Source organism: Perissodus microlepis, chromosome 6, assembly GCF_051167445.1.
Source record: "Perissodus microlepis isolate ML-2025 ecotype Zambia chromosome 6, ASM5116744v1, whole genome shotgun sequence".
NCBI classification, from domain to species: Eukaryota; Metazoa; Chordata; class Actinopteri; order Cichliformes; family Cichlidae; genus Perissodus; species Perissodus microlepis.
Genome location: NC_140466.1, coordinates 20,280,596 through 20,405,788, shown reverse-complemented (window position 1 = coordinate 20,405,788; position 125,193 = coordinate 20,280,596). Strand labels below are relative to the sequence as shown.

At 40.1% G+C, this 125,193-nt stretch overlaps 3 protein-coding genes across 6 annotated transcripts; 1 reads left to right on the top strand and 2 right to left on the bottom strand.

The window, feature by feature from the left end:
* Positions 1-11,545: 11,545 nt before the first annotated feature.
* mettl14 (methyltransferase 14, N6-adenosine-methyltransferase non-catalytic subunit) lies at positions 11,546-25,122 on the bottom strand. The gene is made up of 11 exons (XM_084931402.1): positions 24,761-25,122; positions 24,255-24,343; positions 23,831-23,918; positions 22,477-22,554; positions 17,062-17,149; positions 16,896-16,986; positions 15,731-15,872; positions 15,174-15,266; positions 12,581-12,697; positions 12,222-12,432; positions 11,546-12,066 (listed from the first exon to the last, which is right to left on the bottom strand). Exons 1-11 carry the CDS (start codon positions 24,824-24,826, stop codon positions 11,759-11,761), a joined length of 1,371 nt encoding a protein of 456 aa, XP_084787528.1. The 5' UTR covers positions 24,827-25,122; the 3' UTR covers positions 11,546-11,758.
* An 819-nt stretch (positions 25,123-25,941) lies between these two features.
* On the top strand, positions 25,942-46,107 carry prss12 (serine protease 12). 2 transcript variants are annotated; one of them, XM_084931401.1, is made up of 13 exons: positions 25,942-26,600; positions 27,732-27,870; positions 28,968-29,140; positions 29,295-29,442; positions 30,028-30,206; positions 30,693-30,834; positions 30,948-31,165; positions 35,063-35,204; positions 38,043-38,248; positions 38,839-38,917; positions 39,487-39,609; positions 42,590-42,885; positions 45,382-46,107. In XM_084931401.1, exons 1-13 carry the CDS (start codon positions 26,267-26,269, stop codon positions 45,702-45,704), a joined length of 2,502 nt encoding a protein of 833 aa, XP_084787527.1. In that variant the 5' UTR covers positions 25,942-26,266; the 3' UTR covers positions 45,705-46,107. The 2 variants fall into 2 exon arrangements, with proteins under 2 accessions (XP_084787527.1, XP_084787526.1); XM_084931400.1 differs by having other exon boundaries at positions 25,944-26,600; positions 29,292-29,442.
* A 2,857-nt stretch (positions 46,108-48,964) lies between these two features.
* ndst3 (N-deacetylase/N-sulfotransferase (heparan glucosaminyl) 3) lies at positions 48,965-101,709 on the bottom strand. 3 transcript variants are annotated; one of them, XM_084931398.1, is made up of 16 exons: positions 101,283-101,709; positions 99,664-99,755; positions 98,255-99,556; positions 89,474-89,561; positions 86,973-87,127; positions 85,478-85,663; positions 78,990-79,118; positions 61,574-61,756; positions 60,929-61,025; positions 59,963-60,086; positions 59,244-59,418; positions 58,662-58,832; positions 58,024-58,133; positions 53,197-53,299; positions 52,008-52,118; positions 48,965-50,100 (listed from the first exon to the last, which is right to left on the bottom strand). In XM_084931398.1, exons 3-16 carry the CDS (start codon positions 99,251-99,253, stop codon positions 50,071-50,073), a joined length of 2,661 nt encoding a protein of 886 aa, XP_084787524.1. In that variant the 5' UTR covers positions 99,254-99,556; positions 99,664-99,755; positions 101,283-101,709; the 3' UTR covers positions 48,965-50,070. The 3 variants fall into 3 exon arrangements, with proteins under 3 accessions (XP_084787524.1, XP_084787525.1, XP_084787523.1); XM_084931399.1 differs by lacking the exon at positions 99,664-99,755 and having other exon boundaries at positions 48,965-50,105; XM_084931397.1 differs by lacking the exon at positions 99,664-99,755.
* Positions 101,710-125,193: the final 23,484 nt, after the last annotated feature.

The window sequence follows — 125,193 nt, the reverse complement described above, 5'->3', positions numbered from 1 at the left end:
TTGATTCTTTCCCTGAATTCATTCTCTTTACTGTTAAACCACCTACTACCACCTAAGAGGCAAGTGGAGAAGGTGAAAAACAGACATGAGGGCAGAGAAGACAAGGCAACGCGTGTTACCTTCAGTGTTGCCAGTCTAAAGTGACGTCAATTAAATATGGGATGCTTTTCATCTGTTTATTGTTTTTGTTACAGCTTAGGAATAATGCACTGTCGTTGTGTTTTTGTGGTGTCTGAATTCAGAGATGTGTAACAGTGAACATTTTAAGTCTATATTTTGATTACATTTACAATGAAGCTTAACACACACTTGGACCTTGTTTTATCAGTCATACACAAAAAGTTGAAATGCAGAAAGTGTGATCACACGGATTCATCTGAAATCTTAAAACTAAATAACTTATGAATCCATCATAAGCCTCGCACCTAGGTCTGTGTATTTCAGGTGTGTGAAATAAATTAAAATAAAAGTGTAAAGCCTCCATATGTAAACATTTGGATCTTGTCTACCATTCTGCCCTCTGCCCTTTATTACTGGCCATTATTTTAGTACTCATCACTGCCTTTTATTTGAGTAAGTCTCTCATAAGGTTCTCATTTGGAACCTTCCTATTTGCATACATTTTATGCTGGTCTGGTGCGGAGTCATATCAGTTGTTCTGGCTTTCACTGCACATTTGTACTTAGCTGGCTGAACTGCTTTTAGTTATCTATACACTAACAATTAATTATCTGGTAACTTTTGTCTGTATCTTAGTGTTTGTCTCTTTCATGTGTATTATGTATACTCAGTTAAGCTTTTTTTGTATTCTTTAGTTAATTGAGTGTCTTTCCTTGAGATGTACAATATGTGGTTTTTAAAGGAATAAGAACTGCTGGATAAGATTTTTACTGCAGTCCTAGTTTTGATTGCCAAGTTTACACCTTAGAAGCAGGATGTTGACAGTATTTCTACTGGAATATTTAGTCTTGGTATTTTTCTAGAATGTGTTGTCGGTACGTTGGGTGTGTGTGTTAATACTAAGAGCAAGTTTGACTGCATTACACTGTAATCCCAGTTACTGGCAAAGGCAAAAAGAAAAACAAAAGAACATTTCTAACTGTTTCGGCAGAGTAATTATAAAAACTGCGCAGACTAGGCAGAGAAAACAAAATGCAATGCAGAAAAGGATTATAACTAGGGCGACCAACCGTCTTCTTTTCCCCGGACATGTCCTCTTTTCACGTTCTGTCTGGGGCGTCTGGGGGGATTTTTGAGATTGATAAAAATGTCTGGGTTTTCCTATAGGGCTTTGGAGTTGACGTCACACCGCAATGTGTTGTGGGAGCGCGGCGCCATTTTCCGGGTCCACAAATCAAAACAAACACACTGTGTTGGAACGACGACAACAAGAAACATGCTTAAAAGCAGCTGAAAAGAAAACGGATGGTATAGAGACTGATTGCGTTCAGAGGCGAAGCGGCATACTTGCAGAAAATTGCGTGCATTGGAAATGTGGACCTGTATGAAATACGGCCGTGGAGTAGAAACCCTGAAGACCAACCGCTATTGACGTAGCCTGATATACAGGGTGGGCCATTTATATGGATACACCGTAAGAATAAAGTTATGTTGAAACCAAGCACACCATTTTTTTTTTCTTGTGACATTACCAATAAGTTTGATGTGTCACATGGCCCTCTTCCTATTGAAAAAACAAAAGTTGTATCCAAGATGGCCGACTTCTAAATGGCCACCATGGTCACCACCCATCTTGAGGAGTTTGCCCCCTCACATATACTAATGTGCCACAAACAGGACTTTAATATCACCAACCATTCCCATGTTATTACAGTGTATCCATATAAACGGCCCGCCCTGTATTTTCGTACCTTGTCTGTGGAGTCAGCGCGTACAAGTTGTCAATCAAACAAAGGTAAGTCAGCTCGAGTACTGCGAGTAAAATGTGTTTGATTTCCCTCCGAACATTCAAATTAGTGCATCATAAATTCATTCATGAGGGGGAAATTACAGTGAGAACATGTGGAGGCTCTGTAAGAGGGATAACATAGTGAGTTCAGTGCATTGATGTGACATTGTCCTGAAGGATTTAGTCATTCTCTATGGTTAAAGAAATTTATTCATATTTATTATAAATAATTCTAATTATACATCTTGCTTCCATGTTTGTATCCTGTGTCACTAAAAATACATTTTATTTTAATTTTATACATTGCAGAATCTCCTTATCATATTAAGTGATTCATAATTGTCCCTTTATGCTTGTCTGTGTGTGTTTCAGGTACTGCACTCTCAAAGACTGAATGAACCAGCCCAGCATTGCAGCCATGGGTCACTGTGAGCATCACAGGAAAGGTTGAAGCCGCCCACTGCACCTGTAAGGCCGGAGTCGCAGAGACCTGCAGCCATGTCACTGCTCTTCTGTTTAATGTAGAAGCAACAGTGTTGATCGTGGCGCAAGGACTGTTACAGATGAACCTGCATACTGGGTTTTGCCTGGTAATATGACCAAGATACAGCCAGAGGTTGGCCATAAGATAGACTTCTCCTCTTCAGCTGCCCCCCAAAAAAGGCTCTTGATCAAAACATAAACAGACCATCCGTATTGAAAGGTAAAAGGAGCCGTCCTCAAAAAAGAAAAATCCCACCTGCTACTGTGGAGGAGTTGTCACCACTATTGGATACTTTGCTGGAACACAGTAAAGCTGTGGGTTGTGGGAATGACCCATAATGTTTTATCTAGATTTATGCCTGAAGTGCACTGCCATGTAAATGATTTGCATTTACTGTACTAAAAATGTCTGGAGCACACCAAAAGATATTTGGAGATGGAAGAGAACTGGATATCAGCTCGTCTCACAGCTGCTATCCAGGCTAGACGCCTTCGTTTGGTAACATCCGATATATGAGCTCCCTCATGTTGCTTCCAGGTGGGGAAAGAATGAAAAGACAAACCCTTTTTAAGCTTATTCTCTTGCCGGTCGTGCGATCGAACATTGCAGCGGACCGCACAGCAAGAACGAGCCATGGCTGTTGTGTGTGCCTTCGCTCCTTTTTCGCTTGCACTTTGGTTGGACCCAGAAAATGGCGCATCAGGCCAAAATCCTTTCCACGCCCACCCCTGTGACATCACGCTCCAAAGACCTATATTCTGACAGAGGACCCACGTGTGTGACGTCATCCCCAAACTGCTGCTTTGTGAGCGCTTGTTCTGCACTCACAGACAGGACAGGCAGCGCGCAGCAACGCGCCTAATGATGTTTAAAAGATCCCAAAGCGCAAGTCCATCTTTCAGACGAACTGCAAAAGAAATTTACCTCGTACCGACCGTATATGGGCTGATGGTGATTTTTCGTTTTTATGGGCCGATGTTTTTGTTTTTTGTTTTTTTTTGGTAACGGTATAAACAATGAAAGGTGGTGGATTGGCCAGCATCTCGCCAATGTGTAAAAATAACTCAGTTGTTTGGTGGTGGTTGTGGCGGAGCTTCCACAGAGGCCAGCAAATGGATGAGAGAAAGGGGAGGCAGGAGGAGGAGAGACCCGAGGCGGCCACCTGTCCGAGTGTCAGGTGAACTGAACTTCAGGTAAGAAGTTATGACCTGCAGTCTATCTGGGTCAGATATAAACCAAGTTTAGGTGTAGTTTATTTTCGTTATGCTGACTTTTTACAGTCAGTTACAATAACTCGTACTGCGTACTAGGTAGCATGATGGAGTTTCTACAGCTGGGTGGGTGCTATGATGTTACTGATGTTGAACTTTATTCATAAAGTTAGTTAGTAGAGTTGCCAACCGTCCGTAAAAAACAGAATCATCCCGTATTCAGAGAAAATATTACGCATTTCGTATTGAGGTGAAAAGGAACACAGTTTGTCCCGTACTTCAGCTAGAATGGAAAAAGACACAAAGCTGGAGTTATTCTGTGTCTTTACGCTGCACAGCTGCCTCTTCTTCTCTCATTCTCTCCCCCTCCCTCTTCTGTTGCTACTTCAATCATGAAACTGATCAATGATCAGCTGATCGGCTTTTCTGTCGCAAGTCCTGTCTCTCTTGTTTTGTTTATCTCCCACTTTGCGCAAGAAACAGGAAACCAGCGGATGCCTTGCTAAACAACAGCAGCACGTTTAAGCTTGGTCAGCTGTTGTTAGAACTTATTTAATATTAATTTCTAGTATCAGTTGATGTTTTCTGGAGCCACAGCTGTAAAAGCTGCTGGTCATGATATTGGTTTGGATATGTGGTGAGAGGGAAACATGAAGATGAAACCAGGAGATGTCCTTACTGAATGATCAGAGCTGAACAAGTGATGGAAAAACAGGTTTACCTTTGAGGTTACATGAATGAGTTGAAGGGAAGTTATGAACGGTTTCTGAGAGACAAATAACACCAGGATCCTTTTCTACATAGCTGAAAGCTGGTAACTATGCAGGGGCGGCTCTAGCAAAGCTTTGCCAGGGGACCAGGTAGGGCATTAACAGGGAAAGGGGGGCACAAAGAAATACTTTTCTTTCTTATTCTCATTTAAAAAGTCTCCACGTATGGTCAATAGACAGTAAAGCTATTGTTTTGAATGACATTACTTTTCATAATATTGACCTTTTATGATTGAGTCTTTGCTTTCTCCTGCAAAAGAGTGAAGACGAAGGGGTAACAAGACATCAGATGTTGTGCAGAGGAATGTCCTTTTTGAAAGTGAGATAGATCAAGCAAGAAAATGTTTGGGAGATTTAGGGAGGAGTTAATGTTAAGTAAATATTAAACTCATTCAAATAAAGACTAAACAAGGATTTTTGTAACATTTCTGTCTGCATCATTTCAGGGAAACAACACAGCTAACGATTGATTACATCTTAAATGCAATATAGACTTCCTGTTTCTATGCATACAATATTATACTGTATACTACGACTTTGGGTAATCCCACTAAATCAGGTTTTCCAACATTCTAGCAAGACAAGTTTAAATCCTCAGGGGCTTTCCAACATTATACCTGCAGGTTTCGATGTTTGTTAACTGCTGAAAACTGTAAAAAATTATACACACAAAATGTAAAACTTCCGAACACCTGGGAAGCAGACAGATGTGTGTATAGATCACCCTTATTGAACTTATGCATAAGCTTCCTTATAAATTGTTTTTTTTAAGTTTCTATATATTAGGGAGTTATTTTCACATGAAAGCTAATGTTCTGCATTTATATTGTTTACATCAGCAAAACTCATTAGATGCCCATTAGACAACTTTTGCAGGGTTTATCATAACCTCTGGCCAAATGGCCTTGGGCAAGTTAAAAATACTAGCAAGACAACAGGACAACAGCTATGTTTCCATCAAATACACTCATCAAGTTCATCTGTGACTTGGCTGAAGCAAAACTTGTTTCCTGAAAATGTGTTTGTTTTCCTTTTCATTAATCTATTTGTAGCTTCAGCATTCCACATAAAATGAAATGTAGCAGGCCCCAAATATTAAGATAGTGGTATTGAAAACAAAACAGCAAGGTGGCAGTGCTGGTATTAGGGCCAAATAGTGCACTTGCATTTGCAAATAAAAACAGAAAGAGTCAACATGCTAAAAATGATCTTCACTATGAGTCTCTGACAATTTGCTTAAACAAAACACTTTGTTGACAATAACAGTATTAAATATCCTCACCCACATTGTTACCCAGTTTATGAATTTGACTACCATATAACTCAGTTATAACCACTATTGATACAAGATGATTGCTTGGCTATTACTTTGGTAATTGGTAATAAATTGCTATTACCATTTAAGAAGACACTTGCCTGTCAGGATATAATAAAACTTATTGGGATGGCAATTCCCTTTTCCAGCAGGAATTAGAACTAGCCCAACACACCGACATTAATACCAAATAGTTTGTTGTCTATGATGTTTATGAGCTTGATTGACCAACCAACCAGTCCTTGGCTGAGCCCCACAGGAAATCTTTGAGCTGCTGTCAAGAGGAAGAGGAGAAACGTCGGACCCAACAATACAGGTAAATTCAAGGCTGCTATAAAAGCAACCAAGGCTTTGGTAACATCTCAGCAGTGCCACAAGCTGATCACATCCATGCTACTTTCTACTGATGCAGTAAATTGTGACAACCAATCACTGAGAGTATAACTGACCACACCTTCATAATTATTTCTATATAGTAAACCTTTTTTTGATTGATTTAAAGATATACTCTGAAAAACTAGATTTCTGGTTTTCATCAGTTATACGCCATAACCATCAAAATAATAATTTCAAAAAGAGCCTTAGCATGTTTAATTTTATAGATAATGAATTTAAAATAAAAAAAAAGGCTATGAAAAGCAATAATTAGACTCTGACACAAAGGACAAGATCATGACTCAGTTCTACTGGCAAGCTCAAGTGAAGGTCACAACACACACCCAATAGATAACCATTTAGGAAAGAATATAACACACTTGCTTGTCTGATAAGAAAAAAGTCTGTCTCTGGTGAGTGGTTTAACCCTTACGTAGTCTGCATGTGAACACAAAAACAAAAAAACACTGGTGACCGCCACTGCATTCCCTCAGCCTCCTAGTAATTTGAAAATCCTCGATGACTTCCTTCTTGAGTTATCACATTCACAAGATTTCCAGAAAACATGACATCTGACCTTGAGGTTTTCAAAAGTATTTCAAATTATTCATAAATCTTTATTTGCTTTTCCAGTTGCACAAAGTAACTTAAGCATTTCACATTGGTGTGTCAGGCTATTGCTAATGTCTCTGTTTGCAAGAAGGAAGCAAAACTGGTAAAGACCAAGATCGGTGGCTAAAATAATTCAATTCAATTCAATTCAATTCAATTTTATTTATATAGCGCCAAATCACAACAAAAGTTGCCTCAAGGCACTTCATAGATACAGAGAAAAACCCAACAATCATATGACCCCCTATGAGCAAGCACTTTGGCGACAGTGGGAAGGAAAAACTCCCTTTTAACAGGAAGAAACCTCCGGCAGAACCAGGCTCAGGGAGGGGCGGCCATCTGCTGCGACCGGTTGGGGTGAGAAATAAACTGCAGAGTTTGGTAGATCACTCTCATAATGTGATTCATTCTTAACAACTTGGAACACAATACTTCTTACAGGAAAATATAATGAAAACACAAGAAATCTTGCCCCTCTCACAGCCATAAAGATTGGACACTTCAGCAGCTGGCTCTGTCTGATTACCCAATCACAGTCATGCTTGAAAGTTGATGTTAAATAAATCCTGCTAACGTGCACACAAACAGACCAGTGTTTGGCTCATGGCAACTCCAGGCCTTGAGGGCCGGTGTCCTGCAGGTTTTAGATGTGTCCTTAATCCAACAAAGCTGATTCAAATTGCTAAATTACCTCCTCAACATGTCTTGTAGTTCTCCAGAGGTCTGGTAATGAACTAGTCATTTGATTCAGGCGTGTTGACCCAGGGTGACATCTAAAAACTGCAGGACACCGGACCTCGAGGCCTGGAGTTGCCCACCCCTGGTTTAGCAGATACTCTGTGATGGTTTTTGTTTTGTTTTCCGTCTTACTTTAGCTTTATGTGCGTACATTAGCTAATTAATTCATTCTGAAAAGGATTTGAATGTAACATAATTTATTGTCATTTCACAAATGGTGGATTGAGCTACAACAACTTTATGGCTTGGGGCAAGGGGACACCTGTCTGATGTGGTCATTAGTAAAGTATTACATCACTTTAAACTTTATTTGTTGATCAACTCCAGAGTAAAGTTGCTAAAGTTAAGTAAAGAAAAACTGGAAACAAAAATGCAAAAAAATAAGTCTGTAATTTTAGTCTTTGTCAGTTTGGTTACATTTGTGAACACAGCCTGCTTGGTGAGTTGTCTACATGACTGTGAGTACGCCGCCTAAATACAGTGTTGTGATTGTTCTGTAATGCAGCGGTCCCCAACCTTTTTTGCGCCACGGACCGGTTTATGCCCGACAATATTTTCACGGACCGGCCTTTAAGGTGTCGCGGATAAATACAACAAAATAAAACTAGTACCGGTACCGAAAAAAGAAGATTTATTCATAACACACGTGAAAAGACCCAGGAAAACCGAGTTAACGATAAAAACGATAACAAAATAACGCCGAAAACCGATAAAAACCCTGAAAACCATACATTTCACGCCTGAGCCTCAACTCTCGCGGCCCGGTACCAAACGACTCACGGACTGGTACCGGTCCGAGGCCCGGGGGTTGGGGACCGCTGCTGTAATGCACTCTTAGCTTCATAAATCTTGACCCTGGTAAATAACCCACATATAATAACAATTAAAAAGACTGTAACTGACACTGAAACTAATGAAAACTAAACTGAAATGGACAAACTCATGGTTGAAACTAGCTGTAGTTAAAGTGCACTAAAATATCTCAGATTAAAAACTGATTACAAAACACATTTACCCTATAACGGTGCTCACAAACCGGATTGGTCAACTGAGTGTGAACTTTCACAATGTGTATTATGTTCCTTATGTTGCAACAAATTCCTTAGAACTCCTTTGCTGACATTCTTTCCACATACTCGACAGCATGCAGTAGAAGTGTGAACGCAACAGATAAGCAAATCAGTTAAAGTGCTCAGGACATGCATGCTGTGCTAAACCAAAAATAAAGTACTTGTGAAGCCTGATAGAGACACGGATCTAATTTTCACTGTATGAAAGAGCCGTTTGCAGCAGCCATTATTTAAAATTAGCATACAAAATGTATACTGTAGTGCTGCAGTGAGGCAGCAGCTTTTTTTTTTAGTATACTGCTGAAAGAATTGAGGGAAAACTCGACCGTCTCAATATAACAGGGTCATTACAGTTTTTCTCAAATGCTAAAACACATGTCACAAACGTTACCACCAGGTCCCCCAATGTCCAAACACAACACCCTTCTCTAAAGCTACATAAACACAACCACACCTTCCCACTGCAAAACTCAAACTCCCACACCAAGAGAGCAGCTCGAAGCTGTCAAAACTGTAAACACTATACACAGCATTACACACTACAGCAAAACAATTGAAAACACAATGCTCAATTTGTGAGAAGGTTCTTTGGTTCATAACTGCCAATGCATATTTTTATAAACTGTACAGTAACAGATCGTCATAGAACCCTGCAGAGGATTAGGCATTTAGATTTGTGAGTTTCACATGAAGACTATAAATCGATAAAAACATCCTGCATGTACGTACACTACTGTAACACAACTCAATGCAAAAACAGAATCTATCGCACACAACAGTACTCTCAGAAACATGATCAGGGTGTGAAGTCTTTTTTATTGTCTAACCGGTCTTTTTACAGTATTACACACAGTCACTGTGCGGCATCATGTCGCCGAGCTGCATTGGGCCACATCACCTCATCCACATCACAGGCTATATTGTCCCTTGCTAGGCACCGCGGGAAAAACGCCCTGGAATGGCGAATCCATCCCTGGAAGGCCTCCACTGGGATGTCAGCACAGGCCAGCTCCATTGCCCGTACGAGGTTCTCTCTTGTGTATGGCTGTCTGTCATACACCTTCCATCTCCATGATGAGAAGAACTCCTCTATAGGGTTCAGGAAAGGGGAGTAGGGTGGCAGACAGACGTTTAAAAAGTGGTCACTGTTGGTGGTGAACCACTCTCTGATTTGGTGTGTTTTGTGGAAGCGGACGTTGTCCCAAATGATCACATACATGTGATGTGCTAGCCTAGGATGGTGTTGTTGACGGTCCAGGAGGATGTCTTTTAGCTCCTCTAGGAAGGTGAGGAGACGTTGGGTGTTGTAAGACCCAAGGACAGCATGCCGGTGGACAAGCCCCTCCGTACCCATAGCTGCACAAAGAGTAATATTACCCCCCCGTTGGCCAGGAACCTCAGTGATGGCTCTTTGGCCAATGATGTTACGGCCTCTTCGCCTTCGTTTCTGGAGGTTGAAGCCAGCCTCATCCAGGAAGAGGTACTCATGGGGTTTGGCCATCGCGTCCAACTGCATTATCCTCTGAACATGGAAAAGCGTACAGGTGTTCAGAACGGTCAATCAGGTAGCACAGTATTGTCCAGAAGTAATGTAGGCCACTAAGCAACACAGTATGTCCACTAACTGTACTGTGGACATGGATGTATACGTACTCGCACAGACTCGTAACGTTGTTCTATGTGTCGCGCAGAGTTGCGCTCAAAGGGAACCCTGTAGACCTGTTTCATCCTCATCTGTTGGCGCCGGAGAACTCGGTCTATTGTGGACACGCTGACAGCATCAATGTTCTCAAAGTTTACATTATCTGCAATGAGGGTTTCTTGTGCCGCTGTGAATATGGCAACCCTCCCACCTCTATGTGGCATCCTTTCAGCTCTAAAGAAAGAAACATGTGTTGTCAATTGACTGATTTATATGTAAAACTACATGTAAAGTAACAGACCACTTTCACAGGCCTGTAAAACTGTAGTGTGACAAAGAAAGCAATAGCGTACTATACCTGTTGTGTTGTCTAAATGCCTTGATAATGGTGGCCACGGTGAACCTACTCAGGTTTGGATGTACTCTTCGTCCCGCTTCAGCCATTGTCATGCCATGGCCAATGACATGATCAATTACTGTTGCTCGCATATCATCTGTTATGATGGTGCGAGGTTGTCTTCTTCTCCCACCTGGACCTTCTCCTCTCTCTTGTTGGCCTCCTTCTCTTCCTCCTCTACTCCGAACTCCTCTTCTTCTTAGGCCTTCACCTCTTTGGCCTGCAGCTCTTCTCCTTCCGCACGCTCGAATGCCTTCATCCATTGTGATTGTTTGGCATCTTCACCAAACTATGCTTTTATAGGTGGGGTCACATCATTAGCAACAGGTGTCTTCAATTTTGAGTCGTTGTGTGTAGTGACTGACGCCAGGTGTGTTCCCTGTGTTCAAAGATTGGTGACTGTGGCAAGCATTTTGTATCACATGGGCTTTCATTTGAGAATATGAGCAGAGTTGTTTTGCAACATGTGTTTTAGCAAGGAAAAATGTGTTTAGATTTATGAGTACAGAGGGTTGTGTTTTGTGAATTGTGTCTTCATGTGACATGTGTTTATGGTACTGGAATATGGTGGCTACATTTAGTAAATGTGTTTAGACTACTGGTCATTTGGGTTACAGGATTGGCTTTTGTGTTTTAACATTTGAGAAAAACTGTAAAACTGATATCAACTGAATCAATCCAGTTACAAAGCATAAGCTGCTGTTATTCACTCTCACCTGCTTTGATGAAAATGGAAGTGACAGATAGGTATCTGTGAAGTTTGACATTGAAGTTCATATACTGTGACCGAGTCTTACATTTTTTTGAGAAGTGTACAATTGGATTATCGTGGCCCACATAATGATAATGATAATGATAATAATAAGGAAGTTTACTGTTATCCTATCTTTCATCAACAATAACTACTGTTTGGTTTACTTTCCACTTAATTTCAATAACCTGTCTAAATATGAAACCCTGATCATCTGTATGAGTACATAAACATTCATCTCCAAATACAAAAATCAATATGCAAACAGAAGTGGTGAAAATCTATTTTATTCAGGAAACTCCTATTCAACGTATATCCATGAAAAATATAAAGAAATCAAAATGATTAAAAAAGTAACCACACCGGCAAACTTCTCAACTTTTTCCATCTAAATCATTTACATACAAAAATGAGTTACGGATAAATCTTCAGACAAAACAAATGGAAGTTCCCACTATAGTGTGGATGGCATTAGTTCTTTACTCTACCGAGGTGGAAAGCCTCTATGTGGCCCTCCCCTACCCCTGAACCCTCCCCTGTCTCCACGGAAATTTGGTCGGTTTCTTTCTCGACCTCTGTCTCCCCCTCTTCCAGCATTTGGCCCACCACGCCCCCCTCTGGGTGCTCCGCCACCACGATCCGACTTAAGTTTAACAGGGGGAGACTTGGGCCGGAGCCTCTCTATTTCTTCAGTGCAGCCAGACAGATGGCAGTTAGGTAAACCAAAATGTGCAGCGTAGGTTTCTGGGTTAAAGTTGGTGTTTGTCAAAGTAGGACCCACTGTCAGCCAGCCTAGAATGAGAGAGTGGAAAAAAAGAAACAATATGTGTAATGACAAACAAGAACAGAAGACAGAGAAATTGAATTGAAAATAAGTAAATAAAATGTTGTTGTCAACTAATTTTAAGTCAACATATTTTCCAAAGAAAAGCACATATCCATCGTACCTGGTCTGATGGTAGAGTCTCTTCCAAACAGGTGCAACCTCCTGCGGCCCAAACAGAAGTGCTCAATGATGTGGAAGATCTCCACAGGCTTCTCTACATTTCCCATCTCAGGCTCTTCAGTGATGATCAAGTCAATGTCTACATTGGCATGGATGAAGTCTCCATCAGTACTCCTACGCACTGTTCCTTTGATTCCCATTAGGCAGTGTTCCTGGAAGGATCGTGTTGTTTGTCATCATGCATCATACTATACAATTAATCCCACAATTTACATCAATAATATACCAAGTGTGTGTGTGTGTGTGTGTGTGTGTGTGTGTGTGTGTGTGTGTGTGTGTGTGTGTGTGTGTGTAAAATACCTTGGTCCTTTGGAATACTGCTTTTGGATCCAGTGCTTTGGTCTTTCCTGGGTTATTCTTGTTGGTCTTAATCCAGCAGATATCCTCACACCTCCTAAAGCCCCACTTCCTCAAACACTGAAAAAGAAGAAATAAACGGTAGGTATTATGACATCCCAATGTATTGTAAGACTGAACAAGCATTGCATTTAAAGCTGTTTAACTGAAAATAAATAAATAACCTTTACTGTAGGCTAGGTCAATGGGTAACTCGTATATAATGTAAATTCAACTGCAAATCGTTATCTTTAAAAGAAAGCATATTTCTGAACTTCCTCAGTTAATAATAATAATGGATTGCATTTATATAGCGCTTTTCGAGACCCTCAAAGCACTTTACAATTCCACTATTCATTCACACACTGGTGGAGGCAAGGTACAGTTGTAGCCACAGCTGCCCTGTGGCAGACTGACAGAAGCGAGTGTCCTGCCATATCGCGCCATCGGCCCCTCTGGCCAACACCAGTAGGCGGTAGGTGAAGTGTCTTGCTCAAGGACACAACGACCAGGACTGTCCGAGCTGGGGCTCGAACCGCCAACCTTGCGATTGCAAAGCGAACTGCCAACTCTTGAGCCACGATCGCCCCTACCACAGTTACCACAAACTAGCAGTCACATGAAAAAGACAAAAAAAGGAAACTGAAAGAAAAGAGAGCATGTGATCACTATTTAACCAGTGAGGATGAAACTTCAGCTACGTTCACACTGCAGGCCTTAATGCTCAATTCCGATTTTTTGATCAAATCCGATTTTTTTGACTGCTTGTTCACACTACAAATAAAATGTGACAGCAAATGCGCTCTAGTGTGAACGCTCAAAGCGTCCCGCATGCACAAAAGAAGACGTCACACACAACGCGCTTTGTTTAGACCCAGACCAAACAGTATTGTTTGACTGATGGCCCTTAATATGAAGACTTGTTTCGGACTTTACGTTTCTCAATTTTGCTTTAAGTTATAAAGTTATTTTGTTATTTACATATGGCCTAATAATTGTCCTTATTGCTGTTTTAGAGAGGAGCGGTGCTTCAAAGGATAGTTGCAGATTTCTGTCAGAATCTGCAGATTATACAGTACAAATAAAATGTTCATGTTTCTCCAATGTTGTCTTCCAAACAGTTTCACTGGATGGCCAGCAAGCGTTCGCGATGTATTCTTGGGCGCTGATAATTGGCGTCTGTCTTGTGTCAGTGACATAGAAGATGGATTTAATGCGACATGACCGTTCAAACAGCAGTCGCTTTCTAAAACATCAGATATGTATCGGATTCAGTACCACATATGAAAGTGACCCTGATCGGATTTGAAAATATCGGATTTGTGCCGTTCACACTGTCATACCATGATCGGATATGGGTTGCATAGGGTCAAAAAAGTCGGATTTGATGCGCTTTCGCCTGCAGTGTGAACGTAGCCTAAGAGGAATTTCCTCTTAACTTTGATACTATTCTGTGGCAATTTTATTTTTTAGAAAGTGCAAATGTTGAGGTTCAAACATTCATTCCAAATCATTTTATGCTTATGTCAACGTGTGAACATATTTTTCTAAGGTCAGGACAGATCAGACTGTAAGTAATCTGTATTTAAAAACTGTAAAGCACATTTATGTCACAAGATTTATGTTGGTATGTGTTATATAATTTATTCTGAGTTTATTGGCAATCTGCGATGTCCAGCGATAACTTTCTCGGTCTTTACACTGATGACAGGGAACTGTTCCTTAGATAGAGAACAGCTGGATTACAATTTAAGTGTTCCCAAGTTGGACATTTCTACAGATTAAAGAATTCTAGGAAGTGTTCTGTTATCAACTCAATGAATGAGACAGATTATTAAAACTGGGCAGGACCACAGGATAAGCTTGTTTTCTTTTTTCCAAAGACAACATACCATTATAAAGCACTTTGAGGCAACTGTTGTTATGATTTGGTGCTGTACATATACAATTGAATTGAATTGAATTAAATTGAATTCCTTCTCTCTTTCTTCCTGTACCTATCCTTCTAGATGGGAAAACCCACAGACCTCCCCTCATCTCTTGATTAACTCAGATTTTCCCTAAACCTGCTTTCTAGAACAGGGTCCTGATATCAATAAATTTTCATTTCTCCAATTGTCAAAGAAAAATAACATTGACATAAACATTTTTAAGTTCAAAGCAAAAGTAGATATATTCTTCCCCTAAAACTCATAAGTCAGACTTAGATTAATGTATCTCTATAAAATTATTACATAACCTAATTAATTAAAATTCACTTTCCTGATGTCTAACTCGGGGATAAGAAGCATGCTGAATTAGGTTCTGAGCAACTGAAAATATGTCAATCCTTAATATGGCGAACCAGGAACCAGTAAATCAAATTATTATCTACTAAATTCAGGACAATTGTGGATTTTTCTGGTGGTAGGGTTTGTATTTTTTTTTTCGTTGTTTAGCCACAACATTAAAACCACTAACAGGTAAAGTGTCTAAAATTGATCAACCTGTTACAATGAGAAATTTTGGCTCACTCCAGGACTGAATGCTTTTTTTAATGAATAAAAAATTGCGTTACCATCCTGCCCAGGTCCAGTCCTTCACCAGAGCCACACCAGAGAAAGACAAAGGAACGTAGAGCAGATATCTCTTCTATCTCCAGTCTCATGAGCTATAATAGGAGAGTGAAGGGAATGGAAAGAGGAATAAGCGTAAATGAGAAGAACACTCCATGCTGAGTAAGTAACTACTACTTACTTAACTCTTCTTTTCTAGCTCATAGACTACCTTTGTATTAAAAAAAAAAACCCTGCAGGAGATAAAGCCATTCCTTTTTTTCAGTCCTGTCTGGCAGCTTTTGCAATCAGAATTATGACACATTTTAACAGACTTTCACATCAGCAGATAAACAGTGCCATTTGGGATGCTGGCTGTTTTACAGGTCCAAACTGTTTGCTGTCCTTTGAGTCATGTTTCAAACCAACCCCTACCTCACCTTCACACATAAGATAATAACTTCTGCAGCTTATTTATTTTAGTTTTGTAGTGTTTTTTAAAAAAGTAAAAGTTTTCAGTATTTAATTACATGCTAGTCCAAACCAGTAAATGCAAACCAGTCAGAAATAGTACACATACATCATCCCAGGTCCAGAAGCGTTCAGTGTGGCTTATGCCTGATTCTCTGTAGTATTCCTCTAGAGGAGGTTCAAGCAAAATCACATCGAATTTGCACTTCAAATCCTTCAGGTCAAAGTGCTCTGGGTCTGCCTGGAGGTACCTAAACACACAGACAAACGTACCGAACTTGAAATGGTCAGTGACTACTTTACAGTGCATCTGGAACGTATTCACGGTGCTTCGCTTGTTCCATATCTTGTTATACACTTTTTACAGCTTTTTCCAAAATTGATTAAATTCATTTTTACCTCAAATTCAACAAACAATAAACCAGTGTCAAAGTAAAGAAAAAAAAGTTTATTTGAAATTCTTGCAAAGTTAATAAAAATCTAAAACAAACAAACAAACAAAAATATAACATGCATATATACAGCCTTCACTTAATACTTTGTTAAAACCCGCTTGGCAGCAATTACAGCCTCCAAGTAGGTTTTATTTTATGTATGAAGCTACAAGCTTGGTACATCTATTTTTGGGCAATTTCTCCCATTTGCTTTCGTAGAACTTCTCTCAGGTTGACGTGCGACCAACCTATGAAACGTCCTAGTGGTTCCAAACTTCTTCCATTTGTAAACGATGGAGGCCATTGTGCTCATCGTGATCGTCAACCCTGCAGAAATGTTTATGTACCCTTCACCAGATCCTGTCTCAGATGTCTACAGACAATTTCTTGGACTTCATGGCTTGGTTTGTGCTCTGACATGACCTATCAACTATGGGACCTTATATAAACAGGTGTGCCTTTCCAAAGCATGTTCAATCAACTGAATTTAGAAAAAGTGGACTCCAATCTTGTTGTAGAAACATGTAAGATGATCAGTGGAAAGAAGATGCACCAGAGCTCAAATTTAAATGTGTTAGCAAAGGCTGTAAATACTTCTGTAGATGTTATATTTTTGTTGTATTTTATTTTAATATATACATAAGAAAAACTTTTAAAAAATCAAATCAAATTAAGGGATTTTGGGGTGAAAAATTAATTTTATCCCTTTTAAAATAAGGCTGTAACATGACAAAAGGCGGAATAAGTAAAGTGCTGTGAACACATTCCAGATGGACTGTAATTCAAGCATAAATTAATTGCACTCATAATCAGATAAACATTAGTATTCATTTAGCATACATGGGAGGGGTGTTGGTAGTGGCGATGAGTTCGTCCTTCAGTCTGATCAACTCTCGAAGTTTAGGGTATTCTTCAAATCGGTCGGCCAAGCCTTTACAACAGGCGACACAGAGGTCAGACTCACATACATGAATATAAAACAATCAAATAGCAAGCACACACTTACCAACATCTCTGATGAAGTTCTGTGGCCTATGCCCAGTGTCCACAAAATGCTGGCAGTAGTCATTGTGAGGATTCAATGACTGGGTACCCTGAGAATGAAAGAAAATTGCCATATAAAGACAAACAACATGTGAACCTGTGTTTTATCATACCTTTAATATGTGCCATTTTAAAATATTTAATATTTTTTTATAGCACATATTTTTCATCATCCTGATTGGATGTAGATCATTGACAATCTTGTGTGTTTTGCACTGTCAAAGGCCCCTGAGGTAGCACCCAAAAGGCAGAGGATGATGCTAACCATTGCACAAAAAGTTGGACTTCTGGACATGCTGAAGGAAGGCAGAAATTACCGTATTTTTCTGACTATAAGGCACACCGGATTATAAGATACATTAAGCAAAACAAAACAGTCAGATAAGTCAAACTTTACTCAACTCATTCTTCTTGCTTCCTCTACTTCCGTACCATTGATTCATTAATGTTGACTTCTCTCGCAGCTGCTCTATTCCCATGTTCTGGACCCTGAACATGAACCCCTGAAAACAGGGTTTGATCTTTGGTTTCATTCTATAATACTGGACTTATTTTTCTATGAAGGTTTGAACTTTGAGAGTGTTTAAACAAGAGAGAAAAGTGTGAAAAGTTCACGCCTATCTGAGAAAAGTGTATAAAGTGTGTAGTTAGGGGTTTTACAGCCTTAAAACATCTATAATAATTGTAAATAATAAAGCTGACTACTTTGCGGATTTCACTTATCGTGGGTTATTTTTAGAACGTAACTCCCGTGATAAACGAGGGACCACTGTATTACAAAAATATAAAATTTATGGAACGTGAAAAAATGTGGAATCATATGTAAATATCAACACTTCACCGAGTTCTTTTGATTCCTCAGAGGCATCCAATGGAAGACAAAACACTGCTCAGTAGACCATTTAACACTTTATTACTTCTAGAAGGGAGATGCGTCCTGCATGACACGCTGCCGCGGATCTCAAAATGGCGGTGTGCCCCTAACAGTTTTATTACAGAAGCTCTCTCATTCTAGTCTAAACAACAGTGTCTCAGTAACTTTCCACTAGAGATGGTGCTCTCTTATCTGCATTTTCCCAGGCAAGCATGAGCGGGAGTCTGCAGCTTTCCACTCCCTAAGGACACATGGTCTAATGCCTTTATTTTTCAGGGCTGTGTCCACTTAATACTACACTATATAACTTTATAACACTTATTATTAATAAAAAAGCATAGCATTATTGAGGCACTGCAAATTATTTAATTCCAACACATATTAGGAACAAACTGTGAAAACATGAATAATCCTGTTCATATATCCCTTGCTTGCCAGAGCTGATTTTTGTTTGTAACAGTGAGACTACTCACTGATTTTATTACACTCTTAAATTCTACTACTTATTCCTGCGTCTTTTGTGATCTTACAAAGCTTCAAACGACGCGTCGACTATTAAATCAGTCGTCGACGATTTTGATAGTCGATGTAATCATGACTAGTCGACTAATTGTGGCAGCCCTAATTTAAATATAAGAATACTTAAACAGCATAAATGTTTACAGTGCAAGTAGTATAGTGTTACAATAGAAACTGGCACTGAATGAATAATTTAATTAGTTAGGAAACATTCCACAGACTATCCTCAGTCCAAGTCAAATGCTCATGCTGGCAAACAAAACTGACACTTCTGGTTTGGCAACACCTGCCAGAATAAAACTTGTTTATCTTACATATGCTTGGCTGCTGATTACTTAAGAAGCAACTAAAAATGATAGTTAATATCATATAATATAATATAATTCTTCCTTCACTACTTATTTTTTTCCCTTCTCTTTCAAGTTAACCCGTTGTCACATTGGTTGCACTAAATCTTCTGGGTAAAATCTAGGTTAGCATCACCAAAGCAATTTGAAAGGAAAAAAAAATCAGTGCCTTTAAATTTAAAAATCGTTTACATATCATGTTACACAGAATCGCTAGTCCGACGTCCCGGGGCTAGCGATTTTTCCAGTCGGTCTACCAAAATCTATCTCTGCCCTGCCCGTCGGGCTATCGTAGGAAGGAAAAATATATGTCAATGCTTTTGCATTCTTTCGGAAATGTAGCTGGGTAATTATGTCATTGGCATCGGTGAGCCACTGTCAATATGTGACATATTGAAATCGCGTTTGAATTTGCGCTTGTTTTTTGCTTTCACTTTGCAATCGCGCGAACTGTGTATAGAGAGCGACAGCACTGATTGGTGAGTGATGATAATTTGCGCACCAATTCCTCTGACATCGTCTTATCAATCGTTAGCTTACTATGCAAACATGACAAGTGAAATCTCCCGCAGCAAGCTTAAACACGTGAGAGGTTGATCGCGCAGAGAATCGCTGAGCGTTATGTGAGTGCGTGTGTAAAAGCAGCAGGATATATATTTTAGTTCTGCTGAGCCAAATAAGACAGGTCAGCGTGAAGAAGTGACAGCCAAAGAAAAGCTTACCACAAAACGGAAAAGTTATGACAAATCAATCTATAAGGCAAAAAGAAAGTGCAGCTTTATGGTTTCATGGACAAAAGAATTTCTGTGGCTGCAATATGACAAGCTAAATAACCAGGGGTGTACATAAGTGGTCCGCAGGTGCGCATTCGCTGTCAAAATAAAAAACGCGCACAAGATAAGAAGTTGCAACGCGTGTTTGCGTACATAAGATTTTCAGGAGGAGGACAGACATTTGTTTAGAACTCTTAAAGATGTCGAAGAAGCAAAATCCTTTAAGCAATTACTTTGGTTTTCCTCCACCTCCAAACAAATGTCAGAAGGAGTCCGAACCACAAAAGAAGCACGTATTCTCGGAAAAGTGGTTGCAGGAGGTGAGCTGGCTTCAAACAAATGATGAACGCACAGAGATGTGGTGCAGAATGTGCCGTGAAAATCCCACTCTAGCAGACAAAAATAGTGCCTTTTATATGGACGCAAACACGCGTTGCAACTTCTTATCTGGTGCGCGTCTTTTATTTTGACAGCGAATGCGCACATGCGGACCACTTATGTGCACCCCTGTAAATAACATAATGTTGTTGTGTGTTGTTGGTTTTCCCTCGATTTCTGAGTCGACAAGCGCCTTTGTTACTGGGACCAGTCATTTTAAGAAAGGCCCCCATTAGAACCCATGAGATATGCAAGAAATGCATTATTGCTCAGTCTGCAATATCTTTCCCGGAACAAACACCAATTGCAAATAACATACTAAAGATAAACCTGAAAAAATCTGAAAAGTCTTTGCAAACTTCAAAAAGCAAATGGCCTAGATCTTGGTTCCACTTGCCTCTTACCCGTGACTTCAGTGGAAATTTCAAATTCAGGATCTGACACAGACTGATTCATGTCCTACACAGTTCTTACACGTTCATAGAAATTTCTGTTCAATTAGAACCAAATATTTGAGTTGATGATTGTAATTTTTATACAATGTTGTAATTTGTGTTTCAACAACTTTTTGATTAATGTTTTGTTTCCGTTACAATATTATACTTTAATGTATAATATTGTAAAGGAAACAAAACAGGAAACAAAACATCAATCAAAAAAATGCTCTCTTTTTTATTCGGACTACTTAAATTTATTTTGGGCTACCAAAAACTGAAGAGTCCCTGCCCGAAGGGCTACCAGGGATTTTGAAATTTTGCGAGCCCTGTTACAGCACAGTGAAGTTTCCTGTTAGAAGCATGGCAGTGGCAGCTTGACAGTCATTTCAATTAGTTTTCTAGATTATTACATTTATTGTTTTTATGTTCAGTCTCAACTGTTACGAAGATGATGTGCAGTTAATAAGTGCAATAAATATTTATATTGGAAAAGAAAATCGTGGGAGAATCGTGATCTCAATTCTAAGCAAAAAAAATTGTGATTCTCATTTTATACAAAATCATGCAGACCTAGTAAAAACTATAACTTTAATCTCAGCTAAACCGATTTACTCAGGAATAAATAAAACACTGAAAAAAAATAACAATAAAAATTTTAAGCTATCTAAGTGACTTATATATCATGTTTAACCCGAGTAGCAAAAGACAGCGGGGGGGTTGAAAACGATTTGCCGGGAGTTTGCTGTTCTCGCAGGCTCTAGTGAGCCTTGAACCCCAGCTAGCTATCGAGCTGGTGGATAACAGACGTCTCCAAAAACGTCAGAGTGCTTTTGAAAATATGTGATGTCTTGATAAACCAAGCAGATATTTGAAGTTTGCACAGCTACATTCTCGCCTGAAAATAAGTTAAAAGTTTATTTTGTGACCCAGAAAGAGTAATAATAGTAATATTAAAACTAATTAGCTGCTGCCATTGATGGAAATGGCTGGGCTGCGCTATGAATCCTGGGATAGGTTGGGCCACGAAGGATACACCCAACCCATCCTTCAAATCTGGGGAAATGAAGGACACATTTATCGGCCGCAGTTGCAGAAGTCGTCGAATTTGGACAGCCTTCGTCGCATTGCTGTAATGTAACTGGCCTACAAATGGGGCCTCCGAAGGATGCGGCCTCTGAATTTGGACACAGCTAAGATACCAGACACTGCTTCTTCTTCTTCGGGGTTCAACGGCAGCTGGCATCCTTGTACATGCAGTGCTGCCATCTTCTGTTTCAGTCCGTTATTACACTCTTAAATCCTATTACTTATTCCTGCGTCTTTTGGGATCTTACAAAGCTTCAAATGACGTGTCAACTATTAAATTAGTCGTCGACGATTTTATTAGCCGTCGTAATCGTGACTTGTTGACTAATCGTGGCAGCCCTATTGTGCAATAAGGTCAGATGCACTCCCTGGAAAAAGGTACACCTTTTTTTCTTGTGAAAATGCGACAAAATGTCATTGCTTGGAAGGAAGAAAAAAAAAAAAACAGACATACGGGCAAGTTTGCCATTTGATGTCAAGGAAAATAATACACTTTGTAAACCATGTGGAACAACTCTCACTGGTAAAAACACAACAAACGTTAACACTTTATATTTTAGTCAACTGAATCAACTTTCAATTCAGTCTACTAGAATTTTGTGATATTTGGTCAACTACAACTAGACCAAAACCAAATCAAAATTTGCTGTCAAAATTAATAAGATGCCACACTGATACATTTAATCACCTCTGTGATGGCTCTGCTCAGGATATGTGTGAGTGTGTGTGTGTGTGTGTGTGTGTGTAAAATGCCCCAAAACAGACAAATGTAGACAGAGAGCAGTGACTGAGACATCCTGCTGCGTTTTCACATCTGCTGAGTAATCTGTATCTCTAGGAAAGTCAAATTATAGTCCATTCAAAAATTTTCTTTTTCTTAAAGTTGCTGGATACTTTGTGTGGAAACAGGTTTTGCAAGTCCATATAAAAGTGACTGTGAATGCGAAGAAAGAATTTCCCAACCTTAAGAAAAGTACTTGAGTCCTTGTACACCTCTTCATATGGGTTGGTTTCATCTGGTTGCTGCACTTCCAGCTCATCCTAAAACACAAACAGGCCCACATATGCATGTGTGTACAAATGACCAATCAGGTTTACAATTATGACTATGACTAAGACTAAGACATAGACTATGACTATGGTCAGCAGACGAATGCAGCTAAATGTAATTACAAAATAAAGCAAGAGAACGGTTAACTATATCGTCAACTATAACAAATACCACCACTGTTTAATATGAAGAAAAAGACTAAGACACAAATGTACGAAAAACATTAAATCAGTTAGATGTTAATCAAAGAGTGAGATGGGACATTGTCAGCCTGCTCAATCTGTCCACACTTTCATATATTTGTTCTAATACATCTGAATCGATGCATTTCGCACTATATTAAAATACAACTCTTACTTTGGGAAATGTAAATAAAAGCAGAATGCAATGATTTGCAAATCTTATAACCCATGTTTTATTTACTGCAGAAACTGAGAAAATGTACCATTTTAAGAAAAAAATTGCTCATTATGAATTTGATGGCAATAACACTTCCCAAAACCGCTGGAACAAGGCCATGTTTACAGACTTTGGGGCTGGAGCCTATCCCAGCTATCATATTTCGACCACTCATTGCTGGGCTGACCATTTTGTTTAAATAAAATAGCAAAATGTCTCAATTTAAATATTTTACATGTTTTCTGTATTCTATTTGGTTCTATTGATTTGATTTATTAACACGCACAGCATGCAAACTTCTCTGAAATTGTGATTGTAAATCTATACTTCACCTTACAATTCATTAACTTCAGTTAGAATCTGTTAAAACCTTTAATGGGTTGTAGTTTTAATAATACTTGAAAGTATTAAATGGAAAAATGAACTAATACTTCCACCTTTTTCACAAGTCATTTGTATTTACGTCATTATAGTCACGCAAAAGAGCAAAGTCAAACTCTGGCTCAAAGACAACATTTACCAGACAAGATTTTAGTAGATTAGTTTAGTCCTCCAATCCAGACCTTTACAAGCCTTTGTGTCCAAGTCACGCCACATTTCAAAGCACTCATTTATAGACGCTTGTAGAATAAGAGCCTTTATGTCATCACTAATGATGTCAGTGATAACTTTAACTATATTGTAAGATAAACACTTTTTAACATAACTTTGCTGTAGGCTCCGCCACTTTATCACACATTACTTACTACTGCCTATGGCACAATGTTACAATACTTAACTCCTCCTAACACATTCAGGCTTTTTAATTATGTTTTATTTATATAATGCCAAATCTCATAAACTCAACATTTATGTGGTTACACTCACCTTTTGCTCTTCCACATCCTCCTCTGTGTCCTCTCCTTCAGTCTGTGCTTTCCTTTTAGAAGAAGGGGCTGTGCTGTCATATGAAGCCCTGCAACAACAAATACACCTCAATATTTCAACATTTCCTAAGTCCCAAAGGAAGCGTTTGGTACTGAAAAAAATGACAACACAGAGCGCACAAGATGAAAAAAAAGAGTGTGCATGCAGTAAACCCAAAGAGAAAAATGCTTCTGAGCATTTCTGCAGTTTAGTAAACGGACTGGGACTCGTAATGGTTCAGGGCAACTTGGGGGTTCAGTATGCTGCTTAATGATGCTTCAACATGTGTCGTTGAGGAATGATCCGCCGACCTTCTGATGGGTGGATGCTCCTCTCTACCGCCTGAGCCACAGCCACCATCAACAGTACCAACACTACAGCTTACCTGCATGTTTCTCTAGTCTCCTCGATCTCTTTTAGTTCGTCTTTACTGTGTAGGACTGCTCCGATGCTGTCTGCGCTTTCAGCTCCCAGCTGTGGTAACGACAGAACAAATATAAAGGCCCTCCTGCTTGTGTTGTGTCAACCATACAGTGCCGACTATGAGGAAACATTTGCTTAATAAAACACCCCTTGGTGTTTTGTACTGCTGGTACGTGACTCCATAGCGTTATGGATAATTGTAATGGGTCCTCAATGCGCTCAAATCTTTTATTTAGGAGCAGACTCAATGTACGTGTAGTACACTGAGTCTGCTCCTCTCGAGGGCGACCACTGTGAATGTTTGAAAGGGATAGGCAAGTTATCGGCACCCATGCATCGATGTGTTGGACGGACAACTATATGAAAACCCATTTTGCATATAACACGCTTAGCTCCACGTTATTGATACAAATCCGTTAGGTATGCAGTTAAGTTGAGAGGCAGCTTGGGGGCTCGTTGTGTACTTGCCTGTTGAGCTAACAGCTGCCGCCTAAGTTTTTGTCTCTCGCGTATCTCTTGAAGACGACTGTTCATTGCGTCTCATATACTGTGTTCTGACAAACTATTAAGTCCCCTTGGCCGCTGGTGTAAATAAAATATTTTCATATAACACTTATAGCTATCTGTAACAACAGCTAGCAACCGGCTAATGCAGGTTAACCGCTAAAAAAAAGGAAAAGTCGATAGATGCAATCGATTTCCACACCCGCTCGCTCAGGCTCAATTTATTGCCCTTCCGCCGGTGGAGTTTGTTCAAAATGAGAGTCAAAGGCACATGTGTATTTGAATTTTGTTATAGCTCGTATACAGTTATGCCTAACTGTATTGGTTAAATCATCAAAGTATGAACAATATTTGGGTCTTAAGAATAGAGCGATTTGCCACCTGTCTCGGCGACTGCCGGTGTACGCCGGTATTAACTAAAGAGTGAATGCCTTTGTGATTGAACGGACGCAGCGTGATGATGTCACAATCGCTGACGTCTCGTGAGTCGTCTTCCAATCAGAGACGGTTAGTTCTGCTCGCTCTTCAAGCTGCAGCGTACAGATCCCACGAGTGTTCCCGACTAATAATTTAAACACCAATCACAACAGAGAGCGCTCACGTTACCTCAAGACGTACCAACCACTGACATGTAATGTTTTAGCAATTCCAGCTCACCTCACTGCGATGATTTCGTCGCTGACTTTATTGGTGATAAGTTTTCATCCACTGGTTCACTGATAAGTAATTCTTAGCATTTGTTATATTTCACAATCTTTTAACTCGTGTTTTTAAACTCTTGCAGTCACAAAGGATTCAAGTTGCGATAGACAATGGAGCGTATTCATTTTTAAAGGAGAAGATTGTGCAAAATGATAAAAGCAAGTGCTTCAGATAGCTCAACTGCAAGAACGCACCTCAAATTAAGTCCTTACAAATCGGCTCCAAATGACTGAATATTTATCATTCGAGCAATAAAAATAACAACACCACGGTCTAAATTCCATAAATAAATATTTTTTAAAAAAGTAATTTTAAGTAAAAGCACAAATTTAAATACCATGCATTTTCGTGTTTTATGTTATTGGAGCAAATGCCCTAATGTTTGAGAGCATTTGAATGCTGTGCGTCAGGAGGAGTTGTAGATTGTATTTTATAGAATATTTCTAAACTACTTGGTCGAGTGGGTAATGAGTAGTAAAGGGTACTGAAACATATAACACAATGCCAAAAAAAGATCTAAAAAAACCCCATTCCTATTTGAAAATATAGGTACACTACAGTTGGTCAAATCAGTCATCTGAGGAAAATTACTTCCATCATGTAGCCCATGTTATTGAATTTTCGTTGGAGGACTGCCTTGCCTATGCAAAAAAGAAAAAGGGGTTTCATCGATCCGCAGCGTTCTCACTCTCGTCCCACGGCTGGGCGAGAGGCTGACTGGACGCGTGGAAACCCTTAGCTGATGATAGGATCCGTCATAGCCCTAACATGAATGTGCCATTTTTTGTTTTAAAAGTCGCTCTTTTGGCTGCGATCAGCACTCGCTGTTATGCCAGCAGCGTCCCTTCATTCATCCTGCCGTTCACCGACTGTGCCGGGAGTCGTGGGAAAGACGGCTTCTACCGGGGAGCGATAGACGTCACTGAGTCCGGCACCCGGTGTATGAACTGGACCGAAGTCTCCGGCTTCGACGAACGGTACCCGGGCAAAGGCATAGGCGAGCACAACCACTGTCGCAACCCGGACGGCCGAATCCGACCCTGGTGCTTTTTTAGGAACCACAGAGGCAGAGTAGACTGGGGGTACTGCGACTGTAAACAAGGTAAACACGCAGGCCTAGTAGCAGCAGCTTTATTGTGTTTTATAGGCATTAACAGCCTCGAAATTGTACAACGTGGCTACAAATATTACACCTAGGAGAAGGTGAAATCCCCAGATGAGCAGGATTCAAGACATGCTACAGCAGATAAAAGGCCAATATGAATGGAATGTACATTTTTGTATGGGCTGAGAAGCTGTTGATACATGTGTTTTTACAGTACTGTGCAGCTGAGTCATAGAGCATCCACCCATGGAATCATTAAAGCCTACCATACCTTTGGTTTACCAGGGTGTGAATGTAATTGTTCATATGAAAATATTTGTGTTTTCAGCTCTTCCTTTTTTAAAAATCCATATGCAGCTGTATTACATTACAGTTTTGGTGTCAGTTATTGAACGTTTTAACAATTACATGCCGGTAAGTCAGGTGTTCAGATTCAGTGTGTTTACAATTGCACATGGAAGACAGCCACAGGGTGCTCAGGCACCTATGAATATGTAGGGGCATGAATTTGTGTGAGTGTGCGTTGGCATGGATGTGCACCCAGGCATTCGCTGTAAGCTTCTTACTTTACAATGTAAAGCAATCAGGTTACCCTGATGCATGCTCACACACTGAACGACTATACCTGCAAATAACAAATCTGAAAAACACATTTTGTAATCATCTTATATTTATCTTATTCTTCTTATATCATATTCATCTTATGGGTTATAAATATTTAGATCGTGAATTGCATTGTGGGGCAGCACAGGAAGAACACGTCTCTCCATTTTTGAAGGAAATGGCTGTGCAGATAGATAATATCAAAAGGTGTGACATTTAAAATAAACAATCAGACATATCTTTTGCATTCTTTAATATTTCACTTTTTGACATTACTGTCTTATTTTTTGTGTCTGATGTGGTGAAACACACATGAAAACATCACTGAAGCCATCTGAACAAATGGCTTCAGTGGCTTGCTTCTAAGCCGGTGATCTATGTGTGTTTTAGAGCTCGCATAGTGTCTCTTTTTCTCTCCTGACTTTGTGCCAGTTTTAGCTTTTTTTCAGTGTTCCCCAAAAAGATTCTTTTGCACATTACATACAGTTTTACATCTACTTTTCTCCAACCGTCTTTCCATCTCAGGCTCTGTCCGTCTGCAAGGTGGCCGCTCCAAGCTAGATGGCAGGGTGGAAGTGTACCTTGGGGGAACGTGGGGGTCCATTTGTAGCAACGACTGGGGAGACGAAGATGCTACAGTGGTCTGCAGACAGCTGGGCAAGGGGTGAGAAAGCACAAACGCGTACACATATACTTAAATGTGCGGTATTTATTTTATCCCTCCCTCTCACATACGTCTTTAGACACCGGTGCAGGTTCTGTCACCATCTCCCGTTAAATTCATAACTGCTTACAGAGGTCTAACAGAGCTTCATTCAGGCACGCTCCTCTTTTCTGCTCGACGCTTCTTGTTTGACTCTTACATTCCAGCCCTCTGTTCCCCAGAGGCACTTAAATACCTCGAGTGCCGTGCCGTTTACGTTGTTTCTCGCATACTCGTCCGCTCTCTGTTTCTGTTTCTCACATGTGCCTCTTACTGCGTCTCGTGGACTTGATTATGAGATGTTGTCATGCTTCTCAAGGGAGCCTGCAGTCAGATTGTATATAACAGCACAGTCCATAGTCAGTTGAGAAAGTGTCCTGCTCTCCCTGGAGAACAGAGAAACTCTTTGACTTATTGCACATGCTGTCACTAACACCAGCGCTGGCACACGTTCTGATACGAACACTTGCCTGTGTGTGTTTGTACTCACACAGGAGTCAATGAAAGTCCACAGCAGAAAGGAAGAAGGGCAAATGTCAGGCATATGTCATTTGGAGTGCTTGGTGATGACTTTCACATGCTTAATTATTGAAAGCTGTTGGGTGTAAGGACTACTGACGGCATTGGCCCAGAGCAACAGATTATGCATGTGCAGACAGCTCAAGCTTACTGCTAGCAGGTTAATAAAGCTGCCTGCATGTAATTTGTAACTCTTGTTATTAAATGAGATTTGGATCAGTGTCAGGTGGCATGATGGTGCTGTGTGGAGCTTGCATGTTTTCCCTGTACCTACTTCCAGGTTATCTGGTTTCCTTTAACACTCAAAAGACATGTTAGGTTAATGACGCCTTCTAAATTGGCCATAGAGAGGATGTGAGAGTGTAGTAGCCCTGTTATGGACTGCTTCTGGCCAAGTGTGAGTCGGAATAGTCTCCAGTCAACCCGTGACCATAATTATGAAAACGGATGGAGGGATGGATGGGTCAGTGTCAGCTGGAGTATAAAAAAGCTTTTCAAATTACTATAACTAACATGTTTCCCTTTTGATGTTCTTCCAGATTTTCAGGTCGCGCTCGAGCAGTTCCTCTGTTCCGTCCAGGCACAGCCAAGCTCCACTGGACTGCAGTCCATTGCCAAGGCAAAGAGCCAGACCTGCTCCAGTGTCCCAAGGCTACCTGGAATGGAGAGGAGTGTTCTCTGGTTGCAGCTGTTACCTGCAACCAGCAGCCAGGTAATTATAGATCTGCCATGGGAGGTTTGTGAGAATAAGTTGAAAGAAATCAAATGATCTTACAAACTACAAATTTCAATAAATATATACTTTAAAAATATACAAATAAAAAAGCAGCATACTGTGTGTTTTTTGCTCGCTCACACTTCAGCAGGTGTGTCCCTTCCCATAAGGCTGGTGGGAGGCCGGTCAAAGTCAGAGGGCAGGGTTGAGGTCCTCCATGCCGGGGAGTGGGGTTCCATCTGCGATGACCAATGGGATGACAGTGACGCAGAGGTGGTGTGTCGACAGCTGGGGTTGAGGTTAAGTCGTATTGACACACACACACACACGCACACACAAACACACACAATGATACAAATGTTCATATTCAAATTAGCATAAAGGAAATACACTGCCGGTGTGACAGAAGTGAGAAAAAAATGTGTGGCAGAAAGATACAGAAGGCAGCTGGAGAGGAGTTTGTGTGGGTATCCTGCCGTCTTTCTCTCCCTCTGTCTCCAAAAGTATGACAAGTATTCTTTCTATTCAGACACAGAAAGAGGAGCAAGCAGTAAAGAACATCTGGGGGTCAGACAGTGAATCAGGCTCATTGTTCCTGCTAGAATTCTACCACCAAAGAGATATGCATATTTAGCAGCGCTATACAGGGAGCAAATACATCGCAATGTTTACATTTGCAGGGATGTGCGTGACAAGCAGTTTCCAGATATTAAACATGACATATAATGTGGTCACTCTGTAAATCCTCTAAATTAAAGGAGAAAAGGATACAGTATTGTATGCGCTGCATTTTGTACGTCATGTCCAATGAGCACATGTGTTTTGCATTAGTATTACTAGAGCCCAAATGTCTTAGAATTCTGCAAATTTCCTTTTCTTTGTAGTGGCGTTGCAAGGGCATGGGGCCAGGCACATTTTGGCAAGGGTTCAGGCCGCTTGTGGTTGGACGAGGTGCGTTGCACAGGCAATGAGCTCACTCTGGAGCAATGTCCAAAAAGTGCATGGGGAGAACACAACTGTCTGCACTCTGAAGATGCAGGGGTCTCCTGCAATCCTCTTACAGGTAGGTCACCAAATAATCATTGTTAGGAGCAAAGACATCAAAGTGGGATACACACAGGCATGTTTATATATATAGAAATCAAAGCTTCTCACCTTATACCGGAAACATCAGGAAGTTCCCATATCTAGTCAGTCTTTTGACCTTGAAGGAGTGGTCAAAGGTCAAATGTGACATGATACTTTAAATTCTTACCAATAAATCCTTAGGCTGACCTTTGGTAACTTACATCTTGGTGCATTTGGTTCAGACAGGATTGACCAGAGCTTTTTTGTTCATTACAACATCAGTAATTACACTCTGAATGTTTACAGTGCAGTTAATAGCTGTGCTGTGCTCTGTTATTTCCTGCAAAACTTAAAAAAAAACGCTAAAAGTAAAATATGTGACTTTTGGAAGAAATATAGAAGAAATTTATTCACATTAAAAAGGAGATTTCTCTTTCTCTCGACCCGTTTATCCCCAATCACTCTCTCACTTTCTCTCCAGATGGTACTATTAGGTTGGTTGGGGGTGCCGGCAGCCACGAGGGACGTCTAGAAATCTTCTACCGTGGTCAGTGGGGAACGGTGTGTGACGACGGCTGGGCAAACTCAAACACGCAAGTGGTGTGCCGACAGCTTGGCTACAGGTAATGTGAAGTATTTCCCACCCATTCACACACCCTTGTATTTATTCCAAATCATTGCTCATAAATAACTTAAACATGTTTGTTTGATTGCGGATGTGTGTCTGCATGTACAGGTTGGGAGAGACTCTCTCTCCTGGAGTGCCAGATACTCCAGTTCCACGCTTCGGGGTGGGCTTAGGTCCTATTCTGTTGGATGATGTGAGCTGCACGGGGAAAGAACCTAGTTTATTGCTGTGCAACAGGAGGGAGTGGCTGCACCACGACTGTACACACCAGGAAGATGTTAACATTGCATGCAGCCCTGAGCACAATGGAGAGGGTCTTCCAATCAGTAAGAGAATACATTAAAAGGTTATATATATGGGAGAGATGCATGGTTTCGTATGTGGTTATGTATACCGCAACTTGTATGTGACTATATATATATGGCACAGTTTTTTTGAAGCATAGTGCTAGTTGAAGCTTTAGGCTGGATTATTATAACAACATAGGAAATATATTGGGCGTGCAGGCATGCATAATCTCTAAATCTTTCTGGACAATGTTTTAGGAAAAGAGGTTGTTATGCACACATTTACAGTCATACTGTTTTTTCAGAAATATAATTCAGGGCTCGTAGTTCATCATAAGAAAGAAGTGTATTTTTACATCCCCTTATGATATTTTAATGCTCTCCAGTTTTACTGATTTTAGTCCATATTAAGACTTTCAGTGTTGCTGATCAGTTGATTTTGTTTTTCCCCCTCTCATGTTTGGTTGGTATTGGCCCAGTAGAGATTGCCTCATTGCTTATATGAGATTCCCCAGGAGTCAATCAAACTGTTGTACCTTCCAAGAAATGAATTTAGTTTCCATTCATAAGCAGAATCTCAGAGATCAGTTTTCTTTTTATTACTGCATGCATGAAGGTTAACATTAACATGAAGGTTAACACCGCCTACGCTTACACACCTAAACTGGTCTATGTAACAACAAATAAAGCAGACCATAATATTCAACTCCTATTTGTAGAGATTTGTAAATGGAATTTGGAAACAGCTTTGTCACTCGTGTCTGTCAGGGCTCTGTGTGCGGGCAGGTGGAGATGTGGATCCAAGTGCAGGACTCTGAGACGGAAATATAACTGAAAACCACAGCTTTATTGGTGGCACCAACAAAACAGAAACCATACATGAAAACACTAACTGGAACACACAGGCAGGATCTGAGGGTACGACGCGACACTGGGTTGAGGACAACACAGGGCTAATATACACAGGGTGGTAATCAGGGAATCGGTAACAGGAGGGAGACACAGCTGGGAGAGATCAGGGCTAACGAGACAGGGGGGCTAAGCTGCACACACTAACATAAGACAAAGACTTTCACAATAAAACAAGAAACCACTAAACAAAGATGCAGACACGACACTGAGAGACAGACTAGACACTGAACAGAAACTGCAATACACATGAGAACCCAAAACCTAAGAACTGATCCCTCACCAAGAATAACAGAAACAGATCTATAATGATAATAATAATAATAAACAAAGCACCAGAACATCAGAAAACAATCCATAATGCAAAAATAAACCAAAATATAAGAAACTCAAAATGCTGGGTCAACTCTGACCCTGAACCGTAACAGTGTCTCAGTCAGGTATTCAGACCTATTACAGCTGAAAGATCAACATCAAAGATAACAAATCGGGGCATGCACCACGCATTCAAAATTTCCTTAGACTGTTACACAACAGACTTTGCTTCATTTCAAATACTGAATAGAAGGTCATTGCCAGTTTTCCATTGTTGCTGCTTACACAAAAACAAAGTGCAGAAAACACAGTGCAGAACTCCAGTGCAGTTCCATATTTAGTATAATTCTTTCATTTTACATAAATGTATTTTAAATTGCTGTTACAACAATATTACTTTATATCTGCATGAGATATTCTGCTAGATCCTTTTAGGATTAGTGGGCTAAGCAAATGTAACAAGGGAGACTAATAAATACACAAAATTATTACTCTTAGTAGCAAAAATACAAATTATAAAGGACTCTTGTATCCTGGCTTTCCACTTGTAGGCCAACTTTATAATCAGGGAGAAATGGCTGTTAAATTTGTTGGGTTTAGCCAAATGATTAAAACGTCTTTGTAATTTGCCTTTCCTTTCATAAAAACAGATAATGGAAGGGCAAGCTGATCTGAAATCTGTTCCTGACATGTCTGCCACAACCTGCAGGCAATTAAACCTCATCGTCTGTAGAAAAACAAAGCCAGCCTTTTTCAAGAGACACAGGGAGAGGATGATATAAGCCATGCTAACTCTAGTAAGCACAGCTGTCAGTTGATTTTTCCAGCCTTAATAACTTGGCATCATGGTAAAGTCATCATGATCAAATGACTCCACTACAGACCCTTTACCTATAAGTCCTGATGGTACAATCACATCTGCCAGGCACCAGTGCACTAGTATGGCCAACCTATCGCATAACACAAGATCTATGTCTATAGCTTCCAGACAGCAATAAAGTTCTGCAAGGGTAAGAGATGCTGGAGGGTAAAGTTTCATACATCTCTGTATGGCTCAGATGGCTCAGGTTTCAGATCATTCTGCAAATGTCACATGCACAAGTCTAATAAGTCTAGCCCATGACACAGAAAACACTGTGTTTTTTACATCCTGAGTGAGGACAGGTTTGAAGTTTGTGTAGAGAGAGCGCATACAACATGAAATGGCTGCTTAATTTGGTGGGTTTAGATGGCTTACATTGTTTGGCAATAGCCTCAGGGACGCTCTTACCCCACAAAAATGCAACTCAAGAATTCTGTTATTACTGTGGAGCATTTGTATGCGCGTCTGATTACGTGTTTGTGTTTGAGTGTTTACATGTGTGAGCAAAACCCCACTTCATCCCTCGGCATGCCGAAGACAGATCAGGCTGTGTTGTTTTTGGAAAAGGGAAAAAAGTAACCAGGCAGGCAGGATAAACCAGGCACTCAGCCTTTCACTTTAACTCTCTGTTGTGATAGATCATCACATTAAGGCCGTGTCAGAGCAGTAATGTAGCATGTGTGCATATCTTTACTTTTATTACTCATGCTGAGGGGATATAAATATGGCTCCACATAGTCACATTGAAAAGACCTTCCCTCCTGAACAGAGCTCACTGATGTAAATCATTAAAATCTACACTAAAGCCTTTTATGTTAATGTTGGCACTTGATACAGGTTATGATTAAAACTGGGGTAATCTGAAGAAAATTATATAGGTAATGTTCACTAGTTGATTAAACACAATTCTGTGTGTGTTTGTGTGTGTGTGTTAAGACAGGAAGAACTGTTTGTGTTTCTCAGGATGGACAAACATTTCCTTAATTGCCAACACCAACTAAGATGTAAACATTCCCACAATTAACTCTCCCTCCCCTAGATATCACCCTTCTAAATGTCCTATGTCCCAAAAGCACAGTCATTAAGAAAATGTTGGTATTTCATTTAATGTAATAGAGCCAGAATCATTTTATACTGAGGTTCCCTGCTTAGGAATGTTTAAACTACGAAACACAAAAAAATGATATAGCTGAAATGATCTCTTAAAGAAACAAAGAAGGAAGCAAAGAAAGAAAATTCCATGAGAAAATCTTTCTTCTTTCGATCTAGGTATGTTGATTCAGTGGCAAAACAAAAAAAATCAGATTTAGCTGAAACTTAGAAAGAATGTAAACTGATCCTGAAAATGTCTACAGATGGGAAAGACATTAGTATACACTTAAATGTGTTTGGTGTGAGTGTGTGCGTTTGTGTGTGCATTTTGGGGCATCTGTATGCTCACAACTATTAGATCAATGTAGAGCTTATACTGATTTGATTAACAGTGTGAGTGAACACTTGAAAGAAAGAACGAGAGAAAGTGTGTGCGTGTGAAAAAATGAGATGAGAGCCAATAAAGATAAACAACCTTTCACTGACACACACACACACACACACACACACACACACACACACACACACACAGACTGTGTTTTTGTGCAAGAAAATAGACAGGTGATCCAGCTACTTCATTTGTAGAGGGCATGTACACACATGCTTCTATTCACTAGACAGATCAGGTTTGTTAGAGGAATGTTTGCTTCTTTGAACATTTCAAGACTCTGGGTGTTAGACATCTTCAATCAACTGAGCCAGCATGTGATCTTCATGCACTGTCAGCCTAAACTGTTGTGTGTGTATGTGTTCTTCAGGTGTACCAGTGAGACTAGTAGGAGGAGAGAGCCCTAGGGAAGGGCGTGTCGAGCTCTATCTGTCCGGTCAGTGGGGGACTGTCTGTGATGATGGATGGACTGATCATGATGCTGAGGTGGTCTGCAGGCAGTTGGGATATAGGTATGTAAGTTGGAATTGGCTAATTTCACACACACACAGCATTGATTCACTAGCTCATTATGTCCCAACCAATCCTTTGATTGACAGTATGTCAGAAAATAATAAAACTGGTTAAAAAGAAAAAACTGCAAGCACTTATGGACAGGATCAGCATCACTGAAACAGAGGTACTGTGAAGTGTTTGAGAAAAGCTTAGCTGAAAGTTGTAGAAATGCAACGTGATCTCCTCGTACATTATACTCACTTAAGTGAATCCAGACTGAATCTACTCGGTTTGCAAAATCCATCACCCCATTTCTTCATCTCACAATCCTTACCTGCTTCCACGTTGCCACTTCACTCTTCATCACACGTCTGAAATGCTCAAGTTTATTTACAGTTTTTTTTTTTTTAAAAAAGCTACAGTGGATTATAAATCATAAAAAATGACTGCGTGTCATTATTTATTAATTTTCTTTCTTTGATTGTAGTTGTTAAGATGTTTTGGTATGAGCTTTTCATGGTGACCTTTCTGTTACCTTTACAAAAATAAACATTCGATTTAAAACACAGGCTAATGATGCAAAAGTCACGTTTCAAGTATCGGATATGTTTCCTGGCACTGAACAGCTTTTCATTTTCTTCTGAGACGCCTTTTTGTTTTCAAGAACAATGACAATGAGATGACAAGGGAAAACTTTACTATAACAAACTGTCTTATTTCCTTTCTCATCACTCCTCAGCAAAAGATATTCATGCATTAAGTCACCAAGTTTTCTGTGACACATCTGTTTGCAGATGAAAGCCACATCTGGAATGCATAAATGTTAGAGAGTTAGTGGAAAGAGTGTTAAAGGCATGTAAAGCCATGTTGGAATTATCATTCTGTCTCATACGGGGTGTAGTGAATGGTCTGCAAGGGTTGCAGGTTGCTCTGGTGGTGATAAAAATATACACATATATGTATATGTACACAACTATACAGATTACCCTGCCTCCCACTCTATGGCAGCTGGGATAGGCTCCAAACTCCAACAAACCTGAATTAGATGAGCAGAAAAGATGGATGTATGGATGGTTTTTTCCACAGCTATGTCATGCACAAATGCGGAAGTCTTGTGGCAGAGGCATGGTTCTTGTCAACAACTCTGCTTATCTTTGCAGAGTACTTGCTAACAAAGATTGTCCTAATATCAAGAGCTTCACTTCCAATAATATAAACTGAGAAAAAAAATGTTCTTTAGCTAATGGGTACATTTACAATGGGGCTGAACGCAAGGAATATTAATGGAAGCACATGAAATATGATGCCTGAGAAAACACTTGGCCCTCCTTTCCAACTTGAGTGGTTTATAGCCAAAGCAGCTCTTTTTTTAAACTGTTATGGTACGTGAACTGCGGGTTGCCTCGGAGATACACCAAGCCAGCATGATGTCAGTCTTTAGGCGTTGCTCCAAGCAACTCGGAGGGTCACTTTCTACATACATTGTCTAGGGAGCTATTGAGCACACAGATACAACATTAGATGAGTAAGTAATAGACACAAGGTTCCCAGTGGATAACGAGACCTGTCACCCAACATACTCCAGGGATGCAACATAAGACCTTCTCTTTCTGTTATCTATCAGTCTTAATTAAATTCACAGTTACAGTCTGTACACAGCAAAATCTCCAGTGTTAAATTAACACTAGAGAGTGTCTATATGGGTCCACACCTCTGAGTGTTAAATACAACACTGTTGAGTGTTAAATTAACACTTTTGACAGTGTTATATGTTTAAAAGTAACCTAGTCAGTTTTGAAGATTAACAATGGCTAACACTGAGCAGTGCTGATTTTCTAACACTGGAAAATAACTCAAAATGTTAGAAATATTCCAGTGTTAGAAAATCAGCACTGCTCAGTGTTAGCCATTGTTAATCTTCAAAACTGACTAGGTTACTTTTAAACATATAACACTGTCAAAAGTGTTAATTTAACACTCAACAGTGTTGTATTTAACACTCAAAGGTGTGGACCCATATAGACACTCTCTAGTGTTAATTTAACACTGGAGATTTTGCTGTGTACCTACACAAGTTCATCCTACAGGCCAGTGTGTGTTAGTTCTTTGCTAATTTAAGTCAGGGGTGAGATAATGGTGCAAAGTTTTGCTATCCTTTGTCAACCTGGTTTGCGTCACATTCTGAGAAGGTCAAATGTTAACATCTAAACCAATTTGTTGTCACCGCCTTCACTTACGCACCTAAACAGGTCTATGTAACAACAAATAATGTTCAACTCTTATTTATAGACATTTGTAAATGGAATTTTGAAAAAAGCCTCATCACTCACGTCAGTCAGTTCGTCTGACTTGTTACAGCTGAAAGGTAAACAAAAGACGTCTGATCTGCATGCGCCGCACATTCAAAATTTCCTTAGAATGTTACACAACAGACTTTGCTCCATTTCAAATACCAACAGAAGGTCATTGTCAGAGTTTTCCATTGTTGCTGCTTGTGCAAAAACAAGTGCAGAGCTCCAGTGCAGTTCCATATTTAGTATAATTCTTTTATTTTACATCAATATATTTTAAAATGCTGTGGCCATAATAGAACTTTATATCTGTCAGGTCCACTGATGGTGGGCACTAACTCTTCTTCGGAACTACCATCAGATCTCCCACGTTATCTAAATATTTTTACTAAGACTTACTTTTTTACTTAATTTGTGCCACAGATCTTTTTTTTCCCTCTGATCATAAAGAACATGTGTTTCTCAGAATGTGTTACTTTTTGGACAGTTCTGCCTGTTCTTGTGTTTGTTTTCTATAATTGAGAAAGCGATGTAGTAAAATGCGTATACGTCTGTCCTCTCAAGTGGCGTGGCAAAGGCCCGCGTGATGGCATACTTCGGTGAAGGGACGGGGCCCATCCACGTGGACAATGTGAAGTGCACTGGTGAAGAGCTTTCTTTAGCTGATTGTATCAAAGAGGTTCCAGGAACACAAAACTGCCGCCACAGCGAGGACGCTGGGGTCATATGCGACTACGGAGCTCCGCAGCCCAGCTACAAAGTGGTGAAAGGTCAGTCAGTTAGTCAGGACCTGGTTTTCACTTTATAACTCTGAAAATAAATAGAGCTTCTATTATTCATCTGAAAACTATACTGTGTTTAGCAAACACTTCCAAAATGTTATACACACCAGAAAACTCAAAAGATATAAATGGCTGAAGAAAGGACCAGCGTAAGAGTTTAAGCAGAAAGTGTGGGACTTCGATGACTGTGTGTATCCAGATGGTAAAATGGAGAGTTTTACAGTATTATTGCTTCATCCTGTCAGCGACACGTCAGGGCAGACGCACACAATGCTCTCCATTACCTGCACATGTTCTGATGCTACCATTTCTCACATAACCAGTGCAGGACTGTATTTTGTCTCGTTTTGCATGTAGTTTTGGACATCACATAGACACACAGTGAAGGGAATCACTTTATTTATTTATTAATTGAATTCAGGTTCATATTATAGTAGGAAAAGAAGAATTATGCTTTTGACCAGACTAAACATTTAATAAAACCAACACTGGAGCTGAGATGTATGGTTTAGCAATCATCACCCTCCCACAGGCTCTCAAATATACACAACCACTGGTCCCTCTTTTGTCTCTGTCAGATCCTGTGGACTCAATTTGCGGTCTGCGGCTCATACACACTCGCCAGAGGAGAATCATAGGAGGAGAAAACTCTCTGAGGTAAGTTGGCAGGGAGAGCAGGGATTAATACCAGCATGGAAAAATCCTGTCAGAGATATAGAATAAAGAATAATGGCCACATTTTCAAGCAAACCTTAGATAGAAAACAGCTGATCTGAGGGCTATAGGCAAAGAAAACTGTGTGTGCAGACAAACATCAAGATACATTGTGTGGGGACGCATGTTTTAAAACAAAGCAGGTCCATACACAACACTGTGAAACAGTATTGAGCCACCCCTTATTTCATTTTATTTAACTAAGAAAATGGGAAATCCACCTCTCTTTTTTGGATGTCAGCTGCCTTTTGGTTCTATAATCTATTAAGATGAGCCCACGCTTCATTAATGGTGAACGTCCTGCACTTGTCTAGTATTCTTAATTTGTTTAAGAGCACACACCATGCCAAGATGTGCCACATTTTCAGCCAATAGCTCTTTGTTTTTGTAAAAATACAATTTTACCTTTAAGTTATACAAAGTATGTGTTTATTTGATGTTTTTGTCACGAGCTGCTAGTAAGAAAGTGCCTAAAGATACAATTTAAAATTCTTTGGCTGTTTTCTTTGTAGGGGTGGCTGGCCATGGCAGGCTGCTATCCGTTTGCGAGGATCTCGAGTAGATGGGAGGTTGGTTTGTGGAGCAACTCTCATTGACACCTGTTGGGTCCTCACTTCGGCACACTGCTTCAAAAGGTCAAAAACACACATCCGCTATTACACAAATACACTGACTTTTTTCATATCGCACATATTAGACTTTTGAAGTGTAAATGTGGATTGTGCTTACACATATATTTTGCTAAGTCTTAAAAGTGTTTTGCATAAAGTAGGATATTTGAATTCACCCCAAAGCAGCTCGACAATGTGTGCGCATGCACAAGACTGATGAAGGGCTGAGAACTGAACATTTGAGCATTATTCAGTGCTGGTTTGGCTGTGCTTATGGTGCAGGTGGCAGGAAGAAAGGCAATTGCTTCAACTCAACTTCATCTGGACTAGAGGCCTCCACATGATGCCACAAACCGAACATCTATCACCTAACGCATACAGTAGAGAAGGCAGGGGAAAAACAAATAGTCCACATTAAATGTTTACACAGTACATGTTGGATTGTCAGGCTTTATTTTACTGATAATATATTTTGGTTGTTACTGGGTTTTAGTTCCAGTGGTTTTTGGTGGGAGAACCACAGCCCCGTAAAGACCCCAGAAGGTCCATGACTATAAATCCAAGTGTTTCCACATTTCAGAGAGGAAGAAGTCTTTCACTAAATCTTTCCCAGTGCCGTTTCCTGAGCCATTTCCAGACCACTTTAGCTGTCAGAGGCTGTATATGCAAGAACTCCTCTCCTCTGTGAAAGTGCTACTTTCAGCTACTTCGAAACGATACACAGGAAGTGCTCCAAATTAACTATACTTACTTACAGGAGGTAGATTTAGGTAGTAGTGATTACTTGGTGATTAGTTAATCACCAGGGTAAGATTAAACTGACGACTGTTATACTTGCTCAAAAGCTGCATTGTAAGCCTTGTGGAACCTTCGACAGTTATCCTCAAACATAATGCTTTAATTGTTCTTGCGCTGCAAGAGAACGTTTCTCATAGTTTTCGTGTGGTTTACTGATTCAGACGGCCAGAGCTGCTTAAGAAACAACCTAAAGGAACTCACCTTTTTAACTTGCGAGGTGGGGCTAACATGGAAGACTGATGAATGAGAGCCAAGTTTATCTAATATTAGCATCTCATTATTAGCCTATTCCTTGAACAGTACAGCTTCTTGACGTGTTTTCACTGCAATTTTAAGGCTTATCTGTATTTCATGAAGTCTAAACTGCAGTCACCTGAAGGCACTTTTCATTGTGAAAGTCATCACAGGTGTGAAAGTCTTTTGTGCTGTTTTGTGTTGCGCTCGCTGTTTAACCTTTGCGAGTCTTTGTGCATTTATGGTGTGACCTACAGGCCATAAATGCACATATGGGCACAGAAACCAGAATTCAAAAAAACAGTTCCGCCCTGCAGGTCTCACCGTTGCCACAGCCACCCAGTTCTGCTATTTAGGACTTCAATATTGACAGTCAATCATCTTAATTCCCTGATATCGGTTTTCAATGCCTCAAGCTGTTGGCCTCGGTTATGACAGCTATGAAAAGAAATTTGCTGTATGCGAGCCAGAGAACATAGACCTGTGAAGACTTCCGACTTCACGGTGTCGCCTTTCATCCAGTATACTCCAAAATAGAGCGATACATAAACAAGCACAAAGTTACACACAGCAACAAGCAACATAATACTATGCGGCCCTTTTAGGTCAGAGAAATTAGATGAGCAACTTGGTGTATTCACTTATGTTCGCTCGATTTTGCCTACAAGTACAGATGGCTTAAATATGAAATAAGTGCAGCTGTTCAACCTTAGTAGCATGACCATGTTGTTTGATTCTCTTAGTATGTTTATGAAAAATGGTCTCATCTTATTGCAGCCAACACATAAACCGATTATTTTCTTGTAGCTGTACAGCTGCAGGTGTGCCAACAATAATATTACACACAGATTTTAGCAGCAGCAGCAATATGTGAAAAATCCATCATAATCCGGAGATTTTGCCTTAAGTGCAGGAAGCCTGGTTGCTCGTGCCACTTCATTTACTTTTTTAATGTAAATAGTCAGTGTGAGTTTGTGGATATCAAAGTATTTGTGACTGTGTGCTTGTGAAGATTTACGTAGTCAAAAGACTCGTCAGCAGTGTCTCTGCTCTGCCAGGGACCCGGTAGCATTCCCAGGTCAGGCGATCTTTCCGGAAAGACTGCACCATATGTAACGAGACACGGAGACTTGGCTCCTTCTTTAACTCTTCTTCATTTACCCGTTTCTTTACACTCTGGTGCACCTTTCTATGTCCCTCCCTTTCCATTTCAAAGACACCAGACACCAAAGAATTAAATTGAATGTGTGAAAAACGCTGGTATGTCATGCTATGAGTCAGATAATCACAGCTTTGCACGGATGGAGTGACAGATTTGCTGTCACTCTTGTCTTTAGTCATACTGTTTGTTTAGACCAGGGGTAGGCAACTCCAGGCCTCGAGTGCCGGTGTCCTGCAGGTTTTAGATCGCACCCTGGGTTAACACACCTGAATCAAATGATTAGTTCATTACCAGGCCTCTGGAGAACTTCAAGAAATGCTGTGGAGTCATTTAGCCCTTTAAATCAGCTGTGATGGATCATGGACACATCTAAAACCTCCAGGACACCGGCACTCGAGGCCTGGAGTTGCCTACCCCTGGTTTAGACCTTAGTACCAGCATTTATGAGATAGATAAGATTTTTGCGTGAATATTTTGTGCTGGATTGTTCCTCCCAACATTTAAACATACTTTTCAGATGTTTTGTGAATGTTGCTGAGAGAATAGCATTGTGTATTTGACCTGAAACCTGAAAGTCAGAGCCAGTCACTTTAGAGGATTGTACAGCTTTGTGAGCTTTGTGCATGCATGCATTTTAAGCTCTTTCTACCATAACTCATAAAACTACTGTGTCTATATATAGATATATATAGATGATATATATATATATGTGTGTGTGTAGATAGATAGATAGATAGATAGATAGATAGATAGATATACATATACATGCATAATATGTATGTATACATATATATCTTCAATTCTCTGCAGGTATGGAAACAGCACCAAGCAGTATAAAGTTAGAGTGGGAGATTACCACTCCCTCGTCCCTGAGGAATATGAAGAGGAGTATGGTGTCGATCAAATTGTCCTCCATCCAAGCTACCACACCCATAGCAATGATTACGACCTGGCCCTGGTTCATCTGTCACAGGGGGCAGTGGACAAGATGCCGGGAGAGTGTGTGTCATTCAGCCGTCATGTCCTTCCCGCCTGCCTGCCCATGAGGAAAGAGCGAGTGCTCAAACAAGCCAGCAACTGTCACATTACTGGCTGGGGCGACACAGGTGAGGGTGTGTATGTGTATTTGAGAGTTGAGTGGATAGCCTGGGGTGCATAACCTGAATTCACAAAACATTATGCAACGTTATGCAAAATACCCATTAATCTTCATTCATAACTCTTTAACGCCACAGGGCCACAGTATTGTAGTGATTCCAAGAGGTCAAATGCACTGCAACTTAAAATTACACCAGCAAATACAAAAACGCTGCAACAGCACACAAAACACAACAGAAGTTGAATAAATCACAGTAGTAGAAAAAAAAATCTCTTAAACCACAACAGGGTTTTTCTGGGGAGGCGATATCATGATGGACCAGCTGCGGAAGTGACAAAAAACAAATGATGAGATTTTCAGACCAAATTTGAAACACTCAAAAAAGTGGAGGATTCATCTGCGGGAGATATGAGGGAGGAAAAAGATGGAGGTAATGTGTGTTTTAATCACATGCTTCTTTTCATATTGTAGATATGTGTTTGCTGTTAGCTTGCCACTTTTGGAGCTGGTCCATCACGTCTTATGGTCTTATGTCTTATGTCTTATGGTCGTTTTATGGTTTTGTTATTTATTTCTATATAACACAACAAAAACGAAGCAAATATTTATTCTATTTGCTGGTGTTTTCTTACATTGCAGTGCTTTTCACCTCTCAAGGCCAACATAGATTTCACAAGAATCTCACATTTGCACATTTTCAGTTCCATGTTAATTGTTAACTGAATAGTTTGTCACAATTACCTCTGCTGTCAAAAAACGTATTTAAAAACTAAAAGAGACCTCCAGATGCCCCTCAGTGTTAAAAAAAAAAAAAACCTCAACAGTAAGGCGATAAAGGGAAACAAGTGCACCCAAAGGGTTGTTTCTGTATTCAGTTAAGGGTGATTCTCCAAAGAGCAGAAAAATTCTATTCTCAATTGAATGTGTTTTTAAAGGTCACCTGCAAAGCCAGATGAAGTAAAGACGAGTCCGTCATCAGTGCTGTAAATTGTACTTGTTTGACTTCATTTTCTGTCTCTGTCCATACACCTGACCATATGCGCACATGCACATCTGTTAGTGATCTTTAAATTACACGCTGATGTCATTAATCACAGTGAGTCAAAAGAACACAGGACACGGTCAAGCTAGAACACACACTCCCTAAGATCCGAGCGTGTTTCACACATGGATTCTAAGTAGTGGACTGTACGTGTGATAGAACATTGATGATTGTGGAAAAGAGCGTTTTTATTACCTTATTTAAGTGAGGCAATGCAGGCTATTCAGAGGGTGTGAGGACATGTGTGCTCAGTACAGCTGTTAGTGCCCCTCTGATATCACACACGCAAGCAAATTTTACACGTCTGCCATCCTAAGCTGCCTTGGATAGTTAGCAGTACTATGTGGCATTTAAGAGCATCAGAGAAAGAAACCACTCACAACTCCAGAGCTCTGAGCTGCAGAGCTCGGGGTGGCTGTAGCTCAGGTGGTAGAGCAGGTTCATCGGAGTATGAATGTGTGTGAATGTCAGTTAGAAGGCACCTAGGAAAAATGTGCTTGTGTGAATAGGTGTGAATGGGTGAATGCACAAGTTGTATAAAGCGCTTTGAGTGCTCAGAGGAGTAGAAAAGCGCTATATAAGAACCAGTCCATTAGTTTGGTTGTTTGTCCCAGCAACACAATTGTAGAAATCCACGGGTTGCTGTGGTCGTAGTTCTTTTTGCTTCAATGCAAAAATGGGTTGCTGCTTGTTGTTTGGCCTTTAGGAGGCTATGTATGCTGTAAAAGGTGTAAAAAGGCTGTTTGTTTTTAAAAAGAGACGCAGCGTGGGAACCATGTGGAATGAAGGAAGCCACAAAGCTCGAAACTGACTTGTCTTCAAGTTCCCCTTCATACTGGCCAGTCAAGTTTCAGAAATTTAAACTTGACTGGCAAAAGTGATACTCGTGTGAAACACTGCTTCATAACCACAAGGATTAAAGGCTGTCTGGCACTGTGAGCTAAATGTTTAAAATCAGCATGCTACCATGTGATAATATCACTCAACGGAGTAAACATTTAACAGCTCAACATCATGTTGAGCCATGCAAACTTTATATTTACATTTTGCACTAACCACATGCAGTCATGTGTTCTAGGTCATGTTTTGTATCTAAGTTGAGGGATAAACAGAAATTCTTGATGATGGCACTAAATGAGAATTCACTGTGAATAATCGTCATAAACACATCGTTTTTGTATGTTTGCCTCACTTTCCTTGAAATCCAATCATGATCGCACACACAATCTATCCAAATTTAATCTCACAACCCACACATCATACAGCATGTAGCAGCTGCTGTCAGTCAGAGTTAAATGCTGGATCTGTGTCTGAGAGCCATGAGATGCTGATGTTGCCGAAGATGCAGAAGAAAGTGCAGTTTTTCCTCCTGCTGCCCATTGAAACCTTGTTCTCTTTCTTTGGAGCATAAATTCAGGCGCACCTTTGAAACCTGCTGTTCTCTGCTCTCTCCTTTTCCAGGCCGTTCATACTCCAAGACCTTGCAGCAGGCTCCTCTGTCTCTGTTTCCACGCCGCCATTGCCAGGAGCATTTTCACACAGCCTTCACAAGCCGCATGCTCTGTGCCGGCAGCATCCACTCAGAAAGGCGTGTGGACAGTTGCCGTGGAGACAGTGGAGGTCCATTGGTGTGTGAGCGCCCAGGAGGGGGTTGGGTCGTTTACGGGGTCACATCGTGGGGTCATGCCTGCAGGACACAGCAGTCCCCTGGTGTCTACACCAAAGTCTCCGCATTTAGCTCCTGGATACGCAAAGTAATTGGACGCGATGAAAAAAAGAAGTAATAAACTGAAAACAACGGTCTAAATCAAGAGGATTCATTTTCAGCCAGCTACTTGCATAAAAGGATATTTCAGTTATGAATACTTAATGTCATTCTTAATAATCCTGTGAGGTATATCACAATCTGACCTTTAGTGACATAAAGACAATGTTGGACTTTATTGTATTTTGTTTTTTGTCAAGGGAAATGATTCTTTAGCACTTATTTTACTAATTTAACATTTTTATGAGGTTTTCATTTCAAATGGTATATTCTGTAAGCTAAGCATCTCTTTGTTTATGTAGCATCACATGCAGCCCTTGATTATTGTTTTTTTAAACTGTGTTTTCTGTGCTCGCTTTCGTTATGAAGTTATACCTTGTAACTTATGTCATGAAATATGCTATTAAAACGTTGAAAAGGGACCACTGTGTTAGAACAAGCATACTGTAAATGTGCATGTACTCATGCTGAAACAGTATGTAATAGCACAATATTGCATACTTGCACTATGAAATCCTTTTTGGTACTTAATGCATGACATCTAGTGCTTCTGTGTTAAGTATTTTAGTCATATTGTCAAAGTGAAATATGATTTTTAACCTTATTTAATACTTGTTTGTGTAACGTTTTTGTGTGATTTCAGGTCTTGGTAATTCTCAGGCTTTTGCAATTGCTATCCAGTCAGTATTTGTCCTTGACTTAGCACTATGTGACGTATGCAGAAAAAGGAAGGGGCGTAAGTCTTTCTGATTTAAAGCACAAAGCATTTTTGAAGTGTTGATCTATCACAGTGACTCAAAGGTCTTGGTCAGATAATTGAGGGTTGTCATGCTTCTAACAACAGTGAAAGGAGACAATCTGTTACACTTGAAAAAAAAAAACCACCCACTGCCTCCTTATTGTTAAACGATAAATGACCATGTTTTTTGTCTCAACGTTTCTGGGTAAGCACAAATTTTGATAAAATTTATATTAAAAAAAAATCTGAGTTTGTGTTTTTAATTTAGATGCCAAATATGTGCACAGTGTTCATATTTTATTTTTGAAGTAAAAAACCCCAACGTATTCACTTTTACATTTTATACGACATGTCCTGTCTTTCCACACCTAATAGGTCACAGCTGCTGGAACAACAGAGCTCTTTCAGAGTTTTTTGTTTTTACTGCAAAGTGTCAAAGCAAGCATCCCCTTGTCAGATGATGTGTATGCACACACCCACTGGAAAACAATGCCACTGGTATGTCGCAAAGGGTTTACGGGAACTGCAGCCGGTACTCCTGATTTATGAGAAAAGGCGTCACAGAAGTTGCTGTGAATGCAAAACCAGCATTTCGTATTTCTTTATGTTCTTCAAAATGTATTAAAAGGTTACTTGTGGTTACTCAAGTATCTCATCATACTTTTTCAGCATGAGTAAATGCAACTTTGCTTTCACATGAGACAGTGTACACTATAAAGCTGTAGTGGTGGGGTTTCGGTTTTTGTATCTAATCCTGCTTTCTCATGTATCCAGAAGTATACACCTCCCTCACGAATTAGTATCTCGACAGATTCCTACTTTCAACATACAACAAGAACACTCGTATTTTAAAATAAAAAAAATTTTGGCAAAGTTTTAGCAAATTTTTAAGATCTACAAACAAAGAATACTACACTCCTGTAAGTTCATGCTCACTTCTGTGCCTAAGGCACATTGCAAGAAATGGTAAAATATACTTAATTTATCCCAAATGGTTGGGATTAAACGTTAACATTATTTTAAATTTGCTATCACCTGCTGATCAGCAGGGAAAAAGGTGCAGTTTTCAGAGCTCTAAGTCTGACAGCCCCCTCTTGTGGTCATTATTTGACATTGCAAAGTTATAAAACTAGTCTTGTGTTGAATTCGGAAATGCTTTAATTCTTCATGTCAAGATGCTGAAAAACATTCCTCAGTGTTTTGGTCCATATTGACATGGTCATGCATCACAGAGTTGCTGCAGATTTGTTGGCTGCACATTCATGATAAGTATCTAATGTTCCACCACATCCCAAATGTGACTATCAAGACCATTTGAGTACAGTGAACTCATTGACATGTTCAACAAACCAGTTTAAGATCATCTGAGCTTTGTGGCATTGTTGGTTATCCTGCTGGAAGCAGCCATCAGTAGATGTATGCATTGTGGTCATACCCCCACATCACCAGCCTGCACCACCAATAGAAGGTAGGATGAATTTATACTTTCTTGTCTGCTCCAAATTCTGACCCTAACGTTGAATGATGCAGCAGATACCAAGACTCGTTAGATCCTTTTTCCAATTTTCTGTTATCCAAGTGAACCCATATGAATTGTGCCTTACTTGTAAAAATGTTGTTATTTGAGCTGCTACTCAGTAATGACCTCGAGCATCAACTATTACTTCATATTTTCTGAAATATTCTCTGTAAACCTTAGAAATGTTTACTGGGAAAATCCATGCTAATCAGCAGTTTCTGAAATACTTTGACGAGCCTGATCTGGCACCATCAACCATACTATGTTCAAAGTCACTTAAATCCCCCCTCCCCAATTGCGATGCTTGAGTGAAACTTCAGCAGGTTGTCTTGACTTGTTTCCGTGCAAGGATGCATGCCATATTGCCATGTGATTGGCGGCTCTGATGTTTGTTTAAAGGAGCAGCTGAACAGTGGTCCCTTATACAGTGGATAGTGAGTGTAAACACACACAGACATTGTAAGAATCAAAGGTTTAAACAGCTCTCAAAATGTCATTCAACAACATTTATGGTTTCGTGGCTTGGATGATATGGGCTTGGATGATATTCAAGCCCTAACCCCCCCTTGCTATTTCATTTATATTTATATTCCACCAAGATACTATGTCACAACTAAAAGTCACTGACTCAAAACTTCCTTCCAAGTGGACTAAAGATTAAGGATTCAGGTCTCTCCTTTAATTTTCATTCATCTGTTATAGCCTGTATATGTTGTATATTAATATTTGCAAAAAACAAAATAATAAAATAAAATAAAATCAGTAACATCAAAAGTAAAATATTGATCTCATAACAATAAAAAAATAAAAAGTGTTAGCAAGTATGCAAAGCAGAAAAGTATTGTTGTATTGATTAAATGTTCTCTGATACAATACCAGATGCACTGCATACTTTCATCATGTCATTTTCACTTACCTTAGAAGAGTAGAAACAGCATAGTGTAAGTTCACAAATGTGGTTTCAGGTATGATCCCGCATTTAGGTAATACAATAATATAATACTCGTTAAAAAATATCAGCTGTCAGTCATATCCATTTCTTTAATTTTGGTTTTTGTGTTTGACATTTAGGGATTTTGCATTCAAACTGAAGCTAAAGAACAGAGGCCACTGCTTTTAAAAGGGGGAAGAAAAAGTCAAGTTGAGACTTAACTGAGACACCGACAAAACAAAAACTGCCTGCAGTTAGCATAGCTACTTTAACTGTCATAGCCACTAGGCTGACTTCCACCCACAAACTCGTATCTCCTCAGAGCTGAAATCATCAGCACTCATTCTTTGCTTAATTGACACAATGTTCCCCTGGATGTCTTGTCACAGTAAAATAATGAGCAGGCAATTCTTTTTGCTTCAGTGACTCATGTACAGTCCAAACTTTCCCACTAAAGCCACAAGTGACATCTCTAAGGGTTAACAAAGCTACCAGCTCTACCAAAAACTAGCTGTACTTAAAAAAAGAAAGAAAAATCACAAAAAATGAGAACCTAGCATGGAAAGTAACAGTTTTTCTCTCACCCTGAGTCTATGCATGTGTCCTCCTTGCTTTCTTTCTTTCATTAAAACAGAAAACTTAAAAAAAAAAAAAAAAAAAGGTAAAAAGAGACCTCATAGCATGTGTTTTTGTATTGGAGATACATAGAGCAGAACATAGTGCAAATCATGTCTATGAGAACCACGCACAGCTGACCAGCGCTGTTCTGGCAACATAATTTAAGGTGATAATAAAATAAAAATTATTGATCACTGAATTTACTGCAGGTGTGCACGAGAATTCACCGGAACAGGGTTTGGGCATCAAAGACTTTCCAAATTCTCTTTGTCCCCCACAGTTTGCGTCACTGTTGTCATGTGGTTCTTCCCTTTAGTCCCATTTTCTTCAGAGCTGTCTATTCACCTGACAGATCCATCCACCCACCCATCTACCCATCCATCCAAGAGTTCTGTATCAGCTCACAAAGTTTCTTTGCACTTTCATTACTTCTGGTCCCTTCAGCAGGGTCACAGCTCTTCGGTGAACCAAGGCGCTCCGTCCTCGCTTTCACCTCAGGGTGCACTAAAAGGCCACAGACAGTGCATCTGAAGGTCAGGTGCTCCTGGTTGCTTTCCTGGTCCCTGACCCCAAGACTTTTAACCATGGCTCATGGATGCAAAGGTTATCTAACCTTCAGGAAGCAGCAAAGAGAGAGGGAGGGGATTCAGAGGGAAATGCAGAGACGAGGGAAAGAAATGGGATAAAGTAATTTAATTGCACTTTGTTGATTTATTGAGCTAAATGCTAACCACGTTAATAGAACGGGAGCATGATGTGAATGCTGTCAGTGGACTGGAAAACTTATGTGTCATGTGGCTGGCTGCCTTTGACTCATAAACCGTGATAAAATGCAGCACATTCAAGTGTGCCAAAAAAAGAGAACAACATTTCAGCAGGGCAACGTCACAAACCGTGACACACACTCAGCATTTTTATTGCACTGCATTGTTCATTACCAGTACAAATACTCCGTTACTGCACTTAAGTACAATTTTTTGGTATCTGTATTTAACTTGAGGTTTTTTTGTCAACTTATTCCTTTTTCTCCCTGCATTTTAAACAAATATCTGTACTTTCAACTCATTACTTTTGCTTTAACGCTTTTGGGGGGAGTTATTGTTTTATCACTGCGAGTACTCAAGTACTTTTTTATTTGAGTAAAGAACTTGAATCAGTACTTCAACTTTTAGTAGAGTATTTTTAACAGTAGTATTTATACTTCTACATAAGTACAGAATGTCTGTACTTTTTCCAGCCATCCATGAAAACAGAATTTATTAAATTTAACAGCGGTAGAAGTTAGCAGGAAGTTAGCTCGCTAGTTTTCACCTAAACATGATATATCATGTTCTGACCGAGGGGTTTCTGAAAAAATTAAAACGTACAGCTCTGCTATCACAGAGAACATAAATGAAGACTAAACTGCAGTGACGCTTTGTAGGGTTACTGAAGTTGGGCTAGCTGGTATACAATGATGTACTACATGATCGCTAGTGACATAGCTATGTTAGCATAACATAAAAACAGTGAAGCTGGAGGATGAACGCTAACTTTTTTCCACAAGTTAACGTGAGGGTCCCCGATGGTTAGAGAGTAATGTAATCGCATGGCAGGATGCTGTAAACGGACTAAACTTCTGTCAGCAGAACAACTGAGATAATCAAATCCACAATACGAGGTTAGTCATTAATATACTGCTGCATTGCCTTGGCTGTAGTTACATCGTAAGGTTTTAAAAACTGAGCTTTCAGCACTATCACCTCTAAACATACTTGAAAGCCAGGAGGTAAAACTCATTTTACATGTTGGGGGTAAATTGAAAGAAATGTGTAAAACTGCTCATTGGCAAGACTGCCCTGCAATTATAAACTCAATTACTTTGGTGTTGTATAAATGGTCACGAGGGAAGTTTTTATCAGAAGAAAAGGGTGTAAAACTTTTGATGATACATCTGAAAACTCAAAATTTATGCCCTACTTCACTTTTTTCAAAGCCATCCAGTGACCAGATCGGAGTTTTTGCCTTGCTAATTCTGGCCTCCAGGCCTTATGTTTGCCTAAAAATCCCCTGTTTAAAACTGGGCTAGTGTGGATATTTATATGCAATATTTACATATTATTTTGACTCAGGTTTATACTCAAGTTTTCGTATCATCATTAAGTTGTAAATGATGAGCAGAGGACAAACAAAACTGTGAGTGGCAGACTAAATGTATAACCATGTTATAACAATTTAGTTTTAGTTTGTTTGATTAACCCCAACATTAACAATTCTGCCAACACAGAGTCCAGTGAACCATTGTCTTGAATAGTTTTCTAAACATGGAAGCTCAATAAAGTTAACCCATTTTAGCCTTGGGCATTTTAAGTGTGCAGTGTTTTCAACTGTAAAATTAAAATTAAATCAATAAAAAAACTATAAAACTTGAATTGCTGCTGTATATTTCACTGCTCAGTTTAATACACTATTAATTCGTTCAGACTCTTTAACTAACATATATTGTGTAGTCTGGTGAGATGAGCAATCTGCTGACCTTCTGCAACTCCTCTCTCAGCCAAGAGGGAAGAGGCTGTCCGAGCCGGTGCAGCAGCTTTGACAGCTCCACGTTGTGTTCTCTGTAGTACCTGGAGAGATATGCCCGTGCCTGAAGAGAGTAGCACGATGAGAGACGATGAAAGAATGAAAATAGAGAAGACCAAGAGATGGGGGAGTAAGGGAGACAAAGAGGCAGCAACACAAATAGGAACAGTTGGTCCATCAGGATTCGATACGTTGTAGATTGGAAAGACAACACAGGAAAATAAAGAAATAGGAAGGAAAGCAGAAAAGGTATTGGGTGAAAAGGAGAAAAGAAGCACAAGGGGAGGAAAAGGGGTCGAAAAGGAGGGATATGTAGAGGCATTTTGGGAAGAGACAAACAATAAAAGCGAGACAGGGGGAGAGATATATATATAGAGAGATTAATGATGAGCCACAAACCAAGATCAGTTTATTTCTCCTCTGTAGGACTTTAGGGCCACTAAGTGCCAAGTGGTACCAACAGAGCTAAAAAAATGAAGTTATAAAGGGAAGAAAATTACATGAAGGATGCATGAGATCCATTATTTCTCTCGCCCCCCTGTGTGAATTCCTCATCTCTCTACTTCTCTTGTCTCCCCAGTGCTACCTCCACCTCCTCCCCCCCCATCCCTGCTTTGCCCTCTACCTCCGTCCCCCTGGTGGAAACTCAGAAACAGTTTAATTATAGGCGACAGTGAGGCGCAGCCATTAGCCATGTGTGAGTACATGTGGGAAGACAAATTGCATCTATGTGTTTGTCTTCACGTGAGAGCAAATGTGTGATTCATTGTCTGCAGGTCTGGTCTCCTCTGTGGAATCAGTAGCCAGGACAAAGATTTATGGATTGGATTTTCTCCTTCCACCTTACTCTCCTTCATCCCACTCTCCCTCTCCCTCTCTCACAGAGGTTGTGTCACTATCGAGTCCTCATGATTAGGTTGTAAGTTTCTGGCTAGATCTGATTGGGTGACAGTTTCCATCCAATGCTGAGTCCTGTGGGAAATTTTGCCACAATGATAGAGGGGATTGTGGGCTGTCACTGTCAATCAGTCTGGCAGCTCTTTTTTTCTTTTTTGTACATCTTTTTCAAACATTTCATTCAGGGAGTATGTAAGTACTTTCATGAGCATAATATGTTCTAATTAAAGTAAAAACCATCTTACCTCTGGCTCCATAGGGGGGTACTTCCTTCCTTTGCTTTTCCCCAAACATTTAGTCTTTCCTCCATCAAGGAGCTGGCACCAAAAGCCCTTCTGAGGGTCAAAGCTGTGACAACAGGAAGAAAAAAATTAAATACTTAAAAAAATAAACCTCAGTGCTGCTGTCAAGGCCATCCTATTTAGAAGTGCTCCATTTTTTAGCAGCTATAGCTGCAAAAGAGGACACATCTTATTCGCACAAACTAAGCAGAAAGGTTGCATTCAGCTCCCATATTTTCTGTCATCATCATCTATGTTATGCCCACTCTCTCTTCACCTTTCCTGCTCTCTCGTCGTCTTAACGGAGTCACGCAGTAGGAAGAAGTACAGTTTATTGATTGGTTAATACAGTAATCCTCTTCTGCGGTGGAAAAAGAAATACGGGAATATGCATAGGCTATAGCCTGTTTATTCACTGGAACGGTTTCTGTTTTCTACGTAAAAAAAGAAAACACCCTGGCACATGCAAGTTAGAACCATTAAATGGTATTGTTGTTTAATCCACTTTAACCAATCCATATTTATGGCATTGCATTTAAGATGTCATGCATCTTATATTCAGCAGCAAACAGCTAATACTTGTTCATTGTGACAGAAACAACTGCAAGGACAACTGCAAGACGTTCCTGACTGCCATGAATAAGAGGTAAATGATCAGGCACAGAGTGGCTAATTGCAATCTTGCACTTTGAAAGAGCAGCCATCAGGAAACATGACTTCTGATAGAAGAGGTAGTGTCACAGGTAAATGAATGTGCTGCTTTTGGCCACTTTGTGACCTCAGTATCATTTCTCCACCCTGTGTTACATTTTCCTTGTGAGTTTTGTTGAAATTAGAACACTGAGAAAAAAACAAAAAGAGCATTGCACCCCCTCCCTGTTTTTTAAGACAAGAAGATAGTGGGTGACCTTCACAGCAAAGTGCCTTTGTGAATTACTGTACTCTGCTGGAGGGATTGGACTACTTTTGCAAAACTCATTCCCCAATAGATTTTGATGGTGGTGGTGGAGCGTGCTCTCTGAGGCGTCAGGCAAAGATCTTCAACTGGGTTGACATCATGCCATAACATACGATCCATCAAACCATTCAGGGACCCCTCGTGCTCTGGACAGGAGTATAATCACTATGAAAGAAACCAATTTCCACCAGAATAGGAAAAAAATGACTCATCAAATACACAGAAAAACTTGAATATTGATCTGCAGTGACTCTTTCCTGTAAGGGGCATGTAGATACAAATTATGCTGATAATAGCACAACAACGCCATCAGAACCCTTGACTGTATGGCTCTGATATTTTCCATAGTTTGGCACGTGTCAATATCTGGGCATGTACACCACTGATGGAAACCTATCTCAGAAGTACAGCTATTTCATATCAATCTACCTGATGTCTAATCTTATAGCTCTTCAAATAATAATAAAAACATTAGTAAAACATCCAATTTTGCGAATGTGGCCATTTACCGATAAGGAACTTATATCTTGAGATTCAAATAACATTAAAACCAGCCAATCCAACATGATAACCCCCGCAAAACTGTCCAGCAGAAGATCATGTAACACAATAAAACCCAATGTGTTGTCCTAGCCTCCACAGACCTGCCCCACAATGCACAGGACACATGGGATCAGCTGCCAAAGGATTCCTGTGTCCATAACCTGACCAGTCAGAACTATATTTTTTTAAAACAATACTAGATCGTTTTAGTTTCATGGAAGATTTTTGTCGATTACAGTAGCACAAATAAAGAGATAAAAGAGGTGAAAAGGAGATAAATAAAAAAAAGATGCATATTATTGTCAACTGCTTTTGACAGACGGAGGATCAGGGCTAATGTGGATATGATTGAAAGATGCAAATATTTTCTTTATTTGCATGCATCAGCGGGTATAGAAGTATAAAAAAAAGAGTTAAGTGGTTCTTCTTCAGTTTTCCTCTGACAGGACAGGAGGAAGAAATGAAAGGGGGATTAAATAAATAGGCTCCAGCGTTGAGGATCTGTCAGACTGCTGCCATGTCAAAAGAATGAGAAGGAGAAAAGAAAGATTAGGCTTTTGTGTAAGTCGGTCTTCAGCCAAAACACAACCTCGCAAGCGTACACGCAGCTTCCTTATTATTCTGTCAAAATGCATCTCTTTACAAATTATTTGTATGCATGTGGGTGTGTGATCCAAGACAGATGCACTCTGTCCCAATCTGAGCTACAAATTCTAGATGTCCCTGTCTGTAGACTCGAGGGCTTGCAAGCAGATTGCATTCTGATGAGTGGTGCTTGAGAAATAAACAGTTTAGCGCTCCTCCAAAATGTAAAGGTCAAATGCAACATCTCTAATGGAGAATGAGTTGAAACAGAGCATCCACAGGCGGAAGCTAATTCTCTTAAGTTATGTACATTAAAACTCATTTTTGTTCATTCGCCACATACAGCTAAATTTGAGCTCAAGTGGGCTGGAGCAGTTGTACTACTATATAATAATTTAACAAAAATCAATTATTTAATGAATAATCTATTTTGAAAAACAGGCACTATATGATAGACCGGTGGACTGTCCAGGGTGCACCCTGCCTCTAGCCCTGTGAGAGCTGGGATAGGCCCCAGCCCCTCTGTAATCCTCAACTGGTTAAGTGGAAGAAGCTGTATGGAAGTGTGGATGGATGGATGTTACTGAACAGCCAACATGTCTTGGAAAGTGCCACTCTATTATCATTACGAAGCAACACAACAAGGACCCTCTTTGGCTATGGCAAACCATCTGTAACATCTTTGCCACAATAATAAGTCAGCTCTCACAACTGCTCTCTTGATCATTTCTTAATGTTTTTCTGCACAATCATTCCAGCTGCAACACCCTCCCCCCCAAAAAACAAACAAACAAACAAACAAACAAACAAACAAAAAAAACAGTAAGAAGTCCAAAAGAAATGATGCTTTTTTTCTCTGCAATTTTCACACTTTTAAAAACCATCTAGTGGGCCAGACTGCATCCAGCCGGCCTGTGTTGTTATCCCAGCTCGACAGAGTTCGATTGACATATTCTAGGCAGCTCAACCAACATATTAGATGTACTCGTCTCTGAAAACATTTGATATGCAGTGTATTATATCGATCTGCATGATTAAAAATGAACCTGGTGTCATTTTAGTGATTACACGTGAAAAGAAATTTGAGCACATACGTGGAACATGGTGTCTTTGAGGCTGCAAACAGCATGCATTGGCTACACAATTGAATCCATCTTTCTGACTTGCTTGGTGCACATGCCTTTTTTATCTGCTGTGAAAGACTGCAATGGATGTGTTCATTATTTATCTTGGTAACTGGCACTGTTGTCGTTGCTATTTTAGTTATTTTGGATTGACACCGTGCAGCAGACTTACCCTTTTTTTTATTCAGGCAGCTGAAACACAGAATACTCAAGCAGCAGATACAGTATGTGAGGACAGCTACTGTCCTGTGTTTAAAGAAGGTGGAAGCTTCACCAGCTGAATAGCTTTTACCAAAAATATGCATTAATTATTCCTTTCTTTCTTGCACAAATACATCTAGAAATGTGGTACACAGTGATTATGTAATTCTTACACACTTGTCCAGAAATATACATACACAATACTTTCATGTCTAATGTCTAATTGCATTACTTCCAAAATGCAAGTAATGCAATTAGACATTAATATACCCAATGATGGGGTGTGATATCACTAAGTGTGGCCCAAAGGTAAACATCTAATAGTATTTGCAAATCAGAATATTTCAGACTTCCTCAACAAATTTAAAGCATTAAAATATTTTGTTATTTGTTAATTTGCCATTGCACTAAAAAAGTATTCACCTCTCTCTTATGCACATAAACTTCTTCTATCATTCTACTGCCACTTTACTCTTTAAGGTTTACATTCTCATTTATATCTTGTGTCCATCTACACATATCCTCATACACCAGGGACGTCAAATTCATTTTGTAACGTGAGCCAATGCATCCCACTTTGATCTTATGAGAGCTGAACCAAAGTCCCCTTTCTGTCCATGTAAAGAAATTTAAATATAAAAATATCTCAGTGTAAAAAACCCCACCTCTATTTCTATTCTACACCATAAAGAAATGCTGATGTTGCAAACCAAATACATTTATCAGTTTATCAGCTTGGGGCTAAATTGTATGAACTGTGTTAAAATTACAGAAATGAATTCTTGTAGCTCACTGACTTGATTGTCCTGTAATTATAAAATGGAAAGTTTTTGTTAATTCAGCGAAAATTCAGTTTTTTTTCCTGTGGGTACATTGTAAAAAACTGAAATTTCTATACTAGATAGTGAAAAATATTCATGTTAAGTATCATTTAATTGTTTATCTGTTATTTAATTCTGCTGATATATATGCATAGCCATGGTGAAGGTCTTTATCAACAGGAAAACTCATGAAAATAGTCCAAAATCGATTCCCTGCTTCACATTTTCCAAAACTGTCCAGTGGTCTGGATTGGAGTCTCTCTAATAAGCACACAAACTCCAAGGTTGACCTTTAATAACTCTTAAGCAACAGGCATATGATGTCACTGTTGTGTTTTTTTCAGAGAACGACACCACTTGGTAAGCTGTCCCCACCGTTCACCAGTAGATGTCAGGCTTCACACAAATTTGGAGTAGGGTCTTGTTATGGGTTTAATTTGTTTAATTATTTCCACCTCAGTGCACACTCGGTTACTCCAGCATGCCAGAGATGGAAGACAGTCATGACTGACACTAAGAAAAAAAAGAGAATCAGCGAGATACTGTGGGAGAGACTTACGTAAGGGCCTGGGAGTAGTTGAAATGGGGAGTGACACCAAGGAACTTCTGAACTTCATCCATCACTGCTGCAGGGTCAGTTCTCAGCTGATGGCCATCTATGATCATCAACTACACACAGATGCAATCATGTGCTCAGATCTGAACTCTGACTTTTAACACTTTAAAACTTGAACCATAGAATAGTTGCCACAAAATTCAATTTTTATTTTTTTAATGTTTATTTATTATTTAATTCTGACAAATAAAAAATGATCATATGTTAATTAGCATATATGAATTTTAAATTGCATCATATTCGCTACATCCAGCAGTTTTTTTCTTTCTTTTTTTTTGCAAATGTCTTATGCAATTTATTTAGTTTTTAACTTTTATTTGTTTACTATTCATGCATCAAATATGACACACTAGGCATTTAGGGCTTAAGACCAATTTACTTAAATTTTTTTCATATGCTGAATCAATAATTTCTCATTTTGTCAAGGCAAAATCTAATCACTAAAATGAAGACACGATTACCATTGTTTCAGCCATGTCTTTTTACGACAATCACAATTCACAGAGAGCTGTTAAGAAGCTAATCTCACTTCTTATTTACTTTTTTCAAGTGCATAGCTCTGTGTCTGTGTCTTTGCATACCTGGTTAGCAGGGTAGTACGTGAGCCACCTCTCTAGGTGTGTAGAGTACAGACCAGGGATGAGACAGCGGTTCTGCAGGGAGCGCAGCTCGGCTGGCGCACCCTTTTTCGCACTGATGACATCATAGAAGGTGAAGCGCAGGGCTGTATGGTCCTCGTGAGCCCTCTGATGCTGGAGAAGGATCACAACTACCAAATGAGCTTCACAGAATACTCTGGACGATTAATACGTTCACACATTTTGTGTGAGAGCGTGTTTTCATTGTGGTCAGTGATATAACATTTACGCTGGCACATAGTTGACATTCATATCTCATTAATTAAGCAGGCTTAAGGAAAAGATATCGGGATCTTGTGACATTTCCTGTAATGATATTCATAGATAAATATATAGATAATTAGGCTCATTAACTCTGTGCATGCAAGCGACTCCAAGCCCAGTCTTGGATAAAGAACTCAATTTTAAATCAATACAGAGATGCAGCAGATGAAGCAGGCAACTGTAGCAAGTTTTTTTTTTAAAAATAAGTGAGCAGGCAAAAGCATCTAATGTATTCTGTGTGTGTTTGTGCACAGTACTTACCTGATACCAGCTGTAGGCCCTGTCAGAAGGGTTGATGAGCAGGGTGATGATCTTGGCCTTGGGTAGCAGGGCAGCAGCTCGCCGTGGGGTCTCCTCTGAGGGGAAATAGTTGGCGCTCTTCTCAAATAGGAAGTCTGTGCTAACATTGGAGGGCACGGGGAAAAACTCCATGTACCTGAGGCAGTAGACACAGGGAAAATTAAGTAGTCATATAAACATATGCACACACTCAAGACGTACCCCTCATGCACAAGCATTAATCATCACTGCAAACTCACCCAGCCGCATTTAAGCAGTTTTTTTTTTCAAAGTCACTTCTAAAGTCACAAAGTTACAGCCTTTACAGCTCAGACAATGATCCTGAAATAAACGTGATATATTTTAAACTGTGTTTAATGAAGAATTTTCACAATCAGGTCTTTATGGATGACTTTGGAGAATGCACCAGCTGTGTCTCTGTCAGCTAAGCAACCCATTTATGGGTCAATTTAGGCAGCCATATGTCTGTTGGCTTATGTTTGCAGACTTAAAAAGATCATTTGGAAGACGCTGCTAAACTGCTTAATGGATCACTCGAGTCTGCAAGACATAGGACAATCCATAACAACTTCACAAAAAGGCTTGTAATCTTTCATTTCACCTTAAGCACTGACTAATAAAAGGCAAAGACAACAAACAGAGGTTAGGCTGTGTGTGTGTGTGTTTGTGCTTGTTCTTACCAGTCAATTCCTTTGTGGTAGTTGTTGGTATTGAAGAACTGGACCTCCTCATAAGTCTTTGGACTTGGGAAATTGCTGGAGATGGAGGGATGCATGAGTAGGAAGAGATAAAGTGCTGTCGTTCCTGGAAGAAAGGGCATAATTCATAACTGGCTTGTTAATTCAGCTCAGGAGAGAGTAGTCAGTGTGTGTGTGAGTGTGTGTGTTCATCAGTGTGTGTGAGAGCTGTCATCCACTGATCCATACTGGATGAGTTTTCCCTCCGCAAGATTTATATCTTGCTGAGAACTGATTATGTGTGTGTGTGTGTGTGTGTGTGTGTAGTGATCATAGGCCTTCCCATCAAATGATTTAAAACCATTTGACACCAATCAGCACTGGGGCTCTGGTCGTGCCCTCTGTCTCGCCCTGAGCAGCTCTTTTCACCCAGTCCCCCTCTCATGCACAATCCTGCTACTTTTCCCTCAAGTCTTGTTTCCTGTTTGTTCCAACATCTCTGACTTACCCTCTAACAAAATGAGGATGTAGAGGGCTGTAATTATTGTTGTTTGGTTGCTAATGTTGCTATAATGACCCCCTCCTCCCATTTGGGAGATTATCACCTGGTTAATGAGCAGCTAGAACCTCCTAACCTTTCACACCAAACAGCAGCAATTAGAGGACTTAACTCAGGACTTGTGTAATGTATACACACTACCTTGTTTTTAAGTCTTTGAAGGACCCCCAGTGAAAGAAAAAGGAAAAAAGGGAGAGGTTCTCTATCTGTGCATCTAAAGTAGATCACATGTGGGTGGAAGAAAGGTGGTAAGAGCCTCCTCCTTTGTCTACCTCTGACAGGACCACAAGAGCGAGGGGGGATTAAATGAATAGGCTCTGATGTGGTAGTTCCAGACACCTGGGCACACAGAAGCAGTCTCTTTGTTGCTTGTGCATGTCTGATTGTGGGCTTTTTTTCTGCATCTTTACCTGTTTTCTGTGGTCCTATTACCATGAACTTGGGTAATCTGTCACAGGTTTTTTCTTTAGACCAGATGTCTTTATGTCGCTTGTCATCACACGGGTTCTACATCACAGAAAAAAAGGGATTAGAGGTTAAAGCAATCATGCACATATTATACACAGAAACACAAACATGCCCCTGAAAATCCATACCACAGAGGATTTGCAGCACAAAAAGGAGGAGATAAGCATTTGTTTTTGTTTTATGCATACTGCTCATAAGTCACTACAAATTTGTGTAAGCTTATATACTGTACACTCTCAAACAGTACTATTAAAAGCATCATATTTGAAGAAAAAACCCTATTAGGAATAAACCTTGATATTTGTAATATTTAAACAAAAATCATGATCATACGCAAGCAAAAACAATTACAATCAACCAAAGCAAATACCACCTAAGTAGTGTTTTCTGACCATGACATTACTAATCTAATTTTAGATCATTTGTACATCTGAATATTTCAGGATTTCTTTTTCTTTGTCCTCCAGAATATGTTTTAATCTTAGTAATAAGAACATCTTATTACTCCCAACAGCACCGATAAAACCATACAAATGCAAGCAGCAATACAAGTCCATACCTGTAGGAAAATACCATAGCAAACACACCTGCCAGAGTGGGTTTCTTTGTTCAGGAAAGAGCTGAAAGTACTTGTGTGCAAGCTGGAGCGGCGGGAGGGTGTGAAGCTTCAGGTTCGTCCATGAGCGAAGGAAGGAGGCCAGGTGGACAAATGTGTAGAGCCCCAGTCGATCATTGCCGTAGTTAGATAGGTGGGTCATGAATATACTTATCTGGAAAGGACACAGGCAGAGAAGGTGGTGGTGGAGAGGGAAAGGGATGTAAATAGAGAGTGGGCAATATGTACTTATTATATTTTGTAAAATTGAGATAAAGTCAAAAACCAATTTCCCAAGTTCCCCATGTTTGTTGATGTTGGTACAGTGGAAAGCAAACAGATTATTTCTCAGAGTGCGATGGCTTTAAATTCCCTAACAGAGCAGCTGTCCAGCGAGTATAAATACTTGCTATCACTTTTCAAAGTGACACAGTCACTTTTGTTATGTAAGATTGTACATTAACTTTTAGCACAACGCCGCTTTCAAGTACAAAGAGGCAAACAGATAAAGTGAAACTGATGTATTCACCACTCCTAGATAAAGCTGAGGAGGCAGCACAATGCTCCTCGTAGCCACCGGGTGATCGGAAAGATGCACCTACACATGGGGGATTGTTTCAGATTGTGTTCACGACAGTGAATGTCTGTGAGGAAGAAGGTAAGACTCAGAGGGAGCGAAGGAGCGATAGTGTGCCGGTCCGGGCTATCTGTCCACGGCTCAGTGCTTTTATAGGCTGATCAAAGAGACAAGCTAAGATAGCTGCTACAGACAAATGCACGCGAGTCAGTGTGCACACATAAACTCACACACACATGCTTCTTTTGTGATTGCACAGAGCTTGAGAATGTGTCCGGATGAAACGGTAACATCAGCCATTAAGGTATGAATTATTTGTTGAATGTGAGCTTGTGTGTCAGTATGCATGAATAAATGTGTCTGTGTAGAAGTATGTGTGTGGATGCGTGCGTGCGTGCACACACACACACACACACACACACACACACACACACACACACACACACACACACACACACACACACAGCCGTGTATCTATGATTTCTTTAGACTACATTGATTTCTTGGAGACGAACAATAACTATGATATAACCATAGCTATAAAGTGTTGCCTTAATTAAAACCTCTCTTTACCCCAACCATAACCCGAACCTTACTACAACCTCAAAACAACCTCGCCTTTAAAATACATCACATTACAGAGTTACATTGCATTATCTACTTTCATTCCCTGGGGAGTTACCCGGACTCTACCAGTACCATTTTCCTTGCCTCCCCTTTATGTTAATATTGACCTTATGTTTTTTTTTGTTCCTAAAATGAAAGTAGTTCGTGCACATGCACAAACATACAACAACTCATTCAAGCACAGAGAGTGAATTTCCTGATGACAGAGGAGTTTTGTTGCTCGTCTCTAACGGCGAAGGTTGCTGTAGATACAGAGCGACACAGTGTCGGGGGTTTGATGGATCAGCGTCCGGCTGACCTGGAAAGCTGCTCAGAATACTGATCGCCTCTGAACATTGATGTGAGTGTGTTAGCATGAGAGACACAGTGGAAAGGAGACAAGGGGAACAGATGAATTGTGGGATACTTGTGTGAGAATGCAATGGTATCCACGTCAGACTAATTTTTCTTTTTTTTTTCTTTTTATTTGGTGCACGCGAGTGTCTATGTGTGTATGCCGCCGCAAATGTTTATGCATTTGTGCATTTGTGTATTCCAACGCAATTGAGTGCATCCGCCGGTGTCTTCTTATCTTGTGCTCACTGTAAGCAGCCAGCAGTGCACCACCCAGGCTTGCCTGCTTCATATCAATCTACTTGATGTTAGAGCAACAATGTGGAACCACTGTCAAGGCATCACCGAGCACTCAGCCAGGAACAACAACAGAAAGGCACTCCACTAAAAACTGTTTGCTAGCTCATCCTCTCCAATGAATTGTAATGTGAAGACCTCAAAACCTTTTTCCTTGGAAGATGAACCAAACAAAAAAAAAAAAAAACATAGCTGAAGCACTACTCTTAGAATAGTGTAAAATTAAATCCAACCATGTCTCACTGGAAACAGCCCCACTTGGGATTGAGAATGAATATTGTGGCTCAGTATTTAGGGTGGAGCGTGTGGGTTGCGAATATAAATGAAGAGGATTTGGAGTGTCATAAATTGAGTGCAGGCAAATCCTACCTGTGTAAATAAGAATGATTTCAAAATCTCCTTTTTTGTGTTGTTTTGTGCTTTTTTTTGAAAGCAAGGCAAGATGATCAAAAAGTGATTTATGTTCCTTTCAAACCACTCAATAGCCTATGATGGCTGTAATGGGACAGGCTGTGCTGTATGTGTGTGTGTGTGTGTGTGTGTGTGTGTGTGTGTGTGTGTGTGTGTGTGTGTGTGTGTGTGTTTATGTGGCGTATGTGCAGGTGTATATGCATGAAAGACAAAGAGAGCAAGAGAAAGAATCCCAGTGTTACTGAACATGGAAATTATTCATTATGGAGCTTAAGCACTGGCTGCCAAATTAAACAAAGGGGGAAAGGAAAGATGATTTGTGTTTGTAATTGGAGAGCTGCAGAAAAAGAGAAAAAGTACAGAGAGGGCTAACAAAGGAAGGAGACAGCAGGAGTAACCTTGGCAGGTGAGTCTGAATTAAAAAACAACAAAAAAAAAAGCCACTTGAGAGAATGTTAATCTCCCGACACAGCAAAACCTCCAAACCCTTTCGGTGGAAGGGCTCGCTCTGGCTAAGAATTCAATTACCAGAACCATATAAACCGTTTCTTGTTGAATATTGGATACTTTTCCTGAATACTGGATAGCTTTGAGCCCCATATGTGCGTTTAATAAAGAATACTATCCTAATAATTTAACAGCAGAATTGGGCTTGAATCATACTCGGCGCTAGACTGGAAGAGAAGTATAAAAATGAGGGAAATAAACCCAACTCCTCGGTCTCCCTCTTTTAATCTTTGTCCCCTGTCTTTTTCCCCTCATTCCCCCTGCGTACATTCATTTCCTTCCTCTTCTCTCATCCATTTAATGTCTTCCTCTCACTTTCTCATCTGCCTGAAAAAGTCACTTTTTCATCATCTTTTTTTCCCCTCCTCTCTCCAATCTCATGCTGACCTAGATGATCTGATGAGGCGTGTCAGTCCAACATGGAGTGATGTTCTTCAAACCCCATGCACACATGAACACGCGGGCACAGAAACACTCACGTACAAACATAAATACCATGTCCTAGAAGATTATGGGTCATGTATTTTAGGTTTGTAACATGCGCCAATCTTCTTGAACATTATTGCATTTTGGAAGAAATTACTTGTTTTACTGATCTATCTTTGTATCTACTTTGTATCTCACTATGAGAATATATATATATATATATGTATATATCACATTACAATGTATACATATATATATATACACATATATACATATATATATATATATATATATATATATATATATATATATATATATATATATATATATATATATATATACACACATATAGACAAGACAGTACAATACAATATGTAGACTGTCATGGATTTTGTAAGTGTGTGCAGTATTACAACACTGACCATCCTCATTCATGTGCCGGCTGGTGCGACTGTAAAATGCTTACCTGAGGAGGATATGCACATCGATATTCTGTTATACTCAAAGTGTATAGATGTAATTACAACTATACGATACCATAGTTGTGACTGATACTGACTAGAAGTCACATCTCAGTGAAGTTCAAGGGTAAACTGATACCATACATGTAAGTTTAGCAGGTAATACTATAGATGCACTGATAGAGGGATCAGAGTCAGCTGATATCCAGAGTTCTGAGTTTGTAAGCGTCACAAGCTGGTCCATTTCATGCCTATGCTGTAAGTGCACAATGGCCCAGACAAATAGTTGCGTACATACTCACATAATATGCTAAGCTGTCATTAGAGCAAAAGCTCTGCACTGAGAAAGGAAGACACTAAATTTGCTAAAGTAACTGCGAGGGTACCAACATGAAAACATTTGTATCTACAAACCTAATCAGACATTTAAATCACCCTCACACAGCTGGACATTTAAAAGAAGCTAACGAGTGATAGCTGAAGCTATCCAGAGCTCAGAGCCAGCCACAAGCCAGAAGCCATAGTATGAGCGAAGGATCAAAGCTAAAGGAAATTTATAAGGAGAGAAGAAGAGAAAGGGGCTGATGGCCTGCTATCTGGTGAACTCATAAAAAACTGCTGGGAAATGATGTAAGAACCAGTTATCTGTTATGTGATATAAATCTATTGGTTTGGAAGTGTAAAGATGTCGGGTAAAGGTAAGTGTACAGTACCTCTTTCCAGTTATTTCAGTACAAGACGATCCGATAAGTTATTGTAGTTTGAGGGAAATTGTAAAGTTTAATATTTGATTTTATTATAAAAATAATATTTTGCATTGAATAAAAGTTGTTTTGTTTTGTTAGTTTGTTTGTAAATGCTGTCATGTTATAGTTCTTAGAAGACAATCTGAATTGGCAGGTCATAAAAAACAGAAATCACAATGGCCAGAAAAACTGCAATCGGTGCATCTCGATGACAGAGCTGTGGAAGGATCAGATTTTGATGAGTCACACAATGGAATAATTTAATGTTTTGGGGAGTAAAACTGACACTGGGCTGGCTCAGCCCCATCTTTAAAACCTTTCCCCTTTTGGCTTAATCCCCTCATTAATATGCACACCAGTAAACAAAGTCAGATTTCCAAAACGGATAAGAAAAAACGCAAGGGAGAGACTGTGGGCCCCAAAAGATAGACCCTTCAGGCAAATATGGCTGAAACTGCAGAAAACAGTCATGTGCGTGCTACAGGCCCTTTTCAGGATGTCACCACCATCACTGCCGACAATAGTGGTGGCAGGCAGCACAAAGAGCAGGATGAGGAGAAAGAGAGAGATGAAGGTGACAGAGAAGGAAGTGTAAAACTTTAAGCAAGCTATAATAATGGCTGGCTGCCTGACTAAACAGTATGTCATTCAAGGCCCCTTGATGAGACTGGTGGTGACCACAGCAGCTGAAGTTTAGAAATTCATGCAGAGAAAGCGACACAGAGTCAAATTCTGCAGATTTAACTCTGCCTCGCTTTGTCTAAGTTGCTGGTTTTGTGAAAATTACTTTTTCTGCAGCTCTGAAATGTTGTCTTATTGGAAGAATGTCACTGTTTTGTTCACCGCCATTCCTCAACATTAACGTTAAGCCAGCTGGCAGCATTTCTTGTTTTGTTCATTCATTTATTTGCGTACTGGGCGAGTAGCGTTTGTTTGAGATGTGGAAAAAAATGTGTTTCTGAGCCATCGCTTGTTAGGACGATTATAGAAAATGTACTGAATCGACATCTATGCTTTCTTTCACTTATTAAACAACAATTTCTCTATTCTTTGGAGTATATTGATATATCAAAAAACTACATATACTTTCAACAATAGGATATAATCCCTTATTATTTAAATATCCCTTATTATTTAAATAATAATAATAATTTTCCCTTATTATTTTAAATAATAAGGGATTATGGGTTTGAGTTTACACTTTACTCATGTTAATTTTGTGATCTGTCATGCGTCACATGAATTCTTTGTCTCTCAAACACACTTTCTTAAGGAATTTTTCAAGACGTTCACATTGCACACTCAGTATCATATTCACTAAGTAGGTTTGTCTGGAAAACATCTCTGATCTGATCATGATACCTTAATTAATTATCATAATGTACAATTTTAACAATGTCACTTTTAAAAATGCATTTATCCCATTTCCTCTTTCTTAGCTTTACTTGATTTCATTGTTCAAAGTCAGCACTTAATATAATTTTTGACACCATGGAGGAAAAAAAAAAGACAAAATTAACATCCATGCTTTTAAAAAAAACTAAGATTACACATTTTTTTGTCTGGTGACTTGGATTTTGTTACTGATCAAAGAAAGTTGGTCAACTTGATTGCCACAGGTTTTGCTAGGTTACTGGAAGACTTTTAGGAAGAAAATAAAACTTTTTACACACAAATAATTGTGTTGTCCTGTTAACACTGCACAATTGAGCAGAACTGATAACACTTGCTGCCACTTTAATGTTATCATTTTATTAATAGCCATAGCCGCTAGCCTAATGGTAACTTCAAATTCAGATTGCTAAATGTTAAATGGCTAATGTGTGGGCCGGCCAGGTTAGCATTCATGATCACAGTTCATACTTAAAGGCTGTTGACATGGAAGCTTCATGAATTCTGCACAAAGACAGGAGTGCCTCTTAAAATGTTTCACTGTGTCAACTATCCTGCATAGTACTAACCCCCCCCCCCAACACACACACACACTAAATAAAATTTTGGTATCAAAAGGCAACGTCAGAACACAGCAACGGTGTTCGCAGAGAAAATACAGCAATAAACACATTTGTAAAAGATCAGTGGTCGCTAATTAAAAATGTCACGGTTTTATCTAACAGTTAACTTCATATTAAGTTTAGTAAACAGAAAATAATAAGATCAGTACCTCTTTTGTGAACACACTTTCCAACAGAAGCTTCTCAAACAGCAGAAACTTTCCAGCGTAGAAGTGCCTTGAAAAACTGTGTAAAACTTCACCTAAGTTCTCCATAGGTCTACTGATGATTTATGCAGCCTTGATTGCTTCTGTTTACTCATGCTCTCCCAGACCCACTCCATTATTTTGAATATATATGTGTATATGTGTGTGTGTCTGTGTGTTATTCTCCCCTCAACCATTTCCAAACCAGCACAACCAATCTCTGGTGCTTTTATTCTCCTAAATGTGTAGCTGTAGTAGCCTGTTTCCCATTACAGACCACTTAGTTCCACATACATTCCTCCCTGATTGAACTGTTATTGCTACTAAACAGAAGCCTAAATCCCTACCCCCAGTTCTTCCTCCTTCTTCGCCATCATCCTCTCTCTTCTTATTGCTCTCGCAGTGGCTCTCTCTATTCCCGTCTCACAGGCCATCTCACTGTCTCTGCCTCATCAGTGGATAATTGAAAGCTGAACATCAATAGAGCAAATGATTTCAATTCAATTTATTCTGCCCGCTCGAGTCAACATCTACTGGCCCTGTCCATACTGGCATCTTTCACAGGTTTATTCTCACTTTGTAATTTCTCTCCCTGTTTTGTGTGAGCATGTGTGTGTTTGAGGGGCCTTGATGTGTTGACGAGCTGCCAAAGCCTTCAGTTGCAATCAGCAGGAAAAAGGGAAGGTGGAAAGGAGTGGAAATGAGACAAAAAGGAAAACGAGTGGAAAGATTCACATGTGTGAGCACAGTCAACATGCAAATGTTGAAAATTAGAAAAAGAGAAAAAAAACAAAAAGATAAGATGAAGAGAGAAGGGAGGCCTCGAGACAGCCTGACAGGAGTAGAAGGAAGAAGCATGTGAGGGTGAGAAGTGGGTAAAACAGAGGGCTAGGAGGGAGGGAGATTGTGCTGATATTTGGTGTTTGGCTAATAAGCTTAGTGGCAGAGCTAAGCGCTAAATGTCAGCCCTGATATATGTCTATAGCTCTGCTTATGCCAGCTCGACACACATTTATACAAGAAAGAAAGACACACACACACACGTACTGCAGTAAGATGCCTTGGATGCACAAACATTGCATCGGTGTGTGTTTGTGTGTGTGTGTGTGTGTGTGTGTGAGAGAGAGAGAGAGACCCTATATGTGCATCACTTCCTCCCTGTATGTGTCTGGATTCTCAAGTGACACAAGATGCCGTGACCTGAAAATTAAATCTCAATCTGTCTGCCACCTTCTCACCCAGCTCCCCCTTTTCTCTCTCTCCCATCTTTCTCGACATCTCTCTGGCCATTTATTGGGGAATGAATTGTGGCCTATTGGCTGTTTGCAGAGTCCAATCAATTGCTGAGTGTACTGTTTACTGTATATGAGAGTTGAGCTCAGTAAACGTTAATGCAGACTGGATTGACGCAAAAGTATCCAGACCCTACAAACACACATGCACGCACATGCGTGCTTTTGATTGTTGCCAGGAGTGAACGGCTACAAAAGGTCAGTTAAAGTCACTGCACAGAAAGTGTCAATGTTACCAATGTGCAGATCATCGAACAATAGGAAACCCTCGGGGACTAAAGCAGCAAGCTAGAGAACGCTATTGATTACATGGGCAAAGTGCACACACTAATTACGTTTTTACGTCTGCAAAATGGAAACATAGCAGCGAGAAAGCGAAAATGATTCATCAGTCTGTATGTGTATGGACTGTGTGTGTGCAGATGTATTCATGGCAGATAGCTCCCACTTAGAGCTAAAATTGCTTTTTTTTTCTTGATATAACAAGAGGAGAGTTTCATCTCCCTTTTTAAACTGATTAAGAAAGTGAAAGAGAGGACAAAAGATAGTGGAACTAGAGGGGGGGTTGGGAGGGTGTAATTAGCTTGTGTGTGTGTGTGTGTGTGTTTCTGGCTCTCAATAAGAACTTCAAATTCTTGTATAGATCCTGTGTGCGTGTGTGTGTGTGTGTGTGTGTGTGTGTGTGTGTGTGTGTGTGTGTACAAGAGAGGGACAAAGAGGACAAAGTGTTTTCGGATTATGCTGAGTTCACATTATTTATTTTACTTCAATGTGTCCCTGAATATACTGGTGGTTGGTTTATTTGTGTTATATATTCATTAAGAATTAATGCTACACAATTGTATTAATGTATACTGCTATTAAAGCATGACATTAATACATTTTTAATGAGGATTGTCAGAATTTACATGACAAAAACTTAGGGCCTAAATCTGGAGCATGTCAGTTTGACGACATGCTCGGCCTTACTGCGTCAAACAGCGCTGCACTCCTGTGTTTACTAGGGAATTGTGTAAGTAGTCCAGTATTTTCATAGTAATTTTCTACTCTTAGTGAGCACCCAAAGTGTTTTTTTACTACATTCACAGACATGAAGACTTGAGGAAGCGAACCTCCAATCTTCCAACCCACTCACTCCTGTGCCACAATAATAGAAAGGAGTTGCATGTTGGAGTCGTCAAAATGTTCCATCAAAGTTTGTGGAGGCAATTAAAAAAATATGATTAAATCCGTGATGTTTTTCATTTTCAGGTGGCACTTTCTCAGTAAAGCTACTTTCAGCTGCTCTCTTGTCACAAGGCGTGACCACTGCTGGTAGCGCCACATGGTTTGATTTGGTAGAGGATGCCCATCAGCAAGAAAATCAGGAAGGGATTTGCTCCTCTGGCAAGAATCAAGCCAGCAGCCTTTCACTTGTCAAGCAAATATGTAAACCGTTACACAGCGGAGCAAGGCTGTCATAGCTAACTGAATCAAAACTAAAAACTTACACTAGATGTGAAAAATACTTTTGATCAGCTAAAATAGAAATAGAAATTGGAGAAATTGAAACATTTTTGTGAACTTGTAAAACTATCTAAAATAAAAAAAAAAAGGATCTGTCATTTGTTAAGTATTTGTTAGTTTGGTAAAACTTTATCACAACTTGTCTGATGAGGCTTTGATGGACGAGATTATTGAGACTCGCGATGTCGATGAAGCCTGTGAGTCAACTGCTTTTTAATGTTCTGTTTACATTGAACACAGTCACCCAGCACATGGACTCTTCACCCTCCTGCCCTCTGGGAGGCGCTAAAGGAGCCTCCGGACTAAGACCACCAGGTACCGGAACAGCTTCTTCCCCACAGCTTTTTTTTTTTTAAATGAACTTTATTTAGAACAATAACAATGACAATCTCAAAGAGACAAGCGACATATTAAATCAATCAGAACAGAATCACATCTCCTGTACACCACAATGAAATCGACAATAACTGAAAGTAAACATACATACATACATACACACACATATATATACACATACATATATATGCATATACACATGCATACATACGCATCCATATACACACATCTACATAATAATAATATAAAAAGATGAATAACCAATACAAAAATAAATAACAATAAAAAAAGAATGAAAAACAAGGAACAGAAATAAAGAAGACAAGGGGGATCATAAAATCTCTAAAAGTGAGGTTCCATAAACAAGACACATAACTTAAATAAGGGGCTAAGAAAAATCAAACTCTTCTAAAAATCTATGCAATTTGATTGCTTGGGGCTTATTTATTAGCTTAAGAGATTTACGGAACAGGGAGAGGTCGTTTTTAAGAGCAGGCCATGAAGGGGGGGATTTAGCATATCGGCATTTATGTATGTAATACTTTGTTATAATAATGAGATTGTTAACTAAAAACTCACTATTTTTGTCCTTAAGGATTACTCCAATTTGAATATTTTGAAAAGACCAAAAATCAATATATCCATACTGGGACAATATTAGGACATGGAGAGATTTCCATAAATTCTGGATTGTCACACATCCATAGAACATGTGCTCTGTTGTTTCCGAAGTTGTTTTACAAATATAACAGTTGTCTAACACAAATTTAAATCTGTCTCTCATAAATTCATTGGAGGGGTAAATATTTTTTGTAGTTCTAAAATGGACTTCTTTAAATTTGGGGGGAATTGGAAATGTTAAATATTTGGTTCTGATCAACGAGATCTCAGATTTGTTATAATCTTTAAAGACGAGTGAATGTTTTGTCCTACCTGGATATAAGGTGTTAACCAAATACCTCCTCAAAAATTGATTATTGCATTTTCCATTAACCAAGTCAAGACCATCTAGTTTAACTTTATGTAAATTTGGAGTCTGTATATTTGAAAAATTGTTCTTTATCGTATTTACAAGGACTGTTGGGATATTCTGTGAAACCTTTTTATAGAGCTCGAACGAGCAACTCATGTCATATTTCTCATTAAGCCTGTTTAATTCAAGTATATCTCCATTTTCATCCATTATATGTGTCACAGACCAAATTTGTTTTGTCATCCATTCTTCCACAAACATAGATTTCCCCCGATTCAATATCACCCTATTATTCCACAATGGAACATTGTGGGGACTAAAGTTATGTTTAAACATTAATTTCCAATTTAACAAAACTTGTTGATGAAATTTGGAAAGTTTTATGGGTAGTTTAGAAATTTCAAAATCACATACTAAAAGGAATTGGATCCCCCCAAGAGATGGTATCAAGAACGAGATCTCATTATCATTTTTCAAGAAAGATCGTAGCCAATTAATCTTTAAAATGGCATTCATTATTTCAAAATCGATTGCTTTTAAACCCCCCTCTTCATAATCTTTTATCAAGTCCCTGTTACTAATATAATGATGTTTATTTTTTCATATGAAATTAAAATTCACCTTATTGATATCTTTTATAATTCTTGGTGGGATGGCTAGGGAATAAGCTGGATAGATTAATCTGGACAAAGATTCAACCTTGGTCAACATTATCCTGCCGAACAACGTTAAATCTCTCTGTAGCCAATGGTTTAGAGTTTTTTTGCATTTGTCAATTGTATTCTGAATATTCTTTTCTTCACTATCAGCCATGCATTTAGTTATCCAGATTCCAAGATATTTGATTTCATTTTTGACAGGTATATCATACAAAGAAGAGTGAGAACAATTGTGGATACTCATGAGTTCACATTTGTCCAGGTTCAAGCGTAGCCCAGAAGCATCAGAAAAGATCTTTATTGTATCTAAGGCCAATGGAATTTGTTCTTTATTTTTTAGAAAGATTGTTGTATCATCGGCAAGCTGACTTATTATTAATTTGTGATTATTTATGTCTAATCCTTTGATGTTTGAGTTTATGACAGTAATAGCAAGTGATTCAGTGGCTACAATGAATAAAAGAGGTGAGATGCTGCAGCCCTGCCTGATACCTCTCTCCACCCTGAACCTGGGACATGTGCCTTCTAAAAGAGAAACACAACTATTAATATCAGTATATAACATAGTGATCATATCCAGAAATGCATCACCAAACCCAAAATGTTTAAATGTCTTAATAATAAAAGTGTGTTCAATAGAATCAAATGCTTTATGGAAGTCCAAGAACAACATAAAACCATCATCCTTAATTAGGTAATTGTAATCGATAAGGTCCAAAACCAAGCGGATATTATTTTGGATCAACTGTCCTTTGAGAAATCCTGATTGTGTTGGGCTAATTATTTCAGAAATACCTGTTTTTAGTCTTGTTGCTAAAACTTTTGTAAAAACTTTGTAGTCTGTATTTAAAAGTGTTATAGGTCTTAGATTACTTAGTTTTTTCTTATCTTTCCCCGGTTTTGGAATTAATTTTATAACTCCCTGTTTCATTGTTGTCATAAGCTCCTTTTGATTTATACATTCATTTAACGCACTGAATAATAGTAATTTTAGGTCTTCCCAAAAGTGCTTATAGAAATTAGTTGTTATACCATCTGGTCCCGGTGAGCGATCAGACGCCATGCTCTTAATAGCAAAATCAAATTCTTCTATAGTCAGGTCTTCATCACAAATTTCTCTAAAATTATCATCAATTACTGGAATCCAATTACTGATTTTGTCAAAGAAGGAGGTGACATTTTGTTCTGAGTATGAAGACTTATAAAGGTTACTGTAAAAAGTAAATACTTCATTTGAAATGCGTTTAGGGTCTGTACATTCCTCTCCGTTGATTATTAGGTTACATATTGAGTTATATTCTTGTCTACGTTTTTCTAGATTGCAAAAATAGGCAGTGTTCTTTTCACCCTCTTCTATCCACTTGGCTTTGGATCGCAAATAAGCAGCCTTGGCTCTATGAAGGTACATTTCGTCCAATTTAGATTGTAAATTATTAATTTTTCCTTTTTCTTCCTCAGTCCAATTCAATTTGCCATAAAGATTCATAAGTTCTTTTACTACATTTGATTCCTCTTCTTTTCTTTGTCTGTTTAACTTTTTACCGAATGCAATTGAGGTTTTTCTGATTCTAAATTTAAGATATTCCCATTTGAGTATCGGTGTATTGATGGCTTCATCATTCTGGATATCTAAAATTCTTTTTTTAATAGAATTACAATACTCCTCATTTCTCAGCATCTGACAATTAAATTTCCAATAATCCTTAAATGTGTTGTTTTGGTCTTTGCTTTGTAGTCTCAGAATAATGGCGCAATGGTCACTTAAGGGACTGTTAGAGATGACTGTTTCCTTAACATATTGTAAAATTGAGTTGGATACCAACCAATAATCAATACGTGACCTGCTTTGACCATTAGGTTTGTGCCAGGTGAATTGTTTTACATCTTCGTTTAACACTCTCCATACATCTATTAATTTACTATCATTAGCGAATTTTTCAAATATTGGGTTTTTATGTTCTCTTGAAAATTTTGAAGGCCATCTACCCAACCATTCATCAGGAGTCACATTGAAATCACCTCCAACTACTATATAATCAGTAGGGAATTTGGTATAAAGTTCCTTTATAACTGTAGAAATTTGATGCAGCAGGTTCTTATTCTCTTGATCATTGTTGTATCCATAAACATTAACCAAAATAATCAGAGTATTATCAGTATTTAACACACAGGCAACCCAATGTCCATTTTTGTCTGCCATGTTGCACAAAAAGCTACCAGGACATCTGTTGAAACAAATAGCAACCCCAGCCGACCTGTTTGTACCATGACTAAAAAAAATTTTTTTCTCCCCATTGTTGTGACCAAAATTTCACATCAGATTCCTCAGAATGAGTTTCCTGGAGAAAAAAACTATTTGCCTGTTGCCCCTTGCAGAACAGAAAAACAGCTTTGCGCTTAATTGAGTCTTTAAGTCCCCTTGTGTTAAAGGAAAAAAAAGAAATATTAGTTTTTAATTGGAACACGGAACACATGAACAGCTTTAAAGAGGAAGTTTAGGAGATGGAGTAGGAAAATCTTGAGGTAAAAGTCCCATCATCCGAAATGTTCCACTGTATATTCCTTTCATAGTCAGATGTCAGCCCGTACCTGGAGTCTCTACCCTGATACGTTTGCCTTCTATGAAACCAAAAGGGCCCCTGAAGCCTGCAGCCTTGCCTTCCTTCCGAGCCTGGTCGATTTTTGGCCACAACGCTTGTCTGGATCTCCAGTCCTCTGGGGTCAGGTCTTCAGCAAAGCGGATGCCTTCTTCTTTGCACACGGGAGAAGCCTTTGTTCGCCTCCAGATGTCATCTCTCACGGCACGTCTCACAAACAAAATAATGATTTGTCGATGCTTATTCTCCACCGCTCTTCCCACTCTGTGGACAACATCAACTGCTTCTTCCATCTTCATCTTTAGGTCCGGAGCAATCCTTCCTAGAAGTTCCACCACTTCTTCTCTGATATTTTCATTTGTTTTCTCCTTTTTCCCTTTGATACGAAGACACCATCTTCTTTTGTATCTTTCCTGGCTCAATACACGATCCTTAATATCGTCATTATCTTTTTTGATTGATTCCATCTCTTTTTCCAGGTGTTTTATTTTCTTTTTGCATTCTTGCAGCTCCTCTGAATTAAACTGCACCGATTTAGCGATGGAAGCCAGCATGGCGCTATGTTGTTGAATTTGTTTGCTAACTTCGTCCATGCGGTCATCAACACGTTTTCCAAGACTCTCAATAGCTTTCAGTATAGTGTCAGTGGATGTGTTGGAGTCATTATCATTAGCCGTACCTTTTGCTTTTTTCTCCATATGTGGTTTCTCAGGAGTATTATCAGGGGTTGTTAACAGTCTGTCCCTCTTGTTGCTGCTGGAATTAGCCATTTCCATCGGAGCTGGGTAGTCATGCTCGCTGTTTCTCTGGGTTGTAAAAGGGAGGTTTTTCACTGCCGGAGGTTTTTCACTGCCGGAGGTTTCGTGTTGTTGGTTTTCTTCATGTTCGGGCTGAAACGTCGGCAATATAGCTCAAAGGAGTGGATTTTATAACTTCAAGATTAAAACATCGGGACTTCTCCTTCTTCCCCACAGCTGTCAGACTCCTGAACTCTGCCTCCTGACATCTGACCCACGTTAAACACATGGACTGGACATACATACACCCACAACCACCTACCACAATGGACAACTGTACCCTCATACACACAATAATAACATGGACTGAACCACCACTCTCAACCACTAGCACTTTATATAGCCTCTGTAGAAATTATCCACATATCTCACTTATCTTAACTGCACTACTGTATAATTCTGTATAAATAATCATTCTGTAAAATACGATAATTTTTAATTCTACAACTGTTTATAACTTGCATAGTTCACATTTCTGTATAGCTGTATATCTCATATTTCTGTATAGTTTTTAATATTTATATCCTGTTCATAGCCTGTACATAGCTTGTACTCACTACAGCCTGTACATACTTATAGTTATAGCATATTCATAACATACCTTCATACCGTGTACATTATAACATACCATAATAGACCCATTTCTGTAATATACTCACATATCTATATTATTGCTAATATATATTTGTAATATATCTATATCATGGCTAAAGCACTTCTGGATGGATGCAAACTGCATTTCGTTGCCTTGTACCTGTGACATGTGCAGTGACAATAAAGTTGAATTCTATTCTATTCTATTCTATTGTAATACCTGCACTGATTGTTCTAAATCTTGCCTCTGACATATGCCCTCCATTCAATAATAATTAAAAAGAGTAAAACTAACACTGAAACTAATAAAAACAAGCACCAGGTACTTTCTTGGCATCATCATAGATTCCCAAGCAGTTCAATTTCACAGATATCAGGGAAAAGTCGAATTTATAAGCTGGAGCCAGCCCATATATCACTCAGCTGATGTTGACTTATCACAGACACACTGTTTGCATTATCCAGCATTTACCGCTATCCTTTTCTTTTGACAGAAAGCAATGCAATAAAAGATGCTCGGGCTGATGTCAACACATAGTTTGTCCAGTACAGCAGTCCCAACTCTATAGTCTGCAGTATTTACAGCAGTATGTCCGCACCACGTAGAAGAGTAGCATCACAACTGGGCATGACAGAAACAATAGAGCCAAACTGAGGTGTGGATGCAGGTGAGGAGTGATGTCTTCACAGAACAGAAAAGATTTCTCAGCATCAGACCCAAAAGTCCTGAATCAATTGGGCTCCAATTTAAGCCATGGCATGAATTAGACAGGCTCATACTAAATAGCATGTAATTAACATGACTGATGTGACATGTTCAAAGTGGCCATACTTTTAGAGCCACAGGTGACCCTTTCTGCTGCTACACTTTTCCTGCTAACTCAGTGTATTAATACAATCTGTCTCACTCATCGTAACAATACATAACAAGCAGCGCCCCTAATCACGATGCTGGTTAGACAGAAAAAATTATGCTCCCTCTAGTATTTGTTCCGTGCCAACCACCTAGTTTTGTCTATTATTAGAAAGCTATTGTTGCTGCAAGGGGAAATGTAAAACAATTCATGTTTGCTGGAGACTTACCTGATTCAAAGCAATTATAAAAATTATGTAGAACTCAATACATACTGATTCCTATTAAGTGTCATTTGAGAGCAGAGCAGCAATTATTGCAATGGAAACGTCGTGCATTATTTCCTTTTAAAACACTTCAGACTTTGTGCTTAAAAGAAGAAAACGGGAAGTACTGAGGAAAAACAGAGAAAATGAGACGAAAAGAAGGAAAGAAAAGAAAAGAAAAGAAGAAAGAAAGCCTGAGCAAGAAAAAAGAAAGACAGACGGAGACAAAGCGGTGCAGAGACAGAAAAAAAAGAGGCAGATTGGGTTGTTGTACGGAGCCGCACTTGACTCTCTGATGTTCGGTGAGTTCTGACAGCTCCTCTAGTTCAGCGCTCCCCTACCTGACACTTCAGTAGAGCCTACTGCTGGTCTATGAGCGTCGCTGTGTGCGTCTGTGCACGTGCACGCTCGTGTGGCTTGAGACACAGGCGGAGAGAGAAAGAGATTGTTTGGGGACAATTCCTGTGAATTTCTCTTGTGTGAGTGCGTGCACTCGTGAGGATGTGCACATGGATGAGTATCTTAACTGCCACCAAAACCTAATTTTGTTCCTTAATTCAAAGCAAAATCGAGTTTAGCTGACATACACAGCAGGGGTAAGCGAGAGGGGGAGGATGCGTGCGCGGAGTGTGCGTGCATGCACGCCCGTGTGTGTGTGTGTGAGACAGCAACCCCCCTGTGGTGAGACCTAATTTAAAGTGGGGAGATGAACACAGCTCCACAGTGAGAAGCAGCCCCTGACAGGAACAGAGACAGACAGACACACACAGCAAAAATAAAACAGAATGAACCAGACAGAGAGGAAGCTACCTTTAGAGCGAGAGCAGGAAGCCCTGTTGGTTCTATAAGGTGAAAAAAAAAACCCTAACTAAAGTGCTGTCTTTCCCTCCCTATATCCATTTGCATGAGAAGTTGTGTGTTTGATTGTGGGCGTGTTTTCTCTGACTCACTGGGTTGAGCAGCACGGTGAGAAACAGCTCTCCCCCACGGATGCTTTTGTCCAGTTCTTTTGGTCCTCCGGGGTATTCCTTATAGTAGATGGTGTGAGTAAACAAGCCACACGTTTGGCGAGGCAGCACCTACACACAAAAACACAGACACAGACATATGATATATTTTCATTTTAAATCAAAAGTGCGAATAAATAAGACAAATATCATTATCCAGCACTCATTCATGGCAATAATAATAATAATAATGGCATTGGGACATCTCTAGCCTTGTTAGACTCCTGGGCTGTGACCAAAATTATTCACTCGTTCAGTATTCCCAGCTCCTTTTTCAGTGGTTTTTATGTTGAGAACTGGATGTATGTGTAAGTCAGTTTACTGGTCATTCTGTTAATTATATAACTAACGCTGCACCATGAAAACATGGCACAACAATGCTGGAAGTTTTGGATACCTTTAGTGCAGCATTTAGGCTATATTGATGTTAAAAAAAACTACAAAATGTTGAATTCGCTCTGTCCACTATAATAATGACTAATGGGTGAATTTGGGCTTACAGTTTTCACAGAGCATCAGAAAAAAGTGACAGCAAAATAGTTCTGATTTTTTGTAGAGGCTAATGTAGCCTTGAGCCTCTGGCTTCAAGCACAGATGAGGAGCAAGCTACAGACATCTGGTGACCTGGTTTTCATTTTCAGACTTGTAATCTTCATATGACATCTCTTTAAGCAGTTTATCCAATTTCAAACCGTAAAGCACTTTATATATATATTTTTTTAATATGGTGTGATCTCAATATTCCTGTGATCACACCTTGTTAAAGTGAGGGAATTCCCATTTAAGAGGCATATGAAACCAACGTGATGCAATGATTTGAAATCAAAAAGCTACAACAGCTGGTGAGCTATGTGAGCTTCTTTTTTAAACTACCGATCACTCATCCGTTTCAAATTCAACATACAAACAAACCAGGTACAAAGATGGCATAAAATAACAGCAATGACTCGGATGACAGATGTAAAGATTAAATGATGATAAGATTAAATGTGCAGCTGTGTGTCTGTGTGGCGTTATCCAAACAGAAAATGCAGACATCTGAGCAGGTCATTCTGATGTGTCACACAGCATATGGCATTGTTAACTGCGTACATCTGCAGATGGCTCAAGTCACAGTCTTGCGCAGTTCAACAGACCTTATTCACAACTAGCGCTTTGACTTGGCGTAGGATTAAAAGGAAAGGTGTAATTACTAATGGTTTTATTCAGTTCAGGTGTTCCACTTCCAGGCCCTTTGGTATTGTCCGCGCTGGCTAACTGGAACGTAGTCATGATAGAGCCATTATTATTATTATTATTATTATTATTATTATTATTATTATTAGGTTTTTAGCTCTACCTTTACTTTCCTTGTAATGACAAGTCAACATGCCGACTGTGAAAAAGGTTTATCAGAGCCCAATTAATGGTGTCAAAAGACACACCACCCCCTGCATCAAGTGCGCTTGAGCTGTGTGTCCTAAAGTGCTATCCAGCCGAGATGTCTTCACCAAAGCAACAGAGACCTTGTTTTCATGCAGGTGTGCAGCACAAGGCATTGGTGATTAGTTACATCTTCCTCAGGCACTGTTCAATTTTTTTCACCTCACCTGCACCTGTTTGGTATTTTGGTAACTTGCTGTTTACTGAAGCAGGAGGAGATGATAACAGATTACTTTTAATCCCACCTCAAGCAGGTGCAGTGTGCACCTTTGGCCATAAAAATACATAATAAAAACACCCCACCCCCACACCCTGTGCAAACTGTGTAGCTAGGAACGTAGATACAAAAACTGGTCCAAAACGTCAGAAAACTGAACTCAGTAAAGACTTTTTTTCACCCCCAAAAGAAGTAGTAGAAGTTAGACTGTTCATGCAAACAAACATTATTTCTGTTAATTTAAATGATTTTCCCGCAGAGATATGGAACAATGGGGAAAAATGAGAGGTTGCCAGATCGAGGGTTTTAATGGTTGATAAACTAAATGTCTTTTAATTAGTCCATTAAATGATTAAATGAAGAAAAGAGAAGAGAAGAGAAGACAAGACAAGACAAGACAAGACAAGACAAGACAAGACAAGACAAGACAAGACAAGACAAGACAAGACAAGACAAGACAAGACAAGACTAGACTAGACTAGACAAGACAAGACAAGACAAGAGAAAGGGTCTTTCAAAATAAGTGCATTAACTTCTTGTGAAGCACTTCTCTGTGTGAAATAGAGAGTAAAAGGCTGGAAGCACAGATATTGGTTTATCTATAAAACACTGCAGAGTGAAAAAGAGAAAGAGGGAGAGAGAGAAAGAGAGATGGAACCGGAGAGAGTGAGAGAGAAGGCCACCAGAGCCACAGACACTCAGCACTATTTCACCAAACCAATTATCCACAGAGCTATAGCTCAAACTGATATAGTACATTTTAAAAAGAAATACACACACACACACACAAGTATGCATGTTTGCACAACTGCACGCGCATGCATACACACAAACACGCAGACACACACACGCAGCACAGCCCCATATCTCAGTGTGATTTGTTCTGATACTGTGGGTCCAGTGGGTGGCTCTCAATCTGCTGACAGAGACACACGCGCACGCCAATTTTACAGCCTTAAGACAACTTCCTGTCCTCCTCGGAACAAACAAAGATGGAGCGAGCGGCAGAGGAGAAAGAGATTAATCGACAGAAATTGCGGGAAAAATTGGAAGTGAAAAATGTGAAAGGTAAAGACAACGGGAAGGATGTGAGTGATGTCCCTCATCCAGAATAGCAAGACAATAGGTCGGGAAGCGAGATGAAGCATCAGAATCTTAAAGTTCATCAGCTAATTTATGGTGAGCTCATTCGAAACTTCATTTTTAACTCGCGTGGAGGTGCACATTTATACACACATGAACCACCACACAAGCTGCCTCTCAGAAAAACTGTTCTGCCTCCATGAGCTATGCTCTGATTTTGGGTTTTTTTTCTGGCCTCCCTTTGCTATTTAGTCAGTGTAGCGTGCAATGTCTTGGAGCGAGAGATGGGCCTTTTCAACACACTGGTTACACTTTAAACACGGTTTTTAAATGCAGTTTGATGTCACCACAGTAATGTCGCCTAAGTAGCTGTCGTGTAGCTTTCAGTCACATCACTTGATCTTAATAAAGATCTTGATGAAGCTCATATGACACGGGTGCATGGGTGGCGTGGCAGGGCAGCGGTTTGAGCCCAGGCTGGAGCCTTTCTGTGAGGAGCTTTGATGTTCCTCCAGTACAGTAGGTTACCTCCGGGTACTCCAGCATCCTCCCACACTCCCAAAGACATGCATGTTAGGCAAACTGGCTGATTGGATGGACGTGAGGTATGGCCATGGAAGTGCTTTAAATGCACAGAATAGTCTTCTGTGGATAAAAGACTTGCCTTGAGTGGGGTGTAGGGCTAGAAAAGCGCTATGTAAATGCAAGTACTTTACATTATGAAAAAAGCTTCAGAACAGCTAATAAATTCACCTTGAGGTGAGATTAATTTTTTAAACTGTGTTTTTCCAAAAACCAAAAGCTGGGCAAGTTCATCAAAATGAACATTTTAAGACATCCGATAATACTACTTCCTTTAAACACAGTGTTAATGAGGTTAAATTGAGCTTTTTTTTTAATATATTATACAATTAATGTGCATTGTTTTGAAGGCTTCTATAGGAGTGATTTAGTGGCAGCATGTTTGGGTTACCTCGTAGATCACCGGTGGCAGATTATTCTGATTCACAGACCTGCGGTTTAGTGTAGGATGCCAGAGGCAATGTCACCACATGTTTTTTTTAAATACCATTTCCTCCAACATGTAAATGCAGAGTCTGTACTTAGCAGTGACGGGCGAGTCCATCGGTCCGCGGTCTGATTTTGTGGAAGCAACACGATCAGGAAATTAGTCCCTTCATTTCCTGCCTAAGCTCAGCTGAATATATCTAATTTGCATATGTCCTTGCCCACTGTCAATGTGGATGAATATTTCCAACTGAGAAAACACAAAACAAGTTTGTTTCACTATTCAAAAGTGTGTCATTACAGCCTTCACTTAGGTTTGAAAGACAAAAGGAACAAGTGTTTCAAAGGCAACGCTTGGACAGCGATATCATTCCTGTCAGCTGTAAGCACGGAAATCTCTTTGTTTTGTTTCTGAGCATCTGAAATTGTTTCAGTTTTTCTGTCAGCAGCTTTTCAAGTTCTTCTGACATAAAACACAAACAATTTTATTTGTGGCTTTTCTTCTTTTCCATCTTTCTTTGTGATGTGTCGTATCGTAAAATTGTTTAACAGGTATGTATCCGCTTTTTTCCCCTCATCTTTTGCTTTTCTCTTTATTGAATTCATTGATTCATAAGTTTTCATAAATCCTTACTATTGATCACGCACAATAACTTATTATAGCCTGTCAAAAAGTGAGCGTGCCATTGTAATGAGAGGAAGTAGGATTACGTCGATGTCTTTTATGATGCTGTCATGAGAAAATAAAAGTAGACTTCAGGGACTGATTAGAAAATTGACATAGCTGTCTGTTCAAATTGTTTGTTCGAGACCCTTATATGACAGAACAACACGGACCGGTAATTTTGGTGTCAGATGTGATTGGTTCTTTTGTCAATAGAGGAACTGTTGTGCACACTGACAAAGAGCCTGACTGACAAGTGAATGAAGAAAAGACGGGGAGGCAGGGGGAGGGATGAAGGCAATTTGCTTAGGTGAAATGGGTGACAAAAGTTTTATTCTATTGTCATCTCAAATGGCGACTGATGAATTATTTATTGGAGCATAAAAGTGCTAAAAATGCTCTCATTACCAAACCTTTTTAGTCTGTGGTACATCCTGCACATATAGAAAATAAACCCAAAGAAAAGCCCAGCCCGTCGACTGCACTGGGAAGCCATTAAATATTAAATTAACGTGAAGCTGAGCATGCGGTGAGACAAGGTCAAAGAATTCATATCACATACACCTCTGCGTACACAGAGAGGTTACACACCATGCACAGCATCATTGATTTTTTGTTTAGGGGGCTGCAAGAAACAATCATCACGCAATTTACTATTCAGCAAAGACTTATTTAAACACAGACGGGAGTCATGCGGGTTTTTTCAAAGCAGGATAAAAGAACAGAGCCACAAAGCAAAACATTCAAACAGATTTAAGCTTTTTTTTAGTTCAGCTGCTCCACAAATTTAGAATCCGTTGTTTTAATTCCAGTCAGAGATCTAATATTTCTTTTTTTCTTTTTTTTCATCTGCAGGGAAGGACACTTGTTAATGTGCCTTGAGTGCTAGAGTCAGTCCCACAGAATAACATCTTCAGAGAAGAGTCATCATTTTATCTGGCCAACCTGACTCACCAGCTTTTGTCAGAATATGCTAGAGGTGGGCAGATCAATCCAAATATTGATAGTACCGACACCAATACTGGTACTAGTATTGGATCTATGCTAGCACGATATGATCGATACTTTGTTATAACTCTAACTGAATTGTGTTAAATTAATTACTTTTTGAAAGATGAAAACTATACCTCTAATGTGCTCTATGAAAAATATCTGAACCTTTTTGTGTTGACTGTCACATCTGTTTTATTTATAGCCTATTGCACGAACCAAATTCCTTTAGAGACAGGCACATTTACATTTCAGGTCCCCCAAAAACACAGTTTAAAAAATACACGAAAAACTGAAAGATGTGTTTGATTTGTTTTGTTGTACTTTTGTTGAAATTAAAAATCACAGTAATTTAGTGGTCATTAAAATATGTTCAGAATTTCCAAATTGATGATGATTCATCGCAAAAGTTATGACACACTGATCTCCTCTAGATAACTTGCCTTTATAAGTTAAAAGTATCGTTATTGGCCATCCTGGCCCTATGTTTACTTAGTATCGGATCGATACCAAAATCGGCAGCGTCACACAGCACTAGAAAATGCACATCTATGCATTGTCTGCCAGGCCAAAGTGTTTTATTAAAAACATGTCTGCAAACAGCACCAGCTCTGACTTCTATCAAAGAGGAACCCGCCACAACACAGAGCTGTGCAACAACAAGCTTAATGACTACTACTTCTAGCCTGAGAGAAGATGAAAATAGCAAAAAAAAAAAAAAAAAAAAGAAAGAAACAGCAGGGAAAATACAAAATAATGAAATAATCAGAAATATGTTTTCAGGAAAAAAAACATGTTTTGAAATGAGATATTTGACAGCCTGTTTTTTGGAGCGGGGGGGTGGGGGGGGTGGCATTTAGCTGCACACAAAACGAGGCATGTTCAGCTATAAATATCTAACAGGTAGATGGGAAGAGCATAATTGGTTTTCATGCATTTGCAGCAATATGTCAATTAATCAATGTGTATTTATCCACATGAGCAAGGAGGGATGCATTTGCATGTATGTGCTGAATGTGAAGCTGATCGCCTGCGTCATCTCCTCACCATTATGCTGTTGTGGATGAAGCCCTTACGGTAGCGGGCAGGTTTGAGGTGGGGGTACTCTTCAGTGCTGGTGACCCGAATGTTCCACACACGTTTCCAAGCCTCATACAGCTGCAGGTGGACCGGGTAGACACCAGAGTGGTGAGGGGCCACAGCATAGCCCATATCCACCGGGATGTTGTGGTTCTGGAGAGGGGAGACGTGCAAAGACACGGAAAATGAGGGTTATACACATAAACAAAGAAATAATGGCATGTTCGCAGCTCCCAAACAAAGGACTTTGTAGCACATAAACAGCCTGACCTTGCAGATGAAGCACGTGCCTTGTACCGTGTTTGTTATGATGCTGGCCTTCGGGTTGGAAATTAAAAAAAATATATAGTTTGTATGAGCATGTGTGTGTGTGTGTGTGAGGGTGGATGGTTGCCGGGTGCATCCCGAAGACTGATGGTGTTGTCCTTTGCTCTGACACACACCTACACACACTGTCAAAGCTAAGCATCGGCGGCCAAAGGGGATGAAGGAGTGAAGTGTGCATGTGTGTGTGTGTGTACAGCAGAGGCTAGTGATCAGACTTTATGTTCACGCTCACCTTCAACAGCATGAACCAACCCCTCCTCGTTGTCTCGCGTGTGTGACAACGCATTCCAGCACGGTCATACAAATCATCTTTTGCTCGCTCACACAAACACAAACACATACACACAGGTACTAACAAAGCAGACAAAATAAAGCAGTGCAGAGCAACAAAAAGCACTCAACCTTGAGGGCTTCAGATTAACCAGGAGACATTAAATAGGACTCAGGTGTCTTTTAAAATAAGTGCATCATTCCCAGCAGGGATATTACATTTTATTTGTCTGTCGGAAGCAAAATTGTTCCTTCGCTGCTGCGCCCCAACCAAGTCTCAGTCTGTTAAAACATGCCCATATGCTACTAATTTGTTTAGCAGGAAGTGTAATCTCCCCAAACATTTGTAAATATATCATCAAACATAAAATAGCACAGTTTACATGGCATATGTTATCGTGTTTGATGTCACATCGCAATATGAAAAAGGCACCAAAACCTCCAATACACTTTTTAATGACTCCAATTTATTAAATCCAGACACACCTATATTATTGCATGATTTTAAGCATGAAAACAATTCAAACTGGTGACATGTAATTCCCCGCAAAGTTGGCATAAAAAGGGAAATTATCTATAGGGACCGAAAGTGGCTGTAAAAATGTGTACATGTGCTCTAAAGTTGAGCAATTTATCACGGGATTAATCTTTCGGCACTGACTCGCTTTTGAAGCCAGCCTCATGTGGCCACGCAAGGAACTGCAGTTTTGCAATGGCTTCATTTTCAGCCCCACATGTCAACATAGATGCCCTTGAAAAAAGTGCAGTCTTGGGAAATTCGTATGATCAAGGACCCACAAGACGAAAACCACACTGACAGAGACGGTGAAAGAAATATGTGTGCGTGCTTGCCCATCCATCTCACCAGAGCAAACTCTTTGTTGAGGACCATCTGCTCCAGCAGTGAGGACTCATTGTGGAAGAGGTGAGGCTGCATGTGGCTCCACATGTGGGGGAACCACCAGAACTCATCTACATACTTCAGTAGCAGATCGTCTCCCTCGTCCTCCTCTGCTGTGCCTACGCTCACAAAAACGCACAAACAGAACAGGGCAAAAGGAGAAATAAAGCATTAAGCACCTTACAACAACAGGCAGATTCAGATTACGTCCAAATGACTGCTATCCATAGCTTCCTGCTGGTGCAGGGTTAGATAAGAATCTCTATGCTACCCAATTGTCTTAAGGTTGTGTTGCTAAATATGTTAGTCCGATACCATGGAGATGATGCCATAGCAATGACAGATGCGATGGAGATGTGTTCTAGTCTGCATCAGATTTCTTCTAATTATAATCATGTTCAGCCTCACCTCGATTTTTCTTTTCCAGTGAATCCCACACCTTCATTCTCTTACTGCAGATTTAGACAATTTAAGTAGAAAATCAATAAGCACTGTCCTTGGAGCCAGAAGGCAGCGGAGGATCCAATGCAGTATGTCATAACCTCATAAATGTGTTAAATGTGTTACTGTGCAACTTTAAATCTAAAGCTATTAAATAACATATATTGGTTTTAGTGATGATGTGATAACATATGCACACTATAATTATAATTAGAACCATGTGGGTCACGTTATTCCTGCTAACATGCCTGTAAAAAAAAATAGTCTGTATGTAAAGGATGGATGTAGCTACCCTGTTCTGTTGGTTAGTCCCATCCTAAAACCTGTCACCATCCTGGTGCTTTGCAAACAGGTGTGACCTGTCATACGTGGATCGAACTAAGAAACTGAGGTGCATTCGTCATATGCCAGCTACTTGAAAATTATATGGCAGCTATTCCCAAATGCATATTCTGATTGCTGGTCTCTAACTATGGCCATAATTTCGAAAAATTACAGTTTTTCTAAATCGCTTTGGTGCAACTCTCACACCAGAAACGTCATTCTCACTGTTCTTAACGCAGTTCCCTAATCAGTAACGCATTTCCCCACCGACATTAGGCTTTCTCATTATTTTTATGCACACTGCTGTAATTTTACACGAGCTTCACTGATATTCGTATTTCAACGCTAAAAGTATTTGTTAGTGTGTCGACGCAGTTCTCATTTGAATGCCACAGCTTGTTAAAACCGTGTGTACTTTTGTGTGTCAGTACCCTTCATCTCTCACTTTCCTGAATACTGTCCAGTATTGTATTAGTGTTCTCAATCAAATCACTTCAAACTTATTTCAAATATTTTTGGAAGAGCAAGGCCAGCAACACACTGTCAGTGCTCGCAAAAATAAACACATGTTCTCAATAGTCACAGCTACATGCCATGTCACTGCTAATTAGACACAAGGATATACTATACATATACACCCACTGGTCACTTTATTAGTTACACCTTGCTAGTACTGGGTTGGACCCTCTATTGCCTTAAGAATAGTTTGTGTCATAGATTCAGGAAAGCGCTGGAATTATTCCTCAGAGATTTTTCTTCGTGCTGACACGACAGCAACTGCGTGATGCTGTCAGCTGCTCATTCAAATTTCCCCTTCCACTACATCCCAAAGGTGTTCTGGAGCACTGAGATCCACATTCAGTTGTCTTTCTTCCATATTGTGATGCTCAGTTTGAACTTCAGCAGGCTGTCTTGACCATGTCTACATGGCTAAATGCTTTGAGTTACTGACATATGATTGGTTGATTAGATATTTGCATTAGCGAGTAGTTCAACAGGCGTACCTAATAAAGTGTTTGCTAAATGTAAGTAGTGTGATTTTAGTGGACTACACAGTACTTGGTGGTATGTTCTGAGACTGTTTTCTGTGTTCTGATGCATATAGTTACACATGCATCATTTTGCATTCATTTGAAGTTTCAAATAAATCCTTCACATTTCTTCTTTGTGACTGAACACTTGTTACTCCACATTATGCCTACATTTTTGCAGTATTCTTTATAAAGTCACTAAGGCTTATCATAAAAATACCAAACTATTTGGTCCAAGTCCTAAAATGGTGATGAAAGGGTTTGTATTCATTGGTTCATTGCAGCTGCTAACTGTACCAAAACAGTGTAGTTTATACTTCTCTGCAATAAGTTTCCCTTTCTTAGAGTCACCTTAGTGGAATATTAATTAAACTATAAAGATGTATTTGTGTCATGTTGATTCATGTATGGAAAAACTCCCTTTCAACAGGAGAAAACCTCCAGCGGAAACAGGCTCAGGGTGGGGCGGCCATCTGCCGCGACCGGTTGGGTGGGGAGAGGAATAGTTGGTGTGGAGCACCCACAATTTCATTGTACATGTACAACGACAATAAAGGCTATGCTATTCTATTTTATTTGATTCTCTTAAATATGTACACATCATTTTTTGTATTCATCATATTTAAATTATTTTGCAAAGGTTAGATAGAAAAACATGAGAAAACCCACCTGTGTGGTAGAACTTCCCAGAGAAGCCCAGATTAAAGGTAAAGTTGGAGATCTGAGAACGAAGCTGCTTCTGAGTATCAAGGAGAGCCTGTAAACACAGATAGACAGTCAGACAGACAGATAGACAGATGCAAAATAAAAAACAATATGTTAAGTTTATTTCTCCCCAGCGAGTCTACACATACAAATTGGTTTTAGATCTTGTGTTTCTTTGATGTATATTTAAGTGAGCACTTGTTCCTTCGACAGCTGCCAGGATGGCCGTGTGCTCGCATCAGTACTTAAACTATGGCTGCTCAATGGAAGCAGTCACCAATGTGCTCTTGCACTGTGTCTCATTATTAGAGTCTCCTCTTTTGTTTTCTACATGCACAAGTCTTCCGTTCCCGTACTTAAAGTTTCAGCAATCTCTAGTTTCAGTGCTCGAATCAGGATTTTCCTCACTTATTTAATGACTTCATTAGTTTACTGGCCTTTAAACAAAGACTCTGTAATGAGTGTTAACTAAAGAGAGTCGCACACTCTGCACACACACACACACACACACACCGACAGTAATGCAAGTTAATGAAGGTCAGTGCATTAGTAGCCTCTGGAGGGTGGACTAATACCCCCACCCCACTACACACACACACACACACACACACAGTCTCCTCCCTTCTGATCACTGTTTCCATCCATCCCTAACATTACCAAGTGAAACCCTGAACATCCCTGCTGCCTCTCTCTGTCTCCCTTTCTCCTTCTATTTTTCCATCTTCCCACTTGTGAGAACCTGCAGCTGCCTCTCTGCCCCCCTTCCCCATTTGTCTTCCACCCCTCCCACCCTTCTCTCAAACTCCATCTCTCCCTTGCTTGCTCCGTGAAAATGTCACATTCTCAGGAGACAGGGCTGCTCTAATTTGAAAGGAAGGCTAAAGCACCATGGAGGAAAGAGCGCTCACTCTCCCTCTCTATAGCCCTCTACCCCTGCTCCCTCTCCCGCGCTCTCACACTCTTCTTGCTATCGTTGCACTTCCTCGCCATTTGCGCCTGCAAATTTTTTGTTTATACATAAAACTCTTGTAATTCTCTTTATATCTCAGTCTGCTGGGTCTTTCCGTTGGGCTATAAGCTCCACATCTCCACTACCAATCTTTGTCATGCTGCTTTTAATCGATCCCCAGGAACCCTCCGTGATTTACGAGACCTGAGCACAGCTGAACTGAGAGCAAGGAATTGGTTCCAGGCAGTCTTCCCCACTCCCGCTCTCCGTTTTCCCCTCTCTTATTTCCTCCCGAGTGTGTCTCTCAAACCAACAAATACACAGACACATGCGTGGAGTGTCTTCATTAACTCTAATCTAATGGTGCTGAAGATGGCTGCATGCTGACAGATGTGCACAACTCCCTAATCTGATCCCCTGTCTACTCTGCTATGACATCCTCTATATCTTACGCACACATGCACACATGCGAGCCAACGTGTGGATAGAAAGACTTAAGAATTAAATTAAGTTTGTAGCTGAGTGCTTTGCATGGTAACTCAATCTACACTGCCTGATGCACTTGGTCAAAATGCATTATTAACGCGTGTGTAGATAACTGTGAGACTCGGCGTAGGTGTGTGTCCAAGTGTGTGGTATATTAGTTTGAACGTCTCATTTGTATTCTGTTACCAAACATCCACAGAGGAAACAGAAGAGTCACAAAGAAAATGTTTGCTGCTTTTAGCATGTTTGGCTATGAAAGTCAGTATCATGGCATCTGTTTCATCGTATGGATTTTTGGGACTTTATCCCTCTGCTCTGGAGGCCTGAAGGGGTCATGTCTGGTAAGAGGTAGAGACTGAAGCGTGATGACCCGACTGTCTTCCAGTCCTCGTCTTGTGTTTTACTTCTGTAGAGACCTCAAAGACAGTTTTGTGTGCAGATACTTCAGGATCTTACGGTTTTCTCTTATCTAGAGGGAAGTAAAAAGGAACCTATCTGTGGAAGGATAAACTTTAGAGCTGGATAATCACTAACACCAGTGCTCATCGCTCTTCTCCTTTGCTTTTGAAACCCTTTACATGCAGGTCTTCTGAAAGATTAGACCCGCATAAGGGTAAACCTGTGTCTCACTAAATATTTTCCTCCCATTTCTGACTCGTCGCATACTTTTATTGTGTCGCAGCATAATTGTGAACAGAATGTGTTTTTAAACTCTTTTTTTGATGTTCCATTTTTTGGGGATTCTAATTTGAGTCCTCCTGAAAAGGATTATTCTGACATGAAGCGCTGTGAAAGGGACAATGTGATGTTGACAAATTGTTGCATCAAAGAAGCTGCTATTCAGGAGCCAACTCTCACATTGTAAACATCAGAGAAGCAACTGACAGGGTGATGTTTTTTCTTTTTTTCTTTTCAAAACTCTCGGCAATAACAAAAAAACCTTTACCAGCAACAAATAACTGAGACAAGGTTCTCAACTGTGCGTCAGTTCTCGAGTGGCTTTCCAAATCCATTCAAAAGCTAGATTTTGGTGGGAAATTAATAAAGAAAGCTGAAAAGAAACAAAGAAGACAGAGTGTTTTGTTAATGCCTCGGTGATAGCAAAACAAAACAAAACACAGCAAACACTAATCAAAAAAAACCAAACAAAAAAAAGAACCCAGTGCACTCGGTGAACGATTGCTGTTTACTGCTTTCAAATTAGACCCAGCTTCTCAGAGTTTATGAACCACTAAAGTATGTGCAGGTATGAGCAGGGAGAAGCGTGGATACATGGTGAGCAATAAATAAAATAATAATAATAAAGGGAGTCCACTTCCTTCCTTTAATTCTGCCTCTCAGAGGGACAGAGATGTCTCCTTGTGCTGGTTTTCTTAGCGGAGCTGAAAAAAACAGAGCCCGAGTGTCTGCTGGATCCTGAGAACAGTTTTGAAATTGGCCAAAAGTGATTCTTTCTGGTAGGCAAAGTGAGAGTTGGGAGGCAGGACTATGCAGGGCGCGAGAGATCCTTCCAATCCGAGCGATGAAGGTAAACGCACACACTGGGATTAGCGGTCGAGCAATAGCCCTAATTTCTGTGCCCAATCCCACTGCTTCCTAACACTGCTAGTGTCAGAAGCGATGCCAGTTGTTTCTGTGTATGTGCGAGCGGTAGTGTGCGTCGGCGCGTGTACTTTCATGTGTGTGTGGAGGAAGAGTTGCCAGCTAGATGTTGGAGTTCAAACAGATGGGAGACAGGCATCTGGACAGCTGGCACTCACTGCCTTTCAAAAACCCTTTACAGCAACCACCTCTTCACCATATCCCCATTCTGTCATTCTTGCATTTGCACTGCTTCTTTTTCTCCTATTCCTTTTCCTTTCCACAGCTCTAAGGCTCACTGGGATATCTAAAATAATAAGAGCAATTATAAAATAACTTATTTTAAGTCGAATTTTTTTTAACACACAAGTAAATTCGAAGGCGAGAGAAACAACAAACAAGAGAGGAACACTTATCGAGTTTTAATTCCTCTGCGAAAACGAAGCGGGTCAAAGTTCTTGATTCATCTACATGAGTGCTTTGTGCCTACACTGTATGTGCGTGTAATGTTAACACTAGACCAGCAGATTTAACTGGGTCAGGCATCTCTATTTGATGAGCAGAAAGAAAACCGCACTAGTTAATGCCAGCCTTCCCTTCGCTCACTCTTCCCGTCCCTATTCCACTTCCACGCTCACTTGTCAGATACAAGTCAGTGTAGCCTATTATATTGAAGCATTTTTACTAAATCATCTATTCACTTGCATTTACGTTTCCAAGGTACTTGTGATTGCTTTGGCATCGCCATACTCACGCTAAATTCTACTTGGCAGCCCCTCAAGGCGTTTGAGTTTCAGTGATTGCAGTGACTGCAAAACCTGCCTCATTTTGTGGGAGAAAATAATGGCCCACGGCCACATTCTTAGAGTTTAATTGGAGTAAAACTAGAGCACTGACAACAATTGTTAATTAAACCAAATGAGTTACAAAGATATATATGCATATGTTTTTTTTAATAGGTAAATGCTTTCTTTGCAGTACTCTTTACAACACTGGTGACTGTCTTAAAAAATAATTAAATAAAAACAATTTAATCTTGCAAATTCATTTCCCTAATAGCATATCTGTAAAAGTTCTCTGTAGGGCTGGCTGTGATCATTTCTCTCGCCCTGATCGGGGGGATGAGTGAGAGCAGATGTCAGGATGCATCATGCTGGAAGCATTATCCCGCTCTCCTCTGGCATCCTCTATATAATTTCTTTTTCTTCTTTCCCACCTGCAATGCTGTCATTTACCTAAAGGGTACGTGCTTTAAATGATTGTAGCACAGACAAAAACAAAGAGCTTTGTGTGCCTGTTGTAACAAAAGACCCTAATCAATCCTCTTTCTCAAATTTCCTTGGCTCTGCACTGATTTTTTTGTTGTTGTTTAATCTTTTATCCACTGTTTATGTCTTTTTTAATTCATTAGTTACGTAACAGCATTTGGCAAACTGGCAAACGGATATGGAAAGAGCTTAGTTTGATTAACTTAAGTTGCAAATGTGCATCATACTTAATTGGGTCTAAAGATTAACTAGAAATTGGATTGCACAATAAATTAGAGACAACTAAGCCAAAAACCTTCACTGAAATCTGTATATTGCTCATTTTGTGTAATGCCATTTTTGTTTTCAATTTAAGGTTAAATCAAAGCGATTATAAGGATATTTTAAAATAAAAGACTTTAGCTCAGACATTTATTTCAAACTGGCGCATTGTTTTCGGCCCTGTGTCAGGGAACGCTGCAAAAACCGGGCCTTCTATTCAATCTTACAGACAAAATGGTACTTTACGGTTTATTAGGCCACATGAAAGTGGGAACTATTTGACTCGCTAAATTAAAAAAAAAATCATGAAAATGGCAAAAAAGAATTGCCTGGTTCTGTTTCCGTAAACACAATTGAATCTTATTTACTCAACTATTTGTTTCTTACAAGTGCAAGATGTGGACTGGGGGTACATAAAAAATGGCAAACTGTGGGCAGTTTCTTCAGATATGATGACATTTCTAGCGCTGGACAATTGAATATATACGCATAAGAATATGAGGGGAGAGGTTATACAACACAGAAAAGTTCTGTGTTGGCATGAGGCAACCGTGCAAATCACAACAATCCAAAAAACTCTTTTTCAGATGACTGCATGCAGCCCCGTGTTCTGAAAGAGTGTGCATGTCATGGCTTCTGAATCCACAAGCAAGATGCATGTTTACACTAGTGTTTCTTCTAAACTTGATGATGCTACTACAGAAAACACCTTGGAGAGGAAGAGAACGAGAAGGGAGTCGAGAGAGGATAGAGAGGCTTAGAGAGGAATACAGATAGGCCAGAGATAGTGATCAATGACTCAGGCGAGGAGGAAGGTGTGTGGAGGAGGAGGAGGTGGAAGGGTGGAAAGGTGGAGGTGATAAAGAGAGATCTGAAGATGAGGATCTGACACCTTCCTCAGGACCACTCTGAGGCGGAGGAGAGGAGAAAACCTACAAGAATGAATTAAAAAACACAACCACTGGCACAAGTATCATTGATGGGAGCTTTTGACTGGCATCATTCCTCATTTTGAGAAATGTCATCCGTGGGGTGCCTCCCTGTGAATCATTTTAATAGAGGAAATACAGCTGTGTGTGTAAGTGTGTGTGGAGACAGAAAGGGGGGGGGGGGGGGTGTAGGTATTGTTTGTCACCAGATGAACTCGTGGGGTGAGACTAATGACGAGTGCAGAGAGAAGGAGGGTGGCATTTTAATTGGTCTCTCTCTCTCTGTCTCACTCCAGTCTCCTCTCGGAGAGAACATGAGACTGAATGTTGGCTCTGCAGAGGTAAAAAGGGATTTCGAGCACTGCTCCTGCAAACATCTTGTTCCACTAATTGATCGATAACATTCCGTGTTACATACTTTGCTGCGATGTTGAACATAAGCTGCCTTCAAAGCACCGGGGAGGATTGTATTTGTCCTTCAAAAGTAGTTATTGTGGTGTCTTTCATTTATTTTTTCATATCATATGTCAGATGTCACATGGTTGAATGAAACCATTATGAAATATGAAAAAAAAATGCTTGGACAGACCTTCGAGGCGCTTGATTACGGGAGATAAAAGCGTCCTTTAATATCATCACAGTCATCAGTCGGTCACTTCTGACCCAAATTGAATCAACAACAATTTACATATTTTACTCCATAAAGCTATCTCCATACGACCTTGGCAGACAGCTCGCTTTTGTGATTAAAATGATTTCGCCGAATTCTGCTAGTGTTCATCTTTTTCAGCTGTCACCTTCACACAAAGCCAGATGTATATTACGCACAGGGTCATCTAATATGAGTCATCCCTTTCAACAGCTTTTCAGTGACATCCTGCTCGAAGGGACGGGCTTGTTTTTAAGAGCCCATCTGAAATCTAAGCAACAGCTTTTACTACTCAGTCTCTGCACCGTGACAGACGTAGCAGAAAACAGGGGAAATGAATGGGTGGATCACATCATTATGAATGTTAAAGCCCTAACATCACCTAATATTGCCTCCAAAAAAACGGTTTCAACACATAAGAGCAGGTTTGCCTCTGTCAGTCGGGATTGTTCTGGCTCATTCTGCAGATGCTCAGTCGATTTTTGCTGGCTGGCTCAACACCTTTGTGTTTTTTCTTTTTTGTCATTTTTCAACTGGACCACTTTTTGCAGTGTGCACTTTACCCCCGCTGGGGTAGGCCGCTGCTGCTGAATGTCAACACCCAAGGTTTCCCAGCAAAAACACGGCATTGTGACGACGTGATTAAAGTTATTCGCTTATTTGTCAGTGGTTTTAATGTTGTGGCTGCTGGTGCATGTGGTAAGTTGCCTTACTCATACTGTAATCTGACAACTTCACCCGAGGCTGTCCATCTCTGAGGGGACAGCTGCTACAAGTCATCATATTCCTGCTCCCTTACTTCCTCCCTTCTGATTTCTCATTTGCCTTCAGCATTTTGTTTCTCTGAAAATGCAAAGTTAGCTTCTAGCTCTTCCCTTGGGCGCAGCGCTCTAACTTTCTCTACCTCCCCCCTCCCGCCCTCAAACTATTTTCCTTTTTGATCTTTTCCTTGAGCTTTCCTGTCTGCAATTGCCTGAAGTATAGAGAGACGAGTCGAAATATGGAGGTAATGTGTTTCAAATGGCATCCCTCCCTTTTTTTTTCCTGATCCTATCTCTCTCTATCTATCCATCTCCTCCTCTCCATCGCTTACTCCGTGCGCATCTCCCTGCCCTTCTGTTATGGCACTGGTTCATCCTCATGTATATTTATGCTACAAAGCTGAAGAGTCAGGCAGACTTAAAATGAAAACTCCAACTAGGGAGCATTTGTGTGTTCATTTTGTGAACGCGCATGCGCTCAGCAATGTGTGCGAGAGTGTGCCCGCGTCGCTGCGTGGAGGTACATGTGTGTGACCGTGCGTGAATATGCACTCTTTTATCCTTTTTGGATAGAAGCATCTTTTTTATATTCAAGGGTGGAATTCCTCTCCACTTCGCCACACACTGCATTCCTGCTTTTTCAGCCCTCTCCATTCCTCTCATCTCCGGCCCAAATTTCCGCCACGGACAGGTGCCTCATTTTTTTGTCAGTGCCTGACAGGACAGGTGAAAGTGACATTCTAATCTAAAGCAGTAATTCAGGAAGCAACCAACCACACACACACACATTTCTATATCACGTATATATATCCTGTGACTGCAGGGGGATGAGCAAACTCTTCTCTTCTTAGCTCTTGCACGTAACCACATAACAGCAAAAATCTCACCTTCCTTAGAGTCCTCCCCCGACACGCACACACAAACACCTCCGACAGTCGCACGGACCGACACACTGCTATACATGAAAACCCCCCAAAACACAATTTATTTTGCTTGAACCTCTCAGAGCGAGAATGCACTGGGAGAATGTGACCAATGATTTCAAACAAAATTCCTCCTGCTGGGGAGATTTATCCACCCTCCAGCAAACATGAAATACTTTTTCTCTCATAAATATTACATTCACTCAAGATTTTAAGTCTTTGGAAATATTTTACTTTGCCACGCATACATCACATAGGTTCACGGCTCTTTATCTGCATATATATATATATGTGTGTGTGTGTGCGTGTGTGTATGTGTGTGTTTGTTCATGCAAGCGTGTCTTTTGAAACAATAGCTGTCCTGAGAGGCAGGCTGCATGGCTGACTCTCCTTTAGTTTTCCTAAGAGGAGGAACGTGGGAAATAGGAATAAATGCCATTCATCTTTTGACTGGCTCATTCACTACCTCTCTTTCTCTCTCCCCCTCTCTCTCTTACCCCTCCTGTTTCCCCCTTTCACACCACATCTTTGTTCCTTTAAATGGCCTCTTTTGGCTAAATCTCCATTTGAGAATACCCTCTCGTTGTACCCCAACAAATATGCACTTGATACAACAAACACACAGGGGCCTTACACACATACAAAAGCTCCTCCAAATATCTCCTCAGAGCACTCATGCCTGAGCTAAAAAAAAAAAAATCCTCTAAAATACTCTCCTGGAACAATCTTCTGCTGAGGTGACTTACAGTGCAATCGGAAAAACCTCCTTATCTCCACCGCTGCACTGCCATCAATTACTGTTTTTAGAAGTTGATACCAGAATGAAAAATCTAATCCAACTCAACTGACCCGACATGAATTCATCCTCCTTATCCCTATCTTTCTCTCTCTAATTCACATTATCTCACACACACACGCATGCCCCAGCACCATCATACCTTCACATCCTTGGCATTCATGCGTGTCCCTTCTTTCCCCACAAAAATGTCATCTATATCCACCAGTATGTGCCGGTCCAGACCCAAAGTAAGCTTCCTGTCTGTGAGGTAGGAAATGGCATCCACCAGGATGAGTCTGTGGAGCCAGTAGGCCAGTCCCTGGCCAAAAAGCACTCTCCTCACCCCATCGTATAGTCCCATGTCCTGTACCACTGTGGCCTGGAGGCCTTGACTGAACCCAGGCCCTGAATTATCACCGCTGCCTGCGCCTCCACCCTCCTTAGCCCGTGCGTGCAGCACCGCCAGGTATGTGGAGTGATTAGAGGAGAATGAAGTCCAGTCTTCACCGGGTAAAGGTCCTCGATCTGTCCCGGGTTTGGTAAGGTGGAGAAGAGGTGAACTAGAGACCACACAACAGTCCCAAAGCGCCTGGTTGGTCCTAAGCACCAGCGGTAGTCCTCGCAGTTTAAGAGTAGATGGGGAGTTTTCCGTGGAGCGATAGAAACCGATGATGCCCACTCTATACTCAGTACAGTACTGATGCAACAGCTGTCTGTTCCACGTGTCTGCATTTGCATACTTTAACAGATTCTCATAAATGATGAGGGAAAATCGTCCACGGCCCTTTTCTGTAAGTGGCGGAAGGTCGCCCTTTCCTGAAGCAATCTCCATACGGAACTGGAAATGTGCCGACTCCAGTATAGCTACAATGTCTTGGCCAAGCTGGGAGTACTGGGACTCCACCAGCACCAAAACTACTTGGTCAGTGTAGACATGTGTGTGAGGAGGGTTGGGAGGGTAGGGGTACGGGAGCTGACGATACGGGGACATGGAGAGCGGCTGGGAGCAGGCGGGCTCAGGGGATTGTCCGAGCTGCATGGAAGGGGAGGAGTTCGTAAAGAGAAAATAGGCAGAGAGGAGCAGGGAGACGAGACAGCAGGAGGCCAATAAGAGCAAGAGCCTTCGTAAATGGCGGCGGAATCGGACGGCCACAGTCATTGCAACCTGTTGAGGGGTCGTGCGCAGGAAGAAGTGACGTCTTTTGTAGTTTGTTGAAGTCTAGCGAGCGAGTCCAGGAGACAGAGCGTTTCTGGAAACCCGAGCGATTGACTAGGTGTGAGACAGGAGCAAACCCACAAAGCCACTCAGGTGTGTGTCATGTCACCATGGCAGTCGGATAAGGGAGCTGTGCCGGATGTCAGGGAACAAAGGTCTTGATTGAAGCAAAGTAGTCGAGGTGCTCGACTCCCAGTCCTCGTAGTGGAATCACGTGCGCAGATGGAGGTGGGCGATGATTAATATCTGCAGGGAAAGGGGACAAGGAGAAAAGAAGAAAGAGTGAATTTGCCGGGCAAGGTTGAATAGTATGCATTAGTTCTCTGCGTGCCTGCTTGCGGGTGTGTGTGTACCTTGGTTGTGCCACCCTGGGGAATGTGAGGGCACAGCTGGTAACTACTGTGCTGATTGAAAACAACTCGCATCCTTAGGGCTTAGCCAACCTCTGGCACACACACACACACAAATAACATCACAGTTAAAAAAGCACACAACACAAAAGTCAATCCCCGCGAATAAACAACAGCTGGTTGTGTGTTAATATGGCTGTGCAGGGAGGTGGATATGGGCTCAACTAATCACTCCTATAAAGTTCCACTGAGAATACATCTAATTGCGCCAAACTCTGTGCACCTCTGTCCTATTTCTGAGCCTAATCATCTGAAATACCACAAAATTAGAGTCGGAATCCTTTTGCCAGGAGCACTAATCTGGGGGGAGTCCATGACAGTACAGAGGAAATGAAGAGCGGGAGAAAAGCGTAAGAATAAGAGAGACAGAGAAAAAGAGCAGAGAGGGGGGAAAAAATGCAATGAATTATAGAAAGAGACAAAAAAGACCAGGATTAGCATCTTAATGTATTTGCCGGGAGCCAGGGAGAGAAAAAGATCCCACAGCATCTCTTACTCTTTCTCCCCCCCATCCTCCAATCCAAGTTCTGTCATTTTGCACCCTTCTTCTTCTCTCCTTCTGTCTCTTTGAATATCAATAGTCTTTCCTCATGTTCTCCACCCTTCTGTGTTCCTTGCTTTTAGTGAACATGAGAAACAAGAAGGTTGCAGAGGAAGGGGGCTCTAGATATAACACCAGAAAATGAAACAGGGATGATGTGAAAATGTATTCTTTTTATCTCTACGCCAACATGAAGAAGATAGTTGTATGATTTACTTGAAAAAAATATATGTCATCCTAACTGGGACTTGAATTAGGAGTAGTAGCTCTGATAAATGTGTTCAAAAGTTACACCCGCGTGAAAAATGCGGAGGATACTCTTAGAAACAGAGCGTAAGAGGCGGATAAAGAAGCGCCTATGACTTAGGGACAGGTGAGTTTCTCAACAGCATGGTTGAGCTGATTGAACCTGTTACTGTATGCATGCATGTGCCCCACTGTTGGAACCACAGGAGGGCGCTGGAATTGGATTAACATGGACAGTTGGACGTCTCATGTGGAAGTTTTCGCCCCTTTTTTAATAACTTAAAGCGCTGTTGTCGTTAGTAAGAAAAACAGAATAGGAAACAGCTCTTGCTTTGCACATTTTGTCAATTTTAATATGAAACAAAAAGTTTGTGCAGCTTTGAATTTTTCAAAACTGCAGTTTTTAGCTAAAAAAAAGGAAATTTTGGTGTTTGTCACAAAATAACTGTTGATGGTTTAAAACTGATGATATTTTTATCTGAGACCTTTCTTTAAAATCCGAAAGACAAAAAAGAAGCTTTAGATCAACAGTGTAGTTCTTCTACCTATATTAGGAAGGCTGAAGAGGGTGGGAGAAAAAACACAAATTTAGTCTTGCGTCTGTTGGACCCACGGAGACAACAATACCTCTTAAAAAAAAAAAAAAGGAGCAGGTGGCACGCACCACAGATTCAGGCAGATCGAATGACTCAAACTTAACAGCAGGCAATAAAAGAGTTTTCCAATCCGCTTTCTCACGCTGGACTTTATGTAAATAACCAATTCGCCCACTTACCTTTAACCGACCACGAGGCACCGCCGTGCGGGGAGAGGGGAGCGGTGAGTGTGCGACGCTGCTTCGGATGAGTCCAGAGCTCCGGTGTCGGTGGCGCACCACTCCCGTGTGTTTCGGATGCTGAGGCGTTGTGCCATCTCTCTCTCTCTCCTTCTCTCCCTCTCTCCCCTCCACTAGAGCAGCAGGGGCGGCCAGCCGGAATGATCCGCTCTCCTCCCCTCTTTCATCATTCTTCGCTCTCTCTTACTCTCCCTCCCCCCGCTGTCTCCTCTCTCGGTGCGAGCTATGCTCACTTGTCCCTTTATCTCAGCTTATTAAGGTGGAGATTAGCTGGTAGATATCCGTAGACTCAGGAGGTGCCCGTAAACGACTGGCTGCCGCGCGTAAACGCCGCGGTTTAAGAGCGCCTACACGAGTGGAGGCGAGCTAGGGAGGGAGAGAGAGAGAGAGAGGGAGGTGGGAGATAGAAGAGGAAGGAGGGGTGGGTTGGGGCTCGGTTTGATTGACACAAACAGCCTTTTTCTCGGGCATCAGCGATCACGGACCCGGTAAAAGCTCAACGGCCCTTTAGTTGGTGTTAGTTGGATGAGGGATGTCACACACCGATACGCACCGGTGCAAGTTAATGGCGCGCTTTTACCGACTCTCTCTCGCTCTTATCGGACAAGTTATAGCAAGGATGAAAGAATAAGAAGAAAGGAGTAACGCTTTAGACTGCAGCCAGGTTCGCGTCACAAAGAATATGACCAGTGCCGGGAAATGTCTTATAATCACTATTCAAAGCACCCTGACTCGTGCATATTTGCCCACATGTGATTCAGCCTCAACGTGAATGATTTTGTACATGTCCATCAAACAGTCACAGCTTGTCAACCATGAGGGGTATTGGTGGGGTGGGGAGTGTTCGTGTTTCTTTTTTTCTTTTTTAATCTTTTTTTAAGTTGTTCCCTTTTTACATTCTAGTAGTTCATCAATCTCTTTAACCTAATTGTAGCGACACACTCTAGCTCACACAAGTCTCCATGGAGCTGGTGGGCCCCTCATTCACATCACAATGGAGCTTGTTGTAGTAGTGTGTGTTCGACAGAGAGCATACGGCATAAAGATAATGTATCAGCTTTAGAGAGAGAGGAGAGCCTCACCAGAAACTTTATGCAAAGAACTTTAAGGTGCACATAGCGAGGTGGAAAACACATCCAAACTGTTAACATGTGAGTTCTCACACACTTTGAGAATTTTTTTCCCACTCTTGGGTCATACTCTGAGTCGATAGTTCCACAATTCGTGGCTCCCACTTTAGCCATAATAACTGAGTGGTGATGGTGAGTAACAGAGCCTGAATGAAATAACGCATAACAGCCAAAATATCATGCCCTACAGAATGGAATCCAGAGATAATGAAGGTTTGGATTGGAGTATGATTGTGTTTGTATGTAAATTAGTGTCAGTGGGTGAAGTGTAATTAGAGAGGCTGTTCACCCATTTCCTCCACATTACAAGTGAAGAAGCGGCCCTTGCTATGGTGCTAGTTGGAGACAATAAGCCAGAAATGAAAACCAGACAGCTGTGTGCAGGGTGCAAGCGGGACTGCGTTAACCCTAAAGGTAATTACAGACTTGCCCGTTGCCACAAACCCCAAGAATAATAAGTGCTGAGAATGCTAAGCTCACACATGCGTAACTATACGCTGTCTCCAACTCGCAGCGGAACACAAAAGGATGCAGCCGCTCGCACAAATGCATGTGAGAGCGCACACGCAACAAAGGACTATGTGAAAAGTGTCAGAGCTGCCATGTTCAACTAGCACCCTGACTGTTCAACAGAGGAGAGCATGGAGATAAATGAGAGAGAACAAGAGAGATGGAGAGCGGGAGGCAGAATGCTTGTTGTCTTCATCAGAGGCTTTTGTTAAGTGAGAGATAAGAGAGGAGGAGCGACCGATTCCCCCTCTTTTCTCTCTCCCTGCTGAGAGCTAAATGGTGGCTCTGCGAGTCTCTGGTCCTGTGCGAGGCCCTGAAGAGAGCAAATGGAGCTCAAGTGCAAAAGCAGGAGGGGGACGAGGGGACATTATCACCACGATGCATCACATAGTCGCAAGAGTCGGAGCAGCAGGCATCTACACAGAGCATCGTTCACACTATACAGTCCTAATTAAAAACACAACAAAACACTGGACAGATTGTTGCACCGTCGCACTGAACACACAGTGGAACCTGTGCCCGGGCACTACTAACGATACTCTCTTCTGCTGGCTGTTTCCACAAAGCGCAGGATCTATGGCTCTAAGCAGCAGCTCTCTGAGATGTATCAGCTCTTTGCCTCCCACAGTGTAAACAACAACATGCTCGCTTTGCTAAGGTGTGTTGGCTGCTTGATGCTGGTGCTATTTCAATGATTCCTGCTCTTTCTTTTTCTTTTTCTTTTTCTTTTTCTTCTTTGTGTGTGTGTGTGTGTGTGTGTGTGTGTGTGTGTGTGTGTGTGTGTAAGTGAGTAAGATCAAACTACCTACCCGCTCCTGACCCCTCCCCTTGCCTGGAAATGTTGATAGATAGATGTTCTCTTAAGAGCTTGGAGGCTAAGTGAAAGCTGCCTCCCCCCTTACCCATCATCCCCAAGCACATTAGAGGAAATATCTTTTGGCCAATCAATACAGCACTCGCAGATTGATAAGCCAAAGATACGCGTACACAACAGTAAACAAGCACATGCATGCACACACGCACACGGAGAAAGAAAGATTTTCTTCTCCCATCTTTGGGTCTAGTGTATAGAATAACCAGTCCTGGATCAATCTATCACTGGAAGGCTGCCAGTAGCAGGATTACCATAGCAACATACAGCAGCAACTATAGTCTGTTATGAATAATATCACGTTTTTTTTTCTTTTTAATTTTACAAACACGGATAAATTGCTAATTTTATCCTGCCTCATACCACATATATAACATACTCATATAGCACAACTGTACACGTTCTCTCTCATTACAAGAAAAAGCCAGAGTGAAAGCAGGGCTCAGTGATGCTTTGTAGAGCAATTTACAGAAAAATTATAAATGAAATTAACAGGCCTGAAGCTATGTTATTCAATAAGCCCACAGCTACTGTGTATTCACTGAAGCAGGGGTGTCAAACATAAAGCCTAGGGGTCACAATGAGCCTGGCAAAGGCTCCAGTCCGACCCACTGGATGGCTTTGGAAAATTTGAAGTAGGACATAAATTCTGGACTTTTAACTGTATTTTCATAAATTCTACAGCTTGTCCTACTGATAAAGCCTCCCCCCCACAGCCATTCATTCTACAGTAATGAAGTACTAATTAAATTACTTAAAAGTTTCTATTTTCTTAACTGTCTACTATAGAAATGTCTGTTTTTTTGCAATGTACCCATAGTAAAATAAATAAATAAACAGATATATAAATAAATAAAACTGCATATTTTTGTGAATTAGCAAAAAAAAAAAAAAAAAAAGCTTTAGTATTACAGTAAACAACTTTTTATGTAATTTTACACATGACTTTCTAACAATTTAAGCCCAAAGAGTCAAATTTCTTGCATTACTTCAGTAGCATTTCTTTATTATGCAGAAATCTGAGACGTACTGTTGAAATTGCACTTCTGATTCCTTATATTGAGATATCTCAGGGATTAAATGTGCTGTTGAGCTAATTCACAATGACAGAAATTGGAGTCTCACTGGTCCGGCCCACTTAAGATCAAAGCGGGCTGCATGTGGCCCTCGATGCAAAATTCGTTTGACATCCCAGCACTACAGGGTGCAAAGGTGTAAGACCAAAAATGGCAACAATGAGTTTTGAATGTCAGACACCTGGAAAAATGTTCAAATCCCCGCTGCAGAGAGAGAATTCTAAAAACTCCAGCAAACACATGAGAATTTTACTCCTGACGAATTAAAATTGTAAATCAGAGAATAAACAAGAGGCTTGAATAATTCGGTTACCGACGTGAGTACTGTGCCATCTCCCTCTGCTGCTGTCACTCCTGAGGTGTTTACTTGGTGGAGCAACAGCTTTTCAGGTGAGGTTTAGTAGCATTTAATCTGATTAATGATTAGATAAATTCACAGCTATTTCACAGGTATCTGCGTCAGTGTGACACAGCCAGACAGTTTATGATCAGTGCTTGCTGCCATTGTCTTTGCCTCTAGTCTTAATATGCTCCCCTCACCCCAACCAAAAAAACACCACAAAAAACTTTTTAAAAAAATCAAGAAATAAAAACAGCACCTACACAACATTAGATAAAATGTTACTTGAAGCTAATCCTAGTACTCTGCACACCCAGTAAACCTATATTAAGTGTTGGGTCAGATAGGGAGCTTGTTGTGAAGTAAAGACTTGTGTGTTTCACAGTTATTTATTTATTTTTCCCAAGTACTGAAGTTTGCCAATACAGTTGGAGCAGCAACAGAGAACTGAGAGAGTACCGCATAATACATAATAGAAAGCAAAGGTTAAAATGCAAGAAGTCATCGCAGTAATGGAGACTTGTTTACCTGCCATGCTTCCCGGGATTTCTGTATAATGTGAGGGGGAAAATATGGAGGCTATTAAAGTTCTCAGCTCCAACAAATTTTATACAGCAGAAATGAAGCAAAACAGATAACAGATTTTACATCCAGCTCCTTCTGGGTGTTCTTGGGAATTTTGTGGGGGGGGGGATGGTTTTCTTTTACATTTTTTAAACTCTTACATCAACCATTATAAGACTGTTTTTCTGCTTGTAATCATTTTTATCACTAGGAAGTATTTTACTATAGAGATGCAACCTCGTTAGATTACATTTAGTGGTCAGGTGGAAAAGATCTCCATGTCTCAGCAGTGCAAACAGTGAGCAGGATCGCAGCAGTGTGTTTTGGTAAGACTTTGTTTACTCCGTGTGACTCATTGACAGACAGGATGTGGTTCGCCAATAAGAACACGGGTTTTTTTTTGACAAATTCAGGAACAATATTGCCTCCACGCAAACAGAAACACACATAAATGCGCACACGTACCCACAAGATCATGCTTGACGCCCACACATCTCTGTAAACAACCCAACACTCCCACACTTTTACAAGCCACAAACACTGGCAGGCTTGTTGCTTGTTAGAGTGACGGAGCGCACCTTCATTTCATATCATATCAACACTTCATCTCAGCGCTGATTAGAAGTGATGTTTCTGACAGACAAAAAGCCACCGAGTAGCGGTAAGGCTAGACGTGTGCGCAAGCGTTTAAGAAAAACAAACACCAGTCTGGCGGTGTTGTAGCCGCATATCATGTGGTTGTATGAGAATTTAAACAACAGAAAATTAGGAAGGAGCACAGAGAGATAGAGAAAGTACAGGGGGAGGATGTCAGAAAGCACAACAGCGATCAGATCACACAGTGCTCAAGGGACGGAAGGGTAAAGTGATCCGTCTCTGTCTCTCTGACCTTGTTCACGCTCGCCAAAAACCTGACTTACAACCCCAAACTAAATATGATACCTCCTCCTCTGCTTCCTCCCCCATCTTCCTCTGGTAATAAATCGTGCTGTAATTACCAGACAGGATCAATAACAGTCACATCACTCCTGTCCTCTGCTCGCCTTTCACATCTTCAGCTGACACTAACGTGTTCATCCCTTGCTGTGCACCGCTATGACAGACGAGTTGGCCGCTGTTTTCGTCCGCACACGCATAAACACGCGTGCAAGAACACAGTTTAAAGGCGGCACAGACAGAGGGATGAATCCATGCAGACGTGGACACTCACAGCCACAAGTATGAGCGCTGGACGCCACGGGGGGCAGGCCATAGGTCTCAGTTGCTATTGGAGACGTCTCTTCAGCTGAGCAACCAACAAAGAGTTACCATTCTCTCCCAGAATAGCTCTCTCAGCCCCCTGTCTAATGAAATGAAGGACAAGGATGAGAATCACATGGTCAGTCACGCAATGTGAACTTGCCGAGTTTGTCAGGGAGCGTGAGTGTGTGAGCACGTGCATAGGTGTGGCTTTCATGCATAATCATGCAAGCGTAATGATGTTTAATAGGAAATTAAAAATATCCCGGAGAGCAAGAGCAATTTTCGCACCTCAAAATTGCTGACTTTAATATTCGCTCACGCCCACACTTTTATGTGCACTTTGGGTGTGTGCATGTTTGACGTGTGTGAGTGTGCGAGGCAGAGGATGTGTGTCCCTAAGCATATTATATCAGCACAAAGGAGAAGAAAGATGGTTTGCCCTGCAGACTCCAGTTGAGGACATGTAACATGAGAATGTGAGAAGGTGGTCTGGAGAAGTTCAGTGTTTTGGTTGACTACTTTAGCAAATGTTAATCCAAACGCTCTTCCATGTGTTACGTGCAACAAAGCAATTCATTTTTCTCCTCATGGATACACTTTAAAGAACAAAGTCATCTTGACTGCACTGGTCTTAACAATCATGTTTGCCTTCACTGATGCTGCAGTTCTTCACAAGGTTTAAATCCTTACATTTCTCGTAAGGAAAAACATTAAAATGAGTGAAAATGTTAGTAACTAAAATCTGCACATATGCATCCAAGTATCAACAATGCAATAACCAAACTAGAAGCACTCAGAGAGGACAAACCTCTGCTAACTCCCTGGGCAGTATTTACTGTGGAATAAAACTGTATACATCCATTTAGTTTTCTTTGTTCTTTTTTAAAGTACTTTAAGTTTGTAGTGCTGAAAAATCAGAAAAAAGTGGCACGTGTCTACTTTGATTACACAAACATTATGTAGGTGAAGGTAATGCACAATAGGCACTGTTTTGTAAATGACCGAACATGAATAATTTGAGTTCATTATATAATATTATACTGATATATATTTCTAATTAACTTGGAAGCTCATTCTCTTTCTCCTGACATTACTTTATTTAAAGATATAACACATTTTGGGGTCAACTTGAAAGAAAGGCAGATGTGAAATGTAAAAGTGAGGTCAGAGGTCAAATGTGACATCATATTTCAATATAAACTATAATGTGATATTTACAATCAGCATATGCCAGTATTTCCTAAATATTACCAATACAAAAAAAGGCAGTGGAATTTTAAAAATAGTTTTGAAGATCAAAAAAATCATGAAAATTTGATTTAAAAAAATTGTAATGAATTTACGTGACATTAAAGAAGAAGTCTGAGATTTAAATCCACATATATCGTTGCCTATATGCATATACGTTGTCAATACAAATAATGGCAGTAAGAAGTACTATTGTATTTTCTATATATATATTTTCATTGTTCTCTGTAAATGAACTTTAAGAAGTTTGTAGTGCAGTAAACATAACTGCAAAGAAGTGCAGCATTTTGTTATTTGCCCTGTTGAAATCCATTTGACATATTTTTGAGTAGTATGATTTTTTATTGTTATTTTTCATGTGGATTTAAAACAAGTACAGCATTCATTTCAGTGTTTAGTATCAATCAATCAATCAAGTTTAGTACATTTGTTTTAATGGTTGGTAGTAATGACAAGTTTTTGATAACAAATTTATTTATTTATTACCCTAAAAATACAAATATTCAGTTGTTATTCATTTAAAAGGTTACAGCCTGTTGCTGTAATATATAAAACAAAGTCATAATCTCTTACTCAATCTCTCCCCATAAATCTATATTTCCTGTATGCCTATATGTTGTCAGTACAAACAATGGCAGTAAGAAACACTGTATTAAATAGCGGGGTTTTTTTTTCACTTTGACCTTCTTATCAATCTGTTGACCTTGAGGCAGAGTTCAGAGATCAGATGTGACATAAAATTTTAAATCTTTATAGGGTGCATTTTGTTAATGTTAATGAAACAGCACACTAGCAAGAATCATAGTTTCTAAATTATAAGTCTTTTTGTCAATTTTCAACCAATCAATCGTTGAGTACACCTTGAAGACCTTCGTGGATGTAAGCCAAATTTCAGTGGATTGTTAACATGGCCCCACTCAGCATGCCTACAAAGTTTTATTAGAATTCATTCAAAACATTTCGAGTTTTCATGTTTCCACACAGAACGACACGAACACTACCAAAAACATAACCTCCTTGGCAGAGATAAAAGCTTGTAACAGGTTTGCCTGGTGAACGAAATCTATAAAACACATCAAAGTTATGTTCATTTATTGATAAAAATTTAACTGAAAATACCCAAAATATAAGGTGTGTGTCAGAGAGCTGCAACTGGAAGATTTACATTCCAGAGACAATTACAAGCAAATCACGCAGTCTTTGGCGATATTTGATATTTGTTCTGGCTCATCCTCTGTGCACTTTGATGAATGTTTTTTCCACCCTTTCTGTTTGTTTCAAAGGCGCACACGCCTGTCTGAAATTAATGTAGTCATTTTTTAAAATCCCGTAGATCTCTTCTAAAAACCAAAAGCCATAAAGCTTTTAAAATCATACACTGTGAAGATATTTATTTGTGCTGCAGCATCAAAAAAAGTTTTAAAGTTCAGACATTAATGGAAATTCTCTGGTCTGTTACTGAGTTGATCAGATAGTCGACAGGTTGCTCCTCTCTTGGCTGACAGCGCCAATAAAAGTCCACTTAAAATCGAACCAGCATACTGAAAGAGACACATTTCGCACCACATTTGTAGTTTCACGCATCAAAGTCGAGCATAAGCCCAGTAGGTTCACACTTCACTAGCTGAGATATTTTCCAAGTCTTGCAAGAGCTGATTCAAATAAAACACAGGCTTCCTCACAACTCCCTCCTATAACAACTTGGTCTGCATTGCTGGAGATCGCGCACTACGCGCAAAGGTGGCAACGTTCAGTGTAAGTAACAGGTTTCCGTTTTAAACAGGGTTTTTTTTCTGTTTTCGAGACAGTAGGACTTCTCCACATCCTCCACCCTCCTCCACAGACAAGATTTCACATCATTTTGCTTCCGATTAAAGGCGCACTCCACCACACGCCAAAATCACTTCACAGCAAACACATGCGGCCGACTCTCTCTGCCACTATAACAGCCTGATCAAGAATATATGCAGGCCTTATTTATATATTAATTTATTTATTTATTTAACATTACTCATGCGCTGCTTTCATGTTTCACTCTGAGTGGAATTTCGCAGAAATTCTGAAAAAGTGCGTGGAAGGAATCGAGCTCAACAGCCTCTTTCTTTGATCTAATCAACAACCTCCTGTAGCTGTGAATGAAACGAAAATGAATGATTAATTATGAAACCAATCAGCTAGGAAGCCAGAGAGAAATTCTCACCAAACGGCGAGCTTTTCTTTTCCGCTGTAACGTCCGGTATTTGAAAAGAAAAACTTTGTTTGAGTTGCATGTGCTTGTTCATGAAGGCGTGGACATAAGGATTCTTTAAGTGAAATAAAACGAGAAAAATAGCTGTGAGAAAGATGAATCTTCTGCTTTGCTGAAAATGAAGGTGTACATCTGGACACACACACACAGACACACACGTGCGCACGCACCCACACACACCCTCGCCTCATGCACGCACCTAGGATGAGACCCTGCAGAGAGTGTATGATTAACTGTTCTGTCAGAACTGAGAACTCGCTGGGGCGGGAAGGGCAGAGGAGGGGGAGGGACAGAACTGAGGAGAGGATGAATTGGAAAGGGATGGAGGAGTATTAGGATGGAGGCTAAGGTCTCTGGGGTCTCTGAAAGGAGGTCTTGTGGGGTTTCTGGAGGCAAGTTAGAGCCAACTGTTGCTCATGCAGCACTTGTGTGTGCTTTTCCGTGTGGAATAAGATCATGTTTCTCTGAGTGTCCCTTTCCTGTGACACTCCTGCAGATGCAGATTATCTTGGTTGCAGTCTACTATATATGCAGAGCAACAATGCAGTGCAGTAAGGAATGGAGCTAGAGATTAGATGAATGATTGTGTGAGTGTGTGTTTCTGTGTGTGTGTGTGTGTGTGTGTGTGTGTGGTCCTTATCGCAATTCTGCAGTGCAACAGAGTCAGAGTGGTCAACTGAATCTCCCTTTCTCAACAAATAAGAATGGCAGACATGTAGCTAAGGACACACACACACACACACACACACACACACACACACACACACACACACACACACACACACACACTCACCAACATGAACACACACTGCTACTTGTCTATTTTCTCTCATTCGTCACAGGGCTTGTTTTTCTAATGTCATGGCTAGGTCTGAATTCAGGGTCCCCAAGCTGGGAGGTTTTGCTCATAATTACTGGCATTTCAATTTTTTTTACTGAGTGTGAGGTTAAAGCTGACAGAGAAAGTGAGAAGCTGAGAGAGAGAGAGAAATGTGTGGTTAAAAATATAATTAGCAAAATACAATCCCCACTGCCAGGGATACACCCTAAATGCACACAAATCCAGCTGTGTGATACATGTGAACACTGCTGATATGATGATAACCACCTCTTCATCTTCCATCAATTCTCTTATGGAATTCAGAACTTAAACAATGCACTGGAAAAGTCACTAAAATCTCCCAGATTTTTCAGTTTTCAATCTGGGTAGTATTTGCCCCCAAACACTTTGCTCCACTTCTGATCCTGATCAGAGTCCTACACGGTTCTTCTAGTTGGTAAACGTTGCTTGCGAAAGGGCATTGTTTGGCCACTTCAGCTGATATGGCCTTGGAGCAGTAAATCACCAGTTACTACTTAGCTTACTAACACTCCATTCAGGGGCCGGGCACAATAGATTCACAACACATTCATTCACCCGCTCTCCAACTCCCACCCTCCTGCTATTCAACTTTACTCTCCTCCTGCGTTCCCCTTCTTTCTCTCTCCTCCCTCCTGCTACGCTAATCTGTTTTCTCTCCTTCCCCTTCTTTCTTCTGCGTTTCTTCCCCCATCAATTCCGCCACTCTAGTTCCTGATGTGGTTTTGTCTGTTGTAGAGGCCAACAGTTTCCCATGCACCTGCTCGGTTGTACACATGTCAGCAAGCACATGCAGGCGTGCACACAGAGAAATGCGCACATGGGCACGCACGTGCATAGAGCATGTCTTTAACCTCAAAATGTTTTTCTTTTTGCACAGCTTTTGATTGAAATTTCAGCCAGTAGATTCCATCTGTTACCAGAGCATGCTCTTGTTGTGTTTGCAAAAAGGCTGACGTATTCACACACACACACACACACACACACACACACACACACACACACACACACACACACACAGAGTTGCAAACTGCACCGCAGAGAGAAGCATCACTTCTGATTGGTCTTGACATTTTAACAGTCTTTTCTTATTGGCTGTGGCACTTCCAGAGTATGCAGTTTCACTCTCTATCTGTTGGACGTTAAAGAAGTGATAACCACACACAAGCATGCATACAAAGAACACCAGCATTGACTGTCAGGCACAATAACCTCAAAGTATACTCTATGTCTGAGCAGCAGGTAAGAGCAAGGAAAAGGGAGAGAGAGAAGAAGGGAGAGAGAGAGATAGAGAAAGAGGAAGAGAGAGAGAGAGAGAGAGAGAGAGAGACGCCAAGCAGTGATTTATGACCTGAAAAGACAGATTAACTCCACTGGCTGCCTAACTGGCCCTGAAACAAGCTGAATTACAGCCTAGACCAGGAGGAAAGGAGAGGCAGAGAAATGTAGGAAGAATGAAACTGAAAGGTCAGTAGTATGGCGGGATTGAGAAAGAATAGACGACATGATGAAAGAGCAGATTGGTATGAAGGATCTCAAAAGTGAAAAGGTCAGAGGTAGGGAGGAAAAGATAGATTGAAGACAGCAGGGGTAAATAGAGATTGAGAGGCTCGGGTATTGTCCAAAAAAAGAGACTTTGGTAGATCTGGTTTTGGGTTCGGCCCTATGGTTTGTGTGATCTTGATGAACCCTCTGAGATTCCATTTCCTTTGCATGTTGCAGCAAAACAGCATCAGGGTCAACTCTATTTCACCTGCTTCTTGGCATGAGGTGAAGAGCCAACATACTGCGCGAGCACTTCACACAAATCATCAGATGCTTGAAGCCCCCCACCCTCATAGCACCCCTGTGGGTTGAACAGAAGTGCTTTTCTGTTCAGGGGACAGAGGAATGTGATGGTCTTGTTTGACTCTACCCTAATATGTTTGTGTGAGATGCAAAACCTTTGAAATCCATGTAGCTGTAGTGCTTTAGGATCCCTAAAATGGAGACTTTTGCTAACTCTGTGGACTCATTTTAACTTTGAAAGCTTTGGAAGTGATGCAGACACCCACATTTGCTGCGTGACTGCATGACTTTATCAGTTCCTATCGCGACCCTTTTCCAAAGCAAACCAGAAATATGAGCCTCGACTAGCAGTGGTTAATTCAACGTGAATAACAAATGACAGGATATGCTGACCTTGTCGTGCAACTACTTTTCCAGTGGGCAGGAGGCTTGCCCAGTATACGTGAATGTTCATATGATTTGCTTTGTAGGGTGTGTGTAATTCTCAAACTGCCCAAAGATGCTTGTCGGGAGTTTTCATTTTAAAGACCAGACGTAACCTGATTCATATAAAAACTGGAAACTATTTTAGCACAGCAAATAAAGTGGTATCGTGTGTAGAAAAGGGCCAGGGAACTTTTGACTGGCTGGTTCCCAGCCAGCTAATATCTTAGTATTAAGTATGTGTCAGTACTAACCTCAGGAGTAAATCTGAAAGACAAAAAGAGGAGTTTGTTAAAGCTTAGTAGGGAGGCAAAATCAATGATTAAGAGGGGAGGAAAAAAATATGAAATTACATGACGGCAAATTCATTAGACACATCACACGGATCTGATTTTGTCTACTGGAGACACTTACGGCGGCACCCGCAGAGAGCATGCAGCAGGCAGAAGACAACCGATGCCCACTTGGTCACTGTGAATTCTCCAGACGTTTAAGCTGCTGTATTCTCACATGAACTCTGTGCTAAAGTCTGCGTTATATCAGATTCAGACTTTTGCATTCAGATCGGCCAGTTAATGATGAGAAATGTTCAGGGTGCACTGCATGCGTGAAAATGGTTTCTCTTAAATACTCACACTGCAAATTGTTTACAGTGATTACAAAATACCTATATATGCTGTGAGGGAGAGTTTTTGAATGGAGGAAAAAAAAGTCACTTTGATGATGTCCCGCATATCCTGTTATTATTAAGTGATTGTTTTTGATTATTTTTTCAGATTTTGCAATTACTGGATGTGTGATGCTAATATTTGTAACTAGCAAGTTATGGTACTAGAAAAATGTGGGGCTCTGCTCTGCCAGGCCCTTTACTGCAGCCATGTTTACTTGCTGCTCCTTTGTGGGTCTCTCTGCCTTCAGTTTTGTATTTAATACCTGAAAAGCATGATCTGTTGGGATGAGATCAGGTGACTGACTTGTCTATTGAAGAATATCACATCTTTGCTATAAGGAACTCTTGGGTTGCTTTTCCAGTTTGCTTTGGGTCGTTATCCATTTGCACTGTGAAGCTCTGTCTGATCGGTTTTGCAGCAGAGAGCAGAAAGTGCAGATCTGTAAACTTCAGAGTTCGTACTGCTACTTCTATCAGCAGTCAAATCATTAATAAAAACCAATGGCCCAGATCCAATGGAAGTCATACAGGCCCATGTCATAACACTGTCTCCACCATGTTTGACAGAAAATGTGTTAATGCTTTGAATCCTGATTGTTTCTCTCCTTCTCCAAACTTTTCTCTTAATCTTTATTTCATCTGTCAAGATTTTGTTTTAGAACTGTCCAAACATTTTTAGGTAGTTAGGTAGACAAAGTCTAATCTTCCCTGTTCTTCGTTGTAAACTCTTTGTATGGTCGTTTTCTGGAGTTCGCTGATGTTCGACCCAAATGCAGAGACTTCAGAAAAAGGAGAATTAGGAAATCCAGAAGCACCGGCTGTGCTAGGAAGAAATACTCTGATTACAGAGTCAGAGAAAACACAATAGAGTACTACAAAAAAAAAAAAAAGAGGAAGACTAGTGCCATTTGGGCTAACAGAAAACAGGTCAGTAACAAGAACAGCTGAGAATCAGAGAGGACAGAGGCATGAAGTAAAACTACGCATGATATGACAGAAGAACACAGTCTTCAAAGTAAAAACAGGAAGTAACTAAAGGAAGCAGACAGAGAAATCAAAACAGAAACTTAACAAGAAAGAAATAACCTATAAGAAATATACTGAACATGAACATAAGAGTTGCCACACATGAAGAATGAAATGAGGAAACAGTGGGAGACAAAGATAAATGAAGATGAGATGGATGGAGAAACAGAAAAAGAGAGAAGGAGCTAATTAAAAACAAACTCCACAAAGTCGTCAGCAACTAAAACTAACCAAAGAACCAAAGACTCACCATATACAATAGAGATTAAACAATAAAGAAACCAAACAGAGTATTAGAAAATAATCAATACTTCTAAACTTATAATATCAAACTCAAATGACAGAACAAGGATCATACAGAAGACAAAAAGGAAAAAAAAAACATTTTAAACAAACAATAAACAATAAATAAATAAACAATAAACAATCCACAAGTACTGTGTAAGTATCACGACTGGATATTAAGAGGAAGGAATGAAATAACAAGTGAACAGGGCTCACCTGGCCCCTAAAATGGGGTATAAAATGCATAAAAATGGCTGTAGTTCCTAAAAAACGTTAATGCAATGATATTTGTGAATTAAAGGCGAACATCTGTAATTTTTTTTGTTAATGTGGCATAATCTCTACTGCAAATTATATTTTGAATAAAGGCAGAAAACTGAAAATGATCAGGTTTTTAGCAGCAGTACTAAAACTACTTTAATGGAGTTTAGGACTCAATGTTAGAAATGGACACTGTGTAAAAGAATAAAATAAAAATAAATAAATAAAAAAACGTAGAACCAGCGTGTCAGCTCTGAGGTGTTGAAAAACACAGATTTTGATTTAGCGTTGGGTTCTGACCAATCGTGTCGGTGTTTTGAGAATAATGAAGATTTAAAAGTAATTAAGGAAATTATTGCTACTGTGTTGCATTATTGCTACTGAGTCTTCTGATTTTCTGATTCACACACGGATCCTGTGGATAACACTTTTTAAATCTTGTTTATGAAAACAACACAAACACATTAGGCTATATTCATTATTGGCTCATACGTGCAAACAGGGCCTAGGACCTCCAGCAACTTTGTCTAACTGTTTTTGATTCACAAATAAGAGATCCGAGACCTCATGAGCAGGACACTCGAGTTAAAAAGCTAAAGATCTGAGAGCTGGCAACCTGTTTGCTAAAAACTACACAACTTGCAAAATGCCCTTAAAAGGAAATCTAGTTACAACTAAATAACACGCTCTGCTACGGTAATATGTGAGTGTTGGTAATTTGGATATTCTACAAATACTGATGCAGGATACATTCATAAAACACTTTCACAAAAATGGTGGCATTCACAAAGCATCTTATCTTAGTCCTCCTAAATGGCACTAAGCGTTACTAAGAGTTTCTACTTACGAGCTAATCACAAAGCTGCTGAGAGCAATCAAGGAATAAAGAGAGCTCCTAAGCTGTGAGAAAAGGCGACCCTGACCCTGTCATTACAGATATTATGCCTCATGAAATAACGTCACTATATCTGCCATTTTCATGTAAGCTGTTTTCATATAGCTGTGTTTTGACGCGCTTTCTGAGTTCTCCTAAACTAGTGTAAACAAATGACAGCCAAAAGGTCATAAATACAGCTGCCTTTCAGAAAGCGTTCAATAAAAGCTGCTGACAAATGAAGTAGCTGTTCACCAATTGCCCCAGATCCTGTTAATGTCTCTCGAGTTTATTAACTTACTATTTTTATGGTTACCCTGCGCCGTATTTCTGCACACACACACGCAAAGACACACCCAGTGACATGTCTTGTTCCATTAAGACTGAATGTGTTTATGTGTGCCTGTGCGTGAGTTATGCGACTGGTCGCTAATTGCAGACAAATCGCTTTGCCGCACACAATCATTCCTGTTTTTTTGATGTTTAATTTCACCAGTTGATTACCGGCGGAGTTTAGCGCTGCCATTCCTCTTCCTCCGCCACGGGGACGACTCATCCGTCTTCTCACACTCTCTCTGTTGCGCATACATAATGAGCTCGCTCGGACGAACAGAAGGATGGATTTCATAAATCATGCTCTTGTTTGTAACAGCTTTTCCCTCTCTTTCCCTGTCTCCCCCTTCCCTTTCAATTAAAGTGGCAGAGCCCATTTTAAATGCTGAGTGCCTAGAGACATACAGTCCAAGTGAATTATTTCCCATGTAGTTTTGTGAATCGAGGCAATTTTTTTGTTGCCCATCTCCCAATATCCTCCTCACTACACCTGCCAAATGACACTCCAAAACATTGGCTGGGCTTCCCTATCCTTTTATGCCTGTTGACTTTCCAATAATAAGTACCATAAAGAGAGTGAAGTATAGACACAGCATAAGGGCAGCAGTGGGCCAGGGATGGAGCTGTAACATTGTTTATATCTGTGCACATACCATAGTAGATATTTCTTTGTTGTTAAATGGAACCCAGTGGGCTTTTACAGTGTATTGGTTATGGCATTGTACATCTGCTAGGTGACTTACCTTAAGCACACACACAAAAACATTTCTCTCACCGCCGACAAAGGCAACAATCTCGCACAAATATATTCACACACATATTTCACACACTCACACACACAGATTCTGTTCACATAAATAAAAAATGCAAGCGAAGCTTAGCATTGGGTGTAATACAGTTTTTATCACTCACTGCTCCCTCTGATCGGAAAATAAATCTGGCAACTAAATTGATTTATTTGTTTTTTATCACTTTGCTCTGTTGCTCGCCCCCTCCTCGTGGAAGATTGGATTCTCATATAAGGCCAATAGATACACATTTTTATAACCCAATTTAAAGACATGTTCAGGCTGGGGAAAGAATGGCATGGCAGCGGGTGTGGCATGTCGATGTGTTAGCCTGTTTTATTTGTACTCAATTTTATTTTGCCATGTTCTGTCTTTGCACTTCACTGTCTGTGACCTCTTTAAAGGAGTCTACCTAGGTTAAGGGAAAGAAAAAAAAACACAGTTCTACCTCCCATAGTCCTTCTATTAGCAGGTTCACGCTTATCATCTAAATAAATAGCACCTTTCACTGTTCCTATTTAACACACCCTGAGGCCACATGCTAGGTGCAGTAATACGGTGTGTTTGTGCACATGTCTGCGGAAGTCTGTTGTGCAGTGCAGATAATGGGTGGCTACGTTTGTGAGTGAGCGTGCACCTTTTCTCTTATGTTTCAAATGATGTGGTGAGCTCGCCCTTGGCGTGGAGGAAATTGGTGTTCGATCCTTAGTAAGGCCGGCTTACCTTTAGGCTAGCTATTAGCCATGTGCTAAGCTAAAAACAATGCAAATACAGGCCCAGGGTCAGCCAGGGAATCATTAAAAGGCACCCAGCCTCTTCAATTATACAACAAGTGATGCATGGCACCATTGAGGGGATGCTTACACCAATTGTTCTTAAATAGAACTCCACTGATACATGAGGTCAGGGGAAGTGCACTACAATGGGAATGTTTTGAGAGGGTACGTTGACACTGTAAGCTGTGTCAGTGCAAACTCAAAAACAGAGTATGGTATGTTGGTCTTTTCTGAGATGTCCTGATAGGAGTTGCACAGGTGGAAGATTCAAGGGGCCTCTTCTTGACTGATCCATCTTCAAGGTTTAAATATGTGCTGCTGGTAGGAGGAAACATGTCCGTAGGTGTTAGGAGGAACATGAGCTCTAGCTTCAGGGCTCTAACTACGGATCAACTTTTCCTAATTTCTTTCTTTCTCTCCAAATTTCTTTCAAAATAACCTAAACACATCTGTCCTGTGTGCATGAAAATGCCTGAGATAAATTGGTATCTGCAGTGTCAATGCTGGCCACTGGTGATGCTAATTCATCCAGACTATGTGCATTGTGAACACTAATAGACTGTGGCTGTGAGTGTATTTCTACAAGAACTGCTAAGTACTGTGGCTTTCTATGCATCAGAGTACATTTTACACATTAGCATACCACCATTGGCCTATTTCATCAGGCCTTCTGTGGCCTATGTTTGTGTGTGACTCTTCATTTATTCCTGTGTGTGTGCCGACAAGTGTGTGTGTGTGTGTGTGTGTGTGTGCACATGTGCACAGTAGATCTGGTTGTTCCTGTGATTCGCTTTTTGCTGACAGGAATGAACACGCTGTAAGCCTGGGGAGTGCGGTGAGCCGAATCCGGAGAGGAGGAGTGGAAAAGAAGGAGAGGAAGAACGACAGGAGAGGAGAAGCACATCGGACACCACCTATTTATCACCCTGACTCCTTCCGTCCACTGCCAAGGAGAGGGAGAGGAGAGCGAGAGAGAGAGATGAAGCAGATGAAGACAGCAAAGCCAGAGCAACAAAAACACAAGAGAAGCTAAAAAAAAAAAAATGGAAGAAAAAAAAATAGGATCTTTATCTTAAAGCCTGCCTTTATTCTTGTATTATTCTCTATGGTTCATGCTTCCCTCATAACCCTTTAGCCCACTCCCATTCCCCACAAAGCCCTCACCCCTGGCTGATTTGGTACAGCAGCACTGAATGAATAGCACTGGAGGGGTAGGGGAACAGTGTGGGAGGGTGGCGGGGGTGGTGGCAAGGAGCTCCCCACAGAGAAAGCTACTGTTACCAAGGAGAAAGTGAAGGAATGTGCATTTCAATGAAAAGAAAAAAAAATCATCCAGTGAAACAAACTATTAAGAGCTTTACCTAAAAAAAAACTTTCGATGATAAACTGATTGATATCCGGCAAAAAGTTGTGATCTGCAGCTGCAAAATTCCACATTTAACTTCCATAACTAAACTCTTCACACTGTTTTGTGCGCCAGTGCATGTGCCGCCGGGCACATACAATAAAGGTTTTTATGCTCGCAAACCAATTTAGGCCCTGAAATGAGATCTAAAGTGCCGTCTTACCACGCTCTCATAATTAATTGAAAAGAACTAAAATAATGATATCTGGGGAGTGATATTGATAGCCGTGGTTTATTTCTGACAGCTGGCTCATAGCGAGCCCTGAAACACTTTTTATTATTAAGCCAGAAAGAACAAAAGATTTAAAATCTCTGTGGCTGCTCAGCATGCCGTGACTTTCTTTCTTTTTTTTTCTCCTCTTTTTTTCTTGTTAGAATATATTCGCTGCCATTGTCAGCATATGGATAATAAGAGAGAGACAGGGGAGAAAAAAAACAGGTCTTGTTATTATAGAGTGACATTATTATCTTCCTAAGGTTTTTGGTTTGAAATGTTTGATCTATTTTTGTTGTTTAATTGTTTAGAAAGAGAGGGAAGCATGAGAGTTTTGGACATTTGCACTCAGGCAAAGGTTCCTACCTCCAGAGGGTTGATAAATTGCATGGCTAAGAAGAAGGGACACCTGTCAGCTACCCCCTACCTAGACCACACGCAAAAGACGAGACACGAACACATGTGGGCTCCCGCTCTGCCTCTTGCTCTCTCTCTCACACATAAACACACACACATCCAGTGCTCAAAGCTCACATCGCACAGCAATACACTGGATTGACTGGAGTTAGCCGTCACCTTGAACTGTCAGTTTTTTTCATCCAAGACATGTACTTAGCTGTCAGAGTGCAAATGAAGTGTTTGATATAAGCAGTCTGTGTTTGACTGTGGGCACTGCCTTCGTATTTATGTTTGTGTTATTTGTTTTTTTCTTTAGTTCTTTTTTCTTGGTGTGTGCAAATTTGAGGGCTACGTTTCTCTGAGCTAGTCAGAAGTTGTGACAAGCAAGACTAGAGAAACACGTATGCTCAGCTGTGGCCTTTTATTCGTGAAATAATTTACTTTAGGTGACACTTGAGGTGTCACCTAAAGTATATACAATCATATACAATCTGTTACAAAAGCACAATAGTAAGCAGTAAAGCATAATCAAATTAATGGTTCACGCGTGTTTACACGACCCCATCAGCCTTGTACTATGGTTTAACCCAAAATGTGTCCAGTTTGACATTTTTGCCACATATTATGAAACAATTATGTATCGATGTGAGTTCATATGATGAATGCCTTAAAGTAATAGTGATGGGTCGTTCGCGAACGAAATGGCTCTTAGAGCCGGCTCTTTGAAGTGAACGACGGGAGCCGGCTCCTTATCGCGAGCTGTCACGTGGGTTTTTTTTTTTTTCTTTCTCTCAGCCTCTCTCTCGCACTTTTTTCCGCTTCACTCTGCACGCGAGCCTTGTGCTTTACGCTGGGCAGAGGGGGGAGGGGCGGTAGTTACACTCAGTAGCACAGGAACATTGCCAGAGGAAGAGAGAGAGAAAGAGAGCCAGGGACAACAACGTCACATTAGAAAGGTATAGTAATCATCCACAACTATTTTCGGTTGCAGATGATAAAGGATTCAGAAAGTTTATTCATGCAGGCTCATATGACAGAGAATATGCATGTTCTTTTTGTTTTCATATTATAATTTATATTTAATTGTGTTGTGGTTTGCAGTGTTTTGTGTTGTTTCACTTTAAATTTGTAAAAGGAAAAAGCTGAAAATTTAAATAGTTAAAAGTTGAAATGTGAATAGTTGATTCTTGTATTATATGATTTATTTATTACATTTTATGTGGAGTGAATAAATAAAAGTATATTTACGGTGGCCCCTACAGACAAAGCACAAACTTCAAATCACGTACGAACTCTGAAGCACAAACAAACCCTGAAGCACGTACAAACTCCAAAACACGTACAAACTCCGAAGCACGTAAAAACTCAGAAGCACGTAAAAACTCAGAAGCACATAAAAACTCAAAACACGTACAAAAGACAACAGAAGTGCTCCAGGATGCTGGGCGCAGTGTTGAGCTTTTGTTACCTAGTGGCTACACAAGCCAGCAAGTACCAACGACCGGATTTGGTGTGTGGTAGTAACAGGTAAATGAACTTTTTTTTAAATTTATTTGAATATATATGAGTGCCTGTGTATAAATACACAAACAATACACACATGCTTTCAATTGTGTAATTTAAGTGATCTAGTAGCTCTGCTTTGGAAGTTCAGTTCATGCTAGAAATGTGTTTTGGAGTTTGTACGTGTTTTGTCTCTAGGGGCCACCGCATATATTTATATATAAACATATATAAATAAAACCACTTTTTTTTTTACGTTAGTAATTCCTTTTGTGCATAATTTTATATTATTGTTAATAATAAATTAATTAAAGCAACAAAACAACCCGAAGAGCCGGTTCGGAGCCGAAAGAGCCGGCTCTCTTTAGTGAGCCGAACCGAAAGAGCCGGATCTCTAAAAAGAGCCGGAAATCCCATCACTATAAAGAAACTCATAGCAGGGACAAACAGTCTTATAAGACTTATATGTGAAAACATAAACATTTGAAATATGAGGATTTTTTTTTTCTTTTCCATATGGGTAAATTTCCTGGAGTCCATTAGAAGTCAGAGTAGAGAAGCAGTGAAGCAGGAAAGCAAGAAACTATCAAGAACAGCATAGTAGACTTTAATAGTGTGGATTCAGCATTTTTCCTTGCAACCAGTGATCAACATAAAACATAAAATGCACAAATATGCAAATATGCAAATCACACATATGCATATGCCATCATCGCTCATAAGCAGAGGCGCTGATCTTAAGGGAACTAGACAATGATATGAATGCACCACATGTGCTTAAGTATTGCTCAGAGGAGTAAATATATTTCTCCTGAAGCTTGAAGGAAGAGAAACAACTGCAGACTCTCTGAAAGCACTTGGGAGATGTGAGTATATTTTCTGGTTCAAAGCTTTGACATGACTAAGAAATAAAGTTCATTTTTGTGTGAAGACTCAAAAAAGGCACAGTCTAAAAAGGTAGTGTATATAGAACGTGTTTTCTTTTGTTTTTAAAAATCACCTTTTGACTTAGCAAGAGCCGTGCAACAGACTGGCGACCTGTCCAGAGTCTACTCTGCCTTTCACCCGAAAACAGAGAAGCTGAAGAGACACAAAACACCTTTTTTGGTGGAAGGTAATTAGGTGGAAGCAAAATTATTTGTTTAATGTGGGCTTTTTGGAGAAAATCAAATTATGATATGTGTTGATGGCATAATAATTATTTGGAAGGGTGCCGTTCCCCCTCACTACTTTTTTTGAGTCAGCATGCCAGATTACAGCCTGTGAACTAAACTGTAAACTAATTACCTTCTCATAGTAATTGGCATTTGGGGGTGTGACAATATACATCATTAAATTGTCTGCTTGACTACAGAGAAAAAGGCACAAACCTTCCTTTATGCGCTATGATTCATTATTTAGTCACGTTTATAGACACCAGTGAAAGTGTCAAACCACATCCATGAGAAGAAAAAAGGACAAAATTGGAAGCGCTGTCACCAAGAATCACAGCTTTTCTTAAAGCGTTTAAAGGTTATTCGTTTTGTGCATTAGCATCACAAAATAAGAAGAGAGACTTTAAATGTTAAGACAATTACTATGATGAGTTTTAATTCCTCACTTGTAAAACACAAGCTGGTTCATAGTATACATTGTTGCAACAGATTGGAAATCTGTATATATCGGTTAGTCTCCTCACTTTTGTTCTTCACTAGACTACTGTGCCACCCTTCATATTGTTATGAAGCAAAATTGGTAATAGTTGCAGCAATTCACTGTAACATGTGAAAACAAAAACAAAAAATACAGTACATGACACAAAAACAGAGGTTTTAGTGTAGTCTTCCTTCCCTCACCCCAACCATTCGCAGAAGATAACCAACTGTCCCTTAGCCTGGTTCTGCTGGAGGTTTCTTCCTGTTAAAAGGGGTTTTTTCCTTCCTACTGTCTTGTGTTTTCTCTGTGTTATTCTAGGGTCTTTACCTTTGCCTCGAGGCAACTGTTGTTGTGATTTGATTATATAGATTTCTAACAAGCTTGAAGCTTGTTATGACCACCTTTATTCTTCAACACAACCTGAACTCTCTTAGATACGCTTTCTTGTTATTTCTTCTTTAACTAGGCGTCAGGAACAGCTCTTCAGGCTTCCATGGATGCGTTCTGCCTTTTGTTCCATTCTTTGTCAAGGTGATTCCACACTGCTTTTAAAATGTTGAGATCCAGGCTGTGGGGAGGACAATCTCAGACTGGTACTGTTCCACTGTGTTTTTTCTATCCTGGTATTTTAAGGGAATATAACCAGCTTCCATGTTATATTCCCTTAAAACAATGGAAACTGTATACATTGGGTTAATAGTTTACCATGCTGATTCCGACCTTTAAAGTTATGCATAATAACCTTAGGCTCATCATATTTAATGTTTTAATATGTGATGGCATAACTTTTTTTTGACAACAATCCTTTATTAGGTAATTTTCTTCCATAACATAAAGGAAGCTTCCAGTTATTTGGTGATTTCAGGCTTTTATGCTTAGAGTCATTACATTAATGAATAGTAAGGATAGCTCAAGTAATAATGGGTGTTGAGTAGAAGCATATCTCAGTTTCCACGTCCTTCATTTGAATTTTAAATGTTTTATTATAAATAAATTTTAAAACAGAGTTACTAACTTTAAGTTATGCAGAAGACCTCAGAAACCCTTTTATTGCAACTAATACAACTAAATATAAAATGCATAGTTTTGCTGCATAATGATACTAAAATGTCATTGAATTCTGCATGTCAATTAGGAAAAGTAGCCCAGATTTACTGGTTTATTTCTTCTAAAGAAAGAGCTTTGAAGACAAGATGCTACAAGATATTTCCACATGATATTTTTTAGATTCCTTAAACATTCTATAATATTTATGATTTCAACATAATTGCATGAAATATCTTCAGAGAATTCAACAGCACAGCTTATGATGCATGACAGACAATTTCCATTCATTTACATAGTGTGCAGGAATCCCACTGGATTTCTTATTAAACATTTCCA

Bases quoted from the DNA above. Each gene is read 5' to 3' on its own strand.
- ndst3 (XM_084931398.1), bottom strand. From the start codon at position 99,253: ATGACTGTGGCCGTCCGATTCCGCCGCCATTTACGAAGGCTCTTGCTC. The intron at 59,419-59,962 runs GTAAGAACAAGC...CTACTGCCTCAG, and splicing joins TACCACAAAGGAATTGACTG to GTACATGGAGTTTTTCCCCG. The intron at 50,101-52,007 runs GTCAGCAGATTG...CCTGAAGGTTAG, and splicing joins TGAGAGAGGAGTTGCAGAAG to ATAACCTTTGCATCCATGAG.
- prss12 (XM_084931400.1), top strand. From the start codon at position 26,267: ATGAATGTGCCATTTTTTGTTTTAAAAGTCGCTCTTTTGGCTGCGATC. The intron at 27,871-28,967 runs GTGAGAAAGCAC...ATGTTCTTCCAG, and splicing joins TGCAGACAGCTGGGCAAGGG to ATTTTCAGGTCGCGCTCGAG. The intron at 30,207-30,692 runs GTAGGTCACCAA...CTTTCTCTCCAG, and splicing joins CTCCTGCAATCCTCTTACAG to ATGGTACTATTAGGTTGGTT.
- mettl14 (XM_084931402.1), bottom strand. From the start codon at position 24,826: ATGAACAGTCGTCTTCAAGAGATACGCGAGAGACAAAAACTTAGGCGG. The intron at 22,555-23,830 runs GTGAGTGTAACC...TTTGTGTTTTAG, and splicing joins AGGATGTGGAAGAGCAAAAG to GATGAGCTGGAAGTGCAGCA. The intron at 15,873-16,895 runs GTATGCTAAATG...CTGTGTGTTTAG, and splicing joins ACTACCAACACCCCTCCCAT to GTACCTCCAGGCAGACCCAG.